The sequence below is a fragment of the Sinohyriopsis cumingii genome, unplaced genomic scaffold, assembly GCF_028554795.1.
Source record: "Sinohyriopsis cumingii isolate HCF-2022 unplaced genomic scaffold, ASM2855479v2 utg002552l, whole genome shotgun sequence".
NCBI classification, from domain to species: domain Eukaryota; kingdom Metazoa; phylum Mollusca; class Bivalvia; order Unionida; family Unionidae; genus Sinohyriopsis; species Sinohyriopsis cumingii.
The window spans coordinates 130823-256906 of record NW_028316242.1 but is presented as its reverse complement, the minus strand read 5'-3'; the positions used below and the strand labels follow the sequence as shown (position 1 = coordinate 256906).

The 126084-nt window shown below is 37.5% G+C and overlaps 1 protein-coding gene across 1 annotated transcript; it reads left to right on the top strand.

Moving 5' to 3' along the window:
- The first annotated feature begins 62974 nt into the window (after positions 1 to 62974).
- Positions 62975 to 120990, top strand: LOC149770174 (peptidylprolyl isomerase domain and WD repeat-containing protein 1-like). Its single transcript, XM_089949288.1, has 17 exons — positions 62975 to 63103; positions 70290 to 70392; positions 72357 to 72460; positions 73754 to 73849; positions 77334 to 77421; positions 78702 to 78807; positions 87476 to 87619; positions 88040 to 88114; positions 96040 to 96120; positions 100050 to 100143; positions 102534 to 102587; positions 105377 to 105620; positions 106514 to 106580; positions 114085 to 114167; positions 116373 to 116485; positions 119967 to 120118; positions 120719 to 120990. Exons 1-17 carry the CDS (start codon positions 62989 to 62991, stop codon positions 120860 to 120862), a joined length of 1863 nt encoding a protein of 620 aa, XP_089805414.1. The 5' UTR covers positions 62975 to 62988; the 3' UTR covers positions 120863 to 120990.
- The last annotated feature ends 5094 nt before the right edge of the window (positions 120991 to 126084 follow it).

Genomic DNA, 126084 nt, shown 5'->3' with positions numbered 1-126084 from the left:
CTTCAACGGAAATACCATTACAATACCATGTAAAGTCTTATAAGGATTAATGGGATTTCCATATAATCTGTACTCGATTACTTATCAAAATTAAACTACTCTCAAGATTAGTCATTACCAAAGTTCTTCTTTTTTAGTGGCAATTGTATTTACATGGTACATTTAAGTAGCATGCAAGACATACCCTAAAAGCGAAATAAAAGGGTTTATTTTTCTATTACTTTTGAACCTTCCATACCTGAAAACCCATATTTGTTGTTATTGAAATAATGCTTTGAGAATAATTACGTTCCATAATGTGACACACGAGTTGGTCAGACATTTAATAGTGATCAACAAGGCATTTTGGAAATTGAAATGGCTGAAGTTACACTCATAGTCAACGTCCTCATCAAATGCTGATCTTGGCGTATTTGCTAACTTCAGTGGGATACTAAGTGTAAGTGGTGCACGGAGAAACGACGAAGGCCTTAATCGGTGTTGGCACCCCAAGAACTCTAGCGCACGTGGTTTTGGCGCCTCAAGACGTCTGGCTCCAGAGGTCCCGTCCCCTCCCCACGTTAGTACGCTACTGGCTAACTTAGAGATTCATGTAGACCACATAGAGGGGAAAACTTCCAAAAAAAAAACGATCATAACATTATTTATAGTCACTGATGACAATAACTAGAGTTCTTTTAAATTGTACACGAGGAATACCTCGGTAATATTTTATCTCCTAACGTAATAGTTTCCTTTCATTTCGCCATCATAAACCTATGACTCAATAGTTTTGATGCGATTTAAATGTATGTACCATTTTTAAAGGCGACGGCTAATTTTAAGATTACCCTTTCAATCGTTGAATCAAATAAAACTGCCACTGACTCCAAATGATTTAGTAACTGAAACATGAACACATTTTACATCACATAGTACGCAGTAAAAAAATGTACCAAATGTGACTGCTTATAAAACTTACCTTCTGTTAGGTCATGTAATGGTATCTTCCGAAACTTGGCACTGGACTAACTGACATGTTTGTATTTAACGGCATATATATGCAGTCTGTAACACCTGCACTTCCAGCAAAACCCGTTAATACATTTAACCAGCTGATTCATAAGCAACACCTACGATTTGTACCTTCCAATCCTTAGCATTGCTTAGTTCTAAAATTGGAAATCATTTTTAAACATTATTGTGATAATTTAAATAAATTTTAACAAAACATTCATCACGCTTTCTTCAATACCTGGATGATGTACAATACAAGCTGTCTATCAGGTATCACCTCTGAATAGTTGACGCCCAGATAATTGTGACAGAAGGCAGAATGACTCTACAGCAATGCTAAAATAGTAGTTTGTTTGGCACTTTGATGTTAAACAACAAGCAATTGCAAGAAAAAGAAAACAAGAATCATCTCTTTTGCTGAAGTTTTCAGTAATGGGAAGAAAACAATCGACCACGTATATTTTTATTTGGCCTGGCTGGCTAATCTGTGGTTGTTTCACATGTCTGTAACTTGCAGGGGAAGAGATACAAATGTACGTAAAACAATGTGTGTGCATGTTGTTATGAATCTCTGATCATAAACTAAGGAACAGAAAGAAGCAATTCGTACTCGTTATATATATATATATATATATATATATATATATATATATATATATATATATATATATATATATATATATATATATATATATATATATATAAAGAGTGCGAATTTAAAATTCTCAAACCTGTATGATAGCATTATTTGTATTAAGTATTAATTCTGCTAACATTAGCAAGCATTTTCTTGTATAACCCAGGGACAGCACTTTCCATTCTGTTTGGTGTATGTTTGTAATTCTCTTAATTCTGTATACCTTGATTTCTGTCGTAGGAATCCGGAATGACTCTGTAGTCAGATGAGAATTAATTACTAGGTCGGTATACGAGTGTGCCTGCTGCACACGAGGACATATACTACCGACTTTAACACATCATATTTTGGTCATGTAAGTTAATCATGAAAGCATATGGACTGGTGCGTGCAGGCAAGATATAGGTGTCGTTTACCCGCGGACCTGGGTTCGAATCTCGGTAGAGTACGATTTTAAAATTCTCTAACCTGCATGTTAATATTATTTGCATAAATATTAATTCTGCCTAGTATTATCAAACCTTCTACTGTAGAATCCTGGAATACCACTTTAATTATGTTTGGTGTATATCTCTGTGTGTGTGTGTGTGTGTGTGTGTGCACAATTAGAAGGTAGGTAGATCAAAGGATTGGTAGCTAGGTGCATAGACAGACTGGCAGGTAGGCATATAGATTGATTAATTGGTATTTGTATAGACATAAGTATGATGTTTGTATGTTGATGCAAGTAATCAATAGATAGAACTGTACTGTTTTTACGTAGACGGATGTTGTCAATAGATAGAACTGACAAAAACTGCATCAAGACCACCCCCTCCGCCTCTAATCCCGCACTCCTGTTAATCCGTTTACGCGATTTAGTCTATTTTGTTCTCATTTCTAATGACTTTTAACATATATGGAACTATATTGCGGAATAATATATACGATGTCCCTAATTACATAAATCTTTTGAAATTAAAACTCTTATCACTTTCATAATTCAAAAAGCATGCTTCTCCATGTTAACCCAAATCTAAATCCGTATGGTTAGTTTCTTATTCAATTTTATACTATACATGTGCCATCAAAGTAAATTCCCGCTTACAGAGGTGGTGGGTGGGTGGGTGGGAGAGGGAGAAGAAAAACATATCTCCTAATTATGATATACTTCAGATCGCATTTAGTAAGGTATGTGATTGTCAATGACCATACAATCTGAGTTATATCAAAAGAACATTAACAATTAAAGTTACCAGGGACTTACATATATGTCTAAGTTACAATATATTTCAACAAAAACCAGGCAAACACCACTAAAAATTGTCTGACAAATGTATGTGGAGTTAGATTTAATCTGTTATGAAAGCTAATGTGTTATTGGTTAGTTCCAACCTTTCAATTTGTTATGACAGCTAATGTTGTATTGCTTAGTTCTAAACTATGACTGACACTTTCTTAGTGTGCAAAGTCATTAGGGACTACTGTCACGATCAACTGATTTAATGTTGACTTTCAGAATTAAGTTGTACGCAGATATTTGATTTTTAGTTTGTTACGTCTATATTTTTATTTGAATAAATGTAAGATGGTGAGAAGAAAACTAGAATAGTAGTGTTGTTTGTTTGTTTTTTCTTCCTAAGGGAAACTCTTGGTTGCCTTTAGATTCCTAATTACTAGGTGTACTTATCTTTGCTAATTAATAGGTGTTCTTCTCCCTGCTAATTAATAGGTGTACTTGTCCTAGCTAATTAGTATGTGTACTTATCCTTGCTAATTATTTGGTGTGCTTATCCCTGTTAATTACTAGGTGCACTTATCCTTGCTAATTAATAGGTGTTCTTCTCCCTGTTAATAAATAGGTGTACTTATCCTAGCTAATTAATAGATGTATTTATCCTTGCTAATTAATAGATGTACTTATCCTTGCTAATTAATAGATGTACTTATCCTAGCTAATTAATAGATGTACTTATCCTTGTTAATTAATAGATGTACTTATCCTAGCTAATTAATAGATGCACTTATCCTTGCTAATTAATAGATGTACTTATCCTTGCTAATTATTAGGTGTACTTATCCTAGCTAATTAATAGATGTACTTATCTTTGCTAATTATTAGGTGTACTTATCCTAGCTAATTAATAGATGTACTTATCCTTGCTAATTAATAGATGCACTTATCTTTGCTAATTGCTCGATATAAGTATCCTTGCTGTAACGATTTTCGAACTCTGTAATGCACTCCCAGGAACTTTATGTTCATCAAACTTTTGCAGATAATGTCAGCGTGCTTGAAGTCTATTCATGTTATGCAGCAATTATTCTTGCAACCAGCCACATAAAAACATCACAAAGTCTGCATTTGCTGGACAAAACAAGCTTTATTACCTTCGATATTTGTCTGATTAAATAAATCTTCGTGTCTGAAGGTATTTATAAATCTCATCCTTTGAATTTCGCTGAAGATGTAGATTTTTATTATTGTTATTATCCAGGCTGTATGCAGATACAAAGAACTTTTTGCCGACCAGAGGAGTTTCGCAAGAAATTATACAGAAGATGAAATACGAGAAAGTTTGTTACTTTTCACTGTTTGTTCTATTATTTAAACATCGTATATATTTCTTCTTCTGAGAGTTTTCCTAAAGATTTGATAACCAGTGAAATACGTTTTTTAAATTTAATAGACAAAGCATCATCAAAGCCTACTTTGGAAAAAGAAATGTTTCACGAGTTCGATTTGGCTTTTACCAGCGGGAATAAACCCAGATGCGGTTCCACCAGTTCCGGAAAAGATCGCTTGCAATAGATAACATTCTTCTGAGAGTTATTTACATTTCAGGAGACAAGGCATGCTCAAAGCCTACATTGGAAAATGAAATGTTTCATGAGTTAGATTTGGCTTTTGTCTGTGATTTATAAATTTAAAATAAATTATACCATCCCCCCCAATAAAAGACAGAAGTGTTTCTGCTAGTCTGATGGGTCACAGTGATTTAAATAGAATGCAACTTTCCAGTCAGTTCAATATACGAACGCACACGACATTGTTATACCAGTTACATAATCCCATGTTTTGATATGTTAAAGTAAGTGTCTAACATAAGTAACAAATTCTTAGTACATCTGAGCTAAAAACCAATGCATCTGGGTTTCATTTTAAGGACGTTTTGTTTACCTTTATTATCTTCTTTCCTTTTCTTGAATTTTAACAGTCTTGTTTTTTATCCTGTGTCTTGTAATGCTTTATTATTAGGTTCAACTTGAAGTCTTTAACGTACTAAATATTTTTGCAAGTTTTATACACTCACCATATAGTCGATCCTATTATGTTATGACGTTGTCCGTCCCTCTGTCTGTCTGTTACCAATTTAGTTTCTGCACAATAACATTAGTTTTCCAACATCTATATTTAGCAAACTTTGTAGATGACTTGCACTTGGTGTATGGAGAGGGTTTCATTTTTGGGGTCAGAAAGATAAACGTCAGGATCACTTTTTGAAAGAAGAAAACTAGTCTCAGCACAAAAACAATAGTTCTTAATCACAGACCTGAGCAACTGACCCAAATGTTTGGATGGTTTTATTTAGGGTAAGAAAAAAAGCCTATAGATTTTGGGGTAAAACGTCAAGGTCACTCTGACTGAAAGAAGACAAATGTTTAATGTGCAAACGTTTCAGTTACCCACAACGAGGAGTATTAAACATGGGCCATGTGCATCACCTGCCATTTAGGTTGTGCTCTTGGCTTTATATTTTTGGAACTTGTAATCGGCATTTAATGACCATGATAGCGAACACGTCCTATTAAACTCCTACCTACCAACCAACCAACCTACTTACCTACATATTTACATACATACATACATACATACATACATACATACATACGTACATGCATGCAAGCATGCATACATGCATACATACATACATAGGGGCCCCGAGTGGCCGAGTGGATTAAAACGCTATCCGTTACAGATCACTGCCATGTCACCTCTGTCTGCGTGGGTTCGAGTCTCGGATTCGGCCAATGTGGGTATGTGAGAAAGCTTGCCAGTAGCTTCTCGTGGGTTGGTGTTTCTTTCCGGGGTTTTGCCGGGTTCTTCCTCCACCATTAATACTGGCCGCCATGTATAGCTTATCGTGTGCTGAAAAATGGCGTTAAACCCAACAACATACATACATACATACATACATACATACATACATACATACATACATATCTGTAGAAAAGTGTGTGAAATATATAAGGAACATGATCAACTTAGTGATGCCAAAAGAGAATCTCTTTGCAACCATTCCACTGATCGTAAGCATGAATTGATGCTATTAGCGATATTGAGAAAAAGTAGTTAAGTTATAAAATACCGATCTAGCCCCCTCCCCCAACCTTCACTACCCACAGGTAATTGTCATTTAACACACAAGTGGCACAGATACATAAAACGGACTCAGTACTAAACTCGTCCAAAATCATTACAATGTCAAAAAATCCACCTTTCATTAGAGTATGTTGAGGAATAGTATTGTAATAATCTAGGATATATGCTATTTGTATTTACGTTTCCGTTTAGTGCTTAGTTAGATTTTAGTAATTATTTTTTGATTATTTTGAGTATGTGTTAGGAAGATATTTCTTAACCCGAGTGGTTAGCCAATTGTAGGAGCAGACGTCATAGAGTACAGCATTCGATATGCTATGACAGCATTGATTACTTTTGTCAAAGGACCCTCCTTATGTTCTTAACATAGGGAGTTATCTGGATATTTTAGGTATATATGTTTAGTAATTTCAGATAGTAATAATTCCTTGTATTAGTTGTTTGGGAGGTGTTTGATACTGATATTCGGCTCGGAACAGCTTACTGAGTAATCACACAAATGTGAAGCAATAAAAACCATACAAGTGAGAAATTATTAGAATTTCATGATGTGTGGTTTTGTGCTTAGGGAAAACTTATCTGTAATATTTGCGCGTTTAAGAACCTTTCAGTTAACAACGACTATTGATCTGAGGTCCTTGGAAATTGAAGAAACATGAACTGACAAAACCATACTCAAATAAATAAATATAAGTTGTGCTTTGTTGTGTGGTTGAAGAAACAAACGCAACTGTCTCACATTTTGCTGAATATAAGACAAAGAGTTCTCTTATTTCAGAAAATACGATGAGATGTAAGCACCATAGATGAGGTTTCAATGAAATTGCAATATTTGTGTTCTTATTTACTAATTTGGGTCTACTACTACTTAGCTTCGCGTGGGTCGGTGGTTCTTCCCGGGGTTTTCCCAGGTTCTTCCTCCACCATTAATACTGGCCGCCATGCATAGCCTATCGTGTGCTGAACAATGGCGTTAAACCCCACAACAACAACAACAACTACTACTACTAATTTACATATGTATAATCAGTGAGGAATTCAGTCTATAATTAGCTTGCCTGCAGCTCTGTCTCGCATGTAAATACCATACCCCACACCCTAAAGAAATGTATCGGAATTTATGCAAATATTCCAGTTACACTTGAAATTTTAAGGTCTCTTTACTGTTTAACAAATGGACATATAGGCACTCAAGTATGAAGCGGTTATGATCGCAAATACTAATACATGTACATAGTATTTTATAAGTTTTCATTTACATAAGATAACTTTGTCCACTTTTTGCTGCCATATAAATACGAATCCATGTTATTTCCAAAGCTAATATAAATTTATTAATGTCTATCATTTCCAATCCACTTTTAGAAAAATAATGACGGATAACCACTCTTATAACTTTGTTCACTTTTTACTGCCATATAAGGTGAAAAATAATTCATTTAATTGCCGGATAAAATTTCGCAGAGAATTTGGTAACGAGATAAACAAATTATTAAGCTTTATAATAAATAAAGTTTTCAGAACTATTATTTTACCAAATGGTGTTAAAGATCTCTTTTCCCAATTTTTTAACAATTTTTAATCATTTCTATTTTATTTTCAAAATTCGTATTTACCATTTTTTCCAAATCGACCAACAAACGTATGCTCAATATGCACCCACTGTTACTTCAACGATTGATGAAATGTTTCTGCACTGTACTTTTGCTTCCTTTCCAGGCCCTTCTTGCTTTGGTTTCTGTCCGTCCTGCCAATTTGTATAGAACATGAAGTAGAGAATTGAACACCAGTTCCTCAGGTGCTGCTTCGGTTTATCCTCTTTGGGTATGTAAATGTTAATGCCTTTTGTTCGAAAAGCGGAGAATGACCAAGTTTTATATAATTCATTAATTGCTCTAACTACAAATTCCTCCATGTCAATCCAAAAGAAAGTTTAAAATGTTAAAATTCAACTGCAAAAACATCTCATCTTGAGCTTTTGTTATTTTTCATACTTTTCAAACATTAAAATCCTTTTGTTTTGGTAATTTTCCCCTCTAATTTTAGAGATTGTTCTTGGTTAAGCCATGGAATGGGAAGGTTTTTGAGAAAGTCATTTAAGTCTATATCTTCACCTCTTTTCTTACTTCTGGATCTTGAACCAATTTAAATTCCCCTCATATAATCGTATAACAGCAGACTCGTTTTGATATTCATGTATATAAAACAAATTATATTATTGCAAAATTCTGGAAAATCGTTATTTATACATTAATAAAGGAAAAATTCCTTTCACCAATTTTAATATTTAATACAACTAGACTACCATCAGGATCTTTTTTACATTCTTCTATATCCTACACAAAATTATTGTTGATTTCTCCAGAATTTGACCTGTAACAGTTTGAAATAATTTATAACCCCATTGTGTACTAATGTATGACATGTCATCCTCTGTAAAATATGTATCTAATAAGCAATATATATGACACTGTTTTCTTTCGAGATAATGAAAACATTCTTACATTTTTCGAAAAACTCCAAGTCCCCAAACGTTGGCAGATATTTCTTTGCTGATCACCTATCAAATAGCTGTTCTTATTCCCTAAAAAATTCAACATGAGTTTGTCCAGTTTCTTTTCTACAACTCATAAACCTATGAAGATATACCTCAGATAGCAACTCATAACCCTTCACGATAGATTCCTTAACTATATCATAATTACTACTTTCTTGTACAGACGGTGACGTATATCCTTTTCAAGCTTCGCCAGTACGTAAGATGTACTAATAAATTATTATTCCCTCTTGGTCACTTCAAATTATCAGCAATTTTCTCAAAATGAGTAAAATATTTATTTACTTCTTTTTTTGAAAGAGGTAATAACCTAATGTTTTTGGTAACATCAAGACGCGAACTGGTTTGTGTGGATGTGTGTGGTGGGGGTTGTATGTGCTTTCTTCTTGCCAGTTCTAACTCCTAATTTCACTTGTATTTCTCTTTCTTCTTTCTGCATTTGCAATTCTCTTCCTTTCACTTCTTTCTTCATTTGCACTCCCTCTCTCTCACTTATTTATTCTTCCTGATTTTGGATTTCCATCCATTGTTTTTGTTTTCGCCTTTCATGTGTGTTAATGATATGATTTAAATCACTTATTTTCTTTTAACCACTATGCCACCGGAGCGGTTAGGAGCAAATGTTACATCAACATAAGTCTAACCAATAAATGTCAGCTAAAGAAAAAATGTATTGATCAACAACAAGAATTTCAATCTCAACTGGATCAGCCTTTTGATCCAAACTAGTCTTGTCAGTTACAAGTCGATTAACCACAATCTTATTTCCGTCTAGGTCATTTCGTTGTAATAAATGAAAACCTTCGATAGGTAAAGAACAATACTCCACTAGTCACGGGTCCTGTGATATATGTTACAAACAAGAAAAATCAGGCACGCATATACCTTCATTCTGAATCATGGAAAAAGGTCTAACACTTAATGCAAACTAAATATACATAGCAATTCATCTTTAGTCACATCGATATCCTCAACATCATCTCCTTGACCAAAGAGGATAATATGATGCTTCTGCATATTTTATATTGTATTTATTGTCTTTTTGTAAGAAAGGAAGGAACATTAAAACATGTTGATTATTTGATTTTTTGTATAAGATACTATACATTACTTCTCTATTATTGTCTGCACTGTAATGCCCTAATCAGTTTGTATCTTCAAGATTTTAAGTTCCCGTTGCAATATAAAATAAAACTATATCAAGCTAGAGTAATCGTATGGCGCAGTTCACCATGAGCCAATGTAGAATGTCACACTCTTCTCAGCCTTTTTACGAAGCCTTTCTTTTTTAAGCAAAGGCCTCGATTTGAAACTCCAAATTTGAAAATTAAAAAGGTACTTAAAGTTCTGAGTGTTAATTTCGGTACAGTCGAAGTCTCACAACGTCAAAGTTTTCGAACTTGAATTTAACTTTCTAGTTTAAAATGTTCCGTGACCACAGGCCTAGGTCTGCTTTGTCTTTTCATAGTTGCGCACACAACAAAGATGCGACCCAAACCCAAATGCACATAAGATGTATCAGCAGCTCTGAGCCGAGAATATTAATTTAAGCACTCTGCAAGGCTGATAAAGAACGTTTGTCAACATTTTACCTACCAGCCATCGGTGATCTATTAAATGACACCTTTTGATGGTCTTTGAAAAAATTGAAAACTTCAGTTTGGGGAGGTTTATTTACTATATTTTGTATCTGCCTGTCTATGGAGGACATTAACTAAACCGTCTTTTCAACTGTAACGGATGCATAAACTTCCCAGCACTATACTGCAAAGTGTAGAGTCTGAAATCTATTCATGAAAAATGGGGTGTCTTAATAATGTTAACAATCACTATTTTGGGTTAATACATTTCAATTAACTAATTAAATTCATGCTCAGTTTTGGGGCTAAAATTTAATTTTTGGATTCCTGTCTGTCAAAATATCCAACCAGCACATACCGGATAGCTTTATGGTGAAAAAGCATGATTTTTCATTCACTGTTACTGAAGCAAAAGCGCCATATAAATATTTGATTTTGCAACTTACAACGTGAGGCTCATGTGAGAAGATCACAAATAATATTTAAATGTATATAAGTTGATTAGGATGGACGATGAAACTAATGCACTTTTCCTTGACACGGAACTGTGTGTACTTAATGTTTAAGCACTATAATTGAACTAAAAAGTGCTCGGGTTTTGTTACCACGTGCAGCATTACCCGAGAGTGTTTTACATACGTCTTAAATATTTTTTAAACAGTTCGGTTCATCCAAGGCTGTCCGAGAAATGTGCTTGCAGTGAGAAAACCGATTACCTAGAGCTTTCTCTATTGCACCCTGGCCAGGGTAAAGTCAAACAGTAATATCACAAACCAAGTTTTATGTAGAAGCTGTGAACTTTACGGGAGCAATCATCAGCTGTATAGGTTTGTTGAATATAAAATTGCATCCTCATTTTGCTATCAGTATTATGTGATAGAATTGTTTGGTACACTGTAAGTTCCATTTTTTAAAATAAATTTTACAGATAATCAGAACTATGTCATGCGACGCCATGTTATTAGATATCCAACAGTTTATCTTGAAGTTAGAGTTTACATTTGTGTTCAGATGTAATTCGAGAGGAATTAATCATTTAAATTATTCACTGGAATTACTAATTTTTTTTATTGACTATAGAATAACACATTATTTTGGAATTATTGAGAACTCAGCGACATTCTAGATTGCATCAATGTGGTGCAACATTGCATTCAAGACTATTTGACTTCATTTTGAACATTCTATGGAGTTGTCATACGACAATTATGATTATTTGGGACTTAATTGGCAATAAATTAAGTGTTTCTTAAAGGTTCACTTTGCAACTTAGAGAAATATTTTTTTTATTTTACTAAACTTGTTGGTTTTGCTTCTTTCTGTTACATAGTTTAAGACCTAGAGTCATAACACCTGTATGAGCTTGTGTATACGACAAGCACAAGTGCTCAATAGTAGTAAGGGGGGTCGGATTAGCGACAATGGGAATTAGCATTACAGAGACCCTTGGGTCCGATTAGCGACAAGGGAAATTTAACATGGAGAAAAATCGTGGGTCCGATTAGCGACAAGGGAAATTAACATGGAGAAAAATATCGTATGTCTGTCTAGCGACAAGGGAAATTTAACATGGAGAAAAAAAAAATCGTGGGTCCGATTAGCGACAAGGGAAATTAACATGGAGAAAAAAATCTTGAGTCTGATTAGCGTCAAGGGAAATTGAACATGGGATTTTTTTTTTTTTAAAAAAAAAAGGGGGTAGGCAATGGAAAGGCTATCTCTTTTCGAGATATATGGCTGGCCCTGAAAAGGGCCTTTGGGTTTTCTTCTGCTTCTAATTTCTTCTTTTCCTCCACCAACTTCTTATTTTATCTCCAACACTCTTTCTCTTCTTTTTTTCTCCTTCTCTTCTTTCTTCTCTTCCTCCTCTTCTTCTTTCTTCCTCTTCTCATTTTCTTCTTCTTTTTCAATTTTTTCGTTCCATGTTCTTATTCTTATCTTTTCCTCTTCATCCTCCTTCTCCTCCTTTATTTCCTTCATCACACCACTAATCTTGTCCTTTGCTTTTCTTAAGTTGTTAATTTCCATCTTTACACGATGGGGACTATAGGAATAATGGTCTTCAACCAGTCTTATTAGCATCTGTTCCATTATTCCTAAGTTGTCTAAAACGTCTTGCAAGGTTTGTATTTTGTCCATTTGGTTTGACGCCATCTTCTTTTTATTCTTTGCAGAATGGTTTGAACGACGAACACTGTGGGTTCTTATAGTGAAAGCGCGAACGTGAAGGAAAACATCCCCCTAAAAACATAAAATTGATCTTACCTAGATCATGACCCAACAACGCGCGGACGTGAAGGAAAACATCCCCACTTTTCTCATTTCATATAATATAACCCAAACTATACTCTCCACTTACGCTAAGAAACACTAAAGTTACCCATAATCTACTATTCACACTAACTTACTTTATTAGTTACAAACACAAACACAAACACACAAACACATACACTTCCACTATTGATAAAGAGTTAGTGTTTATAATCACACTACTCTACCTACACATTGGCAAATGGATTGTTATTTCTTTTCTAGAGTATTTGGGTAGCCCTGAAAAGGACTGTTTTTGGAACTTCAGAGGCACCTGGCTAATGGTGGCACCTTCCGGGTCTGGCACCACAGACACAACGCCTACTCCAGTCATTGGTCCAATTGACTGAAGTTGTTGGAAGAGCTGACGGGGGGTGAGTGGCTTCACTATCCCACTCCTCCGTTTGCGGAATAGTGAACACTTCTTCTTCTTCCCTTTGTCTTCTTTCTCTTCTATTCCTCATTCGAGGATGAACAATTACCTCTTGTTGTGGTTGTAACTGCTGTGGTGCAGTCATTGCCTGTGGAGGTTCCATCACCCAGGGCTTCACCTCACATTTCTTTATCATCAACACGTGAGACCTTATCCCTCTCTTTTTTTCTTCCTCTTCTTTCAGTTTTCTTTCTTCTTCCTCTTGTTTTATCCTGGCTTCTTCCACAAGGGCCTCTGCAGCCAGCTCATTCAGGAGGCATCTGGCATACTCCAGATGCATCTGAAGTTCCATCAATTTACTCAGTCTGCTGCTCATTTTTCTAGTGTTGAACAATCAACAAGGGTAGCTAGACTGTCCAGCGAGTTTCAATTTATACTGAAAGCGCGGACGTGAAGGAAAACATCCCCCTAAAAAACATAAAATTCATCTTACCTAGATCATCACCAAAAAAACAACAACAGCGCGGACCTAAAAGAAACACTCACTCACTTTTTATGCTACTCATTCCTATTCTAAAATTTTTTTATAAATCACTTCAATAGACTATTTACATACTCTAAGCAATCCAATCTAACCCCAAATATACACCTCAAACACCAAAAAATACATTATTTTAATCTACTATTCACCTTAACTTACTTTAACTATTACTAACACTAACACACAAACACATACCCTCACATTTTTTTAAAAAAAGAGTTAGTGTTTATTTTCACACTACTCTACCTACACACACATTGGCAAATCTATCGTTATTTCTTTTCTAGAGTATTGGGTAGCCCTGAAAAGGGCTGTTTTTTTTGTTTGCTATGGCATTCCTTTTTTAGTTTCTAAGAATGCGATGTCCTCTGATTATAGACTTTCTGGCAATAGGTCTGCTTCTTCGGAAAGAGAAGAAGAACTCTTTCGTGTCGATACGGCAATCGACAAAGCCTCTGTCAGGTTCAGGTTGCTGCTGCTGCTGTTGTTGTTGTTGTTGTTGCTGTTGCTGCTGTCTCTGAAGTCTGTACTTCTTTGTCCATTCTTCTTTTTCCCTGTTCACTTCTTCTCTGAAGAGCTCTTCTATTAGGTCTTCAGTGATTTTTAACATTCTCACATTCTCTATTTCTTCTGGCTTCGGTATCAGACTGTGTCTGACCCTATGCAAATTCACGTAGGCTTCGTTGAGTTTAGATAGTTTGGAGCACATCTTCTTAGGAGGATGAGTCGACAATGGATGGTTAGACTAGAAACAACCCCGGTTCTTAAAGTCAAAGCGCGGACGTGAAGGAAAACATCCCCACACGGTTTTCGAGCCGCAACGTTCAGTGAGTGTCATGAGAGGGATAGTAAGAAATCAAAGAGCATCAATCCAACATTCTTATAGCTAAACAAACCACAAAGGCATTTTTTTCAAAACACAACATTTTTTATTCAAAAATCACTTAACACTTAACAACAACTCTAACATTTTTTAACAATAATCCAACACTATAACATCAAACAATTTTTTTCAAATCACAAACATTTTTTCTCAATATACAATCTACTTTGAACAGGGCTGACAACGTTGTGAATGAAATTGTGATTTCCACTGTTGGAAATCATTAGGCCATTGATGGACACTACGTTTCCTAGCTTGAGACAAAAGATAAGCATAATGGTCACAAAACCATCGATCTACTTTCACATCGTTTCTAGCAGAAGAACGAGGATCGAAATGAGTCACTAAATGTTCTAAGGAATAGCCCAGGCTGCGATGATGCAGAAAATACACACAGTACTGTCCACACACCAAGGAATCTGTGCCTTGTAATTTCACATTATTGAATCGGGTGGTTTGAGCATTTCTTCTCATAAAGTCGATGATATCGTCTTCCAAAGGGGGCAATCCGTACGAATCGAAATATTCCACACATCCTTCTTGAGGAAAGTAGACGGCTACCCAGTGGGTTCCTGGGAGATGACTGTCGTCCGTGTTGATCACGTAAGCTTGATGGTCTTTAGGTTTGCGATGAGGGAGTTCATCTTTAGCACAGACGACAGGATTCCAAGAAGCCGTATACGAACTGTGGTTCAAAAGGTAATAAAGTTCCCAGGTATCCATTGATTTGTGTGCGTTTTTTCTTCTTCACAGGTAATAATAAGTCGTCAATTCGATCCTGACTTTTTGCTTGAAAATGTCTGACGAATAAACGGTTATTCGTTCTGTTTCCTCACTCTGATTCAGGAGAGCTTCGATACGATGGATCTCTTGAGTGGTTAATGGTGGACAAGAATGTTCACGCAAGTCTTTATACCACTGATGCAACACGTCTTTGTTCGAGATGAGACTCCAAGCTTCGTCCAGATACTCGTCCAATTTTTCTTCTTGACTTAACATCAGGCATTTATCGTGTTGAATTTGACTGGGATGATCGTTTTGACATCCATAGCAATTTTTCTTGATCAATTCCGTCATTTTATCGACCAAGTGTTTGGCAAAACAGGAGACTAAATGGGCTTCTTGTTCTGGCCATCTCGATTTCATCATGATCACTTCTTCTTCCACAGTCTCCTTACATTCCATGTCCAAAGTTTCTCCACTAGGTAAAGAGGGATAACAGTCTTCCATGGCTTCTAGTAATCTAGAATGACTTCTCTCAAACTATTGATTTCTATGGTATTATCAAATTCGGCATACAGGATGACGTTCACCGTTACATCAGGGTCTCGGTTTGCAAACTGAATTTCCACACGAATTTGGCCGGATTTTATAGGGTGGAAATGTCCCTCGTCGCTGCCTTGGTCTGGAGTGAAATCGAAAGCCCACAAAGCATAACCTCCTGCGTAATCCTCGTACGTAATGCCGTGACTGGTGTTGGTTCCTAACTGGCCGGTGGCTTCGTACAGGGACAAGTACGATCTCAAGTAATTCTTCTTGGTAAAGTCAGGTTCGAAAGGTCGGGTACACAAGGTCTTGCCATCGCGACTGACTTCGATTTTGGACACGCCAAAGTGTTGAAAGTAGAAAGGATTTTTTTCGGCAGCTCCGTTGAAGGCTGTATTCTCGACGATACCAACGATCAAACGTTTGGGTAGCTGTCCTTGGAACAGATGATCTTCGATCATGGATCGCTGTCCCTTGGGAATGGTGAACGTTTTCACTTCCACGCGTCGTATGGGATACTTGGCGGCCGTTCTGCTCAATGTTTGACTGATGTCGTTACCCACTTTAGGTAACACTTCCACACGGCGTACGTAGAGCCTGGCTTCCTCGATGACAGTTTTGCAAGCACTAGTACCTATCAAATGGAAAGCGGCACTGCTACGATTCAGTCTCAGGCGGACATTCACCCCGTTCAGCAAATATTTCTCTTGCAACCACATGTCCAGATATAAACGATCCATCAGTTCTAAACTTTGCCCATTTTTGATTTTGTTTCGTCTTTCCTCATAGCCGTCATTGTCAGTTGCGTCAAACTTGCCCGCTTCGTCAGGTTCCCACAACACACAAGCATTGAGATGAGTATTCTTGGCGTCTATTCCGTACGTCAAGAGATTTTCCAGGTACGCTCGATAAGGGTAAGTATCCATGCTGCTGCTGACCAGTTTGTTGTTCAAGTACAAGTCCACACCGCTAAACAAGGAATGCAAGAAATTGTTGACGGGAGCTATTACCTCATCGCCTTCTAGGGTCGAATTGTCCTCATCGACAACTTTGACTTTCAAGTACAAGTAACTGCTATTCAGATCGATGTAATCTTCGGGCTGTCCTTTGATTTCAAACTCGATGGGAGCTGAGGCTGTCAATGAGGAGACGGGGTGAAATTCCACCCACTGGGATTCTTGCATGGTCATCATGGTGGGGGGCATGGCAAACAGATCCAGTTCCGTCTTGGAACAGGCACAGGACTCTCGGTGCATCATTTTTTTGTCTCTTTCTCAATAATCGAAAACGTCTAAGTCTCGAACGGTTCTTCTTTTCTTGGCCTTTCTCGCTTGAAGTCTGGTGAAAGGGTGTTTTCTTCGTCGTCTCTTTCTGCCTTGTCCTTGCTGAATGCCTGACTCGGTAGCGTGCAGGGCATTTATAGGTGTGTCTCGTCGGCCCAAAATGTCTTTGCCCGTTTGCAGCAAGACATTTTTGCCAGCCCTCATGAAGGCTTCTTTAGGGTTTTGTTTGTCGATGATGACATTTTGGAGAAATTCTTTGCCTTGCGTCAGTGCCGCATCTTTCAAGGCGTGCAATCCGCGTGTCACCATCGGTTTCAACACCGGGGCCACCGAACGAAAGGCCGATTTTAACATGTCTCCTAAACCGTGTCCTCGCTGTCGTGCAACCCCTCGGTACACTGGATACATGACTTACTTACGAGTCGTGAGAGAACCGTTTTCGAAAATGGAGTTTCACCGTGACTTTTCCTTTGGTGAATGGAATATCTTGTCCGAGATCTCCTTTTATAGTAATGTTGACCGTGTCCAAATACGACTTGCTGACTGGCAAATAGTGAGGATGGACAAATTCGCGGTGGACGTGGTAAGTGTTTCCACCTTCCTCGTCAGCGTTTGCGGCAGAATCCACTTTGAAAGGAATGACACGCAGTAACGGTACGGAGGTGTGTCCCACCACGTTATACTCCACCACATCGGAGTACACGAACATCAAATTCAGCCCTTGGTTCAGTTCTACCGGGGTACGAAAATACTTGGCAAAAGTATCGTTGTCAGAAATGACTAGTGATTCGCCTTTTTGTTCTACTTTCTTCCTCAGCTCCATGTCACCGCCCAACATGTCAAACAATTCAGGACAAAATAAGAAAGACATGATTTTGGACCCCTCAGGAAATTTCATCAGGAAGCGACGAGCTGTTTTGTGGTACTCCAGGGTGACACTTTTTTTGACACTTTCCAAAGCTTTCAGAAACACGCCATTAAACCTGGTGGCTATGGTACTGACCAAATGTTGACCACTAAAATAATAGCCTGGGGGAATGAACAAGTGATAGCTGGTCGACTTTAGATTTGGTGTACGAGTTTTCTTGTCATATTTGCTATGGGTATCCATCCACTGTTGCATTTGCTCGTCATGAACTTCCACATGAAAAAAATTTTGATTGGGAAGGACATTGAGGACTTGGGTCGGGTGAATCATTTCTACTAAAGCCACCTCCCAATGGGCTTCGTGATCTAAGGGGATGGCCTGAGGTAATTTGGCCGTGTAACAGCACAACGTGTTGTGGGGAAACACCTCCATGGAACTGTCACTGGGTAAGGTTAAGTAAAATTGGTTTTGGTGACTCATAATTCCAGAGTTCTGTGGCTGTCCGAGGGGATATTACTGGATGTCAGAGGCGTGTCTCCGCCCAAAATGGGGTTCTGGTTGTGGTTGGACTGGTGACTGACACTGGCACTGGACACGAGGTTCCCGTGGTTCCCGTTCGAGGAGAATTTCAGGGAGGGATTGGGAAGCAGGTAACCGATGCAACTGCTCAATAAAATGGTCCACAATTGTTTGTCTCCTTGTTGCAAACTCAAATTGGCGATGGCTGCCCCGATGACACAATACACCACGAAGATTTGGCAGAAAAAGACGATTTGCGTTTTAGGCATACGTTCTCCACACCACACCCACAAGGGTTGTTTTTGTAAATCTTGCACAGAAGAACTAGGGGAAGGAGGAGTGGTCGACGTAGCTGCGTCTGCTGTGTGAAAGGGCATGATGGTCACTTCTTCTTTTTATAGTCGATGACTTGCGAAGCGTCGATCCAAGAATCGAAACTGGGTGGATATCCTTTCCAACGTACTTTGACTTCTTTGACACGTCGTTTGCCCACTTTACGGGTTCTGCGTTCGAGAATGCTTTCGATGTCGTACACGTCGTCTTCTTTTTTGGTGATACGTTGTAACTCGGGTAAATAAAACGTTCCTTTGAGCACTTCTCCGTTCATGTCTTCCAATTTATAGACGGCAGGATGACGGCCATGCACTCGTCCAGTGACGCGAAACAATTCGGTCGTCCAGTTAGGTAAGTAACCTTTGTCGAAAGTGCGTTTGGTTTTGCCAATGCGCACCCAATCTCCTACGGTCAACTCTCCACTTTTCTTGGGGACAGCCCTCGTCGGGGACGTACCGAACAGACGCTCGAACACCAGCACTTCGTTGTCGGGAGTCACGTCTTGCGGGGCACGTCCGATGCTTCGATGGTAAGATTGGTTGTACGCTTGCACCAGGTGCGGTAAGATGTCGATGTACTTCAGAGTGTGGTGATGCGTAAAATATTTCCACATGCGTTCTTTCAAAGTGCGTTGAAAACGCTCCACGATGCTGGCTTTAGTTTCGGGATTCTCGGTGGTAAAAAAATGAATGTCACGTTTCTTTAATTCTTTTTGGAAAGCTTGGTTCAGAAATTCGGTGCCTTTGTCCGTTTGCCATCGAAGAGGGTGACGACCGCTTTGTTTCAACACCCGTTGCAGGGCTCGCACTAACTCGTTGCTCGATTTGGAAGTCAAGGGCACGACCCAGGCAAATTTGGAAAAGACGTCGATGACACAAAACAAATATTTGTAGCCGCGATTGTAGCTGGCCAAATGAGAGACATCGGCTAAATCGGCTTGCCATTGATGATCGATGCCTTCCACTCGGGTGCGACTTCTGGCAAACTTGCGTCGAATGGGTTTGTGCAAAGTGTAGGTAGCTTGTTCTTGTAACCATCGTTGTACTTGAGGTAAACGGAGACTTTTCAGTCGCGTTTTGGCAGCACGATACAATTTTTGAACTCCTGCGTAACCTGCAGGATGCGAGGGATCGTAGTAAATGCTGGCTAAGACTTTTTCCATTTTTTTGTGTTGATTGGTGTGTTAATAAGGCACCCACTCTTGGAAGAGGCTACTCTTTTTCTCTTGGGGTATTTTCTTGGATTGCAAGGCTTTGCGTGTGCGACCGGCAATAGGTGTTGAAGAGGAGGAGGATGTCTGAGCGGGGGATATCGGTTCTTGTTTCACTTCTGTCTTCACTTTCTTTTTCTCTTGTGATGAAGAAGGGGTGACCATCATCTTTTTAATCCATCCAATTCTGGAGGTAGGTGGTGTTGTTAACTTCTGTACTTTTTCTGGTGGAGTTTAAAACCCTTCTTCTTCTTCTTCTTTTCCTTTTTCTGTCTTGACCACTGGTACTGGTACTGGTACTGGTGATGGTGCTGGACTTTTCATCAAGGTCTTAAAATCTTTTAGAGTGGGTAAAGCTGTTTCGTCTAAAGCTTTCTGGTGAAAGAGTTGCAGTCGTTGCAAGAGTTGACCGTACTTTTGCGATTTTTCTGTTTCGGACAAATCTTGGCGATCCATCAAGGACTGCAATTCGTGTTGTAACTGGGACATCTCGCTCAAATTGGGATTGGGAGGTAAATGCGGGGTGTGTTGTTCTTGCCACCGATGGTATTCCATCCATCGTTTGTAAGGCACTAAAGCTAGTTTTCGTCCTTCCATGGGGTTGTCAAGGGTCGATTCTGAGATCTTGGGACTTTCGAAGGCCTTTTTATCTTGCTCCCATCAGTCCTCCCAACATGGTTCCCAAGACTCCTTTCAGTATGGGGCCTAACAAGAGAGGCAAAATGCCTCCACGTTGAACCAACATCTTCTTTTTTTGACGAATGGGAATTTTCTTTTGAACCATTTGGCGAAAAACGTGACCATGTTTGCCTAAGCATTGTTTCTGGTGTTTGGACAAAGGGATCGTGCCTTTCAAAACGTTCAAACAACATTCGCACACGGTATCGATGACCTCTTTGGAGGCCGTTTGAATGAGTTTTTTTCGTAGGGGTGGAGAAGCTTTGGACAGGACAGATAACAGGTCCCCATGTTTGGCTAAACGTGGTGGCAGTCCTTTCCTTTTCTTTCCTTGGGGTTTTCTGGAGGGTGACATCTTTGAGTCTTTAGGAGCACCAAAAGAACACTGATACCCTACTTGGTCACAGGCCTTTTTATACTGGAACGCGTCGCCACTGATTGTCTTTACGGCGTATCAACTTCATGACAGGCATGACACGTCGTGCAGGGGTACGTAACGGACTAAATCGAGTCAGTTCTTGCTTGGACAAATCCAGTAAACTTTGTAACATGCCCGATCTTTCATGGACTTTGATTTTGGAAGAAGGTAATTTGTGAGCAGCAGCCACTGCCGCTAAATTGGAAGGTCCTGCCACTGGGGAAGTTCTTTTGGGGGTCATCAACGGAGAAGTTCTTGGTGTGATTAACGTCTCCAAGTACTCTTCAGTTCCTGGTGACATCAACGGAGAAGTGGATAAACGTGAGGCTGTCGGAGACACAGTCACCGCTGTGGCAGGTCGTGGTTTGCGAGTGTAAGGCTGCGTCCTGGCCGAAGTGCCTCTCTTGCGACTAGTTTTCTTCTGTGGACTTTTCTTTTTCTGAGGACTTTTTCTCTGTTTCTTTTTCTGGGGGCTTCTTTTCTTTTTTCGGGGTGGTGTCTGGTAAGAGGAGGGTCCCGTCACTGGAGAAGTTCTTCTCTTTGGGGACCTGGTCTTTTTCTTCTTGGGGCTTCGTTGAACTTTTGTCTTAGGGATAACTTTGGGGGCATTAGGATCCCATCTTAAGAGTGAGCGAATGATGACCCCTCCTAGAGTACCGCTCCCTCCAGGTTTCAAAATGATTTGTTTTTTGGTTTGAGTGTCGATGCGGGGATCGGCCAGTTGGACCAAAGCGACTTTGTTTCGATCGAAAAAGCGTTTGGTTTGATGAGGAATCTGAATGATTCCTTGGAGTAATTGACGTGCCGTCACCGTAAACCATCGTAAGACTTCTTTGAGACTAGCTTCTAAGACACGAGCTCGTGTTTGTGGATCTTTTTCTCGACTGATGCCATACAAGGCACGAATCAATTTGACGGGAAGATGCGACTGAAGGGACGTCATGTTCGCACTGAGTGTGAGACAGACGAAAAAGGGTCTGAGGTTTTTATAGATTTTTTGATGGGGAGTGAAATGAAGTCGAGGACGGAGACGAGTACAGGACAGGCCCTCCGTCTTGGCACCAGTGGTGAAACAAGTGGGTACGAAATCGCAAATCCTAGGGAGTGGTAGGTTTCAAATCGACTAGTAAATAGGCGTGTGGCGTTTGAGTGGCATCGTCGTACGCCTGAGTCAGCCAAGGCGTTCCTAACTGTTTGGCTAAGACTTGCACTTGCGATTTATCTCGAGGGCTTTTAAACAAGACCACGTAATGTGCATTGAGACTGATGGTGCGATGGGCTTTACTTTGTTGAAACAAATTTTGGGTGATGTAAACGACACTGGCATTACGGTGATGCCCTTTGCGCGTGAACCACAATTTAATTTCTTCTTCGTCTTCTCCTAACATGTCGTCGAAAATGACCAAATGGGTTTGACGGGAGTCAGAGACGATGCCATCGTCTTCTTTAGGAATGCCTTCCACAAACACGATGGAATCGCCTTGACTTTCTCGCAAAAGGCTGTACGCCGATTGCCACTCTTTGTAACACCACACGATCCGTTGAGGGGGCCGATCGATCAAATGATGTTTATGTTCGATCAAACGTTTGACGAATTCGGTTTTGCCTGAACCGCTAGGTCCAGCAATGAGCATGTTAAAGGGATGGCGAAGATACAAAGCCTCCCAACTGGCACGATCTAAGTGTTCGTCGATGACTTTGACAGTAGAGGAAGAGGGAGCAGAGACAGCAGAGGTAGCCATGGTGTGAGAAATGTCACTTGTGACACGAAAAACAAACAAGACAAGAGTTTATATACTTTTTTCAGAACACGTTTATTGAATGTTTCAAATATGAACACGAAAGACAAAAATACATACAACCCAAATAGTGATGTACAGGAATATAAAACACAGCAAAGCGATCAAAGTGGAATATACACAAGTGTCTGTACAACATGTTTTGGGTAACCAAGATGTCCTAGGGACAGTGTGTAATGTTCTTACAGTCTCTACATGAGGTATTGTCACACAAGTGTCCTCCCGGAATGACCTTTCAGGAATGTCCATGACAGTCCTGTCCTGAAGCGAGTGGTTGTTCTCGGTGACGGGTTCTTCTGGCACCGTCACTAACACAGGTTGAAAAGTAACTTTTTTCCTTGAACAACTCTTGTGCATACTGGGCCACTTCTTGGGTCCAAGCCTCAAAACCCCCCTTTTTCCAGTCACGAACATCTGTCCAATGAGGGTGTAAGTCACAAGCTACACACACATCGTCATACACGTCTTGGGTAGCTAAAAGTTGACGAATCTTTTTTTCCTGTTGAGGTCGAGAAGTATCCAGATGAAACCGCAAGGCTTTGAGCAAAAGGAGTTTTTCGTGACCATTTAAGGCCATGGAGGTGGTAAGTACTGATCGTAAAGAGTCCACAAAGAATCGGCTGGTAAACGAAATCCCAGAAAACAAGTCACTAAGACACACACCACTTGTCGTCCCAAATTGAATGGATAAAGTTCTTGTAATAATCGATGGTAATGATCCACGGTTTGAATATGGTCATTGAGTTCCTTCCACGGAATCTGTTGGATGACATACGACATAAGTCGTGGCATAGCTGCCTGTTTTTATAGTCTCTTTGTTTCGAAAAGAATACACGTACTTTCTAGCCAGTGATCTTCGTTCTCCAGTGGGGAATGTAAATCTTGCATACTGTAACCGAAACGTCAGAGTTCGATTAGAAGTTTCCTCTTCCGCTAAGTAGATTCCACGGAAAATATGTTGGTAATCCTTTACCTCGTCTTCCTCAGTGGGTTGCTCTAGGTGAATCTCGAAGTAACCAAAATGATCAACACGTGAATCATCGGGGGCCTGGAAGTATTGAACAAGGTCTGACCATTGAAACAATTTCTGACGAATCAGTTCTCTTATACCCTTCAGGTACCAGTGGTTCAAACACCGGTGACGTAACGGATGCAATTGTTCTTTACGTTTCACTTGTATTTTGACCAGCTCTCGGTAAATGCGTTCTCTCAACTCCACAGGCAAAGCACGAATGTTCTCTTGTAAAGTATTCATGAACAGATTATTATGGTAAGAAGTTACTTCAATGTCTCGGTCCCACTAAAGGTAAGTAATGACAATTCGGTGACCATCGAGCATGTTCTACGTAGGCCGAATCTTGCGGTTCCCAGTGGTGAAGTGTCACATCGCAACTGAAGCACCTGACTTTATCTCCTTCGCCCAAGTAGAAAAATCCGGCTCTGGCTAATTCTTCGGGGGTCGGTCCTCCCAGATACTTAGGCCATTTTCCTTTGAACGATTGAAGACGATTTTCAAAGTCGCAGTATTCCGACAAACGCACAGGAAACGAATATTCGTTTTTCACAGGTTCGTTTCGATGAGGGTTGAGTGACATGGGTAGGAGTTTGCTCAGGGCTGGATGACATCCGTAGGGGGGTAGACGTGAAGGTGAACATTCCCCTTTAAAACGAAACCCAGTAAAATGTCCAAGAGGACGAGCGGCATCACTTTCGCATCCCTCAGGTTTGACACGCACAGCATCGCTTTCCATGATAGGGGTAGGGACACTAAAGTTCCCATGATGCTTTACGGCATCGCTCAGGTCACAACGTACAGCATCGTACACATCGCAAGGCTCACAATCGCACTCGTCTGCAAACTCCGTTACGCAATTACAATGGTAACCACATGGACAATCGCAGTTTCCTTCCGGACATTTTCCGTCGCAATGCCTGGGTCTTATCCATCCAGTATTAGTCACACTAGAGGAAGATACAACTTTTTTACAATCCCCAAACTGGAACGATGTCTCTTTCAAAGTATTCATCTTGTTCGCTCGGTCTTGGTAGTCCCAATGAACTATCGATCTTGCCTAGGGTTCCTTTTTATATACAGACCAATACCGACGTGACCGTACGGTAAGGTAAAGTGATTGGGAAGTCGCACTCGCTTCTGGTATACAATTTGATAGACTTTTTCCAAGGGTCGACTGACGATGTGGTGAGTGGGTAAACGTACAATCTTGTTAGGTTGGTGAGTGGTCACTTTAAAGTTTCCATCCTCTCCCGATTGCAAGGCTTCTTTCAATACCCCAAAGTTGACCACACGACTGGTACGATGATTCAGAGTCAGTCCTTTCACTTTGCACGTCGTGTGCACTTCTCCTTGTTTGTCCCGGTATTCGTAGCCGTAATTTTTGGGACCGCCACTGACGAAACTTAGAATCTTGTCGTCGGGATGCTCGTCTGTCCAGGCTCCTAAACGGTCTCCTTCGATGTCAGGGTGATGTTGAATCGGGTGATGGATGTAAATGCAACTGTCCGTGTCAAAGTACAGGACGCGTTCTTCTAACAGTTCTAAAGCTTCGTACAATTTTAAGCGAGCATGGGCTGTCACGTAAGCCGCAATGATGACATTTCCAAAAGGGTCGTCTTGTACAAAGTCCAGATCTTCTTCGTAATTGACCAAGATCAAATCCTCTCGAACGACGTCCACGTGTTTCATGTATTTGGTTTTGTCGTGAATCATCTGGAAGTAGCGGGAAGGTTCTGTCAAATATTCCGTCTTGGGTAAACACGGTCGTTGTGCCATTTTACCCCACAAGCAATTTAACATCACTTTGGCAAACGATCGCCTGCCTTCGTTTTTCTCGATGTGGTCTAAAGTGATGCCTTCTTGTTCCCGGTATTTCTCTTTGAATTGTATTTGGTCTTCGGGAGTGTGACACCAGGAAGGATAGCCGCTAGCTTCTTGTTTCAGTTTCAAAAAGGCATCCACGTAGTCGGCGAAAATGCCTTTCTGAGTGGGGTCACCTTTGCGGTATTGTTGTGTCTTGGGAAAGTGGCAAATTTCGTACACTTCTAACAGTTGGTATCCCATGTCCAGAGCTTTGAACGATTCCACGCTGACCCAGGTTCCCGTCAAGGCACGTTCTTCCTGGCTGTGATGGCAAGGCTGGTCCTGGTTGCACGTTTCGGCACAAGTACGGCACAAGGGAAACATCAGTTTGCCTTGACAATGGTGAGGTAAGACGGGATGGTATAGGTTCGTGGGAGGCAAAACTTTACACTTGATCAAGCCTTCGTATTGTCGAATGTTTTTCAGGTCGATGTGTTCCGTTAACAATTGCGGGTGCCCTACAGGAAAGCGACAATATTTGCACACGTAGGGATACAGCGAACACACGTCCAAGTATTTGATTTCTTCTCCTTTCTCTTCGTCGGCTTGGTACAGCAAACAGGTGGCATTGGTCCTTCCTCCGTACAAACTATCCCTCGGGTTTAGGGGGTCCATCAGCTTGTAACTTTCCACGGCACGTTTAAACTCGGGATCGGTTTTCAAACGGTGATCGTATTCGTGTTCCCACATTTCCACCACTTGGTATCCTTCCTGTTCTAACTTTAGGCGTCGCTGACAAGTGTCCTGGTACAAGTCTTCCATGGTTCGTTGTAAAAACTGATTTTTAGTGTCACGGTCAGGGTAACAGACGGGACATCCGTGAAATAAGCAACCGTTAAACTCGTACACGATCTTGGGGTTTTCTAAGTCCCAGCCATCGACCGAATACGTTCCGATGGTCTTTTCGCCCCCTCCGTTGCGGGCATGCTGAATCCATTTGTCTTCCTTGTCGCACAAGTAATGTAACCAACGTAGGGCTTTGACCGAGTATTGACGTTTGACATAGTGGGTCGTTTGAGGACTGATGACAGCCACGGTCTTTTCAGGCATGAATCGTTGGCGGTACACTAAGGAACACGCTTTGGCAATGGTACAAGCTTCTTTCAAAGGATCGACCCCTCCGTGTTCCATGAACAGTTCTCGAAATTTTCCACAGCAACGTCGTAAAATGTTCACGTCGGAACGACAATACTTTAACATTTCTTCCTGAAAGTCGAAGGGGTCCGAGGCGTGAGCCTGGTACCAAGCGTAGAAATCTTCTCGTTGTTCGGTACGCATGTTGTCGGGGTCGTAAAAGTGAGCCTCTGGTAAATGGGGTAGAACGGCATGTTGGTTGGCTTCCGTATTGAAAAAGTGTGGAAAGTACCCTTTAGCCATTTCTGTCATTCCAAACGTTTTAGGCATTCGACTCAAAGGCATGGCCAAGTAACTCATCGAATCTTTAAACTGTACTTGTCCCACTTGCATGAAAATGATTTTGGCTCCGTTCAAAGTGACTTTAGGACGTTCGGTGCCTTGTTCCGTATAGTACCTCAAAAGAAACTGTCCATCGTATCCGGAGAAATTGTGAGCCATCACCGTGGCATGACGATGACAATCTCCGTAACGTTCGATGTCCTCTTGGCTCCACATGTTGTCGATGGGGTCTAAGACCCATTTGGCAAAATCGTCTAGCGTCTTTGGTCCTCGAAAGATTTTTTCACGTCCTCCAGGAATCTTGCTGCAGTGAGGGCAATGACTGAAGATAGGTTCTTGAATGCACTTCTCGCACGCTCGATGAGCCACGCAGAAATTAGGAATGTGACTGCCAGTCTCTTGCATGCATTCGAAATCGAAAAAGATGAAATTGCCTTTCTTCTTGTGACCGTCCTCTTTTTCTGGTGGGGGTTGGTATTTTTGCATGTAACATTGGTGTTCCAAGTCGACGATGTGGTGACAAATGTGACATTTTTTCTTTCCTGAACATACGTGTGTCTTGGTATTATTGGTACGTATGCCTTGTCCACACGCGGGGCACAATCTCAGCAGTTGACAAGCGCATTTCTTCTGTGAACCTTGCGTCTTCAAATGTTGTTGGTAACAGGTAGGGCTGACAAACGTGCGCAGAGAAGTTGAACAAGGCACTGGTTCTTCGCTCAGACAGGGTAAAGAAGCCAAACATCCTGAGCATTTCGATCCACAATGTTTGTGTTGCTCTCGATTATTATAACCACAGTCACATTTCTCACAATAATAAACATATCCCAGGAATCCAGTGATACTGGTAATGGTATCGAAATGTTCATCGTGATAATAGACATGAATGTATTTTCCGTCCTTAAAGTCTTGGCCTCGAAACAACAGAGGTCCGCGCATTTCTTGAGGGTGCACTTTCAAGGTGTAGCGTGGAACTAGGACATCTTGCAATTTTTGCATCTCAGGAATGCCACAGGGTGTGTCTTTGGACAGGCCAGCTTGTTGCAACAGGAGTTCTGCTTCATTTCGTTGTTTGGCTCGATCGGATCGTTGAATAGTTTTCCAGGTTCTTTTCCATTCTACCGTGTCGTTCTTGTTGGCATAGGTTCGTCCCACCACGATGGCACGGGCTAAACACATCTGGTCTTGAGGGTTGTGAATTTGGACGAGGCTCTTTTTGGTACTGCGAAGTTCGTTCACCAATAACACCTTATTGCGTTGTCCAGTCCCTTGAGGAAGAGAGACGTGAGCCATTTTCAGTGTGGCTTTACCATCGGTGATGTCAAACTGGTCATTAGATTGTTGTACGTGTTGAATCTTGTCCATGATTTTGGAAGGGGTTAGTTCTGCGGGTCTGCTAAACTCGATCCAAACAGGGGATTTCAAACCGTCGTGATCTATGGATAGTGTCAAGCGATCGTCTTCTTTAGGTTGACATTGTCGCTTAAGTGAAGTGAGCAAAGAATCCCACATCTCGGTGATGAACCCTTCTGCTTTCTCCAACGGTACGTCGGACTTGAAATCTTTAAACTTCACCGTGTAGGTGTAAGCCGTGGTTCTAAATTTTCTAGAGGAGCGCTTTTCCGTCTCTCGAATGGAATAGTATTTTTCAGGGTTGAGTAAGGGTGACGAACTTGGTTTAGAGGGTTCGGATTCTGGTTCACTCATGTCCTCTTCAAAATCACTGGCATGAATTTGTGCCAAGATTTCAGCCCTGGTACGAGGCGATAGATCACGTTTCTGCCTCTTACTTTCTTTTTCTTTCCTCTCGAATGAATGGGCTCGTTTCATCTTGAGTGAAAAACGTCAAATGACTCAAGTTCAAACACCATAGACTAATTTATAGTCATGGCAGACCAGCGTATATAAAAGGGTGTGTGTCTTGTTCTTTCACTATTCATTTCACTCTCAAGCCGAGCACAACGATGGAAGAGACTAACCAAATCGAACGTTTCGTCAGAGCTTTGCTAGGGGTCATTAGAAAATTCTCTTCAGACCAGCCGACGGACTACTCTCCTTCCTTTCGAGATAAAAGTCAAGATACTTGCTATATCTGTCAGAAGAAAGGGCATTGGTCTTCAGAATGTCCAGACCGTCAAAAAAGAACAAAAACAGGGGCTAAAAAGGACAAAAGTCAAGATACCTGTTATTATTGTAAAGAAAAAGGACATTGGTCTCCAGATTGCCCCAAAAAGAAACAAGAGGAGTCAGAAGAAAAGAGGAATTCTTCAGAAGAAAAAGAGAGGGATTCTTCAGAGGAAGAGAGGGATTCTTCTGAGGAAGAAAGAAGACAGGTGAAGAAAAAGAAACAGGAGAAAAAAAGAAGAAGGGAAGAAAGCGAGGAGGAAGAAGAAGAAGAGGAAAAGAGTGTGACGGTGAAGAACTTCAAAAAACAGAGAGACTAAATAAGGAGACAGAAGAAGTCAATGAACTTTTAATTAAAGTGTTGTGTTATGAATTGTGAATTGGATTGTAACAATGGAGAAAAGAATAAATTAGGTATAAAAAGGTAAGTGTCTTTGAGTTATGATTTTAAAATAAGAACGTACACTCACGCACTCATACACAGACACGTACTATAAGGGTAAAATGGGCTGTTGAATATTTGTTTGAGTTATTGGCAATTTGAAATTGTATATCTTTTCGAGAAATGTGGCTGGCCCTGAAAAGGGCCTTTTTTCTTTATGGTGCAGGGGTGAGTTTAACCAATCAACTTTAACTGCCTTATGCCTTTGCCACGGCCAATGCCTACTTCTGAACTGCGTAATGTTGATGATGATTGGGTTGAAATCACAAAGGGTGGTACGGTAGGCTTAGTCACAGGGTTAACGTGTTTAGCTCGGGAAGGTCGTATTCTCTTCGGTCGTGATAAAGAAGTCTGATACATTTGTTTCAGACTTCTTAACTCCGCTAAAATGTCCAACAGTAACGTGACCGTTTGATTTTCACCCTCTTGTTTCTTTGCTGTTACTTCTTCTTGCTGTTGCTGCTGTTGTTTTTTTCTTACCTCTTCTTCTTGCTGCTGTTGCTGTAGGAGAAAAACTTGTTCGGCTTCCTTTTGTCGTTGTATAAATTTCTCCAATTCTTCTTTCTGTCTCTGTCTAAAATTTTCCACTTGCGGTAATGAAGAAGGTAACGAAGGTTCCGGAACAAATTCTTGCGAGGAGAGATAATCCACAAAATCCCAATTCACCTCTTCTGAAAGTAAGTCCGGGTTCCCTTGGGCAGTCTCCCCTGCTGGTGCACCCCATTGGATCGTTTTCTGAGTTTCCGTCATGTTGAATCACTGTCGCATAGATTGACTGCACACAAGCGCTAGCGAATCTATATTGACTACGTGACGTCACAGACTGCTCTCTTCGGATTGGATGCGGGCTGACTGAATTCTGTAACGCGTGTTCGGATTGGTGAATGAACTCAATCCGTTTCAATCCTTTCTGTCCCTATAAATAAGCGCAGTTCACTGCATTGATTCACCTATTCTCGGAGCCTCAACATGTGGACCGACGTTGAATCTTCAACCCTTGTATCAACAATGATGTTCAGGACGGACATGCTCATGTATGTCCGATCCAAGTGGACCGTTGTCCACAGGACCAGCAGCAGCCTGTGGATAAGAAGAGTCTATATAGAGAGACAAGGTTGCCTCAAGAGGACTCTGATGTATGGCCCTGCTGTAAGACGAAGTTTGAGGACAAGAAGATGTCGCAAATGCCCTTTATGTTAAGGGCATATTAACATAAACCCAAAGGCCCTTTTCAGGGCCAGCCATATATCTCGAAAAGAGATAGCCTTTCCATTGCCTACCCCCTTTTTTTAAAAAAAAAAAAAATCCCATGTTCAATTTCCCTTGACGCTAATCAGACCCAAGATTTTTTTCTCCATGTTAATTTCCCTTGTCGCTAATCGGACCCACGATTTTTTTTTCTCCATGTTAAATTTCCCTTGTCGCTAGACAGACCCACGATATTTTTCTCCATGTTAATTTCCCTTGTCGCTAATCGGACCCACGATTTTTCTCCATGTTAAATTTCCCTTGTCGCTAATCGGACCCAAGGGTCTCTGTAATGCTAATTCCCATTGTCGCTAATCCGACCCCCCTTACTACTCTCAATCTCGGAAATGTTGTGATTATGCAGAGAGGAAAGGATTTTGGTTACCAAAAAACGAAACTAATGCCTGAGTATATATTGATCTACATATTGATCTACGAGTTTTGTCTTTCGCACATCCAAGAAAATCCAGAAGGTATTAAAGTGAGTTGATTAGACATAGCTTAAGTTGCAGTAGAGAAACCAAGAGGAAGTACTCACACCGTTCACATTCAAGAAAGGGTTATTAGATGCTTTAAAACTGAAAATTTCAAAAAGGAATTAGTTGACATATTTCTTATTGAAAGTTACAATTAGTATTAATGTTGTTGAAATCAACGATTCAGGCTTTTGCGCAATTTTTTTTTAATCCTGCATTTAGAACCCCATTTACAAGATTGTTGAGTTTTGATTTTGCTTTTTACATTGCATTAGAAATAAACAGCCAACATTTTACTAATGTCAAAATATAAATATGTGGACCTAATCTTTAAAGCGTAAAGATAACACGTACAAGACACCTGTATGACAACAATATTTCGAGCGCTGGGATGAAACACAAAAATCCTCTTCATTTAGGATATAAAATAAACACTGGTTTTTGGTATAAAAAATACTTTATGCTGCAATTCCTTCAGAACACTTCACTGAAGGTGTATTTCGGCACAGTAGTGGGTTATCACCGCAGATATGATTGGCATGACACTAGCTAAAGGTTTAACAATTACGGAAAATACTCTTTGATTACGTTATTTGATCGTAATGAAAGTAGGAATTAGACATGACTATATTATTGAAGATTACCAGAGAAAACCTAAAATGTTCAAAACAACCGTACGAAGACGCTTGACTAATGAGAATGAAAGCTCGAGAGAATAAGGTTTGGTCACCCAGTACTTTAAGAATATGGACGATAGTTTCAACCTATGCTGGTAGATATGGTTATTTGATAACCCAAAACTTTAAAAAAATAACGGCATCTTTAAATGAATGATTGTTAAAACCATTAAACGAATAAGTAAAATACGAAATAAATATTTGTAGCAATTGTGATGCATATTTGTTACTTAACAGATTTCTTGAAATGGCTATTATTTTAGTACGAAGAGTACCGAGGATGTCGAGAAATATGCCAAATAAATAACTCATAACAAGCAGTAGTGATATTTATTTTACTACTCCTTTGTGAGAGAGAGAGAGAGAGAGAAAAAAAAAACACAACAAATATGGACATATCAGCTAATAACCTTTAACTAGTATTACTCTTTATGCTATAAGAATAAGCTAGAATGATGTTTTGATGCTCTGCACACACAAAAAAAGGAAATAAAAACTGGCTAAAGTGATCTTGAAACTTGGCAGTATAAATGATCTCGGTCCCAACAGCGCTATCAAACATGCTTTATTCCCAGTCTTTCACTTAAGACATCAGTTTGCAGAAGCAACTAAGTATTTCTTCGATGAGCAACAAAAGTACACATAAATGAGCAACAAAAGTACACATAAATGAGCAACACGAGTCAGCAGTTATTGCAGTTATTTGGTTTGATCTGAGAAGTACTTATGATGTGTTGTGTTGTGATGTGATTTGGATTTTTTTAACGTAGCTTTAACAGTTTTTCAGTCATATGGCTACGATGTCCGCAATGTGGCAGTTTATATTGATGTCTAGCACTGGGGCATCATGCCGCAGACATGTAGCATGATGTCCCACCCAGTCACATTATGCTGAACGCCAAGCGAGACAGCTGTTAGTACCATTTTTGTAATTCTTTGGTATGATTCGGTCGGGGATCGAACCCACAACCTCCCGCATCCGAGGCGGACGCTCTAACCACTAGGCCACCGGAGCGGCTTACTTATGATAGCAGGCTGCATGGTAGTGACCTTAAAAATAAACCTGTTAGAATCGTGACACAAAGTTTCAACACACTCATCAAACCACGATGAATTTTGTGAAAGACATCTTTGACTTATCTGTATGGGTGATCCTACAGAAGTAAAATCCTGATTCACTATTTTATAATGAATGTACGGCTTTTGAAACAAAAGAATCAACCTTTGGATGAGACTAGAGTTTCCTTTTCAATTCAACCCCACACCTCTTGTAGTCACACATAGTTAATGCCATTTGTTGATTACAATTATATACATCTAGTAATTCTACGATTACCTGGCAAAATTTTTGTGCTATATATGCAAACTTTAATTTACGGAGGTGTGTGTGTGTGTGTGTGATTTGGATTTTTAACGTAGCTTTTAACATACAAATGTTTCACTCATTCCGCTACGATGTCTGCAGGGTGGCAGTATATAGTGATGTCTAGCGCTGGGGCATCATGCGGCAGACATGTAGCAACATGTCCCACCCAGTGACATTATCTTGACACCAGGCCGACCAGTCCTAACACTAACCTCTTAATGCTGAGTGCCAAGCGAGGCAGCTGTTAGTACCATTTTTATTAGTCTCTGGTATGACTCTGCCAGTTTTCGAAACCGCGACCTCCCGCATTTTTTCAAGAATAGTTAAAGTTTTGTTTAACTTCCTTTTTAAACTTTAAATTAATTATTGAACATTTAATCGATGATTTTTTAAAAAGCAAAATTTTAAATATATGATTCATTATTTTAGATGCATGTTGGTAGACAGAAGAGGATATATATCATTTATATTTGTATGGGAACACAATAAGAATTTTAAAAAATATGTTATCAGTGTAATGCAAAATATAAATTAAAAGAATAAAGTACTTTTTTATTTATTTCAAATAATAATTTGATTCTATTCGTTGTGCGCAGGCATTCGCTAAAACAGGAGTCAGGTATTCGCAGTATGAGCAGGTGCCCTTGCTGGCATGGCTCGAAAGCATAGTGGCTCCTGAAAACAAAATTGATTAATTTTAGTTTGCAATGAAATATCTTGGATTGGAATCACCCTTAACTCGAAACTAACAAGCGAAAAGCTGAAAAAAATGTATCTACTACCTACCCTATGTAGTCTTTATATATGTAAGAATTTAAATCTATATAGTCTATGCTCTTAAAATCAGTAACAGAAAAGAGTGAAAGACAGCAAGCTTTGTAAACTTTAACAAACAAGAATACAAAGTGAAAATGAGAAAGAAAAAAAACTTACGATATTGCGAATTAAATCCCCAAAATAATCCAAGAATTATAGACACAGTTCCTAGTGATTTAAGGCCTGTATAATAGTCAGTAAAAGTCCAGAATAAATCCAAAAGCTGAAGGCGATGACGTGTCTGTTATAGCTCCTAGTGTGTTGATGTGCCAAGTCTTTTATTAAATCACAGTATTATAATTCCAGGTTTTAATTCACATTAAATTGCAGTGAATGTCGTTATCCAAGAGATAATAATTTAGCTATGTATTCGTTGTTTACAATAAATAAAAGAAAATGTTATTTGGGTAAAGCAGAAATTAACTCAATTTTGGACACGGTCAAGTCCAACATACAATGTTACAATACAATAGCATGCAATGAAATAAAATAAGAAAACTAACAAACAGAGCAAGTTAAATATACATAACACCAGCATGACTGCTTTTTGCTGTAGTTACTCTTTGATGCAGTTTATAATACGAAGAAATGCTGTCCAAAGTTGTCTCTCATTCGCTATGGAGGAATCTTGTGTTAAGAAAATCACATACTGCAGATAATTATTTCTTTTTTTATTCGATATTCGTAGCAGACATTATTGTGGTAAAGTCTCTATCCAGGCTAAGAACTTTCCACCAACACGTTGTGAAATATTTTGATACATTTTTATGTTACGTGTTTCAACACTGCACTGTATGATGCACATTTTTATATGCATTAACTATGATACTAAAGTCACACATAATTATAAAAAGACAGAATTTATAAGTTGATGATTGTAGCCAGTAGAAGACGCCATAAGCCATATTTGCATAAATAGGTCACCAAGTTAAAAATACATATCTCAATTTTTATATTTTTTTTTCTATTTATTGGCAGACACAAATTGACTTTAATGTGTTGTACTCAAGAATTTGAAAGTAATATACTGCTCAGATCCTTTAAATATATGATCATCTTGTCGACTCAAAGCCTCGATATTGATGTTGCGAAATTCACACGTAATTAAACGCTCCAAAAGGAAGACTGGTTCTAATATTATCGGCACAGTATAAGGTTGGTTTATAGTTTTAAATCAGGGCTGCACAACCTTTTCGGCCAAGGGCCAGATTGCATTTTCTAAGACCACTCGAGGGTCGCAAACTCGACACTACATGTTCTATACAACAGTTTACTTGGTAAACGAAATTAACGTTAATAAATGTTATAATACATTACTGCGTGACAGGAAGCTTTTATATAAAAAAAAAAAATTTAGTAGCCCGATGGATTTCTAATTTCTTTAATATAATTACTGTTCACGGGACAGATTTCTGTGTTGTTTTAACATCGAGCCGGATTCGGACCACGGGTTCTGTACCCCCTGTTTTTAATAGAAAAGTAGTGGAAATGTGGATTTGGAAGTAACGATATTATGATTATTATATTAATAAGGTATCAGCCGAATCTGGTAAGTTAAATCCCAGGTTAAGTCATTACTCTCAGCAAGCCCGAATAATTTGGCGAAGATACTATGCAGAAAATACTCCATAGACTGCCTGTTTCATGTATCTGTAACCCACTCATAATACTGTAATATTGTAAACTGTGACTGCAATTTGGGAGACAACTGGCCATGAACTAGGGCCTGGCAGGTTTCAATGGCTCACTGACCAAAGTAAACACTTAGATGGTATTTGTCTGACATTTCTTCCATGTCGGTCAGTCAAACAGGTCTATGCATTAATTAAATCATACCATTTGAAATCTTTATAACTCAAGACCTCGAGTCCAATTTTCATAAACAACATTTCACCAGTTTCTTAAAAAATTCTGATTTGCAGTCAACATGATTTGTTTTAAACTTAAACTTTAAAGAAATAATTATGCTAATTAATTGGCGGAGCATTCTTCTAACATCCGAGTGGCATCCATACATCTTGACTGGGCATAGTACATACGTCAATTGCGAGGGTCACTATTGTTAACATATTCCAAAACGATACATACAAACATGTTTAGGGGCCCCGAGTGGCCGAGTGGTCTAAAGCGCTCACCGTTACGGATCACTGCCATCTCACCTGTCTGCGTGAGTTCGAGTGTCAGCCTCGGCTAACGTTGGTACGTGAGAAAGCCTGCCAGTAGCTTCTCGTGGGTCGGTGGTTCTTCCCGGGGTTTTCCAGGGTACTTCCTCCACCAGTTATACTGGCCGCCATGTATAGCCTATCTTGTGCTGAAAAATGGCGTTAAACCCTACAACAACAACAACAACAAACATGTTTAACTGTGAATGTGTGTAAACATTCTCGTTCATAGTTCAGCATCACTTATATGTGATTTTTTTCTTCTTTCAAACGAAAAGAATTATATAATTTCATAGTATATTTCACTAGCGTGGAATACATACTCATGTCATATCCGTTTATGATTATTTATATGATATCTACTAATAGTTGGTGTGCAAGTTACGTTTTCTTTCAAAAACTGCCTAATGTGTGTATCAAGACGCCTTGTCTGTTGTTGACTTTGGTGAAGCAGAATACCGATATGATTGGTAGTGATGATGATGATGACATTTTCTATGACGGATACAGTAGTTTCTCTGGATTTTTTTTATCAAAATACTACATATTTGGGTTTCTGCTGAATTTTAAAAAGAGCTCTATGTTCAACATATCCACAACACGATTTCTCACCTTTTATAAATTACTTGCGTATCTTCAGTGCCACCTTTATGTGGCATGAGATATAATTAAATGTAAATGAATAGTGCATAGAAACACCGAAACGCCGGAACGCACCGAAACACAATTAATTTATATCGAGCATACCATAGCTTGTGTATGTATAATTCATATCAGTGACATTTAATATTAGTTATATAATAAATTAATATGTACTTTCTTTTCTGCAAGTGATGAGTAGTGAATGGGGGCGCTTTACGGACAATGGGAATTAGCATTAAAAACACCCCTGGGTCACTTTACGGACAAGGGAAATTTAACATGGAGAAAAATCGTGGGTCACTTTACGGACAAGGGAATTTAACATGGCAATAAATCGTGGGTCACTTTACGGACAAGGGAATTGAACATGGCAATAAATCGTGGGTCACTTTACGGACAAGGGGAATTGAACATGGCAATAAATCGTAGGTCACTTTACGGACAAGGGGAATTTAACATGGGATTTTTTTTTTTTTTAAATTTTAAAAAAAATTAAAAAAAGGGGTAGGCAATTCAAAGACTATCTCTTTTCGAGAAATATGGCTGGCCCTGAAAAGGGCCTTTGGGTTTTATGTTAATGTATTCATTAACATAAATGGCACCGCATTGGTCTTCTTCTTGTCCTTAGGCTGCGTCTTACTGTTGGTCCGTACATCAGCACTCTTTTCAGGCATCCTTGTCTTTCGACGTAGATCCTACGTATCCACAGGCTGGTGTTTGTCCTGTGGACAACGGTCCACTTGGATCGGACATACATGAGCAAGTCTGTCCGAAACATCATGGAAGACACAAGGGTGGATGACTCAACTGTAGTCCACATCTTGAAGCGACGAGAACAGGTGAATCAATGCATTGAACGGCGCTTATTTATAGGCGGAGGAAGGATTGAAACGGATTGAGTTCATTTACCAATCCGAACACGCGTTACAGAATTCAGTCAGCTCGCATCCAATCCGAAGAGAGCAGTCTGTGACGTCACGTAGTCAATATAGATTCGCTAGCGCTTGTGTGCATTCAGTCTATGCGACAGTGATTCAACATGACGGAAACTCAGAAAACGATCCATTGGGGTGCACCAACAGGGGAGACTGCCCAAGGGAACTCGGACTTACTTTCAGAAGAGGTGAATTGGGATTTTGTGGATTTTCTCTCCTCGCAAGAATTTGTTCCGGAACCTTCGTTACCTTCTTCATTACCGCAAGTGGAGAATTTTAGACAGAGACAGAAAGAAGAATTGGAGAAATTTATACAACGACAAAAGGAAGCGGAACAGGCTTTTCTCCTACAGCAACAGCAACAAGAAGAAGAGGTAAGAAAAAAAACAACAGCAAGAAGAAGTAGCAGCAAAGAAACAAGAGGGTGAAAATCAAACGGTCACGGTACTGTTGGACATTTTAGCGGAGTTAAGAAATCTGAAACAAATGTATCAGACTTCTTTATCACGACCGAAGAGAATACGACCTTCCCGAGCTAAACACGTCAACCCTGTGACTAAGCCTACCGTACCACCCTTAGTGATTTCAACCCAATCATTATCATCATCATCAACATTACGCAGTCCAGAAGTAGGCCTTGGCCGTGGCAAAGGCATAAGGCAGTTAAAGTTGATTGGTTAAACTCACCCCTTCACCATGAAGAAAAAAAGGCCCTTTTCAGGGCCACCCACATATCTCGAAAAGAAATACAATTTCAATTTGCCAATAACTCAAAAAAACTCACCCATTTTACCCTTATATTACGTGTCTTTGTATGAGTGCGTGAGTGTAGCTTCTTATTTTAAAATCAAAACTCAAAGACTCTTACCTTATATCATTCATTTATTCTTTTATCCATTTTTTACAATCCAATTCACAACACAACACTTTAATTTAAAGTTCATTGACTTCTTCTTTCTCCTTGTTTAGTCTCTCTGTTTTTTGAATTTCTTCACTGTCACACTCTTTTCCTCTTCTTCCTCCTCACTTTCTTCCCTTCTTCTTTTCTTCTCCTGTTTCTTTTTCTTCACCTGTCTTCTTTCTTCCTCTGAAGAATCCCTCTCTTCTTCTGAAGAATCCCTCTCTTCTTCTGAAGAATCCTTCTTTTCTTCTGACTCCTCTTGTTTCTTTTTTGGGCAATCTGGAGACCAATGTCCTTTTTCTTTACAATAATAACAGGTATCTTGACTTTTGTCTTTTTTATCCCCTGTTTTTTTTCTTTTTTGACGGTCTGGACACTCTGAAGACCAATGCCCTTTCTTCTGACAGATATAGCAAGTATCTTGACTTTTATCTCTAAAGGAAGGAGAGTAGTCCGTAGGCTGGTCTGAAGAGAATTTTCTAATGACCCCTCGCAAAGCTCTGACGAAACGTTCCATCTGGTCAGTCTCTTCCATCGTTGTGCTCGGCTTGAGAGTGAAATGAATAGTGAAAGGACAAGACACACACCCTTTTATATACGCTGGTCTGCTATGACTATAAAGTAGTTTATGGTGTTTGAACTTGAGTCATTTGACTTTTTGCTTTCAAGATGAAACGATCCCATTCATTCGAGAAGAAAGAAGAAGAAAGAAGTAAGAGGCAGAAACGTGATCTATCGCCTCGTACCAGGGCTGAAATCTTGGCACAAATTCATGCCAGTGATTTTGAAGAGGACATGAGTGAACCAGAATCCGAACCCTCTAAACCAAGTTCATCACCCTTTGTCAACCCTGAAAAGTACTATTCCATTCGAGAGACGGAAAAGCGCTCCTCTAGAAAATTTAGAACCACGGCTTACAAATACACGGTGAAGTTTAAAGATTTCAAGGCTGAAGTGCCGTTAGAGAAAGCAGAAGTGTTCATCACTGAGGTGTGGGATTCTTTGCTCACTGCACTCAAGCGACAATGTCAACCCAAAGAAGACGATCGCTTGAGACTTTCCATACAACACGACGGTTTGAAATCCCCTGTTTGGATCGAGTTTAGCACCCCTGCAGAATTGACTGCTTCCAAAGTCATGGACAAGATTCAACACGTACAACAATCTAATGATCAGTTTGACATCACCGATGGTAAAGCCACACTGGACATGACCCACGTCTCTCCTCCTCAAGGGACAGGACGCAAAAAGATGTTATTGGTGGACGACCTTCGCAACACCAAAAAGAGTCTCGTCCGAATTAACAACCCTCATGACCAGATGTGTTTAGCCCGTGCCATCGTGGTGGGACGAACCTATGCCAACAAGAACGACACGGTAGAATGGAAAAGAACCTGGGACACTATTCAACGTTCCGATCGAGCCAAACAACGAAACGAAGCAGAACTCCTGTTACAACAAGCCGGACTGTCCAAAGACACACCCTGTGGCATTCCTGAGATGCAAAAATTGCAAGATGCCCTAGCTCCACGATACACCTTGAAAGTGCACCCTCAAGAAGTGCGCGGACCTCTGTTGTTTCGAGGCCAAAATTTTAAGGACGGAAAATACATTCACCTTTATCATCACGATGACCATTTCGATACCATTACCAGTATCACTGGATTCCTGAGATACTGTTATTATTGTGAGAAATGTGACCATGGTTATAACAATCGAGAGCAACACAAGCATTGTGGATCGAAATGCTCAGGATGTTTGGCCTCTTCACCCTGTCTGAGCGATGAACCAGTGCCTTGTTCAACTTGTCTGCGTACGTTTGTCAGCCCTACCTGTTACCAACAACATCTGAAAACGCAAGGTTCACAGAAGAAATGCGCTTGTCAACTCCTGAGATTGTGCCCTACGTGTGGACAAGGCATACGTACCAATAGTACCAAGGCACACGTATGTTCAGGAAAAAAGAATGTCACATTTGTCATCACATCGTGGACTTGAAACACCAATGTTACGTGCAAAAATACCAACCCCCACCAGAGAAAGAGGACGGTCACAAGAAGAAAGGCAATTTCATCTTTTTCGATTTCGAATGCATGCAAGAAACCGGCATTCACATTCCTAATTTCTGCGTGGCTCATCGAGCGTGCGAGAAGTGCATTCAAGAACCTATCTTCAGTCATTGCCCTCACTGCAGCAAGATACCCGGAGGGCGTGAAAAAATCTTTCGGGGACCAAACACGTTAGCCGATTTTGCCCAATGGGTCTTAGACCCCGTCGACAAGACATGGAGCCAAGAGGACATCGAACGTTACCGAGATTGTCATCGCCATGCCACAGTGATGGCTCACAATTTCTCCGGATACGATGGACAGTTTCTTCTCAGATATTATACGGAACAAGGCACCGAGCGTCCTAAAGTGACTTTGAACGGAGCCAAAATCATTTTCATGCAAGTGGGACAAGTACAGTTTAAAGATTCGATGAGCTATTTGGCCATGCCTTTGAGTCGAATGCCTAAAACGTTTGGAATGACAGAAATGGCTAAAGGGTACTTTCCACACTTTTTCAATACGGAAGCCAATCAACATGCCGTTCTACCCCATTTGCCTGAGGCTCACTATTACGACCCCGACAACATGCGTACCGAACAACGAGAAGATTTCTACGCTTGGTACCAGATTCACGCCTCGGACCCCTTCGACTTTCAGGAAGAAATGCTAAAGTATTGTCGTTCCGACGTGGACATTTTACGGCGTTGCTGTGGAAAATTTCGAGAACTGTTCATGGAACACGGAGGGGTCGATCCTTTGAAAGAAGCTTGCACCATTGCCAAAGCGTGTTCCTTAGTGTATCGACAACGATTCATGCCTGAAAACACCGTGGCTGTCATCAGTCCTCAAACGACCCACTTTGTCAAACGTCAATACTCGGTCAAAGCCCTACGTTGGTTACATTACCTGTGCGACAAGGAAGACAAGTGGATTCAGCATGCCCGCAACGGAGGGGGCGAAAAGACCATCGGAACGTATTCGGTCGATGGCTGGGACTTAGAAAACCCCAAGATCGTGTACGAGTTTAACGGTTGCTTATTTCACGGATGTCCCGTCTGTTACCCTGACCGTGGCACTAAAAATCAGTTTTTGCAACGAACCATGGAAGACTTGTACCAGGACACTTGTCAGCGACGCCTAAAGTTAGAACAGGAAGGATACCAAGTGGTGGAAATGTGGGAACACGAATACGATCACCGCTTGAAAACCGATCCCGAGTTTAAACGCCTCGTGGAAAGTTACCAGTTCATGGACCCCCTGAACCCGAGGGATAGTTTGTACGGAGGAAGGACCAATGCCACCTGTTTGCTGTACCAAGCCGACGAAGAGAAAGGAGAAGAAATCAAATACTTGGACGTGTGTTCGCTGTATCCCTACGTGTGCAAATATTGTCGCTTTCCTGTAGGGCACCCGCAATTGTTAACGGAACACATCGACCTGAAAAACATTCGACAATACGAAGGCTTGATCAAGTGTAAAGTTTTGCCTCCCACGAACCTATACCATCCCGTCTTACCTCACCATTGTCAAGGCAAATTGATGTTTCCCTTGTGCCGTACTTGTGCCGAAACGTGCAACCAAGACCAACCTTGTCAGCACAGCCAGGAAGAACGTGCCTTGACGGGAACCTGGGTCAGCGTAGAATTGTTCAAAGCTATGGACATGGGATACCAACTGTTAGAAGTGTACGAAATTTGCCACTTTCCCAAGACACAACAATACCGCAAGGGTGACCCTACTCAGAAAGGCATTTTCGCCGACTACGTGGATGCCTTTTTGAAACTGAAGCAAGAAGCCAGCGGCTATCCTTCCTGGTGTCACACTCCCGAAGACCAAATACAATTCAAAGAGAAATACTACGAACAAGAAGGCATCTCTTTAGACCACATCGAGAAAAACGAAGGCAGGAGATCGTTTGCCAAAGTGATGTTAAATTGCTTGTGGGGTAAAATGGCACAACGACCGTGTTTACCCAAGACGGAATATTTGACAGAACCTTCCCGTTACTTCCAGATGATTCACGACAAAACCAAATACATGAAACACGTGGACGTCGTTCGAGAGAATTTGATCTTGGTCAATTACGAAGAAGATCTGGACTTTGTACAAGACGACCCTTTTGGAAATGTCATCATTGCGGCTTACGTGACAGCCCATGCTCGCTTAAAATTGTACGAAGCTTTAGAACTGTTAGAAGAACGCGTCCTGTACTTTGACACGGACAGTTGCATTTACATCCATCACCCGATTCAACATCACCCTAACATCGAAGGAGACCGTTTAGGAGCCTGGACAGACGAGCATCCCGACGACAAGATTCTAAGTTTCGTCAGTGGCGGTCCCAAAAATTACGGCTACGAATACCGGGACAAACAAGGAGAAGTGCACACGACGTGCAAAGTGAAAGGACTGACTCTGAATTATCGTACCAGTCGAGTGGTCAACTTTGGGGTATTGAAAGAAGCCTTGCAATCGGGAGAGGATGGAAACTTTAAAGTGACCACTCACCAACCTAACAAGATTGTACGTTTACCCACTCACCACATCGTCAGTCGACCCTTGGAAAAAGTCTATCAAATCGTGTACCAGAAGCGAGTGCGACTTCCCAATCATTTCACCTTACCGTACGGTCACGTCGGTATTGGTCTGTATATAAAAAAGGAACCCTAGGCAAGATCGATAGTTCATTGGGACTACCAAGATCGAGCGAACAAGATGAATACTTTGAAAGAGACATCGTTCCAGTTTGGGGATTGTAAAAAAGTTGTATCTTCCTCTGGTGTGACTAATACTGGATGGATAAGACCCATGCATTGCGACGGAAAATGTCCGGAAGGAAACTGCGATTGTCCATGCGGTTACCATTGTAATTGCGTAACGGAGTTTGCAGACGAGTGCGATTGTGAGCCTTGCGATGTGTACGATGCTGTACGTTGTGACCTCAGCGATGCCGTAAAGCATCATGGGAACTTTGTTCTCACTACCCCTGTCATGGAAAGTGATGCTGTGCGTGTCAAACCTGTGGGATGCGAAAGCGATGCTGCTCGTCCTCTTGGACATTTTACTGGGTTTCGTTTTAAAGGGGAATGTCGACCTTCACGTTTACCTCCCTACGGATGTCATCCAGCCCTGAGCAAACTCCTGCCCATTTCACTCAACCCTCATCGAAACGAACCTGTGAAAAACGTATATTCGTTTCCTGTGCGTTTGTCGGAATACTGCGACTTTGAAAATCGTCTTCAATCGTTCAAAGGAAAATGGCCTAAGTATCTGGGAGGACCGACCCCCGAAGAATTAGCCAGAGCCGGATTTTTCTACTTGGGCGAAGGAGATAAAGTCAAGTGCTTCAGTTGCGATGTGTCACTTCACCACTGGGAACCGCAAGATTCGGCCTACGTAGAACATGCTCGATGGTCACCGAATTGTCATTACTTACCTTTAGTGGGACCGAGACATTGAAGTAACTTTTTATCATAATCATCTGTTCATGGATACTTTACAAGAGAACATTCGTGCTTTGCCTGTGGAGTTGAGACAACGCATTTATCGAGAACTGGTCAAAATACAAGTGAAACGTAAAGAACAATTGCATCCGATACGTCACCGGTGTTTGAACCACTGGTACCTGAAGGCTATACAAGGACTGATTCAATTGAAAGTGTTCCATTGGACAGACATTGATCAACGACCTCCTGGTTATAAAAAGGAATGGTTTGGTATGGACGATTTTATCTACTACATTGTAAACGTACTGCATCGAATTCCAGAGGAAGAGTTAACGAATTACCAACATCTTGAAAACAATGTCAACTTGGTGAAAGAGGAAACTTCTGAACGAATTGTAATGTGTAGATTAGTGACTCAACGATTTAAATTCGACACTGAAGTGAAACCATGTTTGTGCAAAGAGTACATTTCTTGTGTCAGACCAAAGAGGATTTAGTATGACCTATTCATGGATACTTTACAAGAGAACATTCGTGCTTTGCCTGTGGAGTTGAGAGAACGCATTTACCGAGAGCTGGTCAAAATACAAGTCAAACGTAAAGAACAATTGCATCCGATACGTCACCAGATCTTTAACCACTGGTACCTGAATGGTATAAGAGAACTGATTCGTCAGAAATTCTTTCAATGGTCAGACATTGTTCAAAACTTTGAGGTCGCTAATGATCGACATGTTCATGATTATGGTTACTTCGAGATTCACCTAGTGCAACGCATTGAGGAAGACAAGTTAAAGGATTACAAACATATTTTACGTGGAATCTGCTTAGCGGAAGAGGAAACACCTAAACGAACTCTGACGTTTCGGTTACAGTATGCAAGATTTAGATTCCCTACTGGAGAACGAAGATCTCTGGCTAGAAAGTACGTGTATTGCATCCAAAAAAAAGAGAATATAAAAACAGGCTGCCATGCCACGGTTTATGTCACATGTCATCCAACAGATTCCGTGGAAGGAACTCAATGACCATATTCAAACCGTGGATCATTACCATCAATTATTACAAGAACTGTATCCATTCAATTTGGGACGACAAGTGGTGTGTGTCTTAGTGACTTGTTTTCTGGGATTTCGTTTACCAGCCGATTCTTTGTGGACTCTTTACGATCAGTACTTACCACCTCCATGGCCTTAAATGGTCACGAAAAACTCCTTTTGCTCAAAGCCTTGCGGTTTCATCTGGATACTTCTCGACCTCAACAGGAAAAAAAGATTCGTCAACTTTTAGCTACCCAAGACGTGTATGACGATGTGTGTGTAGCTTGTGACTTACACCCTCATTGGACAGATGTTCGTGACTGGAAAAAGGGGGGTTTTGAGGCTTGGACCCAAGAAGTGGCCCAGTATGCACAAGAGTTGTTCAAGGAAAAAAGTTACTTTTCAACCTGTGTTAGTGACGGTGCCAGAAGAACCCGTCACCGAGAACAACCACTCGCTTCAGGACAGGACTGTCATGGACATTCCTGAAAGGTCATTCCGGGAGGACACTTGTGTGACAATACCTCATGTAGAGACTGTAAGAACATTACACACTGTCCCTAGGACATCTTGGTTAACCAAAACATGTTGTACAGACACTTGTTTATATTCCACTTTGATCGCTTTGCTGTGTTTTATATTCCTGTACATCACTATTTGGGTTGTATGTATTTTTGTCTTTCGTGTTCATATTTGAAAAAAAACATTCAATAAACGTGTTCTGAAAAAAGTATATAAACTCTTGTCTTGTTTGTTTTTCGTGTCACAAGTGACATTTCTCACACCATGGCTACCTCTGCTGTCTCTGCTCCCTCTTCCTCTACTGTCAAAGTCATCGACGAACACTTAGATCGTGCCAGTTGGGAGGCTTTGTATCTTCGTCATCCCTTTAACATGCTCATTGCCAGATCCTAGCGGTTCAGGCAAAACCGAATTCGTCAAACGTTTGATCGAACATAAACATTATTTGATCGATCGGCCCCCTCAACGGATCGTGTGGTGTTACAAAGAGTGGCAATCGGCGTACAACCTCTTGCGAGAAAGTCAAGGCGATTCCATCGTGTTTGTGGAAGGCATTCCTAAAGAAGACGATGGCATCGTCTCTGACTCCCGTCTAACCCATTTGGTCATTTTCGACGACATGTTAGGAGAAGACGAAGAAGAAATTAAATTGTGGTTCACGCGCAAAGGGCATCACCGTAATGCCAGTGTCGTTTACATCACCCAAAATTTGTTTCAACAAAGTAAAGCCCATCGCACCATCAGTCTCAATGCGCATTACGTAGTCTTGTTTAAAAGCCCTCGAGATAAATCGCAAGTGCAAGTCTTAGCCAAACAGTTAGGAACGCCTTGGCTGACTCAGGCGTACGACGATGCCACTCAAACTCCACACGCCTATTTACTCGTCGATTTGAAACCTACGACCCCCGAGGATTTGCGATTTCGTACCCACTTGTTTCACCACTGGTGCCAAGACGGAGGGCCTGTCCTGTACACGTCTCCGTCCTCGACTTCATTTCACTCCTCCCATGAAAAAAATCTATAAAAACCTCAGACCCTTTTTCGTCTGTCTCACACAGTGTGAACATGACGTCCCTTCAGTCGCATCTTCCCGTCAAATTGATTCGTGCCTTGTATGGCATCAGTCGAGAAAAAGATCCACAAACACGAGCCCGTGTCTTAGAAGCTAGTCTCAAAGAAGTCTTACGATGGTTCACGGTGACGGCACGTCAATTACTCCAAGGAATCATTCAGATTCCTCATCAAACCCAACGCTTTTTCGATCGAAACAAAGTCGCTTTGGTCCAACTGGCCGATCCCCGCATCGACACTCAAACCAAAAAACAAATCATTTTGAAACCTGGAGGGAGCGGTACTCTAGCAGGGGTCATCATTCGCTCACTCTTAAGATGGGATCCTAATGCCCCCAAAGTTATCCCTAAGACAAAAGTCCAACGAAGCCCCAAGAAGAAAAAGAAAAAGACCAAGTCCCCAAGAAGAATAACTTCTCCAGTGGCGGGACCCTCCTCTTACCAGACACCACCACCATCACCCCGGAAAAAGAAAAGAAGCCCCCAGAAAAAGAAACAGAGAAAAAGTCCTCAAAAAAAGAAAAGTCCACAGAAGAAGAAAACTAGTCGCAAGAGAGGCACTTCGGCCAGGACGCAACCTTACACTCGCAAGCCACGACCTGCCACAGCGTCTCCGGCAGCCTCACGTTTGTCCACTTCTCCGTTGATGTCACCAGGAACTGAAGAGTACTTGGAGACGTTGATTACACCAAGAACTTCTCCGTTGATGACCCCCAAAAGAACTTCCCCAGTGGCAGGACCTTCCCATTTAGCGGCAGTGGCTGCTGCTCACAAAGTACCTTCTCCCAAAATCAAAGTTCAAGAAAGATCGGGAATGTTACAAAGTTTACTGGATTTGTCCAAGCAAGAACTGGCTCGATTTAGTCCGTTACGTACCCCTGCACGACGTTTCATGCCTGTCCTCAAACTGATAAAACGTAAAGACAATCAGTGGCGACGCGTTCCAGTATAAAAAAGGCCTGTGACCGAGTAGGGTATCAGTGTTTTTAGGTGCTCCTAAAGACTCAAAGATGTCACCCTCCAGAAAACCCCAAGGAAAGAAAAGGAAAGGACTACCACCACGTTTAGCCAAACATGGGGACCTGTTATCTGTCCTGTCCAAAGCTTCTCCACCCCTACGAAAAAAACTCATTCAAACGGCCTCCAAAGAGGTCATCGATACCGTGTGCGAATGTTGTTTGAACGTTTTGAAAGGCACGATCCCTTTGTCCAAACACCAGAAACAATGCTTAGGCAAACATCGTCACGTTCTTCGGAAAATGGTTCAAAAGAAAATTCCCATTCGTCAAAAAAAGAAGATGTTGGTCCAACGTGGAGGCATTTTACCTCTCTTGTTAGGCCCCATACTGAAAGGAGTCTTGGGAACCATGTTGGGAGGACTGGTGGGAGCAAGATAAAAAGGCCTTCGGAAGTCCCAAGATCTCAGAATTCACCCCTGACAACCCCATGGAAGGACGAAAACTAGCTTTAGTGCCTTACAAACGATGGATGGAATACCATCGGTGGCAAGAACAACGCACCCCGCATTTACCTCCCAATCCCAATTTGAGCGAGATGTCCCAGTTACAACACGAATTGCAATCCTTGCTGGATCGCCAAGATTTGTCCGAAACAGAAAAATCGCAAAAGTACGGTCAACTCTTGCAACGACTGCAACTCTTTCACCAGAAAGCTTTAGACGAAACAGCTCTACCCACTCTGAAAGATTTTAAGACCTTGATGAAAAGTCCAGCACCATCACCAGTACCAGTACCAGTACCACCAGTACCCGTGACCAAGACAGAAAAAGGAAAAGAAGAAGAAGAAGAAGGGTTTCAAACTCCACCAGAAAAAGTACGCAAGTTAACAACACCACCTACCTCCAGAATTGGATGGATTAAAAAGATGATGGCCACCCCTTCTTCCTCACAAGAGAAAAAGAAGGTGAAGACAGAAGTGAAGACAGAAGTGAAACAAGAACCGATATCCCCCGCTCAGACATCCTCCTCCTCTTCGACACCTATTGCCGGTCGCACACGCAAAGCCTTGCAATCCAAGAAAATACCCCAAGAGAAAAAGAGTAGCCTCTTCCAAGAGTGGGTGCCTTATTAACACACCAATCAACACAAAAAATGGAAAAAGTCTTAGCTAGCATTTACTACGATCCCTCGCATCCTGCAGGTTACGCAGGAGTTCAAAAATTGTATCGTGCTGCCAAAACTCGACTGAAAAGTCTCCGTTTACCTCAAGTGCAACGATGGTTACAAGAACAAGCTACCTACACTTTACACAAACCCATTCGACGCAAGTTTGCCAGAAGTCGCACCCGAGTGGAAGGCATCGATCATCAATGGCAAGCCGATTTAGCCGATGTCTCTCATTTGGCCAGCTACAATCGTGGTTACAAATATTTGTTTTGTGTCATCGACGTCTTTTCCAAATTTGCCTGGGTCGTGCCTTTGACTTCCAAATCCAGCAGCGAGTTAGTGCGAGCCCTGCAACGGGTGTTAAAACAAAGCGGTCGTCACCCTCTTCGATGGCAAACGGACAAAGGCACCGAATTTCTGAACCAAGCTTTCCAAAAAGAATTAAAGAAACGTGACATTCATTTTTTTACCACCGAGAATCCCGAAACCAAAGCCAGCATCGTGGAACGTTTTCAACGCACTTTGAAAGAACGCATGTGGAAATATTTTACGCATCACCACACTCTGAAGTACATCGACATCTTACCGCACCTGGTGCAAGCGTACAACCAATCTTACCATCGAAGCATCGGACGTGCCCCGCAAGACGTGACTCCCGACAACGAAGTGCTGGTGTTCGAGCGCCTGTTCGGTACGTCCCCGACGAGGGCTGTCCCCAAGAAAAGTGGAGAGTTGACCGTAGGAGATTGGGTGCGCATTGGCAAAACCAAACGCACTTTCGACAAAGGTTACTTACCTAACTGGACGACCGAACTGTTTCGCGTCACTGGACGAGTACATGGCCGTCATCCTGCCGTCTATAAATTGGAAGACATGAACGGAGAAGTACTCAAAGGAACGTTTTATTTGCCCGAGTTACAACGTGTCACCAAAAAAGAAGACGACGTGTACGACATCGAAAGCATTCTCGAACGCAGAACCCGTAAAGTGGGCAAACGACGTGTCAAAGAAGTCAAAGTACGTTGGAAAGGATATCCACCCAGTTTCGATTCTTGGATCGACGCTTCGCAAGTCATCGACTATAAAAAGAAGAAGTGACCATCATGCCCTTTCACACATCAGACACAGCTACGTCGACCAGTCCTTCTTCCCCTAGTTCTTCTGTGCAAGATTTACAAAAACAACCCTTGTGGGTGTGGTGTGGAGAACGTGTGCCTAAAACGCAAATCGTCTTTTTCTGCCAAATCTTCGTGGTGTATTGTGTCATCGGGGCAGCCATCGCCAATTTGAGTTTACAACAAGGAGACAAACAATTGTGGACCATTTTATTGAGCAGTTGCATCGGTTACCTGCTTCCCAATCCCTCCCTGAAATTCTCCTCGAACGGGAACGTTGTGTCCAGTGCCAGTGCCAGTCACCACTCCAACAACCACAACCAGAACCCCATTTTGGGCGGAGACACGCCTCTGACATCCACTAACCCCTCGGACAGCCACAGAACTCTGGAATTATGAGTCACCAAAACCAATTTTACTTAACCTTACCCAGTGACAGTTCCATGGAGGTGTTTCCCAATAACACGTTGTGCTGTTACACGGCCAAATTACCTCAGGTCATCCCCTTAGATCACGAAGCCCATTGGGAAGTGGCTTTGGTAGAAATGATTCACCCGACCCAAGTCCTCAATGTCATTGACGATCAAAGTAAATTTACGGTGGAAGTTTATGACGAACCATTGAAAAAGTGGATGAATGACAATAGCAAATATCCCCATAAAAAACAAAACAAAGTCAATCCAAATTGGATGGACTATGAGTTGTTCATTCCCTCAGGCTATTATTTTAGTGGTCAACATTTGGTCAGCGCCATAGCCTCCAAGTTTAATGGCGTGTTTGGGGAAGCTTTTAAGAATGTCAAGAATCTCAAACCTGTCACCATGGAATACCACAAAACAGCTCGTCGCTTCCTGATGAAATTTCCTGAGGGGGAAAAAATCATGGGTTTCTATTTCTGTGATGAATTGTTTGACATGTTGGGTGGTAACGTAAAGATGAGGAAGAAAGTAGAACAAACACTAAAAGAAAAAACCGTCATTTACAGCAACGAGTCTTTTGGCCAGTATTTTCATACCCCGGTAGAACTGAACCAAGGACTGAATTTGATCTTTGTGTATTCCGATGTGGTGGAATACAACGTGGTGGGACACACCTCCGTACCGTTACTGCGTGTCATTCCTTTCAAAGTGGATTCTGCCGCAATCGCTGACGAGGAAGGTGGAAACACTTACCACGTCCACCGCGAATTTGTCCATCCTCACTATTTGCCGGTCAGCAAGTCGTATTTGGACACGGTCAACATTACTATAAAAGGAGATTTGGGACAAAATATTCCATTCACCAAAGGAAAAGTCACGGTGAAACTCCATTTTCGAAAACGGTTCTCTCACGATTCGTAAGTAAGTAAGTCATGTATCCAGTGTACCGAGGGGTTGCTCGACAGCGAGGACACGGTTTAGGAGACATGTTAAAATCGGCCTTTCGTTCGGTGGCTCCAGTCTTGAAACCGATGGTGACACGCGGATTGCACGCCTTGAAAGATGCGGCACTGACGCAAGGCAAAGAATTTCTCCAAAATGTCATCATCGACAAACAAAACCCTAAAGAAGCCTTCATGAGGGCTGGCAAAAATGTCTTGCTGCAAACGGGCAAAGACATTTTGGGTCGACGAGACACACCTATAAATGCCCTGCACGCTACCGAGTCAGGCATTCAGCAAGGACAAGGCAGAAAGAGACGACGAAGAAAACACCCTTTCACCAGACTTCAAGCGAGAAAGGCCAAAAAAAGAAGAACCGTTCGAGACTTAGACGTTTTCGATTATTGAGAAAAGAGACAAAAAAATGATGCACCGAGAGTCTTGCGCTTGTTCCAAGACGGAACTGGATCTGTTTGCCATGCCCCCCACGATGATGACCATGCAAGAATCCCAGTGGGTGGAATTTAATCCCATCTCCTCTTTGACCGATTCCGCTCCCATCGAATTTGAAATCAAAGGACAGCCCGAAGATTACATCGATCTGAATAGCAGTTACCTGTACTTGAAAGTCAAAGTAACCGAAGCGAACAACGTTGCCATAGACAATGATGATGTAGTAGCTCCCGTCAACAATTTCATGCATTCCTTGTTTAGCGAAGTGGACTTGTACTTGAATAACAAACTGGTCAGCAGCAACATGGATACTTACCCTTATCGAGCGTACCTGGAAAATCTCTTGACGTACGGAAAAGAAGCCAAGAACACTCATCTGGATGCTTGCGTGGTATGGAAACCTGACCAAGCGAATAGGTTTAACAAAGTTACAATTGTTGCTGGGGAGGATCCAAATACAACGGGATTTGTAGAACGACGAAAGAAAATTCATCTAAGTCGTAGTTTAGAACTGATGGATCGCTTGCATTTGGACATGTGGTTACAAGAGAAGTATTTGCTGAACGGGGTGGATGTCCGCCTGAGACTGAATCGCAGTAGTGCTGCTTTCCATTTGATGACTGGTACTGATGATGCCACTTACAAAACCTTCATCGAAGAAGCCAAACTTTACGTGCGTCGTGTGGAAGTGTTACCTAAAGTAGGTAACGACATCAGTCAGACATTGAGCAGAACAACCGCCAAGTATCCGATCCGACGTGTGGAAGTGAAAACGTTCACCATTGCCTCTGGACTCCGATCCAAGATCGAAGATCATCTGTTCCAAGGACAGTTACCCAAACGTTTGATTGTTGGCATCGTCAAGAATTCAGCTTTCAATGGTGACTATGAAGAAAATCCTTTTGAGTTTCAACATTACAGAGTGTCCAAGATCGAAGTCAGTCGCGATGGCAAGACCTTGTGTACCCGACCTTTCGAACCTGTCTTTCATGCCGTCGATAAGACTAAGTCGAATTACTTGAGATCGTACTTGTCCCTGTACGAAGCCACCGGACAGTTAGGAACCAACACCAGTCACGGCATTACGTACGACGAATATGCAGAAGGCTATGCTTTGTGGGCTTTCGATTTCACTCCTGACCAGGGCAGCGACGAGGGACATTTCCACCCTATAAAATCTGGCCAGATTCGTGTGGAACTTCAGTTTAAAGAACCACTGCCAGCGACAGTGAACGTCATCCTGTATGCAGAATTCGATAATACCATAGAAATCAACAGTTTGAGAGAAGTCATTCTAGATTATTAGAAAGCCATGGAAGACTGTTATCCCTCTTTACCTAGTGGAGAAACTTTGGAGATGGAATGTAAGGAGACCGTGGAAGGAGAATCCCAAGACAAAGACGAAGAAGATATCATAATGAAGTCGAGATGGCCAGAACAAGAAGCCCATTTAGTCTCCTGTTTTGCCAAACACTTGGTCGACAAAATTACGGAATTGATCAAGAAAAATTGCTATGGATGTCAAAACGATCATCCCAGTCAAATTCAACACGATAAATGCCTGATGTTAAGTCAAGAAGAAAAATTGGACGAGTATCTGGACGAAGCTTGGAGTCTCATCTCGAACAAAGACGTGTTGCACCAGTGGTATAAAGACTTGCGTGAACATTCTTGTCCACCATTAACCACTCAAGAGATCCATCGTATCGAAGCTCTCCTGAATCAGAGTGAGGAAACAGAACGAATAACCGTTTATTCGTCAGACATTTTCAAGCAAAAAGTCAGGATCGAATTGACGACTTATTATTACCTGTGAAGAAAAAAAACCACACAAAACAATGGATACCTGGGAACTTTATTACCTTTTGAACCACAGTTCGTATACGGCTTCTTGGAATCCTGTCGTCTGTGCTAAAGATGAACTCCCTCATCGCAAACCTAAAGACCATCAAGCTTACGTGATCAACACGGACGACAGTCATCTCCCAGGAACCCACTGGGTAGCCGTCTACTTTCCTCAAGAAGGATGTGTGGAATATTTCGATTCGTACGGATTGCCCCCTTTGGAAGACGATATCATCGACTTTATGAGAAGAAATGCTCAAACCACCCGATTCAATAATGTGAAATTACAAGGCACAGATTCCTTGGTGTGTGGACAGTACTGTGTGTATTTTCTGCATCATCGCAGCCTGGGCTATTCCTTAGAACATTTAGTGACTCATTTTGATCCTCGTTCTTCTGCTAGAAACGATGTGAAAGTAGATCGATGGTTTTGTGACCATTATGCTTATCTTTTGTCTCAAGCTAGGAAACGTAGTGTCCATCAATGGCCTAATGATTTCCAACAGTGGAAATCACAATTTCATTCACAACGTTGTCAGCCTTGTTTAAAGTAATTAGTAATTGAAGAAAAATGTTTGTCATTTGAAAAAAAATTGTTTGATGTTATAGTGTTGGATTATTGTTAAAAATGTTGTTGTTGATTAGTGTTAAGTGATTTTTGAATAAAAAATGTTGTGTTTAGAAAAAATGCCTTTGTCTTTTGTTTAGCTATAAGAATGTTGGATTGATGCTCATTCATTTCTTACTATCCCTCTCATGAACGTTGCGGCTCGAAAACCGTGTGGGGGATGTTTTCCTTCACGTCCGCGCTTTAACTTTAAGACCCGGGTTGTTCCCAGTCTAGCCATCCATTGTCGACTCATCCTCCTAAGAAGATGTGCTCCAAACTAGCTAAGCTCAACGAAGCCTACGTGAATTTGCATAGGGTCAGACACAGTCTGATACCGAAGCCAGAAGAAATAGAGAATGTGAGAATGTTAAAAATCACTGAAGACCTGATAGAAGAGCTCTTCAGAGAAGAAATGAACAGGGAGAAAGAAGAATGGACAGAGAAGTACAGACTTCAGAGACAGCAGCAACAGCAGCAACAACAGCAGCAACAGCAGCAACCTGAAGCTGACAGAGGCTTTGTCGATTGTCGTATCGACACCAAAGAATTCTTCTTCTCTTTCCGAAGAAGCAGACCAATCGCCAGAAAGTCTATCCTCAGAGGACATCGCATTCTTAGAAACTAAAAAAGAATGCCATAGCAAAAAAACAAAAAAAAAACAGCCCTTTTCAGGGCTACCCAATACTCTAGAAAAGAAATAACTATTAATTTGCCAATGTATGTAGGTAGAGTAGTGTGAAAATAAACACTAACTCTTTATTAATAGTGGAAGTGTATGTGTTTGAGTGTTTGTGTTTGTAAGTGATAAAGTAGGTTGGTGTGGATAGTAGATTAAAATGATGTTTGTTTTTTTTGGGCTGATTGAGGTGTAGATTTTGGGTTAGATTGGATTGCTTTGAGTATGTGGATAGTCCATTGAAGTGATGGGTAGCATAAAAAAGTGAGCGAGTGTTTCTTTTAGGTCCGCGCGTTGTTGTTGTTTTTTGGTCATGATCTAGGTAAGATGAATTTTATGTTTTTAGGGGGATGTTTTCCTTCACGTCCGCGCTTTCAGTATAAATTGAAACTCGTTCGGCAGTCCAGCTACCCTTGTTGATTGATCAACACCAAAAAATGAACACGAGACTTGAGAAACTGTTGGAGCTTCATGTGCATCTGGAATATGCCAGGCGCATATTAAATGAACTGGCCGCGGAAGCCATTGTCGAGGAGGGAAGGATAAGAGAGGAGGAAAGAAGAAACAAAGAAGAGGAGGAGAGAAGATATAAAGAAGAAGAAAGAAGATATAAAGAGGAAAGAAGAAACAAAGAAGAGGAGGAGGAAAAGGAGAGAAGAAATTTCAAAATCCCAGAGAGCGAAAATTGGGATTCTGAAGCAACATATCCTGCCTCTGCTCTCTCCCCCCAAAAGGTAAAAAGTAACTGGGGGATAAGATGTGTATGTGGCGCCAGGCCTGGAAGGTGCCACCATTAACCAGGTGTCCATGAAGTTCCAGACAAAACAGCCCTTTTCAGGGCTACCCAATACTCTAGAAAAGAAATAACCATCAATTTGCCAATGTGTGTAGGTAGAGTAGTGTGAATATAAACATTAACTCTTTATTAATAGTGGAAGTGTATGTGATTGTGTGTTTGTGTTTGTGTTAGTAACTAATAAAGTAAGTTTGTGTGAATAGTAGATTATGGGTTTCTTTATTGTTTCTTAACGTATGTGGAGAGTATAGTTTGGGTTTGATTATATGAAATGAGAAAGTAGGGGGATGTTTTCCTTCACGTACGCGCGATGTTTGGTCATCATCTAGGTAAGATCCATTTTATGTTTTAGGGGGATGTTTTCCTTCACGTTCGCGCTTTTCGTATAAGAACCCACAGTATTCGTTGTTCAAACCATTCTGCAAAGAATACAAAGAATACAAAGAAGATTGCGTCAAACCAAATGGACAAATTGCAAACCTTGCAAGACGTTTTAGACAACTTAGGAATAATGGAACAGATGCTATTAAGACTGGTTGAAGACCATTATTCCTATAGTCCCCATCGTGTGAAGATGGAAATTAATAACTTAAGGAAAGCAAAGGACAAGATTAGCGGTGTCATGAAAGAGATCAAGGAGGAGAAGGAGGATGAAGAGGAAAGAATAAGAATACGCAATTGGAACGAAAAAATTGAAAAAGAAGAAGAAAATGAAAAGAAGAAGAAAGAGGAGGAAGAGAAGAAAGAAGAGGAGAAGAAAAAAAAGAAAGAGAAGAAGAGTGTAGGAGATAAAATAAGAACTTGGTGGAGGAAAAGAAGAAATTAGAAGAAAACCCAAAGGCCCTTTTCAGGGCCAGCCATATTTCTCGAAAAGAGATAGTCTTTGAATTGCCTACCCCTTTTTTTAATTTTTTTTAAAATTTTTAAAAAAAAAAAATCCCATGTTAAATTCCCCTTGTCCGTAAAGTGACCTACGATTTATTGCCATGTTCAATTCCCCTTGTCCGTAAAGTGACCCACGATTTATTGCCATGTTCAATTCCCTTGTCCGTAAAGTGACCCACGATTTATTGCCATGTTAAATTCCCTTGTCCGTAAAGTGACCCACGATTTTTCTCCATGTTAAATTTCCCTTGTCCGTAAAGTGACCCAGGGGTGTTTTTAATGCTAATTCCCATTGTCCGTAAAGCGCCCCCATTCACTACTGTGATGCAACATCAAATTAACAAGAAGCTGGAAACTGCGCATTTTGGCGAAAGTTTGAAAAGCAATTTTTTTTAATATTAACAGCGTGTATTGCAATTTATAAATGAGTTTAATTCTTAAGCTATTAGTAGTAAACACATATTAATAATGATTCATTGAGTTGATTATTATTATGTGGTTATTAATAATTACATTTTTCTTATTATCTTAACTTACCGGACGAGTGAGATTTGCGCAAACTAGCAGGTGAAACAGCTGTATAGTTTTAGTGTTACTATCATGAATTATGCGCGATAATGGTCTAAATACAAAGAAACAGGTTTGGACTGTTCAGTGGAAATAGAAAGTGCACATTTTTGGACTGTAATATTAATTTTGGAACTATTGTAAATTATTCAAAGGAGTTCTGGCAATGCTATTTTGACAACATGATTGTTCGCGGACCAGTACATTTCCGCTTCTAAAGTTTACACGGAACTTTTTTCTTTGGGACTTTAGTGTAAGTCTTTCAGGATTATTTTGGATTCACTTCATACTAATTTAAGTTCCTCTCCTGTTTTCATTTATATAACGTTGATGCTTAAATTATTTGTGAAGTTTTACAAAACTTGTTGGTTTTGCTTCTTTCAGTTACTTAGTTTATGACCAACAGAGTTGTAAGAATTTAAATATTTAGGTGAAATATAGTTGTTTTCCTTATCATCTGAGTTGTTTGATTCAAATCAGATGATTGAAATCACTCCAACAAAACCATTTAAAAAATAATCTAAATGATTTTTCAAATTGTTTAACATATGATGATAAAACTACACAGATTTTGTGACCTAGATCACTTGTAGATATAATTATAATGTATTGGCAAAGGATGTGACAATATCTGCTGTGAAAGAACATGTTGTGCAAGTCATGAAATATTTTTATAATGGACACCTTCCTGCTGCCTGGTACAAAGCTTCTGTTGGAAAGTAGCTTGTTCTTCCACAAGATGTGTGCTCAAATACTGTTGCTAATTCCCTCCAGTCCTACCTGGATAATTGGACAATTCTTCTCAAAGTATGTGAGGAATGTAGGAGCTCTATTAATACTGGAATTACTGACAAGGTGCAGAACTTTGGTTTTGAAAAGGAATGCTGAAGAGTATCTTGAATGAACGAAGCCATTTGCAGTGGCTTTTGATAAGGTAAAGAGTGACAGCTACTTTACCTGGTGGAAATCTCAGTCAAAAGACTTGGACTATCCTATCATGGAACTGAGCAACCCATTGTGTGGGAAGCTGCCATGGTGCTGGCTATGAATGCATATTTTCTATATTTTTGGTTATGTTCATTCCAAGGCCAGGAACAGGCTGTGGTACTAAGAAAGATGAAAATTTGTTTTTGTTTACAAACTGTTAAACATAAAGCACCTTACCTGAATCAAAAATATACATTGAAACTAGTATTTAGATATAGCAATTTCAGTGTGTTTAAACTAAATTTCAGCAAATGACTTAACCTTGCCTTTTAATTACTTTCTAACATTACAAATTATGTGCGAATTCTGCAAATAAACTGAAAACCTAAATCTGTTTTTTATTCACTTTATCATGATATGTCAAAGGAGATAATCACAAGCGTATAAGTCAACACTAAAAATGTATGGAAATGTCTTGCCTTTACCCCAAAAGCCACTAACATTATGAAAAGCATTCAGAAATTCATTCCAAGAGTATTGCCTTTAGTATCACCACTGTGTCAGGATTGAATATTTCAAGAATTTTCACTTCATGTAATTTTTATTCTTATAATTCAAATGTGTGTTGATTTTGTACAAATTGTACCATTAGCTGCTAATGTGACATGCTATGCTGACAAAGAATTACCTTGGTGTACACTTGTGCCTTTAGCTGACAGTCAGGGACAGCGGGGTGTGTGTGTGCTGAGCATAGCTTTGAACAAATTCCTTGCTGGCGTACTGTCACTGGACACTTAAAACCTACAAAACGAGAACATATGACTTTTACCATCAAAACGGGGACATTTTTATTTTAACAAATCACGGTCAATAAAGATCTATTTTACTACGCATTTGATATATACATGTCATTTGTAATTGATTTGTGGTTGATTTCCAAGAAATATCGTATTACAATCGTTACCATCAGAACGGGGACACACACATATACACAGTGCTGGAAATTATACAATCAAATAAGGGACAATCAATAAGAATATGTTTTGATTCTAAATAAGGATCAATTCAATCTAAATACTGCAGTAATCTCACCTTATGAACATAGTTCCCATCCATATTAACAAACTAAATTGAAATTATCTTGTTGGACTTTTATATTATTTTTGTTGTATATATAAGTAAAAATGTATGTCCAGGAGTTTGAAGAAACTGAATTGTCAAAATTGTGTGAAAATACAGAGAATGTGTCCCTTTTTCTAAAATGAAATAATCAAAGGTTTGCATGCCAATCTTCAGTTAAAATAATTTTATTGGCAAGAATACAGTTTATAACTTAAAATGTCCCCCAAAATAACAAATTTTTAACTTTGGTGTACTAAAATTTGCCACTTTAGTGCAATCCCCTTCATTAATAAGCCAATGCATGATAAGATCTCTTCAATATGAAACACACCAAAAATGTATTTGTTATGATGGCTTTGTTTAGTTTTAGTGAGCTCAGGACAGAGCCACATAAGTGTCCCTGGAGCCAAATAGTTCCTTTTAAAATCTGATTGTGTGGATTGATTTTATGACTTCATGTGCAGTATTTAAGTACCGGCACTACGTTACGGAAATATAATAAGAAGAAACCATGCAGTTGTGAGATAGGCAGGCACTTGTGAAGTTGTATTGTAAATGTATAGTTTTGATATTTGTGGTCATGCATTGATTAGAGGCAAATTATTATAGTTTCTTTCAATCGTTCACTAAAGAGACATCTTGCATGTAACAATATTAATGCTCAGAGTTAAAAAGGAGATAAAATATATATAAGCACAGATGAATTGCTAGAATCTCTTGTCCATCGTAAAAACCGTGCATAATATCTGTATGAAACCTTTTATTCAGTTTTCTTGTTTTCCCGATCTAATTTGGTGAAATGTGTTATGAACATTGGACAGCCCATTAATACACATGTATATCAATATTGCTCTCTGTGTTAAAAAAGAAAATGGACCGTATGTAGTTGTCTATGTTTACATAAATGATTTAAATACTGTTAGCTCTTCTTGATGCCATCTTTGGTAATTTGGAAGCAAAGTGCGCAATCCAAGCCGATAGCAAAACAGTGTGAATTTTCACCGCGTAAACGGGGATGCAGTTTTCCGACAGTTTTCCACGAGTGGGACGTGTGTATTGTTGTATATAGCATGATCTCAAGAAAAAAATACCCCAATACAGCCAATAGCTGAATCACGGCACTTTTAGATTAAAGATGTCAGCACCATTTCTGGATAACCGCCGTGAATTTTATGGGCAATTAATCAGCTATATTTTTATCTGTTTATATATACAACATAAATACGCCATGAACACTATTTTATTGTTGTTTACCTTATTGCAAGTGCCCTTAAAATTCCTCGTATCTCCTTATGAAGTTTAAATCCTTGCACTTAACTACAAAAAAGATGGGTCTACTGCCTCATCGTGGTCTTCATCTGATACAGCTATGGTCACAGGAACCTGTTGTAAACGATTAAGGTAATATTTATTTATTAAATGCAAATTTTGCCTCGAATAAATGCTCACCATGAACAAAATAGTGTTACGACTTGTCAGAACCATTTCTAGATAACCGCTGTTAATTTTATGAGAAATGAATCAACTATAATTTTACTTGTTTATATATAAAACAAAGTTGGGTCCAAGGTCTCAGCTTTGTCTTCACCTACAACCGCAATGGTCATACATGGTAAAAATTATTTCTTATATTTTAGTTGCTTTATATCATACCTGATTCAATCCGCTGCATGGCCTGAATGTAAAACTGATTTCCCATCTGTTATTTACAGCCCCCTGTATGCCAGCAAGGATATTCATAGAATAAATAATTGGTTATATATTTTTCTAAGATAAATGCTTTTGATTCGTACTCTGTAGGATGTACAATTAAAACGTGCAAAGGCCAAAACATTCATACAAGATTTAATGAAACACATGAAACTAAATATTGCCATCATTAGCAGAGAATTGTCTCAAAATTGTCTTAAATAAAGAACTGTTTCTTAAATAAAGAACTGTTTCCTAATTTTTTTCCTATGTTGCAAAAGTTAGCAACGGGCAAAAGTCTCCTTGATAATTTTATTTTCATGGCCTACATACACCGACATCTTTATATGTTTCATATAATACTTGTGACTTCGAGAATATGTCCAGTACATAAGAATAATAAATGTTTGCTCGTGCTCCCCGATTTTCAATTGAATGATTATACCACATAGAAGTGAATATAAAAGATTTTCACACATGTAAATTATGTACATATTTTTAAAGCTAGTGCATCAGATTCTGTTTTAAGCATTACGATTGTTTCACATAATATGGCTGACTGTAACCAGTTCTAAGGGTAAAATACATATATATTATCGAATATTGCTGATATTGGTGGCAATATTGTATATTACCTTTATAACTTAAGCATAGTCTTATTAATATCAAACTTTATGAATATATTTAAAAGTGTACTTACCAGTGTTGCACGTGCGCTGTTGCTAAACCCACACACATCACAAGCAATCGCGTGCTGTCATGGCCTAACTTCCCGAGCACAATGAATACAGTGAACATACGCCATTATACGGATTGCTTATCTTTTTTATAAGTCATAATAAATTGATAGACGGGTATGGAAAACAGATTATGGTGAAACAAGATGAAACAATAACTACCAAAAACTTAATCATGTGTTGTTGAAATAAATTTTAAACAGCAGGTAATTTAGGACAACAATGCTAAAATTAAAATGAATAGGTTGCAATAAAATTATCATGCAAATCAATCCCGAAGCACCTGCATCAGTGATCAACAATCAAGACTTTGCCGTTTATATTGGTATTGCATGTTGTAATTATGTTATTATTTGTTGCTGCTCATGCGCATATACCTTAATGGGAGCATATGTTTTCTCGTCCCATAGGGTCAGTCCGAGTGGATTCGGTCTTGTGATTTTCAGCTGTGGTTTAGTCGGCTTTAATCATTTTGGCCTTTTGTGCTTACGAATATAAATTAGTCATTACATGCATTTATTAGAGAGAATGTGTTGATTGCTCTATTCACTAAAAGATATATGTAATGGAAAAAAGTATAAATGATGATGAATAAAATGTCATGAGTGAAGAAAGAGGCACAAGTACCATACACCTGAAGTTTACCAGTAATCGCCTGGAATAGTTTAGTCAGGAGTGTCTCAGTAATCGTTACAAAAACTTTAAAATCGTATGACACATCAAGCTCTGTTGAGACTGGAAGCATAGGAAAGATTTTTGATTGTAGAGACTTGTATTCGCGTCTTAATTGTGATTATCAAAGTTTCCTAACATATTAAATAAAGCTGAGACAGAAAACAGGTAAAGGAAGTGTGAAAAGTACAATGGCCGATAATCTTTTCTAATATCGGTATTACAATCTGCGTAATCGGTAAAGGTCTGCTGTTTGCTATCCGTGCTTTATTTTTGTATTGTGTTAATCCTCACTGACCAGTGCTTCAGTTTTTGCAGCTCAGAGTTTTAGCAATATATGTAAACATGTCATTGACTTAGAAATGAATATATATGGGTATTGTCTTCTTCTTCTTCTTCTTCTTATTATTATTATTATTATTAATCAGTCTTTTAAACGGTCCTTTGTAACCCGGGCCTTTTCCGTCCAGGTCCTTTCTGACCCATTACTGGCCTTTCTGGACCGGGCCTTTTCCGTACAGGTCGTTTCTGACCCGTTACCGAATAGAAAGTAGAGGGACTTACTTAACAATAACAACAACTATGGCGGAAAACTCGAAACGGCGACTTAAAATCGAAGAAACTCCTGGTGATAATGACGACGAAGATGTGGTTGGACCGCTGCCAGAAGAGGCAGTGGTAAAGAAGAAACGAAAAGGTTGCCAGTTTGTCTGAATTCATATTTAAGTCTGGTTTAAAATCCGTACCATCTTCCGTGTTTTTCTTATGCGTGCTCTACTTCCAATTTTCGATATTTCGTAGTTGGCTCAACCTTTTACCTCATCTCGTTGGTTCCTGTGTAAGCTGTCGATGTGCACACACCCAATCCACACAGTGCACTGTGCTTTAAATATAACACCTGTTACTTAATTGACTTAGTGAAATTAAGAGTATCCATAAATTGATAGAGGACTTGTGGGTTCAAACCCACAGGGGTTCGTTACAAAGAAACTTTGGAGTATCCGTCCTTGAATCAAGGGATGCACTATATTATTACAGTTCAGAACCTCCATCCCTTGATTCAAGGACTGATACTCCAAATTTTCTTTGTAACGAACCCCTGTGTTCAAACCTGTGACAGTATGTTGTTACAGGTTCCCCCTCCCATCAGTTGACCGATAATCTTAATTTAATTTGCAACGACTCAATGAGCCCCAGTGAACAGGCCTACCTGTACAATTTATAGAATTATAGTATTATCATCCTGACACGGTTTGTGCCCTTACTTTGAATTATAATGCTTATGTTATAATATTGCATGAAATTATTACAATTGCTATAAAAAGTGTTCAGCTATATCTGCTGAATTTATTAATAGTTTAAACATGTTTAAAACCTCTCCAAATTGTTTGCCAGCAACTATTTTTCCAAGTTGGTCAAAATTAGTCTTTCCTAATGTACAATCATGTTTTGTGCCCTGGAAAATATACCACATGACTTAAGATTGGAATGTGACAATTGTGCTAAGATTTATAAATCTTTTGTTTATGATACCCCTGTATTATTAATATATGCATCTGTAATATATTTAATTTCTTTCAAATGCTGGCGCTACATAGCCTAACAGTGCTGATGCACCGTAAAAATACAATCAACCTTTCCAATGCATATTAGCTGCAGTAAAATACATAAGTAATGATGACAAAAATATCAGAGAAAAAATATGATGCATTGTTTTATTTTTTCCATCATCTTTTGATATATTATCCTATTTTTAGATGTAGTGAATTTTTAACATATTTTTCATGTTTTTTTATAACTATGGTTAGATTCATTATTCTTAACATGATATAAGAAGTGCATGTTATAGTAACCAAGTTTTTGCATTGTCTTTGCTGGCACAAAAATCTTTGTCATGGGTTTCTCTAACAAAAAGGTCAAGAAAACCAACTTGAGGCAAATATGGCATTAACTAAATTATGGTTACTTAAAAAAACACTGAAATATGCTTAAAAAAACTGAAATTCACAATTATTTACATGTACATCTTTTAGATGTTATATTGGTGTACCCCCTGATATTATAATTTTTGATTGTTTTAATAATAAGCAAAACAGACTTTGATTTAAGCAATTTGATCTGAATTTTTCCTTTTTACTAATTTTTTGCACAATCCATGTAATAATGTCAGTCTGTTGTAATTAATGTTACTTGATTGGAAAGGTATGATAAATCGCAAATCAGCCAGAACTTAAAATATAAGAGTGAGATTATGATTGTGAGAGTCCAGAAATGTACATTTACGTTTTTTTCAGGGAAAATATCACATACTCATGTGTTTTAAAGTAAATAAAGATGTACCAGACATAAAGAATAAGTTGAAAGCTGTCCAGACAAGTACAAACAAGTGACTTCATTACACAATTGGAGAAATAAAAAGATAAAAGTAAATAATTACTTTAAAAATTACTTAGGTAAAATGTTATTTTGTTTTTTTTAATAATTATTCAAACATATGCAAATTATAACATGTTTATCTTGAGTATTAGGATACAAAATATCCTAATGACTCAGGGGTCATGCTAGACTTTAATTTTATGGATAAGTGACTTGTCATTCTGGACAGAACAGGGAGAAGTGAGAGCTGAACAGGGAGAAGTGCGAGGAAAGCAAGACACACAATATAAATATATATATATATATATATGCATTTGTGTGTTGTTTTCATTCTCTTATGTGGATTATGCCCTCTATTTCCCAGAATGCATATTTGAATCCAAATTTCAGAGTTCTATCTATATTAATAACACATTTGGTACATTATTAAAAACCGTCATATTCATATATGCAGTGTATTTTGGTACTATGACTTAAAAAGAGAACAACAGAAGCTATACATTGTAGGAAATTTAACTGAGTAACTAGATTACAGTATTGTAATTGCAAGTTAGTACAAATACTTAATCAACTACCCTTAATCAAGGATTTTTACTTTCTGAAAGTTCACTATAAAATGGCAGTTGAAAAGAGTTCTAAACTTGTTTGAAACATCTGTACCATATATAGAGCACAAATGCACACATCTTTCAGATTGTCTCCTTTTAGAAAAAGGTGTTTTCTTAATATAACCAGTCACTTTATAGCTTCTTTAAAGCAGTCCATTGATATGAATGCAAACATGAAGGTTTTATTATTTGTCTACGTATCTGTGGTACCAATAGGCATTGGTTAAATAGAATTTGCTTTGCTGCTATTCTTTTCTTTGTATTTTCTCAAAAATGAGTAAACTCAAAATGACTATACAGCATCTTTCAAATTCCACAACATAGCATTGTCATATTTGTTTCTGACATACATAACTGCATTTTAAAGCTAAATCTTCTTAAACATTATATTTAGATTCTGCTTCTATGAATTGTTTATTTTCCTGAATATATTTGCACAATGGTTTATGAAAAGAGACGGCATAATACAGTGGTACTTCCCAGACACAGCATTGTCCACCATTGTTCCCCAATAGCAGGTTCACTTATGGTTCCAATATGATTTATGAAGAAAATAATATACATGTGGCAATTAAAATATTCTTTTTACCAATTCTATTCTTAAAACACAAATTGGTATTTACATAACTTTAAGTTTTCGAAAAACAAGTTAGTATGTTTTTATCAAATCAGGCAAGGATAGTTGCTGACTTACTCAGGAAAGGATTGATGGTCAGTTAGCTATCAGAACACATGCCTGTGAATGTGCATGAGTTTGTTGGTTGGTGCAGTTGATATGAACAGAACTATTTGATGGCTTGAAGTCTACATTTCGCCTTGAGCTATAACATACATGAAACACTGAAACTAACCTGGCTAAGGGAAGGGAGCATCTCAGATAGGATGGTCATTCAATATGCCTCTTAAAAGTCACAGAGTGAAGTCATTTTTACATGCCTAACAAAGAAAGGCAAAGTTTACATTTTTTAGGCAATTTAGTTGCCCACTTTGCCTGGTAGTGTTACCCCTGTGTATTTAGGTGTGTATTTCAGATTTTTCATGTATTTCTCTGTTTCTAGTTACCCATTAAATTAAACATTTCCAATTTGTTCTCTATCATTTTAATTGTAGCATGTATTTAAATTTTACTTTATCTAATATTTTTTTAATCAGCACTTACTGTCATTGAAAGATATTGATCCAGTTGATAGCATCAGGGTCTCAAACCAAGTGTGTGAGATCACAAGAAACATCGGACATGAATTATGGATGGGCACGAAGTTAGGACAGTTGACTATGTATCGAAAGTTCAACATAAATGTTAATCCTTTTACTTTCTGACATGTTATCTTTGGCTTGGTATAAGAATAAAATCTGATCTTGATAGTTATGTAATTATTTTGCTGACATGCATTTTGCCCTATGCATCAGTTTTAGAACTTTGCTCAGAAGCTCTTATCCAGAGAGTGACCTGCCAGGCCCAGGCCCAGATAAGGGAGGATGGTTGGTGAGAAAAGATAAAATTCTTTAATGTTGCAAGACTGACCAACCCCACCATCAAAAAGAAATTCCAAGTAACCCTCAAGAATAAGTACAGCATTTTGCAAGAGGAGTCACTGTGGCTGTGGCTGTCAAACAACACAGAAAGAAGAGTACATATCTCAGGTCACCTGATTGAAGAATGGAAACAGATAAAGAAATGCATGCTGGATGCCAAAATTCCCATGACTGAAATTAGGGATATCCAAAGAATACATGAAAAATGACCTGGAAGCAAAAAATATTGCAAGACAAGATAATGACCCTTCTTTGAAAGGCTTGCAACAAAAACAGAAGAAGCACCTCAGGCACTATTCTAGAGTGAACCTAGACCAGAGTGAATCTGGACCTACCACTGAAGGACAAAGATGGCAAACTCATCTCAGATGAGATACAGAAGAAATCTCAGGATGGAAGGTGTACTTCCAAAAGATCATAAACAAATCAGAGCCAGAAAACAAACGATATTCAAGAAGCAGCAGATGATCTAAATTTTATCCTAGATTTCATCATTGAAACCAAAGTTAGAAAAGGCTTTAAAAAACTGAAAAACACTTAGTGTCAATGAAATCTGCTCAGAGATGCTGAAAGCTGAGGAAGAAGAAACACCCAAGATCCTCTGCAGGCTTTTTAAGTATATGCAGAAGACAGAAGACACCCCAGAAGAAAGGAAAATTCATATCACTGTGAAGCTTTGTAAGAAAGGTGACCATGGGAACTGTAATAACTGGCGAGGGATTACACTTCTGTCCCTCACTAGCAAGGTCTTCAACAGAATCCCTCTCAAAGGAATTTCAGCTGCAGTGGACAAAGTTTTCTTCAGGGAAAAGCTAGTTTCAGGCAAGGGAAAAACTGTATTGACCACATATTCACCCACAGACAGATTTTTGAAGTGTCTGCCAAATGAAACAGCATGAATTACTACATAGAGGCTTTTGACAGCCTCAATACAAATCCATCACAAAATTCTCCACTTGTACAGAATCCCCGAGAAGATGGAGAATATTATATAATTATAGAGACTCTGAGTGCAAGGTTATCTGCAGCAACCACATCGCAGTTTCATCTTTACCACAGGGGTCAAGCAAGAATGCATCCTATCACAATTTCTTTTTATTGTTTCCATAGATTGACTTATGAAAGAAACCATAGCAGACAACAGAAGAGGAATTCAGTAGACCCTGACCTATGCTGATGACATAGCCTGTTCTCAAGACTTCAGGAAGACATGCAAGAAAAGAAAGTGAGACTAATGAACATCAACAAGACAAAGTTGATGAAAATGAAGCAGAAAACAAATAATAACCCAGTGTGAGCAGTGGCAACAGTTAGAGACTCTGAGTGATAAGTCAACTCAGTCAGCAAAGCCAACCTTCTTTCACCATGCTGACCAACAATTGGAAATCAAAGCATTTGGGAACAAAATCAAAGCTGTAAAAATCTTGTTAACACAATTGCTTCAGAATGAATGTTCATATCAGCAATGAGTTTTCACTAAAAGACTTATTATAATGGCTAGCTGGTCAGTACATGAAAATGGTGTTGTTTGGACTTCTAATATGACTGCCACAATGACCAGCTTGAAAATCTTATCACTGCTTCTCCATGATGGCTGGTCATATTGACATTGTGATTTTGCCAAAAGATGTCTTCTTGTGACAAATTAGAAATGGTGTCAGTCTGATATTGAATATGGCCACCATGGCATCCATCTCGAAAATCTTGTTATCATTACTTCTCCAAAATGGAAAGTCATATCAGCGCATGGTTTCCACTAGAAGACATCTTATGATGCCATGTTGATCCTAAAGGAAATGGTGCCAAACTGACATCCAGTATGTCCACCACATCAGCTAATTTGAAAATAATTTTATAGCTAAAGAGATGGTTTCAACAATCCCATTTAATAAGATTAAAGTAATTATATGTATGCAGCAGTTTTTTCAGATTCATCAAAGAAAGTTGTATATTATGATGAGTATTTGGTGTATAATTGCTGTATTTTAATACTCATGGGCTATTTTAATACTCTTGGTGTATTTTAATACTCTTGGTGTATTGTAATACCATTGGTGTTATTTAATACTGTTGTTGTATTGTAATACCATTGGCATATTTTAATACCATTGGTGTTATTTAATACTCTTGGTGTATTTTAATACTCTTGGCGTATTGTAATAACATTGGTGTATTTTAATACCCTTGGTGTATTGTAATACCATTGGTGTTATTTATTACCATTGGTGTATTGTAATACCATTGGTGTATTTTAATACTCTTGGTGTGTTGTAATACCATTGGTGTATGTAATACATTTGGTGTATTGTAATACCATTGGTGTATTTTAACACTCATGATGGTGTATTTTAATACTCTTGGCAAAGTGTAATACCATTGGTGTCATTTAATACTCTTGGTTAATTTTATTACTCATTGCATATTGTAATATCATTGGTGTATTTTAATACTCTTGGTGTATTTTAATACTCTTGGTGTATTGTAATGCCATTGGTGTATTTTAATACTCTTGGTGTATTATAATACCATTGGTATATTTTAATATTCATGATGTATTTTAATACCATTGGTGTAATTTAATACTATTGGTGTATTGTAATACCATTGGTGTATTTTAATACTCTTTGCATATTGTAATACCATTGGTGTATATTAATACTCTTGTTGTATTTTAATACTTTTGGTGTATTGTAATACCATTGGTGTATTTTAATACTCTTAGTGTATTTTAATACTCTTTGCGTATTGTAATGCCATTGGTGTAATTTAATACTCTTGGTGTATTGTAATACCATTGGTATATTTTAATACTCTTGATGTATTTTAATACCATTGGTGTAATTTAATACTATTGGTGTATTGTAATACCATTGGTGTATTTTAATACTATTGGTGTATACTAATATATATCATGGGTTTATATTAATACTAATTTTATTTTCTGCATAACCATTAAACATGTACCAGTTATTGAAAAACTAATTTTGCCATTTCTAGATTTACCACTAACTTCTCCTTATTTTCCCATTGCTTTAATAGGATAAAGCTGTCACTGACTGAAACTTTTAGTCCACCAAGACTGCTGCAGTGGTATTATTTTCATAACACAATCTGCTGCCTTTTACATGGCAGTTTAATTCATTGGTCAATATACTTACTGGTCATTTACATTGCAGTTGTGGTTATGTTGATCATTGACCTCTATATATCCACACGAATGTCCATCGCTGACCTATATATCCACACAAATGTCCATCACTCACCTATATATATCTACTTGTAATTGATTCACAAGTACATAATTGTTTCATTTAGTGTCATCCATAACCAGGTTCCAGTTTTATGTTTTCATTGCTATTTCAGTCTTGGAATTTGAGCAAGTTTACCTTGAAAATCTGCCACATACTGAGTCGTATGAGAAAAGCTACATGCATCGAGATGTTATCAAGCATATCGCAGTCAGCAAGTAAGAAGATACAGCACTCCCTCATTATAATGCTGTCATGGTGTCATTGGGGGGGGTACACTTCCTTATTCTGAAACTACCTTATAATGAAGTACATATCTGTGCTGTTATATAATTTCAACTGCTATATAATGAAATGGTTTCAATGGCCATACCTGCCTTATCAAAGAAATGTTGTATAATGAAGGGCCTTTTAGTGAGGAAATGCTGTTACTTGATATTTACTTTACCTCAATTTTACACCAGGATGTGGAAAGCTTAGTTTTCAACAATAACATGCATGCATTTTATGAGTGTAAAGCATCCTTTCAGTTATTCATGAAAAATGTTTGCTTTTTTCAGCATTGAAAGTTACAGAACAAAACGATTTTATATGATAAAGTATTTATAATAATAATAATAATAGTAATAATGACTTTATTTAAAGAGGGTAACTAAATTAGCTAAGAACTAATCTACCATGAGGCCCTCATACAAAGGAATTTATTTATTGTACCTGCATCTCTGAAGCCACTGGATATATTTGGTTTGGAAGAAGGAAATAGAGTGGGCATTTCTAATCTCAGCTGGAATACTATTCCAGAGCAAAATTCCAGAGTATTTGACATGATGATGCTATATAATAAGATATTGGACATAATGTTATACACTAAAATAGTATATTGGACATGAACATCATAATAAGATATTGGACATAATGTTATACACTAAAATAGTATATTGGACATGAACATCATAATAAGATATTGGAGATATTGATATTACCTAACAGATGTTATACAGTAAGCTGCTGGACATAGTGTTATATAATATGACATTGGATATGATGTTATAAATGATACCAGATATGCTATATAATATAATATTGGACATTGTTATAAAATATACAGGACATGATGTTATATAATAAGATACTGACATAATGTCATCTAATAAAATACTGACATGATGTCATATAATAAGATACCAACATGATGTCATTTACTAAGATACTGACATGTCATTTACTAAGATATTGACATGATGTCATATAATAAGATACTGACATGACATATACTATGATACTGACATGATGTCATATAATAAGATACTGACATGATGTTGTTGTTGTGGGGTTTAACGTCATTTTTCAGCACATGATAGACTATGCATGGTGGCCAGTATTATTAATGGTGGAGGAAGAACATGGAAAAACCCCGGGAAGAACCACTGACCCACGAGAAGCTACTGGCAAGCTTTCTCACATACCCACATTGGCAGAGTCCTAGACTCAAACCCACGCAGACAGAGGTGAGATGGCAGTGATCCGTAATGGAGAGCGCTTTAGACCACTCAGCCACTCGGGGGCCCCGACATGATGTTATAAACGTATAATAGTTGGTGCCTCACAAAAAATATTAACTTTGCATTAGTTGCTTGTGCAGTGTCCAATTGTGGGCATGGTCAAGGGGTCAAAGATCCATCTCAGTAAGTGTTCATCTAATTATTCCTTAATTTATTTTGATCCCACCAGTGGCCTAGTAGTTAGAGCTTCCACCTCCAATCCATGAGGTCGCAGGTTCGAACCCCGGCCAAGTCATACCAAATACTTTAAAAAATGGTACTTACAGCTGCCTGTTGCTGCATAGACCTGTTAAAGCCCTAAATTACTGGACAGATGCCAGTTAGACTTACTACAGCCCTAAACATCTGGACAGACACTGCATGGACAAATTACAGCTCTAAACATCTGGACAGACACTGCATGGACTTATTACAGCCCTAAACACCTGGACAGACACTGCGTAGACTTCTTGCATATTACAGACCTAAACATACACAGCTGGAGACTGAGTACTCTGTTTAAAAAAAAAACAAAAAAAAATTGTTTCTGGAACAAACACTGAAAAAGTTGAAAATGTTCCCTATAATTGAAATCTTGACTAAGCTTATTCTAATTAAAGATAACTATTTTTTATTTCCAGAACAAATTTTATCATCACAACAAGTATTGATGGCCATGTAAAATTTTGGAGGAAGGCAGAAGAAGATGGAATTGAATTTGTTAAACATTTTCGCAGTCATCTAGGTAGAAGTATTTCTAATTACGAATTGCTGAATAATTATTACTATTGTGCTTCTTGTTGTACTTGCATATTACAAACTTCCTTTTACCTCTATTGGTCAACGATCAGAAGAACTGTTGAGATTTTCTGTTGTCTGTCATCTGTACATTAGCACAAGTTTGTTATCACTACTCCTCCTGAACTTAGAACATTGCTTTGGAACTTTATAGGCACATTTATCCCATTGTCTAGTTGGTCCTAAATGAAAATGGTGCTGCTTGGACATCTATTGTGGCCACAGCAGAGGCCATCTTGAAGATCTTGTTATTTCTACTCCTTCCGAATGGATGGTCACATCAGCATAGGGCTTTTACTGTAAGACTTCTCATGATGTCTTGGTCCTAAATGTTATTGCTACTTCACCTGAATGGTTGGTCATATCAACAAGAGGTTTCGCAAAAAGACTTCTTATGATGTCCAGTTGGTCCTCAATGGAAATAGTGCCAGTCTGACATCCAGTATGGCCATGATGACAGCCATCTTGAAAATCATGTTATCACAGCTCTATAGAAAGTGAAAATGGTGCCAATCTTACATCCTGATATTCTTATATTGGATTGCTGGAAATTCATTTTTGTCAGTAAAGCATCAATTCCTTCAAGGGACTCTTTGTTTTTGGACTTGAACTTGTAAACAAAACCTTTATTTTTATAATTAAGCAATGATGTTGTTGTGATTGTATGTATACGTATAATTTGCATGCCATTATTGCTTTGTTCATTTGTTTTATTTTTAAATTTTGGAATTTGGACTTTTTGTTTTGCAGGGTAGATTAGCATTTAAGTTTCACAAACATAATCTGGATTTTGTCAGTTTGAAAGTAGTATAAATGTTTTTTTTTTTGAATATTTTATTGCATAAAAAAGGACAAAAATATTCATATACAGTATATGTATTTAAATAAAACATCATACCTCATTGCCATTGATGATTTATTAAACTAGAATATTCAAATTTGGATTTATATAATGTATATAAGTTGTCTTTTCTTTTTCAGGTACGTAATATTGTAATAATGTTATCTCATTAGAGTGGTTCATTAATTCGTTGTAGCTATTGGAACAATGTTCTTCATTTTTGTGCTTAGAAGGCCGGGAAAAATATTACAAAATTGCTGTTTTTAAACAAAATGGTGCTGAAAATTGTATGCAGTAAAATGCATTGAAATATCTAATACAAGTTCTCCATCTTTTTTCAGTGTGTGATAGTGTACAAATAAAGGCATGTTTACCACACTATAAATGTTTTTGTTGCAGGTTCCATTGAGTACCTGTCCATTAGTAACAATGGAGAATTGGCCTGCACTGTCTCAGATGACAAATCTGCCAAAGTGTTTGATGTTGTTAACTTTGGTAAGTTCTCCTCTTCATTACCCAAACATGTTGCACTTTGATAGTCTTGATTTTTCGAAACTTGTAATGGAGTAAATATCTACAATTTTATTTTTCACTCACCTGCACACTACCACACTATCACCCATAACCATCACACACACACACACACACACACACACACACACACATTGAGTTTGTTTCAGAGCTGCATTTAGGATTCAAAAACTTTGTTGTTGTGTACTCCTTCTGGAATCTCATACCAAATATGATCATGCTCCTGCAGTTAGTATAAATGTTGTCATTAAACCAGGATTCAAGACCTTCATTTTTCTCAGTCATAAAAGGTATTATCACCTTCCATCTAGCAAAGTAGATGAAGATCATATTGCAAGTATAACATAGTGACAATAAACAGACATGGCCACTCTTGTGGCCTAGTGGTTAGAGCATCTGCCTCGGATGCAGTAGGTCTCAGGTTCAAACCCCGGCCGAGTCATAGTAAGACTCATAGCTGCCAACCCTCACGAATTTGGTGTGAATTTCACGACTTTTTCAGTGATTCACGGATTCACGCCTTAAGCTAAAAATTCACGAATTTTCCAATCCTCAATTATTTTAAATCTTTAATAAAATAACCGATTTCCCGTTAAGCGCTAGTCGTGATATTCGCAGTTGCCGAAACGGTCCGGTACTGCTGGTCACGATATTAGTAGATCTACAGCCGATTAGTACAGTTGGCCCGGTAGCAAGCATTTTAGCCTATTTTAATCTATATGTATAAGAGTAGTTTTACAAATGCTTTTGAGAGAAACTGGGGCCTAACTGGAAATTTGCTCCGCGCATGCATCAAAACACTGATTTGAGTTACCATTCAGCATAGCATGTAAGATCTTGAAAATGTCTTCACCACCAAGGAAAAAGAAATGTATTACTCAAAAAGTGAAGTTTAATTTGGAATATATCAAAAATTGGCCGTGCATTCTACCATTAGACATTGATATTCATTCATGCTTTTTGCACTCAGTGTGCCATCGCAGAGACGATGTGAGGAAGAATGTCAGTTGTAAAAAACATGTAGAAGTTGGGAAAATTATGAATTCGCAGATTTCAGCTCTGGAATATTTTAAACCATTGGCGGAAGACCTGCAGGCTACCAACGCTGAAGCATTATTTGTGAGTTTTCTTGTCGAACACAATCTACCTTTATCAGCTGGAGACCATGCTAAACATTTGTTCTGACAAATGTTCCTGGACTCGAAAATCGCTTCCAAATTTTCCTGTGGAAGAACCAAAAATGCTGCAGCTCCTGTGCATTCCTCATAGCAACAGTGACAGCAAAAGAGTATTTTCTTTAGTGAGGAAAAATAAGACACACGTTAGGGCCTCCTTAGCTGCAGAAAATTTGTCAGCAATTTTAGTCCCCAAGATCAACCGGCAGGCAAGAAGTCGGAACTGTTTAGAAAACAAATTTACGATCAAGCAGTTGAGGAAGTTCAAGTCTGCCACAGTATCATGTCTTGATAAATAAATATTTCTGCATATATGTAGTGTTTTATTTTTATTTTGCGAACTTGATATAGTGTAGTATTGACGGTCGGAGTGGATGGAGTTATTGTCATGGTATTTTTCACGAATTCATGTCCAAATTCACGACTTTTTATCCCTATTTTCACTAATTGTGAGCCAGGAAGGTTGGCAGCTATGTAAGACTTATAAAAATGGTACTAACAGCTGCCTCACTAGGCACTCGACATTAAGAGGTTAGTGTTAGGACTGGTCAGCCTGGTGTCAGGATAATGTGTCTGGGTGGAACATGATGCTACATGTCTATGGCATGATGCCCCAGTGCTAGACATCACTATAAACTGCCACACTCCAGACATCATAGCAATATGACTGAAAAGTTGTTAAAGCTATGTTCAAAATCCAAATCAAATCCACATACATAAGCAGACAGATAAATAAACAAACAGATGAACTGAGATGATCTGTAACAATAGATTTACAAAATTGAAGCTGTAAAATACCAACAGACTGCTAGTATGATGGTTATGATGCCCATTTTGCCCTTATTTCAAAAGAAATTGTCTGTACAGTTATATTTCTGATAAAACATATGTAACCAGAAGACACTGTGTTAGTTAGCATGCCAATCTTTACAAACAAATGTGAGCAACTAAAGCACACAGAAATATTTTTTAAACTTTGTTTTAAAATAGTATGACTTAGGTTTTAGCCTTTCCTGTTATAATGTTTGGTTCAAATGAGCCCCAAGTCCAGTACAGCCTACATATATGGAATATCAGGGATATGTCCATTGTTCAACCTTTCATTCTTTGCATGGCTTGCTATCTTTATTCTTAAGAAAAACAGGAAAGATGGTTGACATCTTTAAGAAAATGCGTAACCTCTGCCTGCCTTACTTTGTTGGCATTATTGGGGAAAGAATGCAATATATATATATATATATATATATATATATATATATATATATATATATATATATATATATATATATATATATATATATTCTGTTACATTACTGATTTTTTACCATAAAACATACTTGCATGTAAGTTGTGTCAAACTGCTAACAGGATAGACCTTGATCTGCCATGGGTAATGTGCCAGCAGATGACAGTTTATGTTATTCTTTTGCTTAACTCTAACAAATTGCATAGATCCAGACCTGAAATGGCAGATGTAGGTCTTGACAATTTGCATGAAGGCCATGATGCTGATTTCATTGCTTCATTTAAATTGCTAGTTGCATGACTTTTCCATGAAATCACTTATGCTAGAGCCTAGGTTTGTCTTAAATAAAAATGCGGAATTTTCACATGGTTCATAGAATAAGGGGTTTCTGAACTCTTCATCTTTCTAAAGGAGGTTCATGGAACTATAATGTCCCTCTGTGCTCACAAGTTATGTCCAATGGCAGACAACTTAGACCCTTATCAAGCACAGGTGTAACAGGGTCCAAGTTGTGAGTTCTTACAAACTGCATAGGACCAGATCTGCTGGCACATTATACAGTGACAGATCTGGATCTTTGTAGTTTGGATTTAAACACAATTTATAGGCAAATAGATATGCTTAGTTCCTCTAATGGAAAACATTGGTAGAAATTTGTCAAAATTAAATCATTTAGATTGCTAAGGTTCTAGAATAGGGGTTCCTAGAGAGAAATTGTAGTCAGACATGCTGTAATTCTCTTTTTGAGAAAAGCATAAAATTCTGTCCTCTAACCATTGGCATGGCCACAGTTGCAGTCTTGATGAAAATCTTGTTATGTTTATCACAGGCTAGCTGACTTGTATTTCATGTATACATTTTTACAAAAGTAGTGCATTGGTGCATAAGTGCTTACCTCTGAAAGCAGCTTCTGAAAAACGTTTAAAAGGACTTTTATTGGACTTTTAAAGAATTGCAAAATTTTTGACATTCCATTGAAGTATGTGATGTTATGTTAGTCACATGGCAAATTAAATTCATTTTTCAGACATGATTAATATGCTTCGGTTGGATTATGTCCCAGGATGCTGTTGTTGGCTGTACAACTCGGGGGATGCAGTTGCTGCACTTTCCATGTAAGTCTAGATAGACTCGCATCAGTTCAATAGCTTTATAAGAAAGCTGTTTCATTTCACTGGTATTTTAGGAAGGAAATATTTTTCCCCTCAAAGCCACTCCCCGACATATGGAGTCTATTTCCAGTCAGGTAATACAGAAGGTGTCTAATATACCTTATTAGATCAGAGATGGTCTCTCTAGGGTAATGGCTGTATCTCCCCATACCTTTTACCTTTTCTCCCAAGATATTTTAATCAGGTAATGTATTTGAAAGAAAAAAAACAATTTTTTTCTAGTAAAACATGTTTCTTTGATAATACTTACCTGATCATAATACACATACACCCTCCCAGCCTCCCTGCAGTTACATGCATATAGAGAGTGTGCCTTCTCCAAACGTAACTGATGATTTCATGGGATTTGGTACCAATCCCTGTATCAAATGAAGATCACTATGTGCTACATAGATTGGCAGATAGCTTTTGCTTTTTTGGCATCATATAACAGAATCTTGTGAATGCATCTAAACTCAAAGATTTAATTGGATCATTATAAAATTTGTGTAATGTTATGGTCATCATCTTAAGATATGCATGCTGACAAATCACTGTGCTACTTTAATGTGCTAACATTTTGATATGTAGGTTGGAATTTATGGCCTGTATTCAAATTTTTTGTACTTGTTTGCATATGTGTATAGTGGTATCAAAAAGGACTGTTTCATTTGCTTAGCATTTTGATATTTCATTCACTGTTGTTTAATTTGTTTTATCAAACATATCAAAATAAATGTACAGCTCCCCCTTGCTATAATGCCATAGTTTTAGTCCATAAGTGCTGACTGTGTTATGTGCTGAATATAGCAGTGTAGTAAAAATTGTAGAGAAATCCAAATTCATGTATGTGTGTTGGAGTAAGGTTGGGCAGTAAACAAAATGCTAGTCAAACATATATATTCTGCCAAATGTGTTACGTACTGAACCACATACATGTTCGAAGAATGCATATCAGGGGTGGGAAGAAATATAATGCCAGTATAATTGATAGACCAATTCAAGTACAGTGGTTTAATTTTGGTTATTGCATCCATAACATTATACCAGGAATAGCATCATAACGAGGACCACTAGAAAGAGGGATTGCTGTTATTTTATAAGAGCAGAAATTCACCAGATACTTTTTGTGTTGATGTTGCATGAATGCAAACTACACAGAATACTCCAAGAGACCATCATAATTACACAAAGTTAAAAGAGAATCATTTACATTTATTTAGTCAGAATCTTTTCATTTGCAGATCTGAAAGAGACACGAGTAAAATCCATGTATATGATGGTAGAGGAAGCAATCAACCACTGAAAACAATAGAGAAATTACACTACAAACCTGTCACACTTATTCAGGTAAGAAAGAAGACCAGTAGCTGCAAGGTAAGATACCATAATCCGTGACATGTTGACTGACTGATGGTAATTCTTATATCTAGATCATTCCTGGTTAGATTCATCTGGAATAATTTAGTAGTAACAATGATTTTATTCTTTTTTTTTGAGGGGTCTGTCATACAGAAGACTGCCAGTGCCAGTTTCACTCGGAGCAGGCATATATGTATAATGTTTAACTCGCATTAGCACAATCTTTGCTATACAGTGTCAGTTTGACTCTGAGTAGTCATATATGTATTGGGTTTAACTCACATTAGCACAATCTTTGCTATACAGTGCTAAATAAGTTTAGGTATCCACAAAAAGACACACTTTGCAAACCTTCAAATGGGTAAAATACTGAAAATACAAAGCCCAGTTATTTATATTAACCATACTCATCTAAACTTTCATTCAAAAGAATAATACCATGCTTTGATAAACTTATGTACTGATAAATCATTTCACTAAAAATTCCATTTCTAGAGGATTCCTCAGGGGCACCTTACAAAGGGAAGAACTTCTGAGTGGCCAAAATATTGGAAGTTCATTATGTCATCACCTAAATTAAATTATGACAAATCAGCTGTTGACTTGACATTATATGCATTATGAGTAGATTTGTGTGAAAGTTGGTGGGAATTGGCAGAGACACTTAAAATACATATTTTGAATAAAAGTTATCAACATATTTCTTTTGAAAAATAGTGACATGCTTATAGAAACAACTTCTGGTGTCTTTGCTTTGGCTGACAGTGTATCAATAAACCTACACAGTTCTGAATATACCATTGACCTGGGGCAATGGTAATATTGTCTGACTAGAAGAAAACTTGCATAATTTTGACCATCTCTGGTTATTAATTTATCACAGGTCTCACTCATGAAAATGTGTAGTAGCACATTAAAAAGGAATTTTAAAAAAATTTAATTGAAGTCTAGATGACTGAAAAGTATAGCTAAATGCAAATGAAATTCAGAAATTGAGGTCTGGGTATGGAACTGTCATTTATTTTATTATTAATTTAATTTACTAAGCGATATTGAACTTGGGCATTGTTAAGAGTAGAAAATGCAAGGTGCAGATCTGTCCAGGACCAGGGACTGTCACGTAGTAGATTTGTACCCAGTCAGAACAAAAGGAAGAGTGATTTTTCTGAGCCCTAGATGGAAAAGACCAATTTGAAAAAACTGAGAATGAGATTATCACTAGAAGATTTCTCATGATGTCTGGTTGGTCCTAAATAAAAATGGTGCCAATCTGATATTCAATATCTTTTTATCACTTCTCATAAATGAATGATCCAATCAGTATGGGGTTTTCGCTGAAGGACTTGTGAAGACTTGGTCCTAAACGAAAATGGTGCTGATCTGATGTCCAATATGGCACTGTAGTGTCAGTCATGATAATCTTGTTATTGCTACTCCATCTGAATGAAAAGTTAAATTGCCATGGCATTTTCACCAAAATTATTTTGATGTCTAGTTGTTCATAAACAAAACAAAGGCACTGCTTGCACATCCAATATGGCAGCACAGTCGCCATGTTGAAAATCTTGTTACCACAACTCCACCTGACTGGATGACCATATCAGTAGGGAGTGATTACTAAATGACTTATGGTGCTTGGCTGATCCTAAATGAAATTGGTACTGCTCAGACATCCACTATAGCCACTACAATGGTAATCTTGCAAATCTTGTTATTGTTACTTCTGAATGAATGGCTGCTCATATTGATACTGTACTTTCACCAAAAGACTTCTCATAATGTCTGGTTGGTCCTAAAATGGAAATGGTGGATATAAAATATGACCACTGTGTTGAAAAAATTATGTTGACTTCTTCAAAACAGAAGGTTGTATCAGCATAGGGTTGCCATAGAAGACTTCTTATGGTGTCTTGTTGTTCCCAGATTGTGTCTTCACTGGCTTGAATTACATTTTGTGTTTGATATTTATTTCCCAGATTACTTTTATGCTAGAATTGTATAATTGATGATGATATCAATATCTGTTTATCACACCCATAGAACAAAAAAATTCTTGTCATGACCTACATGTATATTTAATCTTTACCGTCTTTAGTCAAGTGTTTACATTTTTGCTCATGACTGCTCAAGTTTTTGGCATGCTGAATGCATACTATCCTTACAAGAATTATGAAACTGGGTGATTGGGTTCATTTTGATAATTTTTACATCCTTTTTGCAAAATGAGGCCTTGGTGATATATATTTGTTATGCTTAGTAACCTTGTTACTATTTTATGTTAAGAGTCGTTTATGTTCCAATCAGGAAACAATGTATGTTTCTCCATTCCCTTTGACTAATGCTTCATGGCAACTACCTGTTCTAGTAGTTATCCCTCAGTCATGCCATCTCATGTAAGGAGAATGATTTTCACCCTTTACATGAATACCTATATAAAACATCTTCGGAGGGGTTACCAAGGTAATTGTTGGATGCTCATGAACTTTCTCCTTTTACCTGTTATCCTAATGTTGATGTAACTGGGTAATGTATTTGATGGAGAAGGTAAGTTGTTATTGCAAATTGTGTTTCTCTGAGAATACTTGCCCATTCAAGTTATGCTCTCCCACAAAATTTAAACAGCTTTGTGAATGTATCAGTCAATTAACTGATATACATCTGGTTTATGGGTATCTACCTAGCAGTGACAAGTGGAGGTAATTATAATGGTATCTTGGAAGAGTTTATTCCCATAGATACTACTTTAGTTGTCTGTATTGCATATATATATAGGAAATACAAATTTGTTCTGTCATCCAGGTTTGCAGGATTTGGAAGACAGTGGAAGTTTATTCTTAACATTAATATGTTTGAATAAATATTCTCAGAGAAATAATTCACAATAAAATTTCCTTCTTTCAGGAGTTTTCATGGATTTCATTATTGCTTCAAACCACAGAATTAAAAACTAATGAAGCAGTTAAATTTATCTTCAGCTGGAAACATGAATTGTTATGGGGAAAGTCTTCAAAATATCCATTGATTTATCTTTAGCTGGAAACATGAATTGTTATGGGGAAAGTCTTCAAAATATCCATTGATTTATCTTCAGCTGGAAACATGAATTGTTATGGCAAATGTCTTCAGAATATCCATTGATTTATTTTTTATCATGCTTTTATAGAATATCGTGTTTAGATTATGAATCCATTTCTGCAGATAAATGTACTTTAGCTAAATTCCAAAGTTTAATGTCAAAATTAATGGAAAGTCTAAAGGTACTGACTGAATTCCTTCTCTTGTCTAGACTTATTTTGTTTTTATATGTTAGAAGTAGCTGACCTGTCATTAATATAGATGCACAGTTATGTTATGAAGTAAAAATGGATATTTGTGCAGTATGTGGTCAAAAACAGAAAAATTGTCATTGTTTTCCTTTCTAAAATTTCTAACTTATTAAAAACGCAGAAAGTAGGGATCTGCCCATCCTGATTTTTTTTCTAAGCATATTACAAGAGATGAAATCACCTCATATGCTTCTAAATGATGAAAAAAGGATTTAGAGATACATTGCACACATCACTGATTACGGAAAATACATGTTTCCTTGATGGAAATTAATATGTCCACGCTGTTATCCATCACAGACCAGATATAATGGTCATTGTTGATGTCCATGTCATGGCTTGTAGTGAATAGATCAAGTTTTTTTGCCCCATTTGGAACGTCACAGCAGTATAATTATGTACTGGTGGACATCTACTACATTGCTTGGAACTTACCTGTTGGCTGAGCTACATTAGGCAGTGCATAATGTTCTTTTTAAGTTGTACAAGTACTATTTAACATTAAAAAACACACCTACTTAAAGACATTGATGTTCGTATGTAGATAGATAAATTTCCAAGCAAAGAATCCCATAAGAATGTTTACACAAAATATAAAAGGTTTAATGATACGATGATTTTAAGTGAGAGATTCTGATTTTAAGCAAACACAAAGAAAAAGAAATTTTATGTATTAGCAGGTTTTTATGAGAAGAAAGTAGACATTAAAGCAGTATGTAACATGATTGCATGGACTAGTTATTCTGTTATTGAAATAAAGAATGGGAGAAATACTGTGATTTTTTTTGGGTTTGCATTCTCCCATTGAATTGAAATTGTTTGCTTAAAATGTTCCCATGCAATGAAATTTACATAGCTCTGTCCAAAATGCAAGAAGAGTTCAACCTTTCATCTTCAGATTTACATGTACATGTGGATACATTTTCTCAAGAAGTAGACACATGTTTACCTTCACAGCTCTTTATATGCATACTCCACTAAGTAAATACTGCTGTATTTATTTTACAGCAACTCAAAAATATGTACTTATTATTGATGGTTTGGTCATCTGATGAGTTTAACATGACCAGATTGACTGGTGATAAAAAGCATAATCAATTAACTATTTTTAATAGGAGATAAATTTGTATTATTTTCCTTTGATGCAGATACAGCTTAATTTGTAAAGTACCTTCTTTCAGTCCACATGACAAATACTCCAAAATTGTTCCTGAATGTTGAGCAGATATTGTGTGTTATTAGTGTAGAGCAATATTGTTTTGTCATTATTGTAGTTGCTAACATATTATATTTAGACCCAATTATCCATATTAAAAAGTTGTTGTGAATACAACAAGAAAAAACATTTTTGTAGCCAAAGAACACAAACTTCAAGATGTGTATTTTAATGGTTTAGCAGCTGAGCAAACAAATGTGAAATTACTGAAGTTATGTCAGTTCATTGAATCATTGGAACCAAACTATGTTTAAAGTTAGACATACATGTACACAGAACAGAAAATGGGGTCAGGCCATTTAGTAAGTATGCAAGTGGAAAAACATTGTGCGTTTTTCATACTCCATTAGAAGTTAATTTCTCCACAGCATCCATTTTATTATCATTGTCATCTTTTCAGATTGAATGGAAATGCCCATTATGCAAATTTTGTTGTGAAATGAATATTTATGGTAGATATGATTGTATTTACTGTGCAATAAATACTCATTAGCTTTTTTATGTTGGTTTAGCTTTAGCTTCATATATAGCAGAATTTTGTCTTATTCACAGTTTCTTTCTTTAACTTATATTGCATTGTGCACAAGTTGAACACATTATGTCTATCGATAATGCCTTATATATTGCCTGAAATTCTTAGCCATGTGTTTGCCGAGGCAATAAAGTCTATCAATAATTATTTTTGTTAGAATAAAATGTGACTTGATATTTTTTAAATACTTTTAATGCTTTTAAACAGGCGTCCGAGGTAGAACTTCATTATCTACTCAGAACTGGAACTGAAAGATGTTTTGGCTTCAAAAGTTGTAAATCCCAACTGTTTTGTAATGTTTAATGTCATTTTTCAAGTCAGCCAAAAAATGTTGAGGCTTATATGAATCAAAAGTTATGATGAATAATTTTTCTCACTATCTCATTTGTGCAATAATAAACTCATCTTATTTGAAAGAAAGATGCATTTAAAAAATAAAGAAAATCAGTAGCGTAGTAGAGCTTTTGTTAAACATGTCATAGCTATGTGCTGCTTTGGTAGGTTTCTACTCAATGCACTGTGTCAAAAGATTAATGGAGAAAATAAAAATGTTATATGGTTTGCTGTATATAGAAACCAATTTGATGAGAAAATATCGCAAATTAAGCTCATGGCATTTCTCAGTCCATATTATATGTCCAAATTTATGTAAATTACAAACTAATATGATAATACTTTTATAATCTTTGGGGTTTTTTAAAATTCATAAGATAATGTTTCTTTTAAAACATTGGTTGTAAAACTATGATGTCTTCCTGACTGAAAATAGTTACAGCTGACTTCAGAATAAGCATGTCACCCAGTGTCTGGTGCAGAACAATGTGATCTTTTTAAAAAAAAATGACTGATAGAGTGCTGCATTCAATACTGTTGATGAATTTCTTTTACACTTAAAAATGACCATACTTGCAACTCACCAATGTAATTTCTAAGTCTACAGATAAAGCTGGAGAAAAACATTAATAGCGTGACGTGTGTATCTTTATTGTATTATGTTTGTATATGATGCCAATTGATTTTATAATCCAGTAAACTCTAGAAAACTTATGACATATATGTCATTATATCCCTCATACTTGCATGTATGCGATAAATCTTATGATGTTTGTTGGACATAAACTTTTTCAGATTTTATCTAAAGATATTAATAATAGCTATCTTTCATGTAATAAGATGTAATAACATACAGAAATTTGGATTGCATTTGTAATAAGATGTAATAACACAGAAATTTGGACTGCATTTGTAATAAAATGTAATAACATACAGAAATTTGGACTGCATTTGTAATAAGATGTAATAACATACAGAAATTTGGACTGCATTTGTAATAAGATGGGGCTTTGGGTTTTTTTAAAATTTTGTTTATAGCTTTCAATAATTTGTTCATAAGGGGCTTTGGAAATGGTATGGAAATAATAGTGTAACTATGACAAATTAATAACCAGTACAGCAAACAATGTTGTGGCATATAATTTATTGAGAAAGGACATTGAAATTTCTGCTGGATGCAGAACAGTATATAAATTTCCATGTGGATGTAACAGGTACATGTGCTTGTTGTTGATCAACCAGGATGTACATTGTAGACATTATAGCTAGGCAGTTTTTCTGATTTATGCTTTGTCATTGACAGGGCTTCAAGGATATTGTACATGTGGACATCCACTGTTCATATGCGATACTTAATCCCCTGCCCCCTGCAGCCTACATCCACAATAATGAGTAGGCAATCCATAGTCTGTTATGTATGTACTGTATAGGTAGAAAGTCATCAAGGGACAATTAGAGAGATGGAACGAGGGAGAGAGTGAGAACTGAGATGAAGATGAAGGTGACTATTGAGAAATGAATTTCCCATTTCATATTATCCAGAAATTTGGACTTCGAACACATGTTCATTAAACCTTTGCTTTATAGAATTTTGGAGAAATAAGAGTAGCCGATATAAAGTATAATGTGCTTAGATTGTATTGTGTTGTAGATAAGGGGTTACAATTAATGTGGACAAATTCCACTTGAATAATTTTAAAAAACACAGGTTTATTTGTGAAAGTCTAACAAGACTATTAATATTAGTGTACTCATTTTCTCACTATAGCTTATATAATGTAAAACTTGGAAATGATACAGAAATCTCCCTTCTGCATTTGATTGCATAGTATTGTTGTCATTCTTTCCAATAATTGTGATTTGTTTCCCATTTTTACCGTCTTGATGAATTGATAACTATGTTGACCATTATAGATGTAGCATTGTTTAGTTTGTTTCATTTCAACAGGGTCGCTGTTCATTTTGTAACTTAGGTGGCGCTCAACAATTTCGTATTTTGCATAGGGTTAGAATTTTAAAGAAAAAGAATTTCCCCAGCTTTCCTCACTGGCTATACTGGCTTTTTAAAAAAGACCTTGTATATCTTAGGTATAATTCAAAGAACCTTTAATTCCCTTTATTTTCATGTATGATTGATGGGTGTACTATGGGTTATAGGGTATACAGCTTGGCCTTACTTCAGATGTGCACCTTTCAAAAAAGTGCTAGCTCTACTTGGTCATTTTCACTTCCTGAACTTCAGAGGTAAATTGTATAATAAAAGAGCTGATAACTTTTTTTTTACATTTTATATATTTGGTAATTCCATCATTGTACTTTCAGAAGCTGGTATTGTCTAGTCTGGCAAAATTCATTTTCCCTATTTTAATAGCTGCTTTGGATAGTGTACTTTAGAGTAATTCAGGCTGATTTTTTAGCTCAAGGGAGCAGTCATTTTAGTTAGCAGTGTGCTTAGATCATGTACAGTTTCCAAAAGTACAATATCCAAAGAAATATCATTCACATTACATTAATGTAGCATAGAAGTACACCAACATTCTCTCCATTGTGTATGTTTTAAATGCGAACAACTTCACCTTACATACGTCGCTCTCTCAAAAGTACATATTAACTTAACTACAAATTCTCAACACTATAATCTCTATGTTAGTGAGTTCTTTGTTCTCATAATACATTACTTTTGCATAGCTATCAAGGGAGGTAATACCTGTGCCAGCATTTGTAAGATTCATACTTTTAAATGCAATTATTTGTTGTTTTGGGGGGTTTGTCATTTTTCAGCTAATGATAGGCTATACATGGCAGCCTGTATAACAGATAGAGGAAAAACCTGGGAAAACCTCATTAAGAACCACTGACCCAATGGAAGCGACAGGCAGTTTTTCTCACATACCCACATTGGCCAAGTCCAAGACTCAAACCAAAGTGGACAGAGGTGAGATGGCAGTGATTGGTAAAGGTTAGCACTTTAGACCACTAGGCCATCTGCAGCCCTGCATATATTTGTAAACAATGCAATATAAATTGATAATGAGAATAAATATCAGGTTTTTTAGATATGGAAGATTAAAAAATAAGCTTAAATAAATACCTCCATAATTGATATTTATATACAGACAATACATGCAAAACCATGAACATTTACACCTGTATATTCACAGTCAAATGAGTGTTAGGTTTGTATATTGTTTCACCAATCAGTATTCATATGTCTTCACATGTATAACCAGATTCTCTGTATTCTTGCAGTACAGCCCAGTGTGTGATGCTGTGATATCAGTAGACAAAGGAGGGATGGTTGAATATTGGACAGGACCCAAAGGGGACTACAAATTCCCCAAAGGGCTAGATTGGGAGTACAAAACAGACACAGATTTGTATGAATTTGTAAAGGTGAGTACATGGAAGCATTGTTAATTTAGACTTCTTATATCAGTATGTACATGTTCAAGTTTTTAAAATAAATTTTTGCCCTTAATTTTTTTGTTACTGTCTGGGTGATATGGCTTCCATATTATGGAAAGAGTCAGATCAGAATTGTTTACAATAGAATGAGTTTTTAACATGCATTTTATATACTTAGCTATTGCTTCTGGAATCTGAGTGAAAAGAATGTATATTTTCTAATAATTATATTCTGAAGGAACATTTAAAACTTGTGATGATATTCATTGTACAGGAAAATTAGTGCCATATGTTTTCTGTATACTTACTACCTATGTAGAAAATAATTATTTGATACTTATTTTGACAAGAAAAAGAAACTTAACTCATGGATGTAGATAATTCTTTCGTATTTTGGGGGTTTTGCAGTGTCAGTCAGTGCCTACAGGTCTAGCCTTCTCACCCGATGGAAAACAGATAGCAACAATAGCCACAGACAGGAAGGTGATTAATAAAGAAATTATGTTGTTATCCCAACTTGATATGTATAAAATGGATGGCATGCATATGATAGAACCAAATTTTGATCAGTAGATTGGCTTCAAAAAAATAAATTTGGCATTCTTCAACAGGATTGAAAGCAAAGTAAGTGCGTTTTTGTCATAATATATATTATCTTCATAGTAATATACAACAGCAAGTTTTGAACATAAATTGGATTTAGATTCTGTGTACAAGTAATTAATATGGGTCAGTATATTGTCATTTAGTGAAAAAGGAAGAGTTGTTTATTTTGTAGTTCACTGCAGAGATTATTATAATAGCATCCAATAGCATTTTTAGTTTCTTTCACAAGATTACTGTCTTGTGACCACTGATGGCATTCACTGTAATTATTAAGCTTCACGCTTAACAGGCTGTCAATAGTTCTCTGGTCCTTATTTGCCCCAGGATCACTTTGTATCTTGCAAAGAATGTTTAATGCCTTCCCCGTATCAGCATTAGAATGTTGTAAATAAAAGGAAAACTATGCTCAGGCTGCAATGAACTTCCAGCTTCAGTTTCCCGTTGCTGGTTTTGTAAGGTTGCCAACTGCACTCCAGTAATCCATCACATTATGTTCACTCCATGGAGAAAGTTCCTGATAAGGACTTTAAATGGATTACTGAGTCTCATCCTCAAATTTAAAAAGAATCAAGATTGATTTAGACTTTAAATAAACAATGAAAATCACATGATATATTTATGCTTTTATGAATAATATATCCCAATTTTAAAATTAATTATCTTGTAATGTACTGTTAATGATATCAATGAATGGAACTGAATTTATGTGCAAGAAATACAAAAGATTCCTATGTTTGAGACACACTATGCAAACTCTAGACCATTGCCTGCACATACTTAAAACTCTGACCTCCATGCACTGTTGACCTTGTAGTATTTCTTAACTATTGGTTTCTTAAGAGAAAGCACATGTTTCTACATTTTGCCATGAATTGAACAAAAATTGTAAGAGCTGTCATTAAATGTTCCTCTTAAAACATCTTGAACAATACAAAAACAATTAAACATAACAGAATTGAAATACTTGCCTTAGTGTGTCTGCCAAAGTAATTTATTATGGTCGATCTTATTTTACTTCTGGCAGTGGCCAGCCAAAATTTATCACATGCTCAGAAGACATCATGACCACCTTAATTACTTATAACACCTGAAAAGACGTCTGGCATTTGAGCTTCAACTCCCCATATTCCAGCATTAAGGTAATTAATCAACAGCTTGTTATGTACTCGTATAAATTATTCTTTACTCATATAAATTATTCTTCAACAATGGATCTGCAATGCATCATTGCACTGGTGTAACATTTTCAGTCCAGAAATGGACTGGTTCTTGTGGGCTTCTCAAGTGTGTTGATAGCAGAGGTAGAAATGCTGTGGTTAGGTTTTTAGATTAAATTAAAATTTAAAAAACTCGTTATTTTTAGAAGTGGTAGATATAAACTGTAAAACAGTATGTGCAGTAGAGGGCCTTTAAAATGGCATATTTAGCCTATCACCAGTTGAATCATATGTTTGGGATTGTGATGGTGAGTTGTGATAGTTTTGTTGGCTAGAACTGGTGAGACTGGTTGTATTAATCATTGTATTGTTAATACTGATTATGTTAATCACTAGGATCATTAATACTGATTGTATTAATGATTAGCAATGGTAATACTGATTGTATTTTAATCAGGGTATGAAAAATGCTTTGTCTAGAAGTCAGGAATGTGTGCAGTTGATATACATCTTATTTGTGTATATTTTCATAGAAAACAAAACAGAAACATTTTAAAGAGGATACAGATTTTTGACAAATATTATTCAGGACAAGAATATAATTATTCATTTTCTCCAGTCCATCTGAAATTGAATATATGGCATATTTCTTTGTTAATTTGGTATTTTTATTATTTCCTTTATATAATAAACCTGTAGTGTTAACTATTATTCAGGAAGATTGTATTATGGTGCATGACTGCAATATCTTTAAAGTTCTGAGATTTTCTGTTAATATTAATAATACATTACCTGCTACTGTGGCATTGATTTATTGTTGTATTTCATTTTCTTGGCATTAGTCCCCAGTCAAAAAACAGTTCTTCTCCCCTTGAATTAGTAATTAGAAGCTTAAAATAAAAAACAACATGATCTCAACATGATGCTGACAAATGGAGTATTATTCTTCTTTTCCTTAGACTACATAAATTTATACATGTATCTTGATCTCTCAGCACTTTATCATTTAAGTTGTCTTTTTGCATTTCTCCTGCCAGGTTTAGCTTTTTCAGTATTGTATTTGTTAATTTATTGCCAGACCTTGCTTTTCTATGCTTCTGTGTGCATTTTCTTAGCTTTAGAGGGTTTTGAGTAAATCGTTAGTGAAGCAGTGTTTTATGTGTTTCATCCCACTTTTAACAACTGAAATAATGGTAAGTAATTCCTACCCTCTTGTTCTTCCAGTTCATTGTATTTTGTATCTTCCTTTCGGCCTTCATTAATGCCTCTAGATGTTGGCAAATGTGAGCATAAAAGGGCAGTTTGGGATGTGTGCACCACCTGTCTTGTGTGCATGTTATGCATAGCTGCCAACCCTTGCGATTTTGGCGTGAATTTCATGACTTTTTCAGTGATTCACATATTTATGCCACATGAAGAAGAAAAAAAATGAATTCCCCAATTTTCAATTATTTTAAATCCTTAATAAAATAACTGATTTCTCGTTAAGTGCTAGTCACGATATCGGCAGTTGCCGAAATGGTCCGGTATTGCTGGTTGTGATATTAGTGGAACTAAAGCTGATTGATACAGTTGGCCCAGTAGCAAGCATTTTAGCGTATTTTAATCTATATGTATAAGAGTAGTTTTACAAATGCTTTTGAGAGAAACTGGGGCCTAACCAGAATTTTTGCATGTGCCGCAAACACTGACTTGAATTACCATTTGGCACCGCATCTTGAAAATGTCTTCACCAACAAGGAAAAAGAAATGTATTGCACAAAAAGTGAAGTTTAGTTTGGAATATACCAAAAATTGGCTGTACATTCAGCCATCAAACACTGATATACATCATGCTTTTTGCATGCAGTGTGCCACAAATTTTAGCACTCTTCATGGTGGCAGAGATAATGTGAGGAAGCAAATTGGTAGCAAAAAGCACATAGAGGTTGGGAAAATTAAGAACTCACAGCAGATTTCAGCTCTCGATATAATACCTGCAAGCTACCAACACTGAAGCATTGTTTGTGAGTTTTCTTGATGAACACAATCTACCTTTATCATCTGGAGACCATGCTAAACATTTGTTCCGACAAATATTCCTGGACTCGAAGATCACTTCACAAATTCATATCGAAATTCACTAACTTTAATCCTTATTTTCACTAATTGCAAGCTTGGAGGGTTGGCAGCTATGGCTGTGCTTGCAGAGATGCTCCCAGGGCATGCAGTAGTATGATTCACTCAAAATATTTTTTAATTCGTGCACTTGAAAAGCAGTAATTCACAAGAACTCACACAAATTAATTTGAGATTGCACATATGAAAAGGTACCCTGTGTAGTATTCAACTTTATTGAGCCATTCACCCATAAAGTACTTGTTGAAGGGGTAAAAATATTGTAGCGCTTGTTGCAACATTTATTTTTTTTGTAACTGTTTACACATCTTGTTTCATTGGCTTGACATGAATAAATGTTAAACTGAATTTGAATTACACAAGTATTTTGTCGAAGTTTGAATCTTGCATAAAGGACATTTTACAAATGCCCGTTTATAATACGGGCTATCTAGAAGACCCATAGTCAGGAAGTATATGAGATTACAGGAGCTGGGAAACTGCTAATAGAGATACCAGTGAGTGATTTTTAACCAAACAATGCTGTTAAAATCGAATCCGATGTAAAATGCTGGATGGACCAAACCAGATAGCATGCTGCTCAACCCTTCATTTTAGCAGTATTTTGAAATGTAGAAATGGCAAACAAGCCAAATTATAAAAGGCAGATAAACAAGCCATTTAAAATACAATTTAAAAGTAGAGTGCACTTTTTGTTTCTTTTCTCATCACAGTTTAGCCCAACAGGATCATGTGCAGCAAACCATATAGCCCTAGCAATAATGATTGCGATAAATCCTAATTAATGATAATCTAAAATAAAATTTGATCTCAATACAAAACAATATTAATACACAGATATGAATGAGATTAAGTTGAAAAACAACGAACAGATTAATGCCTATACAATTAGAAACAACATCTTTTAAAGATTTTGATTTCATTAGGGGTCTTACAGAGTAGATATGGAATAAGAAGAAATGGATATTAAAGTGTTTTGTAAATATTGCACTATATCCGTTTCCTCCTCCCCTCCCCATTTTTGCTCTACTCCCCCCTTATTCTTGTGACAAGAGGGGGAAATTCCCCCTTCTGATAAAATCCTGGGAGCATCTCTGTATGCATAGATGGTTAACCCAGTTGCTTTGTGTGGCCTGATTAGGTTGGAACTTGGCAGAAAATTGTTGGGCCTCTCAGAAGGACTCCATGGCACTCCTAATGAAAAGAAATCACAAGTTGAGGATGTTGCTCAGTTCAGCTAAGAGTGGATCTCTGAGGGAGAAAATCCCGGGGAGTTCTTATCATAGGGCAGTTACTGGTCCCAAATAGCGAGCCATGCCTTCTCAATGCAAAGGAAGTGCAGTTATTGTCATGTGCTAGAAGACCTCGAGTTAAAGCAATATATTTTTTTGTTGGAGTCAAGTTCCTTGAACAGGGGCTAAAGTTAGGTCTGCATCATCTGAAAGGTCATTGCTGATGACCAGTCACTGGTCACTAGTGTCAAGTGGAATTTGGGAAGATCTTTCACCACGCATAGGGCACTGGACACTGTCTTAGAAGGTTTGTCACCTGGTTGATGTCCCAAGAAAGGTTCAGCAAGTTCGTGTCACTGGGCAGCAAGGCAGCAAAGACCAGGCTGTGGGGCACCAAAACACTGGAAACTGGGTGTCAGTCACTGGGTATGAAGTATGGTGCCAATCCATATGTTGCTTTTGGTTTTGGATCACTGATCGTGGAGTACCAGGCACCAGTCGCCAAACATGAAACATTTGGTGCCAGGCACAGATCAACAACACAGGGCATTGGACATTGGTCTTTGGACCAGGCACTGAAATTTAAACAACAGTCTAGAAAAGGGATCCATTTGATATCTGCCATTTCTCTATGTGTGCATTCAGTCTATATGCGGAAAGGGCTTGGGTTTTTTGATTATCATTCTGGGGGTAGTGATTGGGTTGATATCCATCATTTTTTGATGTTCCCATTCATCCCCTGTGGAACTTCAGCTCTCTCACCACCTTGTGGTGAGTTGCCCATGGCAGCTTTTTCTACCATGCCACTATGGATGACTCTACTGTGGCTCCATGGATTGGCAGGTGGGGCATGTCCTAGATGTTCCCAGCTCCCAGCATCATTATTGAGATATGGGGGGCTGCCATTAACCACCTCCAGCACAGAGCAAATTGCTGGTTCCTTTTTCTAGAGAGGATCATTGGACTAGTCCTGTCTCCTCCCTTGAATGATGCCAAAAGCCCCACTCTGAAAGACCCCTTCCTGGAGGAAGATGAGACAAAATAATCCAGCCTCCCCCAAAAAGTAAAGACAGGATGACAAACTATTATTTTTTTTAATGCAGACAGAATCGTAGAAGAACCCTTAACACTGGGAATTACAACCAAGGAAGAATCTACTGTCGCAACACAGAGGGTCCCTCCTGCAGAACACTTCCCAAACCCTCCACCTTCATACCTGGCTCATATCAGATAATCTCTTTGCCAAGTCTAGTTTTCAAGCAATTGCCAAATGCATCACTAGAAGGCAATTGACCTTGGTATTTGATATCAGCTGGAGTAGTTTCTGTAATTGGTACAGTAGGAAATGTATTAATCCTATCTGTTCCTTCCCCCCAACTGCAGTTGCAGATTGTCCTCATTTTCTCTTAGGGGAAAAGGTTGCTGAGTAACCACCATTGAGGGCAAATGAGCAACCCTCCATACCACTTACAACAGTCATTCTTATCCTCATAGCATATGTGAGGAGAAATGGTGAAATTCATGCTTTACCAGTAGAAAAGTGTTGTTTATATTTTCAGTGCTAATTAAGATTCTTCTTTGCAATTCAGGATTTCTAGCTTTGAATCAGCTACCTTTGGTAGTTCTTGTTCCTGTTGATATCTCTAGTCTCAGTCATATTTGTGCTGGAGAAGATCAAGGTAGACTTCTTTGCCCAGTTAGAGCTTTATAGTTCTAACATAAGAGAAAGGATCTTAACTTTCTCTTTCTCTCTTTACGTGGTATTTGAGATATTTCAGTAGCTACCATGTCAAGGTAGATTGTTTGGACAGTTAAGAGAGCTTATTATTCTCTGCTCATAACAATTGATGTGGGGCCCTGAGTGGTTGAATGGTCTAGAATGCTCATCATTTCAGATTACTGCCATTTCACCTATGTCTGCGTGGGTTTGAGTCTCACCCTTGGCTAATGTGGGTACGTGAGAAAGCTTGCCAGTAGCTTCTCATGGGTTGATGGTTCTTCCTAGGGTTTTCCAGGGTTCTTCTTCCACCAGTGATACTGGCACCATGTATAGCCTATCTTGTGCTGAAAAATGGCATTAAACCCTACAACTACAACAACAACAATTGATGCCCATGAGGTCAGGGCTAATGCTGCATCTTGTGCCTTTTTTAATCATTCTTCTTTGTATGATGTCAGGAAAACCACCTTCTGATGATCTCATTCCACTTCTCATTATTTTGCCTTCAATCGTTGGCACACCTGAGTGAGAGCATTATTATATGGGTCATATTAATCAGTCCTACATGCTATCAGGCCATCTCCAATTAGCAGTTGAACAACCTTCTTGCAACCATAGTAAGTTCACTGTTTCACTGATTTTAGACCATCAGCCTTCGAACAGGCTGGCAAATTCAGCGATGCAATAACAGCAGGTATTTGTATTCTGTTAAAATGTAATTATGCATTGGGGTAAAACTAATTACCTGCTATTATTGCCCAATATCCTATTTCCTCCCTGCTGATGTTCTTTCTTACTTGGTCCAAGGTAAAGTAGGATGATATTTCAGTTGTTGGAATAGGACTATGGTATCAGACTGAGATCACGTTTTTTTATTCTAGATCTCTAAACTCTAATTGAAGGAGGAAATAATATTCTTGGACTGGAGACAGGTGCCAGGAAAAAGTAACAGCAATGTAATAATAGCTGGTAATTATTACGTTGTACTTTTCACTATTCTTGGACTGGAGATGGGTGCTAGGAAAAAATAATAGCAATGTAATAATAGCTGGTAATTATTACATTGTACTTTTCAGAAATTATGCATCGGTTATTGCTGAAACATGTTACTAATCATTGACAATGCGTCACTGGAAAATTTTGCACTTATTGAAAGAAGCAAGAGTTTAAAATTTCAATTCACTTATTTCCGTTGTTACTTATGTTTTGCAAGGATGTGAGTGTTGAATTCAAGCCATGAGTTTTGGATAAAATATGTTTCTACAAAAATACTTAGCCAGTCATGATCCCATGCTTTCTATACATTTTTATCCCTGGAAGCACATATATATCCATTTCAGTAGTAGCTCATGATTGACAGGACTAGGAATCCAGTGTCTCTATCCAAAGGGAGGTCACATTAATTTGACTTTTATTACTAAAACAAGCCAACAAAATGTGGTTAAGATACATTTTAGCTTGAGAGAGTTACATTTATGAGGCAGGGGATATTCTCATAATGTATTATGATCGAGAAAATATTACCATGAATTATTATCTATTTAAAAAATGGCTTATTTTTCTTTTATATCTTAGGTGCGGATTTTTAAATTTTCGACAGGGAAGTTGGTCAAAGTATTGGATGAAACTTTACAGCAGTTCATTGATCTACAGCAGGTACTAAGACCAACCTCTTATTCTAAACATTACTGAATATTTTCGTTACAGTAATACATTATAGACTATTCATTTTAAGGTGAAGCCTGACACTCAAGCAGTACTATTAAATGCTTCATTATGTTGTCAAAAGATTGTAATTGCACTTAAATTGTTAGAAGCACGTCTATTCAGGACACATGGTACTAATTATACGGAAGAACTGTGAACCAGTCTAGAAATGGGTGAAGAAATAATAGAGTATTTACAGGTTTGGTGGTCCATAATTGGTTAAAAATGAAAATTAAAATTTTAGGAAAAATATCTTTTGAGAGCTTATCCTATATGTAATGTAAAAAAAGTATTGACAAATTTCTACTGATGCAATTTTAGCATTTTTACAGGCTTGACTCAGGAGTACTCAATACTGAAAGTAGCACCTGATTCATTTGGTGCAGAATCAATAACATGTGTTTCATGCACATGTATGTAAACAAATTGCCGCGGGTCATATGGTGTTCTCCACACATAAGCTTGCACCAAGGTTAGATGTGCATGAAAAATTATAGGTGTCATTATCAGCACCCATAAATTTTAAGTTATTGAATTTTGAATATAATAGTGTTTCCATATGTTTACCATTGGAGTGGAATTAGTACCGTGAGTCCTATATGCGACCTATACCATAATAGGAGTTTGTTGTTTCCATGGTTACCACGTGCATACAGGGTATCAATTTGGTGGTTTTTACATATGACAATCATAATGGAGTCTTTTTATCATGGTTTGAATGTGGTTTTGGAGAAAAATTCTATACAAAAGACAGATGGGGATGGTTTTATACACTGGAGAGAGGAAGTAGATAGCTCAGGCCATAGGGAAAAGAGCATAGTATGGCCTGATGGCAGAATTTCATATGATGGTACCCATAGATTGGCCTATATGGTTAAATACCATTTAACACATGCAACAATTCCCCAAAAGGGGGTGGGGGTGGGGGAGATTTTATATGTAACCAATTTATGTCACAATCACTTATGTATCAGTACTGATCATTTAACTTTAGAGACACACTCAGCAGATCAAAGCAGAGAACATTGTAAAAATAAGGACTGTGCACAAAACTGCACATGCTGCATTGCCTCAACCTGTAAATTGAATTATTATATGTCGAGTCACATTGAATATCAATTATACCAGTCTTATTTCTTATCCTAGAATTAAACTCCTTGACACCTGTTCTATGTTCAGCATGTTTCTCATATTGGTACATTACATTTTTGGGCAAACAGTATTGGAACTTTTCTGCATTCCTTTTGTTGAGGGAGCAGGGAGGGATATTTTCACATAAAATAATAGTTTTCAACCCTTCATTCCCAATATAAGTCTGCAAAAGTCCAATCTGTATTGCATTCTTTACACAGGCTCTCTTCATACAGTTGAAACATTCTTGATGTATAACTGCATGGTGAACATACTGCTCTCTCCCACCAAACCAGATCTCTTTTTTCTTCATGTACCAAGTCCCATGATAGAAAACCTTCATACTCAGGGTGTTGCAACTTGTGGTCTCAGAACACATTATTCCAAATCTCAGCATTTGATTACTGCGTGCACTAAACGATATGTGTTTTGTTCACCATATATGTTGTTGTGAATAAATGAAAACAAGCTTCATGTCAGAAATATGGTTTCATATTTGAAACAAAAGCTATTTATAAAACCTACATTGCTCTGTTCTTACCATCAAGTAATAGTAAGGAATTATTTAGCTGTAAATTAGAGCTTGCTATTTGGTTTGCCAAATCAAGGTGTATTACCTCCCCTTTGACTGTAATTGAGTGATTGCAATGTTTGCTTTGTTTCTCTTTGTTCAATAATGTATGCATTTTTTCAGCTTTATATTAAAAAGTAAGTAATTTAACACTGCTTATAGTGGAAAGCAGCCACAGTAATGATTTTTAGACTTTTTCTTAACTTTTTATGAGCTTTAGGTAAATGTAGGTATATGTTTATGTATTAGACAACTTCAATATGCAATTCAATTCTATTACTTAAATTTAACAAGTAGTGTATTCAGTGACAATTTTTATCAGTGTCTGCATATTGCATAGAGACATGAACTTGTCTTGGCATAGCAAAGTTTTTCACACATTTCTCCACCTCCAGCATACTTAACAGCTTGAGTCATAACAGTTTGTGCATACACTTTCTGTCTCCAACATCAATGTCAGCATTATAGGAACTTTGGATAGCTTTTTCAAATTTGTCTCTTGATGACCTTATGTAACATACCTCATGTTGATGTGTTATTTGGGTTGATACACATTCCCCCCCCCACCCCCTTTGTTGTGGGGAACATTACCAGGCTTGAAGAAATTACTCTGTCTATTCTTTGCTTATTCACCCTTCCCCATAGTTTTATACTAAAAAGTAGCACTATGTTATTTAATTATTCAGTATAATACAGCTTATGGAACTCTTCATTGGCTTTTATACGTTTTTATTAACATTTGGGGGTCATGAATCACATGTGATGATAGTTTAAATAAGTTTGGAATATCAGCATCTCTTGATGCTTCATGGGTGTGTGTATTTGTTTTAGTCACAAAAGGGCAATGGCCTCATATCATTTTGACCTGTCATGTGGCACACTTATTTGTTTTGTTTGATTGATGTGAATAGGGATGCACTGTATGTTATTTCTGTGAGAGTCAGCAAGAAAAGAAATGCAATTTTGAAATTTAAAACATTTAAAACTTGTCTTATAGCCAGTGAGAGATGAAAATACAATGTGTCATGTAATTTGATACCCTGTGATGTCATACTTGCTGATGTCAGCATGCTTGTGTTTCTTTTGTGTAGCATGCATGCCATAGAAAGATAACATGAAGATACAAAAGCAGAAAACAATTATTTTAATAACAAGAATAAGCCATTAATAAGTACAATACAACACAGCAACATGTAATGCGGATGCAATTTAACTACAGATATTGGTATCACATAAAATGCTATTGCACTATTATCCATGCACAAGCATGGCCAATTCTTTCTTACAATTATGCTCTAATATCAAGGAGTAAAATACAACTTTTTCAAAAAAAATTAAATCTGGTTATAGGACACACGGTACTAATTATACTGAAGAACTGTGAACCAGTCTAGAAATGGGTGAAGAAATAATAGAGTATTTACAGGTTTAGTGGTCCATAATTGGTTAATAATGAAAATTAAAATTTTAGGAAAAATATCTTTTGAGAGCTTATCCTATATGTAATGTAAAAAAAATATTGACAAATTTCTACTGATGCAATTTTAGCATTTTTACAGGCTTGACTCAGGAGTACTCAATACTGAAAGTAGCACCTGATTCATTTGGTGCAGAATCAATAACACATGTTTCATGCACATGTATGTAAACAAATTGCCGCGGGTCATATGGTGTTCTCCACACATAAGCTTGCACCAAGGTTAGATGTGCACGAAAAATTATAGGTGTCATTATCAGCACCCATAAATTTTAAGTTATTGAATTTTGAATATGATAGTGTTTCCATATGTTTACCATTGGAGTGGAATTAGTACCGTGAGTCCTTCAGTATGACTTTCTCTTTAACTTGATATATTAGCATTATCTACCATTATTAGCCATGAAATAAAATTACCATTCTCTAATTGTTCAGCTCCAAATGTTTCAGATCCTGTGTCCAAAATCATTGTGTAAGATAGAAGTTATGTATTCAGTGAATAGCTGGCTGTATGGGATTGCAGGAAAGGGTTTTACCACAAACCTTCTTGTTAAACATCTCCCTTACAACTATTCCTCTTTGTTACCTTTGTGCATGGACAAGATTCTTGCCCAGTTTGAATCAGTTTATTTTACTTTGAAATCAGTCTTTTACTCTTCTTTGTATCTTACCTTTCTGATATTTGGGTTTTGGTTTCAGATGAAACAACAGTTACCAGATATGGAATTTGGCAAAAGATTAGCAGTGGAGAGAGACCTAGAAAAATCGGAGTCTTTCAACATATGCAATATCAGTAAGAGATTTACTGTTTGTATAATTCTTTACGTAAGGTGTTAATGTCCATCAGGATCAAGAAAGTGAGGATCTGTGATTGTCAAGGAAACACAAAAGCTGCATCCCTTATCCTCATGAAATATACTGAATATTATATTATTCAGTGAAGATAGTTCATTTGATAAACAAGAATCTATTTAGCCCATGAAATTTTGAGAGTGCCACTACCACTTCCACAACCAGTAACTTTCCCACTGGGGCTGTATCGATGACCTGAAATCATTTTTTTCCCAATTTCATGACTGTTCTCCCTTCATTGGTGCAAACAGAATTTATGTGGCAAAGAGAACTAACTGATAGAAGAATTGATGCGCAAGTGCATACAGACTGATGGGCATGATCAGTCACAATATTTCTGGAAAATTCAGGATTAAAAAATCCTGCATCATTTAGAGAGTCAGATTTTGTACTGTAAAATAATATGAACATGAAAATTTGATTCACTGGAGACAACTAGCAGGTGGGAAACAGATATGTCTCATGAAGATCTTGACTTGATATCCTTGATATACTCTAAGATCTCAAAATATCAGATATATCTCATGAAGGTCTTGACTTGATATACTTGATCTCAGTATACTCTAAGATCTCAAAATATCAGATATATCTCATGAAGGTCTTGACTTGATATGCTTGATCTTAATATACTCTAAGATTTCAAAATATCAGATACATCTCATGAAGGTTTTGACTTGATATATTCGATGTACTCTAATATTTCAAAATATCAGATATGTTTCATGGAAGATCTTGACTTGATACACTCAATTTACTGTAAGATTTCAAAATATCAGATACAACTCTTGAAGGTTTTGACTTGATATATTCGATGTACTCTAAGATTTCAAAATATCAGATATGTTTCATGGAAGATCTTGACTTGATACACTCAATTTACTATAAGATTTCAAAATATCAGATATATCTCATGAAGATCTTGATGTATTTGATGTATTTGATGTAGTATAAGATCTCAAAATATCAGATATGTCTCATGAAGATCTTGACTTGATGCACTTGATGTAGTATAAGATCTCAAAATATCAGATATGTCTCATGAAGATCTTGACTTGATGCACTTGATGTAGTATAAGATCTCAAAATATCATATATGCTTATGAAGATCTTGACTTGATGTAGTATAAGATCTCAAAATATCAGATATGCTCATGAAGATCTTGACATGATGCACTTGATGTAGTATAAGATCTCAAAATATCAGATATGCTTATGAAGATCTTGACTTGATGCACTTGATATAGTGTAAGATCTCAAAATATCATGTCTCATGAAGATCTTGACTTGATGCACTTGATGTAGTAAAAGATCTCAAAATATCAGACATGTCTCATGAAGCTCTTGACTTGATGCATTTGATGTAGTATAAGATCTCAAAATATCAGATATGCTCATGAAGATCTTGACTTGATGCACTTGATGTAGTATAAGATCTCAAAATATCAGATATGCTTATGAAGATCTTGACTTGATGCACTTGATATAGTATAAGATCTCAAAATATGTCTCATGAAGATCTTGACTTGATGCACTTGATGTAGTAAAAGATCTCAAAATATCAGACATGTCTCATGAAGTTCTTGACTTGATGCATTTGATGTAGTATAAGATCTCAAAATATCAGATATGCTTATGAAGATCTTGACTTGATGCACTTGATGTAGTATAAGATCTCAAAATATCAGATATGTCTCATGAAGATCTTGACTTGATGCATTTGATGTAGTATAAGATCTCAAAATATCAAATACAGCTCATGAAGATCTTACAAGATCAAAGTGATCTCAGCAAGCCTTGTATTCATATGCAGTAATTTGATCCTAGACAGAATGGAAACCATTGGCAGGCACATGCATTCAGCCTTCTCAAGTTTTAATCTACATGATCTAGCTTTGCAGAGACAAGAATTTACTCTTGTAGGTCCAGTGTCTGCTGTCTAGATGGCCACCAAACTAGTTGGACATTAGCAGAACCTCGTTATAATTGAGCTTGGTGCTGTAGTTGGATTCACCCAGATTTGTCCACCCAGTAAGGAAATGTCTCTCTTTTCTTTAAGTGGATACTATCATCACATGTTACATGAGCATTGACTTTTTTTCTCTTCATCTGTATTTTTATACAAATTGCTGGATTCTTTAGCTAATGAAGTTTATTTTCTAACATTAATATGATTGGGTATATATTCATGGGGAAACATAATTTATTTGCATCAGGTTGATATTAGTAGACATCTTGATCTCCATTTTTGTGTAATAGTTGCATTAGTTTTTACTTTTACTTTGCAATTCTTTTGAATACAAATCTTAATCTTAAATATATTTTGCTTTTCAGTTTTTGATGAAACTGGGTATTTTATCTTGTACTCAACCATGCTTGGAATTAAAGGTAAATAGTCTAATCAGTTGAGATTTATTTCTCTGTAGTGATCTAATGAGAATATTTTTCATTTTCCTCTTTTTAAAAAATTCCAGCATACGGAAGTGTTTTTTTTAAGAAATCACTAGCCTTTATTACCTTCAATTCATTAGAAATAATTTTTTTGTGTCTTAAATTTATTACCTTCTTTGTGGAATTGTTTTGAATGTTGTTGAATTGCCTGACAAAATAAATATCAAGTTGAATTGAGTGCATGAAATGGGATAGGTTCATTACTGGTCTTTAACAGGACAGGTATTCCATTATTTGCCTTCTTAAGATGGATCACTATACCAGCAACATAAATTACATGTACAGGTAGCTTAGTAATTAATAACAAGTAATAAAGTTTGTTATGTTCTTGGATGAAAGGATTTCTCTGTTATAATATTTGAATTTAGTTTACCTGGCCAATTCTTTATTATTACGTATTCCAAAGGCTTTGCTACAACATTCCTTTGTTGTAATGTTTAATTATTTAATTTGATTTTTGTGAAGGTTAATGCTTTTGTCACATTTGCAGAAGTTAAGTAAATTTGTCACCTTTGGAGAAGTTAAGTAAATAATGATGGTCATTTAAAGAACTAAGCAGTGCAATTATTACACCTCATTCATAATTGGCAGAATAGAATCACAAATTTTTGGTTCAGTGCAATTAATGCAAGGTAAGAAATGTTTTTGTCTTTTACTTTTTGACCAGATAAATTTGAAATATATTTTAGCCATGATTCTAAACCGATATGTTGAATAATTGAGTGCAGCTCTGATTCACTCGCCTGATAAGGTTTATGAACTGCTGAATGTTATTGAAAAACATAACCAAAAATTTCAGATTAATAAAAAACTGATGACTGTTGGCAATTTTTTTCCATCCAAAGAAATAAAGAAGTAATTTTCTAGTCCTAAAGTTTTTGAAAAGAAATGTTTTCATATAAAAATGATTTTTGTGATTCACCAACTGGTACATTTAAATACATGTTGACCCTATCAGTGCATGGTAAAACCTGCTGGTTATCATTTAAATACATGTTGACCCTATCAGTGCATGGTAAAACCTGCTGGTTATCATTTAAATACATGTTGACCCAATCAGTACATGGTAAAACCTGCTGGTTATCATTTAAATACATGTTGACCCTATCAGTGCATGGTAAACCTGCTGGTTATCATTTAAATACATGTTGACCCAATCAGTGCATGGTAAACCTGCTGGTTATCATTTAAATACATGTTGACCCAATCAGTGCATGGTAAACCTGCTGGTTATCATTTAAATACATGTTGACCCTATCAGTGCATGGTAAAACCTGCTGGTTATCATTTAAATACATGTTGACCCTATCAGTGCATGGTAAACCTGCTGGTTATCATTTAAATACATGTTGACCCTTTCAATGCATGGTAAAACCTGCTGGTTATCATTTAAATACATGTTGACCCTATCAGTACATGGTAAACCTGCTGGTTATCATTGTTTCCTGAGAATATGTTTTTATAACAAATGTGTGTTGTTTTAAAATTTGATCACCATAACATACAAATTCAAATACATTTTTCAGATAATAATCATGCCAGTATAAAGTGTTACTACAAGTATGTCCATTGTAGTTGAGATGGACATATACATGAACTTTTGAAAAATGTGCAATGAATTTTCGATATTGAACATTTCTTGGTAATATAAAAATCACAGAAACTGTAATAATAATAATTTGCTCACCTAGGTTGAGTATCAAAATTGGTACAATAAACTTTTAATAGCAGTACTTTAGCAGCTAACAAGGAAATTAAACATACGAAATGGTACAATCACAGACCAGAAAATGTGGCCAAGAACAGGGAGGTAAGCAGTATGTAGGATTATGTTACCTAGGCCAACCATGGGATATAGAACAGAAGTCCCTACATTGTGTTAATAAGAACTTAAAAGTTGAGTTAAACTGCAAATTGTACAGACCCAGATCTGCAATAATGTGCCAGCAAATCTGGGTTTATTCAGTTTTTAGGAGTAATCAGTAGAACAAACAACATAGACCCTGATCTGCTGGCACACTATGCAGCATCACATTGGGGTCTATCTTATTTGCAGTTGGACTTTGCTTCTAAGAGAGTATATATGGTATATCATAGAGTAGTACTAGGGGACTCCCATTCTGCAAGAAAAGAACAACAACAAAAATGCTACATTGCTAAAGAAATAAGACTGGTCTGGGAAAGATATTTCACTAGTTCTGGTATGAGTGTATGGAGTTATACCATGCAAATTAAGCGGCATGCTGTAAAAGTTAGGAATGGCACAAGATCCACACTTATTAGCGAAAGCAGCATTCCTCAGAATAGCATGGATACTAAGGAAGTCCCTGAGATCTAATGATTATGGTTGGACAGTGGACTTTATGCTAAATATTTTACTGACTACAATGGAATCTCTTGATAATGACTCTGATTAAGCTAGTAAATGGCAATAATTCAGTGCTAATTTAGGTCTGAATAATAATAACATGTTTATACACAAAATGCTGTTTATAACATATCAGGATGTAAGAAAATTTGGTATATTATGAAGCATTCTAATTTTATTTTCGGTCTATTATATAGTAGTTTTCCTTGGTTATATCAAAACTCAGATATCTTTTTTATGTTTTGGTCACTTAGGCTTTTGTTGTGTCTAAATATTACTGTATATGACGTTCCACTATGTATAGAATGATAGTTTAGAATTAGTATTTTTTGGCTAATTGTGTTTTACTTCCTTTCAGTTATCAACCTTCACACCAACAGGTGTGTTAGGATCCTGGGGAAGCCAGAGAATGCACGGTTTCTGCAACTTAGCCTGTTTCAGGGGTCAGGGAAGAAGAAGCCAGGTGTGACAGACATGGAAACCGCTGCATCAGAAAACCCAATACTGCAAACCATCAACCTCGACCCCATTCTCTTTTGTACAGCCTTTAAGAAAAACCGCTTTTACATGTTTACCAAAAGATCACCAGATGATACAAAAAGGTGTTACATGTATCTTTCTCCATATGAAAATTAATTGCTGCAAATAGGACTTGTACAAAACTACATTATTCACCATGTAGCTGCTTCACTGATGCATCATCAGCAGTTCTTCTGTGTACATATTTAAAAGAATTTGTGCAGTATACAACATTTGGACCTCTGATATAGTCAGATTATGGTTGGTTGTCAATCAATCTGTCTGTCTGTTCTGTCTGGTCTTCATGGTAGATCTTACTTCATTTCACCCATCATAATCAAAACAATATTGTGAATTAAACTGGTTCAGTACAAAATATTTGTAACACTTTAATCAAAAACACATTGTGAGTTGCAATGGTTCACTCTCTTGTAATCTTAAATTAGTATTTTTTATTTATGTTTCAATTGCCCATCCTAGAATAGACTGTAGCGTATGTTTCATGCTAATTGCACAGCTTCATGCTAATTGCACAGCAGGTTTTAACATTTCTAATTCTACTACATACTCTTAAATTATCTGTCAAGACTAAAACATATGTAAATAACTGTGCTGTAAGACCTTCAAATTAAGACCATTTTCAGGTTAAGTTTGCTTTTTTAAATAGTAAATGGGACTTCACAAACATGATTGCTTTTGGGAAGTGGTCTTTATATGGGGGTGGGTTTTAGTTAAGGGTTTACTGTAGGAAAATAGATATTCTTCCTTTTCATTTTGTGTTTTTGCTATTCATGTATTTTGAACAGTAATGTACCTTAATACCCATTTGCTAATGTTAGCAATGGAACACCATTTCAGGCATTAAACTGTACTTTAGTTATAAATGTAGGTTGGATCCATCACAACCATTTGGACCATTAGTATGAAAATCAGCTGTTGGGTTGTTTTCAATGGTTTGTTTGCTTTCTCATTCCAGTGCTGATTCAGAAAGGGATGTGTTCAATGAAAAACCATCAAAAGAGGAACTTGTAGCAGCAACTCAGGTCAGATGGAACATCCTTGTTACTTCGTCAGATGCATTACCATATATGCTCACATATAAATTGTGTCCAATTGCAGAGACCTAGATCTGCCATTGTATATTGTGGCAGCAGATCTAGGTGTATGCAGCCTTTCAGGAGTAAACAGTAGAATCAACAGCATAGACCCTAATTTAGCTATTGAAGTTATGAAAAGTCATGTGCTTGCCAGGAAAGAACCCCTACATTGGGGTAGGATGAAATGGATCAGATTTGTCTTTGGTGCTTTCTAATCTGGATAAAAGTGACTTATAAATTAATTAGCAGAAAGAGTGAAAAGAACAAGTTTATTAAAATTCAGAGTATAATTTTTTTCTTACAATTCAAAGAGAAAAATTAAACATAAATTAGAGTATCGTGTATGAAATCCTGAATAGTCCTTAAAGTTCCATCACAAGTCCAAGAGTATCGGGTATTCTGAATGAGTTCCAGTGGTATTCCAAATGAAGTTCAAACTGTTGTGCTGATGTGTCAGTATTATTGAATCAGAATGATATAATCCAAAATGTCACAGTAATTCCAAAATAGTTAATCCAGAGTTTATGAGTAACCTGTAATGCCAGCGGGAAATTAAAGTAAATAAATCAAATCCTCTCAACTGTTTCTTCTTCAGATATCAAGCTAGAAATATCGAATTTCCAGGTCATATAAAAAACTAAGATGCAATTCCAAAAACCATAATGAGGTTCCTCTATTGTTTTGAAATCACTGACTTTTCAGCAAGGTGAAGTTGAAGTACTTTAACTGCCAGCCAATGATGAATTAGGTCACCCTATTTTTCCACAAACTCATGTCCTGATGTTTACTTCAATTAATAGTACATCTCACTATGTTGAAACCAAGCACTATGTTTAAGAACGACTTCATCTAAAAGTACAAGAGTATTTAATATATGGTTTTATCTTACAGTCTGTAATCATGAAAATTAATGCACATGATTGAGATATGTAACAATCACTACTGGTCATTGTCATGCATGGTGAATTTACTGTGTTCACAGTCATTTCAGTTGACTGGGTCTTTGGAAATGAGGAACTTTTTCTGATCTTCATATACAAGGTTTTCACTGCAAAATCACTTATTGCACACCTGCTATAATTCTTTTAATATTTCATACACAAAACTTAATTATTCATGCTGACCATATATGGAATAAAGGGATCAGACCTCAAACAGGTCTGTCTGACATACAATACTTGCTATCCTAATCATAATGTCAAATAAATAAACGTACACTTTTTCTTTCACTTTCCTTTCACCCCTGAACCTAATTGACAGTAAATAAAATTACTCAAGAGTATTTTTTTTGTTATTAGTGATTATGCAAGATAGAGTGGTAATAACTGATGATTGACAGGATTTGGTTCTAACCCTTCTCTCAAAGAGGAGACCACTTTCATCTTACATTTTTCCTGGCAAGTTAAAAGACATGATTAATATCTTTTTATCAAGGAAAGCTGGATTTGCAAGGTAGTGGATCTTCTCCAAATGTATTTTGAGTAGGTACTGTATATATTGATGTATAATTGAGTACCACTGCAGACAACACAAACCTTTATCTGCCATCATATAATGCGCCATCAGATTAGGGTCTTTGTTGTTTGTTTCATTGATTACTCCTAACAAACTGCAAGTACCCAGATTGGCTAGAGCTTTTTGCAGTGGCAGACCTGTACAGTTTGCATTTGGATTCATGAATATATATAATACTAAAGACGTTTTAATTTCTCCTTCAAGTACATTTCCCAATGACATTACATAGGAATATTAGCCTGCTACCTTGCAAATCTTACCTAATAAAGATGAAAATTGTCTTTATCAATCTCATAGGGTCAAGGGCAACAACTCTTACCCATTATCTCTCCTTTCCACTGCCGGGTGTCACTAGGTTTTAGCTTTGCTACTGTACTGATAACATCATACATTTTACCTCAGATAGTCCAAACCATTTTAGTGTTCAGAATGGACCATCCAACCTTCGTTTTGGATTTTTTGTGTGGGACAATCACTCTTCTACATTATTTTTCTAATATCTACCAAATCTGAGTGAATATGTCAACTTTTGTGGACTTTTTCTATTAAAGATTATGTTAATCCATGCTATCATTGACCTTCATGATGTCATTTACAAGTTAGCATGAAACAGTTGGCCCCAGTTACTATCAAAGGCCAGTACTCCATGACATAAGACACATTCCAGCAACAATTTTGATTGGATAGTCTGGCCAACCAGGATTTACAGGGATTTTAGAGACAGATCTCTCCACTTAGCTGTACTGTCAGTGACATACCCTCACTCTGATGGAGATTTCAGTGAGATATCTGTTCATCTTGCCAAGCCCTTGGAATGGCTGGTATCAGTGATCGCCGGCCAGTCTTTACCACCAGCATCCAGGCCGACCATATATCCCAGCAAACCAAATGGTTATTCTGACTGTACCAGACTTGCAGAAACATATGATAATTTCTGTTCTACTCCAAAGCAGAAATGATCTTCTCTCAGTTTTACATCATCTAGGCTTTCTAGTGAACTGAGAAAAGTCCAACCTCCATCCATCCCAGCCTGATGCTCATCTGGGTATGGAGTTTATCACCGACCTGAATCTGGTATGACTTTCTCATGCTTGCATCATCTGGCTCATTTAACTCATCAAGTCCATTTCCAACAGGACATGGATTTCAGTGAGTTCTTGGAATTCCTCTGATTATTCAGTGTGTTAGCGGACTTGATCCCGCTCAGCCATAATTTTATGCACACCTTAAAAATGACGCATGCACAGTGATGTCCCTTTTCAAGTCCCCTCAATCAAACAGTCATGATCACGCTTAAGATACGTTCATTCCTACATCAGGTTTGCTGACCAGGGGATCCCAGTGGAGAGGCCTCAAGCAGAAATAATGGTATGTACCAACGCCTGTATGTATGGCTACAGTATTGACCTGTTGCCAGACTTCACTACTGTCAGCAGCACATGAAAACCAGAAGAATGGCCTCTACACGTCAACGTTTTAGAAATGAAGGCCGTCATCAATGCTTTTCACTTCTGGAAGGGTTGACTTCCAGGCAAAACAGTTCTTTTTTTCTGTGGTGGTGACCTACCTCAAACAGGGAAATAACAAATCACCTGACATGTTTGTTCTGATTCGATAGTTTCTATTTTGGTGCCGCAATCTCTATCAACATACAGATCAGAAACATTCCCAGCAGACTCAATATTTTGGCTGACACTCTGTCCAGGAAAGGTCAAGTACTTCGCACAGAATGGTCTCTCTATCAGTTGGTCTTTACATGGATCTGTGCACTCTGGGGGCATCCAATTATCAATCTTTTTGTGACCAGGTGGAATCAAAGCTGCCCACCTTTGTCTCTCCAGTCCTAGACCCAGAAGCTTGGGCCATGGACACTGTCAATCAGTTGCAAGGAATTTTTGGCATTTGCCTACCCACCTACAGTCTTTTTACCAAAATAATCTAGAAGTTACAGGGTCAGAAGTACAAGATTATTCTGATAGCCCCTCACAGATGAGACAAGTCTAGTGATAAATCTATGCCCAGGAAGATCCAGCCAACCATGGTCACAAGTGTTCATCCATGCTCTGATGTTTTCTATGTCATGCTTGATTCTGGTCTGCACAGTGTTGTGAGACAATTTAAACCTTCGATTGTGGAAACAAATCCTGAAAAGAAGAAGGCTCTCCACTCTTAAGGCTTATTATGAAAAGTGGTGTGTTTTCCAGGCGTGGTGCTATATCATTAACATCATCCCTCTGAGTGTCTTAATCCCTCAACTGGCAAACCTTTTTTTGGGGCTGGCTTTTTGAAGAGAAACAGTTGGCCCCAATTACTGTCAAAGAGCTAGCACTCCATGATATCAGACACATTCCAGCATCATGGAAGACATGATATTGGGCATGATAAAGATTAGTTGGATCTTTCAGCCAGTTTTGATCTGAATCAACCAAAATCCTCTACCCTGTTTCCAAATTGGAATCTGTCCTGAATTTTAACTTGGCTCAATTCAAGCTTTTAGCCCACACTTTGCTAAAGTTACTGTCATACAAAACCTGATAGCTTTAGCTTCAGCATGTAGAGTGAATGAGCTACATACTGTTTCCATCGACCCGAACTATCTTCAGTCCAAATTAGTTTGGTGCTTCTCTTGGCACAGCCAGGCTTTATAACCAAAACTAGGTTACTATCTGTAATCAAATTTCATCGTTCACTCACACTCCTCCTTAGGTCAAGAACAGCAGCCATGCAAGATCCTTTTCACCTATGCGAGCACTACTTGAAAAGCATGGAGACAGTCCATGGCATGTACAAATGCCTCTTTGTTCCCGTGAAAGCCGGGAAACAGGATTTCACAGGGTTCAAACACTACCTTGAAAAGTACTTGAATTTCGATTCATTGTTGAAAAGTACTTGAAAATAGTTTTTTCCTTGAAAATTCTTTGAAAAGTAATTGAAACTAAGCCTTGGTCCTCGAAAAATATAAAATTAATCGACAAATAAATGTACAAAAATTTCTTTTGATACCATTCCATCATGTAATCAAAAGAAAACTGTTGGCACTAGTTGAAAAGCATGGAGACAACCCGTGGCATGCACAAATGCCTCTTTGTTCCAGTGAAAGCCGGGAAACAGGATTTCAAAGGGTTCAAACACTACCTTGAAAATTACTTGAATTTCGATTCATCATTGAAAAGTACTTGAAAATAGTTTTTACCTTGAAAAGTAATTGAAACTAAACCTTGGTCCTTCAAAAATATAAAATTCTCATGTCCTCGTGAAGTGTGTCGGAGAGAGAAGGTGGGCTCCATAAACTCCAATCGCTACCGAATATTCAGGAGGCTGCATGAACACCTGCTAAAGAATAAACACATATATGTGGCAACGAGAATGTGGAAGATTTATATGGGTATTTTTCTGCGAGAACTTACCCATTTCACATGGAGCAAAATGCCTGGGAAGTGTGTGTGTTCAACCACAATTGGTGTCAAAAACAAGAATACAAGACTTGATAATTAATTTCCTATACACTTGAGAGTGAAATAATTGTGAATTATACCTCCATAATGAAACATTCTACAAATCTGCCGTATAAAGATCTGAATTCATTTGTTTTTCTTAGAAGTAAAGTGTTGTTATTCTCCTAAGTTTTGTTGGTGTTTTTATTCATTATTATAAAGACTCAAGCCCATTGCACAAATATTAGGAAGCCAGTTGTCAGGAAATGACAACATTCTCACTAATCCTTTAAGTGGCCATTGATGTATATACCTAAAGTGCACTGGGTGTTGAGGTCCTTGAAAAAGTTGGATAAAGTCCTTGAAAAGTCCTTGAATTTTGTCACAACAAAGGTGTGTGAACCCTGATTCACCTCTCAAGCCATTGCTTCGTGACTGAAATGGGTGATAGGCCTGGCATACTTGGAGGTCTCAAAGTAGTTGCCTAATAAAGAATACTGCTCATGGGATTGGAGTGATCTCTGCAACCCTTGCATTTCAATATAATAGTTCAAATCCGAGTTTTAGTAGAAGCTGTTGACTGGCATGCAGAGTCAACCTTCTTGAGTTTTTATCCCAGAGATTTAGGTTCACAGAGGTAAACCTTGAATCTGGTAGGTCCAGTGGCAGCAACCCGAATGAATGACCATCAGACCCAAGTCAAATAACCAAGACAGACTATCAGCTTTGCTGGATTTGCCTGTCAAATTTTGTAAGAAGATTTCATTCATCATCTTTACCATATGTTGGGGTCACACATCAAGTGACCCTAGGCTGTGTTGCTTGTGTAATTAGGAGAACGGGTTATAATTTCATGTGGAATCCCTAGAAGGATACCTGAGGTAGAGGTCAGATGCTAAGCATGCGATCCTATCGCCTATTCTCCTAAAGTAATTTGATTGAGGGATGTATTAGATGGAGATAGCAGACTTATAAGTAAATTATGTTTCTCAGAGAATACTTACCCAATCACATTATTTAAAAAGTCTCCCAACCACACTGCCATACAAGTATCCTCTATATTGTGTGGCTCATCTAAAAACTAGTGACACCTGGCAGTGGCAAGACAAGGTAATAGGCAAGAGTTATTTCCATATATATGTGTGTGTGTGTGTGTGTGTGTGTGTGTGTGTGTGTGTTAGAAAAAGACAATTTTTGTCCTTTAGTAGGGCTGGATTCACATGATAACAGGAAAATATTCCTAAAGTAATGTGATTGGGTAAGTGATCTTGGAGAAACGTAATTTACTTTAAAATTTGCTTTCTATAATGAAGGCAGTAATTAGAAGTAAATTTTTTACTATTAATGTCTCTAATACATCTGACTTTTTCTGTATTCAGTAATAATGTCAAATTTTATTTCTATTTCCCATTATTTTTTTTTAAAAACCCATGCTCAGTTTCAAAGTTACATTACTGCATAATGATGTGAACAATGAATCCTAATCCTAATCAAGAAAAGCGGTACCCAGAGTGGCTGAGTGGTCTAAAGCACTCGCTGTTACGGATCAGATGCCATCTCACCTCTGCCTGCGTGGGTTTGAGTCTCGGGCTCGGTCAATGCTTTTTCATGAAAAAATGTGTTGAAAAATGTCATTAAATCCCATAACAATCACGAAAGGTGCTTTGTATTTAAAAATGACTAGTATGTTTCCATTATCTTCAGAATAATTTGTATGTTGATAATCGGGGAAAAATACGAAAGTCTCAAGATAAGAAAAACTAAATAAATAATTTCAGTTTTTACTTCTGCAAACAAGACCCCACCCAATACAATCTGATCAAGTGCTGTTGCTGTTGTAGGGTTTAACACCATTTTTCAGCACAAGATAGGCTATATATAGCAGCCAGTATTAATGGTGGAGGAAGAACCCAGAAGGAACCACTGACCCACGGGAAGCTACTGGCAAGCTTTCTCACATACACACATTGGCCGAACCTGAGCCTTGAACCCACGCAGACGGCAGTGAGATGGCAGTGATCCGTAATGGTGAGCGCTTTAGACCACTCAGCCACTCGGGGCCCTTTGATCAAGTGCAGTTTTATTTTCGCCACTTTCAAGATATATGATGAAATTGTTTGTGATTAGAATTCCAATTAGTAAATGTTTGCATTATAAATCAATAATAATGATAAAAATGACAATAACAGCAAGTCATCATCAAATGATGATGATGGTAATGATTGTAGTTGTTATTATTATTATTGTGAAACTCACTTTTTCCAAGCACATGTTTGAATTTGACAAAAATTGGAATATAGTCATATGCTCCAGATGTTACAGTAATATATGGCAAGAGGGGTGGGTTAAAATGTTTAAGATATACGTTTTACAAAATATTAAATAATCAGTTCATCAGATAATAACTGTTGTTCTTCTCACTTGTCCAATACATTTTTAGAACATCACTTTTAATGGGTACCATAATTCCATTATTTTGCTGACTTTCCATTATTTTGCAGGATTCTTCATACATCCGAGTTTCAGAAAGTTGTGTTATGCACACAACAATGGGAGATATTCACTGCAAACTGTTTCCCAAAGAGTAAGTTTATTTTAACAACGAAAAATATGGTGCAAGTTCAAAATTACTGAAACTAAGCTTCAATTGTGTGAGAAACAATGAGCATGGTAAACAAGCAGTATTATAATATGTGTTATTTCATTTGATTAGCAAAGGTGCTCCCACGACACATGCTCATGTGATTTACACAAAATTTGCACGTTTGCACTCTTGGAAAGCGATGATGCATGAGAACTCCCACTTATTAATTTCAAGTCATACATATGAAAATGTACTCTGCGGCATACATGACTTTATTCAGCCATTCCCCTTTAAAGTGATTGTAGAAATGGTAAAAATATTGTAGCACTTGTCGTGATGTGTATTTGTCATAACTGTTCACACATCTGGTTTCTTCAGCCTAACATGAATGGTTGTTTAACCAAATTTGATTGGCAAATTGGGCTTCATAACAAGCATTGTGTTGGAGTTCAATCCTTGTATCAAGGAAGTTTTACAAATTCATGTTTATAATACGGGTTATCTGTAAGGCCTAAAATGGCCGACTCCCAGCATTGTTTATTTTTAGATGTAATCCAAGTTTTCTCTGACCCATCCCATTCTATTTTTTATATTTGGACATTTATTTTGAGATTTAGGGTCAGAGTCATTTGCCTATCAAAATAAACTGGGAGGCAGCACAGATTGAAGTGAATGATTAAACCTTCCAAGTTTTCAGCATTCTTAATACATAAATGAATACAGTCCTTTCTTGAATGACCACCTGACCAGCTGCCAGTTGCATTATGTGGCCAGAATCCATTGGCATAGAGGAGTTCTTGTTCCAATGTACCCCTCTAGAATGGCCACCCCTCTAATACAGCCACTAATCAGCACATTAGAAAAAATGACAAATTTACACCTTATAAGCTGACACATAATAGTCTAAACAGATGGAAATCTCTAGAATATTTGTTTGTTTTTAAATTCAACGCATTGACTTTTATTCCCACATGCTAGTTTAAAGTACCTAACTTTAATATGTACACCAAGGAAAGTAAATTACTGGGGTGTGTTCCTTAAGCTTTGTAACTACTTAATAATTACTGGCGATTATAACCAAAGATAATGATAAAGATGACGAAAAAGCTAACAGCTGAGAAGCTCCTTGTTGTTAGCTTAAACTTGAATTATGTCCAGTTACCATCAAATAAAGATGGTATATTATCTGTTTTGACTTTTCTCAGAACTTATATTTGAAAGATTACCAGACAAAAACCAGCTGCTCAAATGACAAACTCACATCCATTATAAACAGCATTTTTGTGATAACTATAAATTAGTTGGAATAGTTGTCAGTGAGGAAAAGTGCAAAACTTTCATCTGTCATTTTAAAAGGAAAAGTTAAAGCATTTAAATTTAAGGAAAAATGGAGTCCTTTGGTCACTGCTGAGAAATTTTATACTAGAAAGATGAGAGTGGAATGGTGAGAGAATGATGTTTACATGCAGATGTTTTTGTCCTGATTTTATTTGATAAGGTTTTTCACAAGATTTTCATGTTGATTAATTCATCATCTTGATTTTATAACATACATGTGATTTTTAAATGAAACTACTAAACATTTTATATTTAGTTAAACTTTTCCTACTTTATTTGTAATTATTACTCACATCTGTATGATCCCACTCTTGAAAGGCCACCAGTTATAAAGCCACTTTCATAGTGAAGAGTGGGTTGCCTTATAAGGGGGACCACTGTACTTAAAATGATATTATGGTTGCTTTAAGACATTTTGTGGAAGTTGTTGAGTGCCCTTTAATCTTAAAGAAATTATACTTCTTCCCTACTTTTAGTACAATGTGGAGTACACAGAATATACATTAACACCATGTAGTTATACATTAACACCATGTAGTTGGCTAATTGTTCATCTTAAATTACAAAGGCATCCCACCCAGTCACATTAACCAGGCCACCCAGTCCTAACACTAACCGCTTAATGCTGAGCACCTAGCAAGGCGGCTGTTAGTACCATTTTTATCAGTCCTTGGAATGACTTGGCCTGGGTTCAAACCTGCGACCTACCGCTTCCAAGGTGGACACTTTAATCACTAGGCCACTGGAGCGGTCTTTTAATAATTGTGAAAATATTTGTATGGTATTGAATTAAATGCCTGTGTTGAAGAAAGTTGTTTTTTGCCTATGTACTTCTTCATTTAATTTGCCACATTTCGGTCATTTCAGGTGCCCCAAGTCAGTGGAAAATTTCTGCATTCACAGTAAAAATGGTTATTACAATGGTAACATCTTTCACAGAGTTATCAAAGGATTCATGATTCAAACAGGAGATCCCTTAGGTAAGTCAGTATCAGATGTAGTGTGTGACCAATAGAGCTAAAGTGATACATTGATAACTATCATACTTATCGATATTTGTTAAGGTAATATTGTCAATTCCATATATGGATATACATAATACATCATTCGAACTAAATAGAATAATCTAATTTTGTAAAAGTTACAAGTAGCTGAAGTTTTGGGATTTACATGCCAAGTTAAGGCTTTCATTTAATATCATGCTTTTGTTTTGTTTGTGGGTTTTTTGGGGTTTTTTTTTAGATAAGCTATTAGAACTAGGAATTTTGCTTATATATTTTTAAGTCATGAGACTAATTAAGGAAATTTATGATGATGCGTACAACCAGAGAGAATCTTTGACCTTTTTGGAGAATGCAATTTATGGAAGGAAGTTGGACCCTCTCTTTTATCTTTTATCTTGTATGCCATTTACAGAATTTTAACATCTTTACCTTTTATCATTTATTTTGCAGTATGTCATGTTTATATTTATTTGGAAGGGCTTTTATTTATATATTTTATTGCAGTCAGGTTTTATTTACATTTTTATAAACTTATAATAAGCACTATATAGGCAGGGTTGTAATAATATGATGTACACACACACACACACATGGATGCATGCATGCATGCATACACACATACATACATACATACATACATACATACATACATACATAGTCAATCTCATCAGAAGTTATGTATAATAGAAATTAGCACCAAGTCACTATCATAATTTGTCTTGTAATTGTACAGCATAAGGTAAGTGTTGTATGTCTTGTTATGGGATATTGAGCACAAGTGAAGTATCATTATGTCTTGTAATGGTACAGTTAGCACAGCATTTCATATTCTGCAATGAGACAGTACAAGATAAGTTTTATAATGTCTTGTAATGGAACAATTTGCACATGTTGTGATATGTTTTGAAGTGGAACAGTAAGCACAAGGTAAGTGTCATGATATGTATTGTAATGAGACATTTCTATTGCAATACATATTGAGAAGTCATTGGGAAGACACAGTTGCAATTAGGAGGCTTGAATGTAACTGGAATACATAATGATGCTCTGTGTACATTTCTTACAGGTGATAGAGGTCTATGAACATCGACCACTTCATAGGCAATAGCACAAGATAGCAATGAAGATTCAGATTTGGTTAACTGTGGGGTGAGGGGGGATGGAGGTGTGTTGCTATAGCAAATGTTTTTGATACATGAGAATTATGATCTTGATTGTTCCACACAAATATTCATCTAATGGATTTTAATGTTTCTGAACATTTGATCTGTAGTGGTCAATTAAGATCACGTGGTGATGACAGACTAAACATAGATCCAGTTGACATCAGTATTTGCAAATTCATTTATCAGTAAAGATGGAGTTGCTTCCCTTTTTATGGTCAGAATGCTTGTATTATGTAAGCAGACACTAATCAACTAAAGTTTCATAGCTAGAATTACAGTCAGAACTTGCTACAGATAGAGCCATTGATATATTTGCACTGGTTAATGGCTCAAGATAGCATTTTTAAATGTCAGTTTGTTGATATCACATGGCTAAAGCTGTATACAACCCTATATTGATTGTACTTACGGAAACAGGTGACACAAGACATTTACACTGTCCCAGAAGAGACATTACATCTAGATCTGAACAAATATTGACTGAAAAGACAGAGAAATATGTGTGCATATTATTACAATATTAGTCTTGAATGTATCACTTAACTCCGAAGTTTGAAGAATAATTCAAAGATTGCCCAAAGGCAACAAGTTATGAGTTGTCCACAGAGTGTGATTTTAACAAGAAATGAAGATAACCCTACACATGGATGTTCCTGCGATATTGGTACCTTTCACATGCTGTAATCTGCAGAATGAATGAATCAGTTCATCAGCTTGTTTTTTCATGCCAAAAAACTCCAGTTTTCAGTAGTCTAAAAATTCAACTCTGCTGCTGAGTAAATACTTAATTAGGCTTTCATGGAAACATTCATGGGCATTGCTGTGACAGTCATTTGACTACTGGTAATCATGTTTGAATAGATGAGGGCATATCACATTTATGATGATTACAATGAAACCAAATTAAAAAGTAAAATTAAAAATTGAATTTCACTTGACATAACTCCTTTAGATGGTATTTATTTCTTGCACTATTGCCACAAGCATGTATTTTCCAACATTTTCATTGATTGTTATTTTAAAGAATATTGTGTTATTTATTGAGAAAAGATGTGTTAGAAAATTCTTACAAAATATAAGAAATTGTATTAAATTTACCAAATATCATGATGTTGATTTCAAATTAGCATCCACAAAACACTTTCCTGTTTTTATCACAATTTAAAAGAGAAAGCAAATCAGTTTTATGCTTTTTAATATAAAAAGAAAGGAAATCCACATCTATTATAAGTGGGTTTGTGACTTGTCAGGGCATGGTAAAATCAATATTCAGATTAACTGGGTTTTAGGATATCCAGACCTGGTTCCAAGTCTGTGATCGTCTTGTAATCCTTGATGCATATAGAGTACGTTTAGAATCTGTGATACAGGGTAAACTTCCCAAGAGATAAAATGGTACATTAGATTCTCTGGAAAGAACCATTATTTTAGGAAACAATCAAAGTGAGCTGGATATAGGTCCATAAACTTAAAACAGTTTGATAAACAACTTTAGGTTGTTCAAAATCTTAATATTCAGGGAATGTACATATGGTTTTGGATAAATCAGTATTCAGTTAAATGTGGTCTGGATCAACAAATTTTGATTATTTTTAGGTTAGGTTTTGTTGGGGATGCTGGTAGACATATGTAAAATAACAGAGAAAGGCTAATGCCCAATAAGTGAGAAAGACGTGTACATACTGTTCTGCTGCTAATTATAGCTACTGGTCATAGACCAGAAGAGATTTTGGGATGGCCTGATCTCTGACATCTTTTGTCGGTGTGTCCATTGACTCAAGCTTCATGGTATTCCTTCTAAACTACATTATGATTTTTGAATGACTGCTTTGAAACTTTACACACACATTCATCCATGGTCTAGTTAGTCCTTAATGAAAATGTTGATGCTTAGACATCCAAGATGGCTGCCACAGGTGCCATCTTGAAAATCTTGTCACTGATCATCCTGAGTGGATGTTCATATCAACATGCTTCTGTTCTTGCAACCTGTCTTTACTAGTTGCCAAGAAGGAACAAATTTGGGTGTTTAAGGAATATGGCTGTGTGATAATATACCATATGTACTCACTTAGATGTACAGCCCAACTGCAAACTATTAAAGACCCTGATCTGCCATTGAATAATGTACAAGCATATCAGGGTCAGGTACCATTGAAATTTGTCATTTGTTTTGTATTATTGAATTGTTTTTCTTTTATTCTTTGGCTAGAGTTGTATTTTGAGAGTAACATTCAGCAAAAGCAACAGTGGACAGTCTTTATGTTTTCTCTTGTTTTATATTTTGCCAGGTAATGGTACTGGAGGAGAGTCAATCTGGGGTGGGGAGTTTGAGGACGAATTTCATCCCAGTCTGAAGCATGACAGACCATATACCCTCAGTATGGCCAATGCTGGCCCAAACACCAATGGTTCACAGTTCTTCATCACAGTTGTACCCACTGTAAGCCTGCTTTCCGTTAGAGAAAGTTTCTTTGTCTTGTTTTTTCACATTTGTACATATTATTTTAACATACCATTAGAAATGAATGCCTTCACTGTTTTAAATCACTCGTAGCAAAATCTTTGACATATTTCATCTTTCAAACTGTTAGGCTAAGAGCTTACTGACATCATAAGAAAACCGTGCCAATCTGCCATTAAATGTGACCATAGTACATTTGTAAAAGAAGTAAATCCTTGGAACATTTCTTTCCAAAAACAGCATTTTCCTTTCATTTTTATGGATTTATCTTCTCGAAGATTTTAGAAATCGATCCCTTTATATTTTTAGAACTTTTAATAAGCACTGTATAGCCAGGATTGTGCTGACATGCTGTTCAATTATATAAATATATACAGGTGAATCCCTCTGTAACATGATTTGTTGTAACATGAAGTTGGATATAACAGGTTCCATCATAGCTTCTGAATTTTTTAGACACTGCTCTAGACATCAGTCAAGCTGACTGACATAAAATTAATTCATTTAGTTTTGTTTCTGGTATATTTTAAGGCAATTTTTTCGTCTTAGGTGTTATATATTTTTGTGTTCTCCTTGCAGCCCTGGTTAGATAATAAGCACACAGTGTTTGGGCGTGTGACCAAAGGAATGGAGGTGGTGCAGAATATAAGTGTGGTTAAAACCAATCCAAAAACAGACAAACCACATGATGATATTAGAATCATCAACATTACATTGAAGTGACAACAGTTAACTGACTAGCTCTGTCGCATTGAGGTGAAAGGGTCATCAGTCTGGCTGATCATGTGTGAACTTTTTTAGTAATGACAAAAAATACTGAGCCTTAGGTTAATAAAACTTAAACTCAGTAATAGAGTCTATTGACTTATTCAGCATTTGACCAAAATATAAGAAAAGTAATATAAAACAGTATATTGCTATGAAAAATACTTGACAGAGTTATTTAAAGTCAAAATTTTTATTCAGAGTACAGTCTCCTACTCAAATTTTCTGTTGACCAGGATTGATTTCTGAAGTCCTGAAACAGTTTGATTGATATGGCCTTTGGACCACTCTGTCATGTTTATATAATTTTGAAGAGTTAGATTGAAATTAGTTGTTTGAAAAATTATATTTTGCATCTTCTTCAAATACATTACCCAGTCATAATACCTTAGGAGTTTGACCACTACGTTGCAGATCAAGCCCTTGGATAAAGTGCTAGATTCCAGCCATGCCTCATTTACTACCTCTACTTGTGCTACGTTTTTGGAGACCTCAAAAAGCTGTTTTCTTTTTGTTTTTCATGCTTAAAGAGGTTTTGAAGAGTTTTCTGACACAGGGAAGTATACTTCATCATTATTTCTATCCATTTCTCATGTTATTCTTTGATAAAGTTCCTTATCTGCCAGCTGTCTCAATTTGTCTGAGAACATCCCAGATTCACATGGCAGGAAAAAAAAGGTAAAATTATACCAAAAAACATTTTTGCACATTCTTTGTTTGATGAGTAATTTTGTATCACTTTCGGACAAATTCTGGAGTTTGTTTCGTCAAAACCAGTATCAACAGATGCCATTATGAAGTTGATTTGAAACATGTATTGGTTTGCTCTGTCTTTAGTTCATTATAATGAATACATTTTTTTAATAAGAAACATAATCTGGACAATGAACAATCACTTAAATTCCACTACAGAAAGAAATACACTGAGGAATTTCCATTCATTTTGTCCAGTTCAAAGGATGATATTTTACTATGTCATTCTCCATCTCAAGACTGACCCATGAAACCCTGTCCCGTATTCAGTTTTTATTTAGTTGGCAGGTCTAAGTTTTCACTTGAAGGTCATCTTGCAACATACTTGTTGATGCCATTTTGGTTACCTGCCAAATGGTTAGTAGTGCACTTATTCACATATCTTGTACTCGACCCAGTTTATGCATTATGTTACTTAATTGTCTGGTATTATATATGAATGGTTGTTCAAGAAATTATTGTAGACATTTGTGCTGGTTATTATTGTCATCTTCACATGATGTTTTACTGATTTCACCTGTATTTCTCATTGTGCTCTGTGTACAGTGGTCCACTCTTATAAATCTTCCCCTTTTGCAGCAGGAAAGTGGCCTTAGTTGAGGTTGGCCTGTTTAGATGTGGAAAACACATTTGTGAGTAATAATTACATATAAAATTTGAAAGATGAAGCTAATTTTTAAATATTTAATGTTTTCAATTAAAAATCACAGGCATGTTATGGCATGAAACTTGTATTCTTATTAATAAAAAAATATTTATGAATAATTCCTATTTGACAGTGATTTTTTACTTTTCAATCACATACAGTGGATTCTGGTTAATTGGGACACATTAGGACCAGAACAATTTGGCCCAATTAAGCGGCTGACCCAATTATGCGAAGTAAGTACACAAAGGAAAACTTATACTGTACATGTACCATATAAAAATGTAAAAAGCGAAACACAAACTATCATTTACTGAGCAACAAAAACACTATAATACATGTAATGTAAATTGATCCTGGAAACAAATGGCATAGATCAGAGAAAATTATTTAAGCTAAAACAATTTCAATTTAATGTTCTTAACAGTTAATGATGTTTGATGAATTTAACAAGTGTCCCATGCCGTATTCCCTTAATTGACTGTAGCTGAATGAATTCAGCGCATGTATCTAGTGCAGATATTGGGCTGCATTAACTGCCTTCCTGCATGAAGTAGTGTCATAATTCAGCAATCATTTTTCTGGCGTCTGGTTAGTCACATGTCTTGGCTCTAGTGTGTTATCATCCTCACATTTCTGGTCCTCTGACGTCTTTTGGTGTTTTGCTGCAATTCGTTTAACAATTTTGTCCTCACAATCTTCATATTCATCGCAGCATTGAAGATTGTTATTAATGCATGGAAATTATTAGAAGTTTGTGATGTGCTTTACTTCCAAAACTATATGATTTTCACTATCTATCATATCCAAGCCTGAATGCTTAAAACCACAGTGAGAAAAGCAGTTCTGAGTGGTCTTATGCTTATTTCTCACCAGCTATCAGCGACAAACTGTATTGCTTGTAAAATGTTAATCCTTGCACTGATCTCCTTGGCTGTTGAAGATTATGTCAGTAGGTTTTCTTCAGTTGATTCAAGAATGTAGTTTAGCAACTTTGCACGATTCAGTCTTCAAATTTTTTATGTTTCCCATGTCCATTGGTTGCATGAAGGATGTAGTGATGGGAGGCAAAAATTCCAGATGTCAAACAAACAAAATGAGGGTGTGCTGCACAGTTGTCAAGTAACAGCAAAGTATTTCTTGAATTCCATTGTAGTTCCACGTCCCAACTCATTAGCCATTTCTTAAAAATGTCAGAAGTCATCCATGCAATTTTGTTAGCAAGGTACACAACTGGTAAACTGTCTATTCTAAGCCCCTTAAAGCATCGAGGCTTTGTGCTTTTCCCAATAACCAACAGCTTTTGTTTATCAGTTCCTGACATTTTTGAACAGCATAACACAGTTATGCGATCCATTACTTTCTTTGATCCTGACAATGCTACATGTTTGTATGTCAGGGAACCGTCTGGTATGGCATGATAAAACAGGCCTGTTTCATCAGTATTGTAGATGTCATCTGCACAAAATTTCGGAAGCAAGTCAGGCAGTTTTGTTAATTTCCATTGTTCAGCACTTACAGCATCAGCACTGTCCTTCTTGCCATGTGCTTTCTTGAATTTAATGTCATGCCTAGATTTCCATTGAGACAACCAACCATCTGTTGGTTTAAAATTGTTTTGAGCCAGCTTTTTAGTTAACTCCTCTGTCTTTTCAACATTGGACCACTGACATGTACACCTCATCCAGTTACAATAGAGAACCACTGATTGAGGGCCTCTTCAACGTCTGGATCCTTGCCTTCAGAGTTCCGTTTTTGGGTTGTTCCATGATGTCCTTTGCATAAATCCCATTCCTCTTTTAGTTTATCTTGCTGCTGTATCATGCATGCAATTGTAGATTTTGGCACTCCAGTTATCTCCGTCAGTTGGCGATGACTGGTGTTAGGCGGTTGGCTTTTAATTTGGTCAAGTAAGGCAGTTTTGTTTGCTAATGTCACATCTTTCAGTGGCATCTTGGAAAGGGTCTGATATTTTCCAGATAAAAGTGCATTGCTGATTGAATCAGCGATGAACACTGTAATAGATATCACGCCACTGCATTAATGACCATCATGCAACACACCACAAGCGTGCCATCTAGCAGTACCTGTCCCGATTAAGTGGCATGTTGTCCCAAATTAGCGAAGCAAATTCTGCTTATTTTTTCCATCTGTTTTTATTCTTTAGGATTTGTTCCAAATAAGCGGCTGCCACAATTAACCAGTGGCCTAATTAACCAGTGGCCCAGTTAACCAGATTCAAGTGTATACGAACAATCAGTAAAGCAAACCTGGAGCTTTTGTCCTCACTCTAAAGACTTTATCAGCAGACTGACTTAATCTCTACTGATTGTTAACATCACTCAATGTCAGTAAAGATTAAATCAGTCTGCTGATGAAGTCCTTAGCATGAGGATGAAAGCTTAGCTTTCTCGATATTGTTTGTGTCTTTGATAGAAAAGTTAAAAATCATTGTCAGATAATGAATAATAACACTACACAGTTATGCTTTCAGCAAAGTATTTATGAATAATCAATAATATTGGAGCAAACCCACCAACTTGTTAGTAAAACGAGGCTTTTAGTGTCTATCCATTCTGTCAGCAATGCTGTCAGAATGTGTAATTGATGATGCTTATTTGAATCATGCAGACATCAAACTTATCAGCAGTGAACAAAGGTCTCCCTCTGTTTTTGTTTTTTCACTTTTTCTTCAGTATTGAGAATATCTGATGACAATTTGCACATTTTGCAGCGATCCATTCCTCCGTTGGTGATTTGTAGCTATTACACAAAATGCTCAGTGTTTTCAAATGAAGTGAGCTTGTCACATGGTTGACAGATTTTAGTCAGGTACGCTTTCAAATAAATTTTTTAATCTAAGAGAGAGAGTTGTTGGTTGTTGTTGCTGTAGGGTTTAATGACATTTTTCAGCACACAATAGGCTATACATGGCAGCTAGTATAAATGGTTTAGGAAGAACCTGGGAAAATCCCAGAAAGAACCACCGATCCACAAGAAGCTACTGACAAGCTTTGTCACATATCCACATTGACTGAACCTGCAACTTGAATCGATGCAGACAGAGGTGTGATTGCAATGATCCATAATGGTCAGCGCTTTAGACCACTGGGCCGAGAGAGAGAGAGAGAGAGAGAGTAGCCATAATGGCTAATTAGTTTTTACTGGTGGCCAGTTGTCACATTGATCTGAAATGAACAATTTGGAACTTTTCAGCAGTTAATTTTAATCATGTTGATAATTCTCACTGGTAGCCAGTAATTAGCGAAGTGACAAAATGTAACATCTAAGGAAGACACAGCAGTAAGGATAATAACTTCATTTTCCATCGTGGCAGGAATCCCAGAGCCATATGAATTGCTTCACCATCCTTATTATATCCATGGCCGTCTATAGAATTTTTAATTATCAGTGGTGATGGTGCAAAATTTCCTCACCCTTGAGTATTTTGTCAGAGAAAGCAGTCTTTCCTGTGGCCCTAGTTTTTCCTACTTTTTTTATTTAATATTTTTCAATCTTTTCTTCCAAAACGGCCCAACAATTCCAACATTTTTTGCTTTCAGCATAATGTTGAAAAGTGACTGCACACTGCATGAACAGCAGACCTTTCTCTTCACAGCAGTGACTCCTATCCAGTTAGGGCTTACTTTAAGACTTATATGCCAGTTGTTCATATTTAGGTTTCAGCCATCAAGAGAGAGCTGGCAGGCCAGAGAATGTGAAGGCCCTTATAAGTATCGATGGATCAGGACCCCTTTATTTATATGCAGTAGGTGGTCTG

Excerpts from the sequence above, each read along its gene's own strand:
- LOC149770174 (XM_089949288.1), top strand. The coding sequence starts at position 62,989 with ATGGCGGAAAACTCGAAACGGCGACTTAAAATCGAAGAAACTCCTGGT. Across the intron at positions 88,115-96,039 it reads CAATAGCCACAGACAGGAAG|GTGCGGATTTTTAAATTTTC; the intron begins GTGATTAATAAA and ends TTTATATCTTAG. Across the intron at positions 120,119-120,718 it reads TCATCACAGTTGTACCCACT|CCCTGGTTAGATAATAAGCA; the intron begins GTAAGCCTGCTT and ends TTCTCCTTGCAG.